This window comes from Lemur catta, chromosome 8 (assembly GCF_020740605.2).
Source record: "Lemur catta isolate mLemCat1 chromosome 8, mLemCat1.pri, whole genome shotgun sequence".
Classification (NCBI taxonomy): Eukaryota; Metazoa; Chordata; class Mammalia; order Primates; family Lemuridae; genus Lemur; species Lemur catta.
The window spans coordinates 12473350-12617528 of NC_059135.1; the positions used below are offsets into that span (position 1 = coordinate 12473350).

At 36.4% G+C, this 144179-nt stretch overlaps 1 protein-coding gene and 1 pseudogene across 1 annotated transcript; both read left to right on the forward strand.

Annotated features, from left to right (window-relative positions):
* Positions 1-7051: 7051 nt before the first annotated feature.
* CUL3 (cullin 3) lies at positions 7052-109960 on the forward strand. The gene is made up of 16 exons (XM_045559098.1): positions 7052-7564; positions 31694-31891; positions 52698-52811; positions 70358-70518; positions 71941-72055; positions 75098-75326; positions 80203-80348; positions 81093-81269; positions 82935-83105; positions 83683-83790; positions 86208-86332; positions 89184-89280; positions 90742-90876; positions 102403-102589; positions 106080-106225; positions 109478-109960. The coding sequence occupies exons 1-16, from the start codon at positions 7499-7501 to the stop codon at positions 109607-109609; spliced, it is 2307 nt and encodes a 768-aa protein (XP_045415054.1). The 5' UTR covers positions 7052-7498; the 3' UTR covers positions 109610-109960.
* Positions 86371-87509, forward strand: LOC123643532 (annotated as a pseudogene).
* Positions 109961-144179: the final 34219 nt, after the last annotated feature.

Consider the following 144179-nt stretch of genomic DNA (forward strand, 5'->3'; position numbering starts at 1 on the left):
AAGTGGGAGGATCGCTTGAAACCCAGGTGTTTGAGGCTGCAGTGAGCTATGATCGAGTGCACCACTGCACCCCAGCATGGGCAACAGAGTGAGACCCTGTCTCTAAAGATAAATAAATAATACGTACATACGGAGAGAGTGCCAACACTATAAAGCTTGCTGAAGATTTTGACCTGGCTTAAAATTCAAGGCTGAATTCCTATCACTGTTTCTTCTTTTCGGTTGTATCTGGGAGTCTTGTTGCTCCTGAGTCTCTCTGGAAGGACAGATAACCTGGGAACTCCCTGAATAGATAAGAGACAGCTAGGGAAAAGGCCTAGAGAAGCCAGTGTTGCAGGGAAGATGAATGCTGATTGGAAAGCCACACAATTGGGAGAGAATGAAAATACAGGTACCAGATATAAATAACAGGGAGGTAGGTCATTGCATCAGGGGTGATGGGACTGGGCATCCGGGAAGAGATAGAGCAATAGGATGTTGCAGTGGTTGCATAAATGCAGAAACTAGTAAATACTCATTTGTCATTTACCAAACCTAGACTGAAAAGACAGAAATGAGATTAGAAACTCACCATAAAATAACTGCTGCTATTCTTTGAGTTCAAACTGCCAGGGATTGTGCTGAATACTTTATCTACATTATTCCATTTGATCCTCACACTAGTCTTATGAGGTTGGTACCATTATATTATTAACCTAATTTTACCAATGTGAATAAATGGGGTTCACTTAATACATTGCAGAATCCAGATTAGAACCCAGGTAGTCTCACTCTAGAACTGGCACTCTTAAACACTATGCTATTTTATTTTATAGTTTAAAATATTAGTGTGTTGGTAATGCACAGCCACTGCTAATCTATATCGTGGCTTTGTGCAGACTAGAAAAGGCCAAAAGTCCCTGCCCACGACCCAAACAAATGCAGCCCCTCAGCTTCACAGCTTAGAGTGGAGCTGGCATCTTGGATCAAGGAAACAGGTGTTCCTGCCTCCAGATGATGATAGTACTTGCAGGGCATAAGCCTTGAATACCAGCCTCCACTTGCCTCCTTAGCTAGACACCTCTATATGGTTCACAGACTCTACATGATATAAGGGGCTTTAAAATAAATTTATATATATATATAATATAGACCTTTTATCACTCAAAGGTCTTGTTCAAAAGCATTCTACCCAGATATTCCTTGTTAGCCTCCCCAAATGTAGTCTCTACCCTTCTCCCGCCTAGAAGGCTGTGCCCTGGCTGATTTGTATGGAAACCACCAATGGTTCCCTTGCCCTCTGGCTTCCAGTTAGGATCATCCAATGGGAGGCACCAGCAAGAGGTCCGAGAGAAGGAAGAGAGTGAGGCAGGTATTTTGACCCCTGGCCCCTTCTCCTGCATCAGAGGTGGTCAGTAGCTTTGGTCCTCTCCTAAGGCCTCAGCTTGTCAGGCAGCCATTGCCCACAGCAGCAGCAAGAATTTCTGGTGGCCACTTCTCTAGTCCTGAGATGCTTCATCATCCCTTGATCACTCTCTAATTCTGCTCGTATTCTGCCAAGTCCCTTCTTTAAACTCCCCTCAATTTCCCTGTTTGAGTGGGCCATCTGTTTCCTGCCAGGACCCTGACTGATACAGAGTGGAAACAAACTTTGAATATTTTAAGCAAACAATGGAATTGGGGAAGGCATGTTTAGAGTTATGGAAACAAGGGGAGGTGGGGGCCAGGGTTAGAGAACAAGCAGGTACCAGAGGACCAGAGGACAGCTGAAAAGATGAGGAGTGGGAATGACAGCTAAAGACATTCAGTGGGAAGAGCCCAGGCCACACATTGCCACTGCCTCAATGCCCACCAACTGTCCTGTGTCCTTCAGTCACCTGCTCGAGTCGGAGTTTTTAGCAGAGGGTCTGATTACCCACGTCTCCACTATACATCCACTTCCAGGCTGAGCAGGGAAGTGGATTGGGAGGATCAGGCCCCTTTGGCTAATGTGGTAGCAAGTGGAAACCACTAACCACCAAGACCACACCCAGTGGATGATTCCTTTAAAACAAGAGACCAAGGTGCTAATAGGAAACACGCCCTCTCCCTAAAAAAAGGAACAAATGTCACTATAATAATTAGTAAAAGAATGCAAAACTGCCTTAAGAATCCAAGCATCTAAAGTAGTTTTTTCTCAAAGAAAAGGTTTTTGTAGAGCCAGGCACTTCTCAATGAAAATTGCAGTAACAGAGAAGTACCATTTTTAATGTCTCATAAATGAAAATTCTTTAAAAGATTTTTAACTGGGTTAGATATAAAGTTGATGGTTTTATGTTAACAAGGTGTCCATTTGTCATTACCTCAGAACTGCCCATTAAGTGGGTCTTTTGCCCAAATACCCAGCCATGCAAGAATTAGAGAATTCAAAGACCAATAATTTTAAATCAACTTACCTCCAGGAATTAATTCATTATATCAATTTGGGGCTAAACATAGGCCCCAAGTAGTTTCATATCTATTAGTCTCTTAAAGGTTGTTCTTTTTTCCCTACAAGGGCTCCTTTACCTTACTCAGATTTTTCTTTCTAGCAGTTCAAGGTATAAGAATTAAGAATACAGTTTTATTATGAACTGAAGACAAATAGCTTATTGAAGAAGTTTAAAGATAATGCTATTTTATTACATTTGTTGGCTGTTGTATTTATAATTTATACAATTATTAAATCTAACATAAAAATTTAGACTATTACTATTATAGCTCTTTTAGGACTATGCTTTATGTCAACGGCAAAATTAACTTACTTCACAAAGACAGAGCTGATGAGTTATAAATTTCAACATATACTTTACTTGTCATGAGTGAAAGCAATACATACTCATAATTGTCCCCTGGAGGTTTCTTGATACAGTTACTGATGTAATGGTATCAAGAGGAAATTCTTTTTATTCAAAATAAAATTGCATGGATGCAGTACCTATAATTTTTAATTGAGAATTTATATTGTTAATATACATTGGCTGTACACATATTTTTATTTCTAAAATATTAATTTGTTTGGTAAATATAGAATAAACAGAACACTTTTCAAGCCACCTACAAAGTTTCCAGAGCTTCCAGTGAGATGATTTTATTCAGTATGACAACGTGATGAAAAATTGAGATGGTTTTTTATGATATAATCAGACATTGGAGATTTTTCTTTAGTTCAAGATATAACTTGTCTCACATGCTCATATGCTTCTTGTCTCAATGATAAAAGGAAAATTGTAAGGACAAAGTAGAAAAGGTACATGGAGAAGGCCTACAGTTTTCATATATTTAAGTATCTATGGTTATGTTCTCAATGGGGTACTCCTATTTTTTGCCAATAACATGTCATCTTATAATGCATATATGCATGCTACTGCTCTAAATGTGTACAACTCCACATCTAATGGCTTATTATTTGCCTGGTGGGGACAAGAAAGAGAGTAGATCTAGGCCTTCCAATCAAGTCGCTGATAATATCTATAAATCTTCACCATCCAATTTGAAAAACATGCATCTTTTCCTAACATAGTTTTTTGGTCTGTTCAAAACCATTGAACAGGTCTTTCTATAATAATTGATTTGGTAGGCTGGGAGCTGTTTTAATAGCCAGTATCTGCACAATCAAATCAGTAGGTCTGAAATGGTGATTAAAGTGGCTTGGTATCCTAAATACTTAGAAAGCCATAGTCAGTAAGAAGCTATTACTCCCATTTACCAGCTCCTCATACCTCATATTGCTCTTTTACAGACAGGGATGTAGAAAAGGGGCTGGCCCACTCAGCCGCCCAACCTGACTACACGTGCTCCACACGAATAAATGGAAATGGGGCCACTGTTTTCCTGTGTCAGGACACTGTCAGCATGAGTAGGAATACCAACAGGCAGGCATGCAAGATCTAGCGAGTTCCTATTCCGGCACTGCTTTCTCTGCTAGATCAGGTGGCAGTCTGCAGAAAAGCTAATATCCTGAAAGTTCATTCACTATTTGCAAGTCAGGGAATATCACTGGGCACAGAAGAATAGTCTACTGCTGCTTCAGAAGGTATTTCATATACTTTCTAAAGGTATACATTTTGAGGATGCTACTTCCCTACGAAGGAAAATCTCTGACTTCTGGACTGAAGCATATAGGAAGTTGTTGCCAAATCAAACTTGGGTTGGTGGTTTCAAATTTTGAGATGTGAAAAACGACTATTCTGTGATGGCAGGTCTCATCTGTCTTCTTCACCTGAGTAAGACATAGAGTAGTCATTCAGTAAATAGTTCTTGAATAAATGAATGAATAAATGAACACATAAATGAGCAGATTTCTTAATGACAAACTCATTTTGAAACATTTTTCTGGTTCTCAGTGGAAAAAAAAAAAAAAAACCTAAGGAAAGACACAGCTGATAGTGGTTCTTTTAAATGCAGCTATATTTTGCTTCAGCAACACTAACATATGAAAATCTGGGTTCACAAAACAAATAAAGAGTGATTATATTATTTACAATTAAATATAAATATATCTTAATGTAGTGGGTTCCTAAATGCTGGTCCATGATGTTTTCTCCGGTTCACAGTAAAATCAGAAAAATCAGTGCAATATATTGTTCATCATAAGGCTAAATTAACCAATTTAAAGAACTGTCCTTTACTCAAAAATTGACCTTCCTCCATTTCTGAGGTTAAAGTACTTTTTCTTTAATAAATGGTAGGAATACTCTATGCTAGTTATTCCTTTTTAAAGCCCTTACTTGCCAAAATAGTCAATCGTATATTGACTCCCCAGCTTATAGAAAAATATTTTGTTGGTTTGTAAACTCCAAATATCAGAGACTGGCTTAGTTTTAAAACACGATACATTTTATAAAAGCATATGAGTATTTTTTAAGAAACCTACATATAGGATAAAGGAAGATATAACCTTGACCTTAATGCCCATGATAATAGCTAACAGGTTTTGAGTGGCTGCTCCACGCTGAGCACTGCTTTCAGGGCTTTCTAAAATATATTCACTTGTTTAAATTTCACAGTAGCTCAAGGAGGAAGTATTATTATTGTCTGTTTTACAGATGAGGAACTCCAGTCATAGTCAAATCCATGTCCCAAAAGAAATATAACAGTTTTAAGTAAAGTGGCAAAGCTGGGATTCAAATCAATGGCTCCAGAACATATATTCTTATATTACACAGAAACTAGGCCATGTGACAGTACAACCAACACAAAAACATTGTTTATTATTATTATTATTATTTTTTGAGACAGAGTCTCGCTCTGTTACCCTGGCTAGAGTGCTGTGGCGTCAGCCTAGCTCACAGCAACCTCAAACTCCTGGGCTCAAGCAATCCTTCTGCCTCAGCCTCCCAAGTAGCTGGGACTACAGGCATGCGCCACCATGCCCGGCCAATTTTTTTCTATATATATTTTTTTAGATGTCCATATAACTTCTTTCTATTTTTAGTAGAGACGGGGTCTCGCTCTTGCTCAGGCTGGTCTCGAACTCCTGACCTCGAGCGATCCACCCACCTCGGCCTCCCAGAGTGCTAGGATTACAGGCGTGAGCCACCGCGCCTGGCCACATTGATTTATTATTATAGTGTAATGATTATGGAAATAGAGGTTCAACTAGCATACAGATTACAAACTCCTACCCAACACTCATATTATCTTATATTTAAGTCAGAGCCCCTCCCAATCTTCCCTTATTAACACATTTCTTGACGACTTATTTTTAGCTTCAGCATTTACACAGATATTGCCTCAAGCAACATTGATTCTCCTTTCTTGAGCTCCTGTTTTGATTAGCAAATACCAAAAAACAAAAGAAGAAAATATAATCCTTCCAATGGGGCATTTCAACCAAGTAGGGCTCAAAGCACAACACCCATAAGCTTAGTCAGCAGGATTAATTTAGGGCAAATTCAACTTTATAGTCAAGAAATAAACAAGTATATTTCAGTTTACTTATTAAGTGTGCTACAAAAACAAGTATTGAGTTTTTAAATGTAGATATCCATCCCAACAACAGCTTATTTAAAATGGGAGATCATAAACATTAGTAGAAACTCACATATTCCCCTGCAGAGTTGGAAACCCAAGTATAACAATTGGGCAAGTAGGTAAATCAGGAAGAACAATTCATAATGAATGAAAAGCAAAACTGATGAGTCAAACTAGACGTTTTGACTATGAGTAACTCCCCCCCAAAATACAAAAACAAAACCCTTCCAAATATACAGCACACTGAATCAGACAGTAATTTTGTCTTTAAAAACCTACAATGCTCTCCGTAATGGTAGAAATGATCTGTCAGATTAAAGATAGGTTTCTGTCATTTCATTTAACACCATTTACCAAAATAAGCTGTCATTTTATTTTAATGGTAATGAAAAACGGATTTTAACGTTAATAAGCCCTGGGTCCAGTAGACAATATATTTGTAGATTTAACATCTCCACCCTCAGTCCTGAGAGGTGGGATGTGCACATCCATTCCGAATGCCTTGTTAAGCATACAGGACAGTAATTCCAACACTGCAGTTAACTCCTGCACAAACTCTTCCTTCGGGTTTCTGGCTTCTGCTCAAGTACCCATCCCTAGTCCACATGCCCTACAAAAACACAGGAACCAGTTCTAGGACGTAGTTATGCACCTCGCACCCCACGCTCCTCCCCGAGACTATCCTCCGCCCGTCCCAGGCTAGCCGGCCCAGCCCGCTACAATCTCGCTGGTCTCTCCGAACTTCCCCCGCCCACTCTATCACGTAACCAGGGCCCCCACGCCCGCTTCGTGCTCCACCAATCAGCAACCACCTCCGCCCAGAACCCGGTCACCGACGCTCCTCTTTCAAAAAGGCAGCTTACTCCTCCCGTCCTCATCCCCGCCCCTTTCCACCTCCCCGCCCCGCTGGCCCCTCCTACTTCCCTCTAACTCCCCCTTCCCCCCCTCCCTTCTGGTTGTGCCCGCCCGCCTCGGGCTTCGCCCCGCCCCACCTGGGGCAGCGCGCTCACCCATTTCTCGCGAGATCTGAGCGTCCCCGCCGCGGCCGTCCGCCTCCCCCTCCCGTCCTCCCACCCCCCTCCCCCCAATCTCTCCACTCTCCGGCTCTCCTCCCTCCCTCCTCCCCCCTCCACCCTCTGGGCCGGATCTCGTCTCGCTGAGGCGGAGGAGGAGAAGGAGGAGGAGGAGGACGTTCGGCCTGCGCAGTGAGATGTTTGTCCGTCGCCGCCGCCGCCGCCATCGCGGAGGAGCGCGATAAAGGGAGTCGAGCCGGGCGTGAGGGGGACCCCGCGGAGCCGCTGCGCCAGCGCAGCCCCCCAGCCGAGTCGGAGCCGCCAGAAGCCAAGCCGCTGCCGCCGCCACCGCCGCGGCCACCGGGGGCCGGCCAGCTCCTAGCCCTGCCCGGGGGCCGCGCCGCCGCCGCCGCCCCCAGCGTCGCCCCTCGCCTGCCCGCCCGCCTTAAATGTGACACCGGCGCTTCGGAGTGCGACCTGAAGCCGCCGCCGCCGGGGAGGGGACGAGCACCATGTCGAATTTGAGCAAAGGCACGGGCAGCCGGAAGGACACCAAGATGCGGATCCGGGCCTTTCCGGTGAGTCTCTCCGCGGTGCCCGGGACCCTAGGGCCGGGGGCCTGGCCGAGAGCCGCACGCGAGGCCCGGGCTGAACTCCCCCAACAGGCCGCAGGCCCGGCCTCCCCTCCCCCACGCCCGCCGCCCGCGGGGCGCGAGCCTTCCCGGCAACGGGGCGGCGCGGGGCCCCGGCGCGGCCGCCCTCCCGGGCCGTTCCCCGCGCCCGGCGCCTGCCCGGGCCCCGCGCCCCCGCCCGGGAGCTGCCCCTCCAGCCGCCCCGCGGGCGTCGGCTGTGGCCGGGGCTCCCTCGCTGCCCCAGCACCTCCCCACGTTACTGGGGTGTAGGCCCAATCCCCAGCACTTCCCACCCCGCTTGATGCCAGGCACTCCAGCCCTGCAGGAATGGGGACTATGGAAGTCCTCCCAGTGTGGGGCGTGTGTGTAACTTTTCGCGTATGGGTTCGCTGCACCTTAAAAAATTACCCAGCCTAGCTTTCAGGGTGATGAAGGGGACTGCCCTCTCACCTTTCCCCCTCAGGAAGGGTTATGCCATCAACCTACCCCCGACGCAGTGACAGTAGTTCCACGTAATGCTCAATGGTAATAAACTAATAACATTGCGTGTATTTATAGCATCTTTCATCCCACAAGCTTCCTAAGCACTTTACAAACTCTTGTGCAGGAATTGCCTCGCCACTCGTAGAAGGGCCAAGGGTGAAGCGAGAGAGAATTGGACAATTGATTCTCCATTTCTTAGGCATAGGAGCCTGAAAGAATGAGTATAGTCACGAAGCAGAGTTGCTTTACTCTGTCGGTTTTAGTGATAGCAAACGTGTTTTGATCAGAAACTTTTTTTTGTTGTTGGCATTACGTCGAGTCCTACACTTGCAGTATTTAGTATATGGAGTATAACATTGGATGTCATATCTGGTTCAGATAACCCATGGCAAGCAGTTAAAATATACTGTTGTAACAGAGAAACTGAACATACTTGCCGGTGTCGCTACAGTAACAGGCATACGTCACGATAGACAAACTAGCAATTGAACAGAAGATTTTTGAAAGTAAAACTAGAGAAAGATCGTGGTTTTCCCTTCTTAGAATCATAAATACTTTATATCGTGTGGGAGTGAAAGAGGGGGATTTGTATTTCCTTTTTAAAGCATGCTTTTTCTGAAGTGCAGTTGTAGTGGGGAAAGACTTACTATCTTAATATGATTGTCCCAGTTGAGTAAGTAACATAATTCTAGAGAACTTGAGGACCTTTCTGAATTCTTCAGATTTAAAACAATACACCTGATGCATAATTCTGAAATTGCAGGAATATAAACACTAATGTCAATGTGTAGAAACTTCCTGGCTTTATATAAATAAAGCTACGGTATACTTAGAATTAAGTGTTTTGATACTAATTAAAGGGATTTTGAATGTTTGAAGTTTTTTTGTAAGTAAATGTGAGAAATTACATCAGCAAGTGAGAAATGTTGACAAGAGAGTACTAATGAAGTTGGCTAGCATGTTTGCTGTTTTAATTGGGCAAAGAGTTGGGTTTTTGAGTTTGGGAGTAATGTTAATTTTCTTAATTCTGATTTTTCTTAGCAGAGTTTAGAATTATTCAGAATTTTGTGAGGCCATTTTTATACAGTAGAATTTCTAGGAAATGTTAGTCTTATACTGTTCATTCTTGAGGTCTTGAGTTCTTCTATTTCTCATTTTTTGCTGAAACGTGGAATAGCTCATATTTGACATCAATTCACTTATGTTAAAATTATTCTGACTAACCAGTTATACCGTCATCTATCTGTAATCAACTCTTTGATTTCTTTAGATTTGCCAATTTCTCATACCTTCATCCTCTCTCTTCATTCCTACAAATAATGAGTTCTGTGTGCTAGGCACTGTTCTAGGGGGTTGCAGTATATCATTATAGCTTGAAAGACCAAGATCCCTGCTTCTTGGAGCTTGTATTTTGGGAAGAAGAGGTGGGAGAGAAAGTCATTATTCTTTTAGTTGAAGAGTATAATATTGTGTCGTAGGTTAGTACATAGTACTGAAACTGATTTTTTTTTTAAGTGACATTATGGTTATGAGCGAATTTGGACCCATTCTGTCTATAACTTGTTGCCCTGTAAGTTTTTCTAAAATCCTTAAATGAAGTGTGTAAGTGACTAGTGTTTGATGTTCAGTAGTAGCTGCTAATTTTTAAAAGCAGAATTTTTCATTACTTTTTCATAAGTGTTAATAACATTATTCACAAGTAGGTCTCACTGTAAAAAACAACTATAGGCACAATGGGTTTTTTTTTTTTTCTTTTTTTTTTTGGTAAACATAGAGTCTTGCTTTGTTGGCCAGATGGTGTGCAGTGGCACGATCATAGCTCACTGCAGCCTCATAGCTCACTGCAGCCTCGAACTCCTGAGCTCAAGGGATCCTCCTGCCTCAGCCTTCCAAGTAGCTGGGACTAAGGGCATATCCCACCATGCCTGGCTGATTATTTTTTTTATATTTTAAAGAGACAGGGTCTTATATACAGCGCAGGCTGTCTTGAACTCTTGGCCTTAAGTGATCCTCTGGCCTCGGCTTCTCAAAGTGCTGGGATTACAGGTGTGAGCCACCTGCCTGACAAGAACCATTACAGGTTTTTAATATATAAATTTTAAAATCATAGTTGCATTAGCCTTCAGTAAGGATATATATGTGCTCCTCTGTGGTATAGTATTTCACTGATTTATTTATTCTTTGGTAAAGTGTGGGTAATTACCTTCAAAATTCTTTCTTCCATGTTAGCAATCTTCTACATACTGCAATCTGCATGGCTTGCTAATCAGAAGTAGTAAATGCATAGTATTCCATAAAGGAAAAACACTGTTTATGGTTATACATATATACATACTTACGGCTATTATATTTTAGGTATGCTATTTGGATATATACTTACTATAATTTAAGGAAAATTGTAGTCTAACCAAAATTTCAAGTGTTTATTTCAGGATTGTGTTTTACAAAATCGATGTGTAAAAAGTATAAAAATATGTATTGGGATTGTTTTGCTTTCATTGCAAACTAGAGTGGTAATTGAACTTGTGGGATATTTTATAGATGTGTAAGACTACTGTAAATATAATCCCATCAGTAAAATCAGGTTTTTTAGTGTTTTGAGTGCATATTTTAAGTAGGCATTGTTCACAAGAGTAAAAGTTGTAACATACTACAGTTTAACACAATTTGCATTTTTAAGTAGACCTTTTCGTAAAAATTGATTCTTTTTAAGATGGAAAACAGTAAGGAAGTTTCTATATTTGTAAACTGTTTATGAAGGAAGAGTTTAATCCTGTTTATGAACTTTCCTGCCTTGCACAATATATGTCATTTTACATCTTTTTGTTGATAATGTTTAAATTTTTTTTTTTTTTTGTATGCACAGTAACAACAAGGGCCACAAAACTTTTTTGAAGAAAGGAGGTGGTAGTTGTGAAACTCTTGGAAACCGTAGGGGTTTGGATCAAATCATTCTGCCCCAAGAAGTCTCTTTATTGTTGTTGCCATGAGTCTTACTTCTGAGCTTTTGTTCCACTATGTAGGATTAGTTGCTGTCAGGTAAACCTTTTTTCCTTATCTTTGAAAAGCCATTCCTTACCATCTGTACTGTCCGTGGTTTTGTCCACATTGGCTTGACAAGCTTAATTGGAATTAGCAGGGTAATGTTTGAATGAAAATGCCATGCTTTCCTCTTACTTGTGTTTCTTGGCTTAGCGTTCAGGGTTCAGGAGACATGTTATGAAAGTGACTGTCTCTAGAGTGTGATCAGGCTCTTAAGACCTGTACTTTGAGGTCCTGAAAATAGCTTCCGTTATTAGTTTATAAGAGCTTGCTAAATCATGACAAGAAAGACTCTCTGGATATAATGTCCACTCCATAATTCTAGATGAGCTCCACCTGTGGGTAGCATTGACAGCAAATGATGTCGAGATTATTTAGTTGGATGGAACCCACAGAGTGACTGACTTTAGTGAAAAAGCTGAATATAAGATCATCTGTGATGTACTTAAGAATACCAAGAGTCTAAGGGCAAACAGGGACAGCTAGTGTCTGTTTTTTTTTTTTCCTTTCTAGCTACAGTAATATTTGCCATATTTGGGGGAACAGCTTTGATCTTCATAATAGGTTTCCCTTTCTAAGGGAAGGTAGTTGTTACATAGAACTACCTGGACTGAACATACAGGAAAGCTGTATGAGTAGTCTTGCAGATCACACAGTATTAACTATAAATTTTTCATCATATATTTTTTATAGAGAAATTGTGGAGTAAGGCATAACAGATTCATTAAAGTGTTTCTTAAACTGAGACTAATTCTGCCTTACGGTTTTGGGATAGCCAACTGGGTTGTAGCTGATAGTACCTCTCTGGCTTTAGAGGTTAAGAAAAGAAACATGGAGTTGTTATTAACATTGATTTTACATTGTCCTTCTAGATAGTTTAGAGGAGGCTGGAAGACTGTTAGTACCAATATTGAATTTGAAACTGTTTTAGTAGTATAGGATATACTGTGAAAATTTGGCCTTTTAAACATTACATTAATCAGAAGGTTGATTCATTCAAAGAAAATAGAGAAAGCTTCCTTTATTTGAGTGTCATTCATTCAGTAAATGTAGCTAAGTATTAATAACGTTTGTCCAGTTCAGGAAGATTATGTAATTAAAGCAAGAAAAAGTAGTATGCCTTCTCTTAGTATTATAAATTAGGAGACTTCAGAGATAATTTTTGTTATTTTCATTCAAGAAAGTACATGGATGGTCTTTAGCATATTAGTTAGATTTATATGAACATTAGTGGATGATTCGTTTTAAGTAATGCAACTTTGAAAGTAGTTCTTGTTGTTTGCCCGTTGTAAAGTCAGCAAAAAAGTAAAGATGTTACTAGTAAGAACAGATGACTGAGCTAAAATATGAATTACAATTAGTATTAGTCCATCAGTGTATTGTGAAAACTATTCAGTCAAAGTCTGCCCAAGCAATGATTTCATTTTTTTAGCTTTTCTAATTATAAAAATGATACATATTCATGGTAGAAAACATGATAAATATCTAAATTTATAAATAAAGAAGTAAAAATCACCTGTAATCCTTCCACTTGGAAATAAACAATATTAACATTTTGATGTGTTTATCTTTTATATGCATGTATGAACACACAGTAAAATTGAGATACTGTATCATTTTATATACTGCATTTTAAAAAATAGTTCATTACTATACATGTATTTCTATATTAAATATTTTTGGAAACATGATTCATGACTGTATAATACTTTGCAGCAGCGGTCCCCAACCTTTTTGGCACCAGGGACTGGTTTCATGGAAGATAATTTTTCCCAGGGGGGTGTGGGGGGGTGCAGTGGCAATGGTTTTGGAAAGATTCAAGCACATTACATTTACTGTGTACTTTATTTCTATTATTACATTGTAATATATAATGAAATAATTATACAACTCACCATAATGTAGAGAATCTAATGTCACTGATGATCTGACAGAGGAGGTGGAGTTCAGGTAGTGATGCCAGTGATGGGGAGCGGCTGTAAATACAGATGAAGCTTCACTCGCTCTCCCGTGGCTCACCTACTTCTGTGTGTCCTGGTTCCTAACAGGCCATGGACTCATACCTGTCTGCTGCCCCAGGGGATTGGGCACTGCCGCTTTACAGTACCTCAGTTTGCTTAACCATTTTCCTACTGCCAGTTTTTTTCATTTTTTAAAGAAACAGGATCTTGCTTTGTCACCCAAGCTGGAGTGCAGTGGTGCAGTCATAGCTCACTGAAACCTCAAGCTCCTGCTCTCAAGGGATCCTCCCTGCCTTGGCCTCCCGAAGTTCTGAGATTATAGGTGTGAGCCACTATGCCTGTCCCTGCACCTATTTTGAATGATTCCAGGGAGTCCCTACCTTCCCTGTTGCAAAGAATGCAACTGTTACTATTTAGGCACATAAATATTTGAGCCCATCTATGATTATGGAATTATAGGGCTAAACAAAATTGATACATATTATCTAATTGACCTCCAGAAAGGTGGTAGTAATAGCTAACATTTTTTGAATCCTTGTCATGTTCTTCACTTGTGTAAACTTACTTAATTTGTTCAACTCTAGAAGATACAGTTCTGTGGAATACTACTACTGTTATCTGTTTTATAAATGAGGCCTTGAGAAGTTAAAGTAATTTGCTTAAGGTATTCTTGCAAGTGGCAGAATGAGGATCTAACCCAAGCAATCTGGCTCTAAAGTGCATGCTCTTAAGAATTAATTATACTTCTCAAGCTTGTGTTGGTTTAATGTCTACTGTTGTAGAAGTATCTTAGCCAGTACATTGTATCTTTAATTTCATAGGTGAAAAAATAGTATTATACTTTAATGCTTTAATTTGCATTTCTTTGACTACTTATAAGAATAAAATTATGGATAGTCTGTAGGGAATTTTCATTTAGTTTTTTATTCATCATATGTATTTAGGAGTATGACTAAAAAGTAAAGAGACTGAAAGCATAATAGTTAAGAATGTGGGCTCTGGATTGCCAAGGTTTGCATACCAGCTACATTTCTTCCTTTTCTTTCTTTTTTTTTTTTTTTTAAAGAGACAGAATCTTGATATGTTGCCCAGACTGGTCTCAAACTTGGGCTCAAGTGATCCTTATGCCTCAGCCTCTCAATTAGCCAGGACTACAGGTGTCTGGCACCATGTCTGACTTCAGCTCCACCTCTTTCTACCTGTGTTACCTTTAACAAGTTATTTAACCTCTGCTATCCTCAGTTTTCTCTTCCGTAAAATGAGAATACAAAGACCCACTTTATGGGGTGGTTGTGCCGTACAGAAAATAAAGCTTTAGAACACAACCTAGCACGTAGTTAATGACTGTTACACCAACATTTAGCCTCTTATATGCCAAAATTTAAATATTAAAAGTGATGTTGGTTTTTCGAGTAGTTACATTGGAATGCTATATACTTATTTTAGTGATGCTGCCATTTTTTGGTTCAGTTTCTAGAACTTAAAAAGCCTGCAGAGCCAATTTGTGAACTACACTAAGAAAGCATTCTCAAAGGATGTAGGTTTGGTCCCACTGGGGCACTTGAGAAGAATGCTACTGGCCTTGGGGAGGTGGCTTCAAAACAGAAGTTCCCGTAACAATTCTCACATAATCATTGGAATAAGTGTGTAATCTCTCCAGGTAACTTTATTAAAGGAGTAAACACTCATTTGGTTTGTACATTCTAATGTGTACTTTAAGTGTTCATCTAAAAACACATCTAGTTTTTGTCATTCCCTACCCCCCTCTTGTTGTGATTTCACTCCTGAACTAGGTTGTGGTCCCTGCCCAAAACTTACACCAGATGTGCTTTTGAGCCACATAGCACTTAGCATGGTGTGGGTGGTTAATGAATGGTTGATTAAATGAGAAACCAGTCCTCTAAGCCAACCTATAGTAATTGATTAATTAGGGAAGTTAACACAAACGGTGCTCTGAAATGTTTGAATTTTTTTTCTAGCTATACGTGAAGTGTTAAGATGTAATAGTAGGTCATTAATGATCTTGTGGCATCTTCTGTAGCAGGGAAGTGAGCCTAGTCTCTTCGAACAATAAGTGAGGGTAGTATGATGTATTTGCAGTAACCCTGGATTGTGTGTCAGAAGACTTAATCCTTGGTCTGATCTTTTCTGTTTACTAGCTGTGCTCAACATTTTACTTCTTCCACCACGGTGACTTTCTGTCTCCTCCCTTCCGCTCAGTCTGTTGCACTGTGATCCCCTACTTCTGTTGCAGGTTAACTTCTCTGTAGTCTCAGCATGTTCTTAGAATTCTCTGCTTTCTCTCCATCTGAAACCTGTCTTTGCCCTGAAGATACAGGCTTATCTTTTTGAATTGAGGTGTCTGTTTTCTTTATAGTCCTTGAATTATTGGGCCCAAATGCCATTTATTGCCATACCCATCATCTTTTTTTTTTTTTTCGGCTCAAGCCCTCAAGAACTATTCTTTTGCTTTCTCTCTGTGACCATCCACTAACTTTGTACTCATATTCTCTCAGTCATTGAAGATTTTAGTACCTTCTTCATAGACATTATCTGTAGTTCTAGTCTAAATCTTAGTTTTATCCATAGCATGTGGGTAGTCATTTATTCAATTTAAAATACACTTATTATTGTGTAGTTCTGCTGTGTGTTAGGTACTGTATCTATACAGTGGTGTTCACACAGACCTGGCTTCTTATTCTAGTGATTTTCATACTGTCTTGGATCTTGTCATCTCGCCACTTTAGAAATCTTAAAACTATAGTATTGCATTCTATCGTAGTGCCTCCATTTACTAGATGTAAGACTACATCTAATAAATCACTTAACTTCTGCATGTTCCCCTTTTGTAAAAAGGAGGAAATGATAGTACCTACTTCGTAAGATTATTTTAAAGATAGAGTGAATACATGTAAAGCTTCTTAGAATAGGGCCTGGCACATAATAAGCATTATTAATAAATGGAAGTTGTTATAATTATTCCATCCTCCTTGTTGCTTGTTTCCTTCTCACTTGAAGATACCCTTGGATCTCGATAAGACTCTTTCATTCTCACAAACCATGGTGTCATCACGTCCACCTATGTTATCAGTGGCCCCTTCTTTCCTACTGCCTCCCCAGAAACAAGGCAAAAAGCACTTTGGATCATCCCACCCATCTGCCTTTACTGCTCATATTTTTTAGTTACTCCTGGAGAAAATTGCAAGACTTTAGTTTATAAATGCTGGACTGTCAGTGCCTCTGGGTAGTTTTTTTGTGTGTCCCTGGTGAACTTCCTCTCCCCTTTCCTGCATGAGCTATTCCAAACTTTAATCATTGTCCTTACGCTCTTTATAGAGAATTCTCTTATTTCTTTTCTTCAAGAAACCTAACTATTGCTTCACTGTGGAAACCAGTGTCGTATTAGGTGAAATTCCTTCAGTGTTCTTCCCTTTCAGTTACATTCTTCAATCTGTATCTTTACTCATTCTCAACTTCTTGCCTTTGGTCTCAGAGAAGGAAGGTGTCATTTTCCTGTCTTCCCAATCATAGTAGCTACCATACTATCTCCCTTCACAGCAAAGATTCTTGAGAGAATAGTAATACTGTGTTTCATGTAGGACAGTTTTGTGTCCAGGACCCAGAAGGCCTAGGAAGAGTAAAGTAGATAATCTTGAAAATTTCCCTCTCTGGTAATTAGAGTAGCTCATGTGTTGCCATGTGTATTAATATATAAGGTTCTGTAAAATATTTCATTTTAAAAAGTTTGTTTAACCATTGCTTTAAAATCACTACTCATTAGTCTTTTTTTAAAGATGAGGAGAATCTTATCTACCCAACTTGATAACAGTTAATAGAAAATTGAGAACTGATCGTGAAATTGCCTTAACTTCTAATCCAGAGCTTTTGCTTTTGGACAACATTCTTTTTTATTTTTTTTAAAGTCGGTTTTAAAGTTGAAAATATAAAACTTCTTAATTTGACTTCCATTCATATAGTACTTGCCATCATTGAAAAGGAATGGACCCAAATTTGCTCTTTAAATGAGAAATGTTACTGCTGAGCAATGGAATAGAGCCTTCAAAGGGGACATTTTTACCTACTTTAAGAAAATACAAGATTTCTTAGAGATACTTTCCTATAAAAGCAAACCTTCATTGCTAAGAGGAATTCTTTAACGTAGTGCTTGTAAAACATTCTTATCTAAAACAGCTCTTAACTGAGCAACATTTAGCCTCTTCTATTTGCCCTATCCTCTCCAAAGTAGTAATGAAAATTCCTTTTTCCTTTTCATCTCCAGTTTCTTTCCATTTCCAATAAAGAGAAATTGCTTTGTAAGATTAGTAACAATTTGTTGAGTGTCTGCCTTGTATTAGGCTCTGTTTTAGGTACTTATAACTAACTACCTGAAATCCTCAAAACAAATTTAAGTTTAGATGCTTCTCCTGTTTTAAATCTGTCTATGGCTCAGAGAGACCTAGTAAAATGTGTATAACATTACATATACATGTAGGGAAGGGCAAAGCTGGGATTCAAATCTTAGGTATCTCTGACTCAAAAGTCCATGTTCTTTCCATTATATCACACTGTCTAATGATATTGTTAATAATTTTCTAGATTCAAAAATATTTACTTAATAAGAACATACTTGAAAATTAATTCTAAGGTTGCCATTTAAATTATTAGCCAGGGGCAGATCCAGGGACTCTGAAGCTTGTACAATGCAGTACTCTCTTTACAAAAAGAATTCAACATTAGTTTTCAGGCCTTGGAAGGAATCTTTGCAAGCTTAAACTTCGCTAGGTTGAAGGTAAATGGACCACCTATAAGAGAATAAAAGTTACAAAAATTTTAAATCAATTAAAATGTGTATTGTTCTACTAACATTTGAATATATAAATTGCTTACAGGATTCTAGTGTATATTGACTTGAATAAAACAGTCAAAAACATAACCTATAAGAAAGATGTATTAGTTGACATATTTATAGTTAACACTTTCCTATTTTAAATTATAAGGCTGACAGCATACATTAATATTTTTTTCAGCTAATAGAAATTTATCTTAAGAGTATATATTTGTGAAAAAGCGATTACTTGAAGTTAACATGTTTACATATTTTAATCTTTAAATTTTTTGTCTTTGAGGATGTACTAAAGTAAACAGTAAGGTGAATTTGAAGCACGAAGATACTTTAAATTAGTAATAATTTACTTCTTTTGGTGTTTGCACATGAGACATGAAAGAAATGTATCTTTTGATGAATACCATTACTAGCCAAATAAATAATTTATTTGCTCCTATTTGTATTAGTATTTTAATTTTTAAAAGCTAAAAGGGGACTGTGTTTTGTCCTTTTGTGCTGCTGTAACGGAATACTATAGACTGGGTAATTTATAAAGAACAGAAATTTATTTTCTCACACTTGTGGAGGCTGGGAAGTCCAAGATCAAGGTTCTGGCAGATATTGTTGCCTGGTGAGGGCTGCTCTCTGCTTCCAGCATGGTGCTTTGATGCAACGTGGCAGAAGGCTGAAGGGCAAAAAAGAAGGAACTCCCTCTGTCAAGCTCTTTTATAAGGTCCCCTAATCCCACTCATGAGGCCTCCAACTTATGACTTAATCACCTCCTGAAGGCCCTGCCTCTTAATACTATTAAATTGGCAATTAAATTTCAATGTGAATTTTGGAGGGGACACAAACATTCACACCAAGAACTTTTGAGAGAATCTGTTCTTATGTAACAGATGAGGAAACAGGATTAGAGAGGGCGGTTTAGCCAAGGGGTATGCTTCTGACTTGAATTATAGAAGAACTATGACTAGAAGCCTGATTTCCAGTTAAAATTTCCTTTCTCTCCACCAGTCTGGATTAAGCATATAGCCATAGTAACTCAGTGTTAACACTGACCTATTTAATTATAAAATCATTTCTCAATATTGAGCGCCCAGATGATTTGAGTTGACAGGATGAAATGGAAGGACCCTTAGGACACTTGGACCTCTCTTAATTGTTTTGACTAGGTAATTGTGTGATGTTGGATAAGCCACTTAGCTTCAGTTTCCTCTTCCGTAAAGTGAAGAGGTTTTAATTTGAGGTTATCTTGGGCTTATTTTGGCTCCAGAAGTTTCAGTAAAAGGCAGTGTTTATACATAAGTCTATGAACTGAATGCTCGTATCTTCTGTGGCCTAAAACATTTTGTATGATGTTGCAAAAATCATCCATCTTTCAGCCTTAGATTTTTCTTTAAAACGTGAATGGTATATTTCAGTGATGATGGCTAAATCCTAATAGGAAGGAGTGGGAAAGTTAGGTATGTGTGTGTGAGAGAGAGAGAGAGAAGTTTTAGAGAAGTTTTCAGTAGACTTGATAGGAGATTTTTGTAATAGTTTTATGTGATAGACCTTTTGCTGTCATATCATTTAATTATAGTTAAGTTCATTCAAACACAAAGCCAACGGTGGCAATTTATATATTTTTAATCATTTTTTTCTCTCCCTTTGGGTTGTGTGTAATTGATTCAGGTGTAAATACAATTTGTTATTGTCTTAACAGTTTATAGAGTTTTTATACATTATCACAGTTTTAGAAAAGCTAGTAAGTTTACTCATTTCAATAAAAAACCTTAGTGATTAAAGAAAAAATTATCTAAATACTCCTAAAGGATATTTCTAAATACTTCTTAGCTAAAGAGAAGAAAGCATTATCATTTTACTAAAGTAAATAATTTTAGATTGTAGGATACAAGTATGAATTTCAAACATGCACTTAGATATAAAATATTTTTTTCTCTGTAATGTTATTGGTACTACTTTGAGATTCTATCCAAAATATATGATTCCTGCTTTATTATTTCTATCTGCTAGATAAATGTTTAAAGAGTAATTATTACATACACATGAACCATGTATAAATAGTAGTTTTAAATTGTGTTAATAGTAGTGTTTTAGATTTAATAGCATATTGGGAAATACAGCAAATTTTATTCTTTTAAAATATTGGTCTTAAAATAACTAATTTTCTTAACAGAGGTAGTCTGTAAGTATAATGTTTGAAGAGTTCCAGTCAAGATGAATGTTATATTCTCTGGATAAAATGTGTTTCAAGGAGCCCAGCAACATCTCTCTTTTTTTATGGGTGAAAACAGCACCAATAGTAGGACAGTAACAAACTTTTTGCCTCAGTGAGAATTCTTACATGATTTGTGTCTTATTTGTTGTGGTCATCATCAGATTGTGAAATGCTATACATTTTTTCATATTTGCAAGCATCATTTACACAGGAATATAGTTGAAATAGAGTTACTGAGACTGTTAATTACTTTGTGACTGAAGTGGCCTTTATTTAATAGGCTAATCTGGAAGCTTGACCTTCTGTGTCATTGAAAGAAATTGTTCCAAATTTCCCAAACAGATTTACAAATTGATTTTTGGATGGCTTACTCATGTTGAGGACCGAAATGCAGATCATAATTGAACCTTCTATTGGTTATTTAACTTTCTCATTATGAATTCTACTCTGCTGTAATTTAATGATACTAGAGGCCAATTGAATATGGATCAGGTTTACTTTGTGATTTCATGGAATTGTCCTAGGCTGTTATGCTTTTCTTATCAATAGTCTTGTTCTCTTTTTCCTTGACTTCAGTTATTATTTTTGGTAGCACACTTCCTTCCACTAGGTCTCCACTGTAACCAGAGAAACCAGTTAACCAAACATTAATAGTCTTTACATTTAGTTTTAAGTCATTAATAAGCAAGGCGGTATGTCTCTTCTGTGTAATAAGAGAAGAAGCAAACATATTATGAGCAAGTGGTGTGTTGACAGACTTTCTTAATTATCACACAGTGCACCATCTCCCATTTCTCTGGCCATGAGCAGATGCAGAAAGTGAGGTTTGGAAAGTTAAATAACTTGTCCAAAGTCTGTTTAAATGTGTCCCACAGGGCTGTTTTCCTCAGAGCTTGGATCTTTGGCTGTATTTTTGATGAGCGACATTGCTTAAGGAGTAATTTACAGATAAATGGGATTATTGCAAATGTCATTAGTCATTGTATAGTCATCAGATAAGTCTCAGTGGACTGTATTCACATCATATTTTTAAAATGTCATGTAGGCATTGTGCCATGAATTATAAGGAATACAACAACATAAAGGAAGAGAGACCTTATTTACTCTGAGGTACTTACAGTCTAGGAGGAAGCTTCCTTGCATAATTAGCAGCTTAGTTGTATCTGATTAAAATGCTGCCATTCCTCAGATATTTGCACCGAAGCAGCTTTTTGGAGGCTAAAGCTGGAAATTAAGATCAAGCATTTTTCCTTGTTTATTTTTTCTAGCTGTGTCATTCTGAATTGCCTGGAATTTCAAATTCTCACTCTTTTCCCCCACCCACCCTATTCTAAATTTTTTCTTGTAAAACATTATTTACAGGGGACTAAAGACTTCTTGTTCTTTGTATGTAGTGGATATGAAGAATTCATTTCTCTTCATTTTAGTTTTAATTTGTCTCATGATGTAATTCTCTCCGATTCTTACTGACTACAGAACCATCAGGATGTGTAAGTATGCAATAGACTGACATCTTTTCAAATTCAGGCATTTTGAAGGCTTTGTTTTTATGTCATTTGAAGTAATGTAGATGTACAATCAGATATATTTTAAGAAAACAAAGACCATTATAGAGTTATTTTTGTTATTGATATTTACTAATGAGGAAATTGTAATCCTGGATTGAGGGGAGGAAGGTGGCAAAAGTCACTTTTAAAAATTAAAATCTGATTTATTTTTTTGTTTTGCTTGCTTATCACTTTGCAGTTTGAGCTTTTTGGGGAAAGATACTGTATACATCTAATCATTAGATAGCAAACATTAATGTTTGTGTATATATGTGTGTGTGCATTTTATTTCGATTTATTCTTTTGCTGAGGCATTAGTTGCCAAATTCCTTCCTGAGTGTATTTGCATTTATTGTAAGCCGAGTACATCATTTTTATCAATGGGACTGAAATCCTACTCAAATAATTTAGGCTGTTATTTTAAAAGAGTGTTATTCTCTTTTTAAAAATATATGTAAATATAAAAATGTCTTTTAAATTTAATTGTTGCCTGAATGAAGTGTAGATTGATGATTTTATGGCTAACATTTGATGAGAGTTGAACATTTAGTCCTTTAAAAAAAAACTTCTAGTGGCATTTAATATTGTTTCTATATTGAGGATGAGTGAAAGATTAAAGTTTATTAGTAACATAATTATTTTGCCGTTGTTGTTTACTTGTTCATTTGATGCCAAGACTAAATCATGTGTATGTAGAAACCTGCACTTGAAGCCAGTTCCATTTGGTGTGTTGTTTTTAGACTTAAGATTGTAGCTTATTGATGCTCTCCTGAAGAGCCTGTTCTGTCCACTGTTTTCTTGCCACTTAACATTTGTTAATAAAAGTAATGAGTAAGCAGGCTTCTGAGGCCTTTAGATAGGTGAATGGGAAAATCCAAAAATGTTACTTGATATATGAAATTTGAGAGTCTTTCTTCTGCACATTATTTCAATTTGAAGAAGACATTATCTAAAAATTAATTGGTATAGATAAGCACATTCAACCATTTTCCGTATCATTGTGTCTAGTGATTGAAATGTTCATGTTTTCAAAATTGTATTGGTTTAACATGGGTAAAATAGTATTCAACAGACATTTGTTTGCCGCCTTCTAAGTGGCATTGAAGAATAATGCACAATTTCTTGAGAATCTCAAGGTCTAGTGAAAGAAGAAGATGTGCATATAATTATGAAGCAATGTGTCAGTGTAGTGATAGTTATCACCTACATATTATGGAAGAGCTGAGATGGAGTCATTAACTTTGCTTGAGGAGGTCAGGGAAGGATTCCTGCAAGATATGACACCTGAGCTGTGTTCAGAGGATATGTAAATAAAGAGGCAGAAGAGGGGGACATAAAGAAGACATTATGGGGGGAGGATGAGCAGGGAGGGGCTGTGACAGTGATAGAAATGGAGTGAGAAACAGCAAGTTGTATATATCGATTGAGAATTCCCATTGGTTTAATGTTGTTAGGGAATAAATGTAAGACAGGTAGTAGTGAGTGGAGAGATATGCCTATTATGTCACCATAGAAGGGTTTTGAACAGGAATATGGTGTACATGTTTATTTTAATGGTGATTTTGAGAAAGGTACATTCCATGAGTTTGGAGTTCACGGTGGTTGAAAGGCTGTTGCAAAGATCTAGATGAAAATTTTAAGACAATACTGTAGTTGATCCTTGAACAGCATGATTTTGAACTTTGCAGGTCTACTTATGCACAGGTTTATTTCAATAAATATATGGGAAATTTGTTTTGGAGATTCGTAACAGTTTGAGAAAATGGACAAACTGTGTAGCCTAGGAATATAAAAAAATTAAGAAAAAGTTATTAATACATAAAATGTATGTAGATACTAGTCTATTGTATCACTTACTACCATAAAATATACACAAATCTATCAATATTATAAAAAGTTAAAATTTATCAAAACTTATGCACACATTTACAGACCATACATGCCACCATTTGCAGTTGAGAGAAATGTAAACATGCAGTATGAACTCATAACTGCATAAAATTAGCTGTTGTACATAATTGTGCTACTGTAATAATTTCATAGCCACCTACTGTTGCAGTGAGATCAAATATTGTATCTGCTTAAAATGCTGTGTGTCACTGATCACCTCTGCATGAGCGGTTTTGTCTTTCCAATAAATTGTATATTTCAGGAAAAAGTTATATCTTGCAGTTTTTACATATTTTTCATCATGTTTTGTGTAATACTGTAAACCTTTAATACCATGGGGCCCATTCAAAGTGCTACTAGTAATGCTGGAAGTGCTGCCAGGAAACAGAAGAAAAGTGATGACATTATAAGAAAAAGTTGAAATACTTGGTATGTACTATAGATTGGGGTCTGCAGGTGTGGTTGCCCACCATTTCAAGATAAATGAATCCAGCATAAGGACCACTGTAAAGAAAGAAAAGGAAATTTCTGAAGCCATCACTGCGGCTATGCCAGTGGGCACAAAAACCCTATACTTTTTGTGAAATACTTTTTTTATCTCATATTGAAAATGCAGCTTTTATATGGGTACAGGATTGCTGTAAAAAAGGCATACCTGTAAACTCTAATATGATTTGAGAAAAAGCAAAGTCATTATTTGACAACTTAAAGGAAAATGAAGTCTCTAAAGCTGGAGAATATAATGCCAGCAAAGGATGGTTTGATAATTTTAGAAAGAGGTTTGGCTTAAAAAAAGTCAATGTAACAGGAGAAGCAGCTTCTGTCAACCAAGAAGCAGCAGATAAGTTTTCAGACACCATTGAGAAAATTATGAGGAGAAAGGATATATGCTTCAATAGATTTTTAATGCAGACAAAAGTTCCCTATTCTGGAAAAAAACATGCCAGAAATAACATTTATTATTAAAGAAGGGAAGCAAATACCAGGATTTCAGTCAGAAAGTGCTGGGCTAACTTGACTGTTCAGTGCAAATGCAGTTGGGTTTATTATAAGGATTGACCTTATCTATAAGGCTGCTAACCCCCAAACTTTGAAGGGAAAAGATAAACACTAGCTGTCAGTCTTTTGATTTTACAACAGGAAGTCACAGACCAGAACTGTTTTTTCTGGATTGGTTCAATTGATTTCTTTGTTCCTGAAGTTAGAAAGTACTTTGCCAATAAGGGATTGCCTTTTAAAGTTTTTTTAATATTGGACAATGCTCCTAGCCACCCAAAACCTCATTCATTCCACACTGCAGGCGTTGAAGTAGTCTACTTTCCCCTAAATACAGCATTGCTAATTTAGTCTCTAGATGAGGGGGTCACAAGGACCTTTAAGGCTCATTACACACAGTAATTTATGGAAAAGATTGTCAGTGTGTTATCCCTATATAAGAGAACCCTGATTGAGCATCGTGAAAGTCCAGAAGGATTACACCATTGAAGATGCCATCATTGTTATAGAAAAAGCCACGAAAACCATAAAGCCTGAAACAATATTTGGTTAAGTTCCTGCCAAAGAAAACTGTGCCCCGATGCTTTGCTTGACTTCACAGGATTTATGACAGAGCCAATCAAGGAAATAATGAAAGAAACTGTGGATATAGCAAAAAAGGTGAGAGGTGAAGGATTTCAAGATACAGATCTTGAAGAAATTCAAGAGCTAATAGACACCACACCAGAGGAATTAACAGAAGACGACTTGATGGAGATTTGTGCTTCAGAACCAGTGCCAGATGATGAGGAAAAAGACACAGAAGTGATGCCAGAAAACAAATTGACATTAGACAATCTGACTGAAAGATTTTGATGATTCAAGACTGCTGTTGACTTCTTTTATGACATGGACCTTTCTGTGATACGGGCACTGAGACTAAATTTAAAGCAAATGGTGGAAGAAAGATTGGTACCATATAGAAACATTTCTAAAGAAATGAAAAAGCAAATGTCAGATAGAAATTATGATGTATTTCTGTAAAGTTACGCTGAGTGTGCCTGCTTTTCCTGCCTCCCTTCCACCTCCTCCACCTTTTCCACTTATGCTGCACCCAAGACAGCAAGACCAACCCCTCCTTTTCCTCCTTGTCCTTAGCCTACTTGTGAAGACAATGAGGATGAAGACTTCTGTGGTGATCCACTTTTACTTAATAGTAAATCTGTTTTGCCTTTCTTATGATGTCTTAATAGCATTTCCTTTTTTCTAGCTTTATTGTAGGTATACGGTATATAATACATACAACATACAAAATATCTGTTAATTGACTGTTTATGTTATTCATAAGGTTTCTTGTCAGCAGAAGGCTATTGTTAGTTAAGTTTTGGGGAATTTGAAAGTTATACTTGGATTTTCAACTGTGCAGGAGGTTGGCACCCCTAACACCCGTGTTCAAGGGTCACCTGTATTCAGGATGGAAAAATGGGAACATACTTGAGAAATACCTTGCGCCTAATGTTAGTAGCACTTGATGCTTGCATAAGAAGGAGATGTCTGAGACAGGAAGGGATATTAATGGAAGGCTTATGCTTCTAGCTTGTGGTTTGTATTGCCACAACTGAATTAGAGAATATAGGAGGAAGGTTTGGGTGGGTTTGGAGAGTGAGTTCGCTAGGATTTTGGACATAGTGGGTTTGATCTGTGTCTGGAGCATTTGATTGGAGATGTACAGCAGGTAGTTGAAACAAGAGTTTTAGGCTTTGGGGCAAAATCTGGGATGGCGGTATAGATTTGGGAGCCATTAACATAGAACCAGTACAGTAGTCCCCCCATTATCCACAGGGAATATATTTGTTTCAGGACCCCCAGTGGATACCTGAAATCACATAGAACCGAACCCTATATATACTATGTTTTTTCCTTATACATACATACCTATGATAAAGTTTAATTTGTAAATTGGGCACAGTAAGAGGTTTAGCAACAATAACTAATAGTAAAATAGGACAGTTAAAACTATACTGTGATAAAACTTAAGTAAATGTGGTCTCTCTCAAAATATCTTATTGTACTAATCCTTCTTATGGTGTGAGATGATACAATGCCTACGTGATGCGATGAAGTGAACTGAATGATGATTGTGTCCATAACTTTTGCACTTTGAGGTATGACGACAAAACTAGCATAGATTTCTTTTTCCTTTTTCAGAATTTCATGGATAGGAGATGCACTCTTATTCTAAGATCTTAGCAACCTCAGCATAAGATTTTTTTTTTTGTACTAAGTTGACAACTTTCACCTTTTCATTTAAAGGAAACACATGTCTTCTCTTTGGCCTATCTGAATTGCCAGCATCACTGCTCTTGTGCTTTGAGGACATTATTAAGTAAAATAAGAGTTATTTGAACATAAGCACTGCAATACAGCAGTCTGATACCCAAGGTGGCTACTAAGTTACAAAGTTACTAATGGGTACTTAGCATAGACAGTGTGGATATGCTGGACAAAGGGATCATTCACGTCCTGGGTAGGATGGAGCAGGACAGTGCAAAATTTCATCATGCTACTCTGAATGTCACGTAATTTAAAGCTTATGAATTATTTCTGAAATTTTTCATTTAACATTTTCAGACCAAGGTTAACCACAGATAACTGAAACTGAGGAAGGTGAAACTACACATAAGTGGGGACTGCTGTAATTTATCTTCTTTAAGGAGTGGGCAAACTTTGTAGGAAATCTGATAAAAGTTAGGGACTCCCCCCTCCATAAAAGAAGTACACACACATTATACTTGCAAAATTTTGTAAATAGTTTTAGGAACCTCCAGAATTCCTAATAGTCAGTCTAGAGTCTCTTTAAGTTTTAGAACCCTACATGTATGGATAATAGTTGTAACTATGATAATGAATGAAAAAATGCATAGGGACCCAGTAATAAGTGAAAGAGTCAAGAACAGAGTTCTGGGGTTGAATGATTTAAATGGCTCTGGAAAAGTAGGAAACATGGGGTATAGGAGAATAATGTTTCTGAAAGAAAGCTACATTATACTGCTTTGCATTTAGCATACTTGTACTCTTCAGGTGCTTTTATTTTAGCTCATACCGTTTATTTGCTAAGCTTGAAAAGCTGTATTTCTTTTTGACATTTATTTGATGCCTGTAGATGAGAGTTTAAAAGATTCTATCATTGGGCACTTTTGTTAGTTGATGTGTGAGGGATTATACTGTGCCCTGGGCTGGGCTAAATCTACTGACTTTCTCTTCGTGACACTCTTTGAGGTAGATACTGTTATTAAACCTAGGAGTTAATTTGCCCAGGGTCACACGGCTTGTGAATAACAAAGCTGTGACACAAATCCAGGCTTGTCTGATGGCAAAACCTATGTTCTCTACTAATATACCGTGTTTACCAAGATAATCAATGACTCACACTATGATGTTACTTTACCGTGATACACAGTGGAATCTTAGGTGGGTCCAAAGGTTTGGACTAGGTTTGGGGATATATGAATTATAATCCCAGTTGTATGATTTTGGGTAAGTCATTTACTCTTCCTTGGTCTATTTTCTTCTCATTGTTTGAAAAAAAAAAGTGTGTGGTTGGTTGGTTGGTTGGTTTTTAACCTTAACTGTCAACAGAAGGAACATTTTTGTCCTGTGACCCCCACCTCTGCTCTATTGATAAGGCATGAATACTAAGAAAGATATCACATACAATCTTGGATTGTAAAACAACACTTGATTTATATATGTGAAAATGTTCTTTTATCATGATGTGAGAGTATTTGTACAATATTTGAAGCCTCTTGGTTTATATTTTTTTAAATTCTTTAGTTTCTAATAGAAAATTTACTGGTTTACACTGGGTAGAGACCTTTCTATATTTTTTCTAGCTTTCATGGGATCTTATGTTATAGATCCTGAAAAGATCATTTGTTTTGCTCAACTGTTAGCAGTGTAGGTATCTCTGAGGTTTATAGTCCACATTGACTTTGTTCTTTCTTGGAAATTGTTCTGAATATTCTGATTTGTATGTTATTTAATGTCAAGGAATAGTGTCTTAGTTTGCTTTATTATAACCTCAGCTTATGCTGTCTGCAAACTAAAACCACGTTGCACAAACATAGCCATGGTATTTGAGGCCATCATTGTTATGGGGCTTGTTTCTTTTATTTGTGAGAAGTTACATAAATAACCACATTTTTAACATTTTATATGGATGACATCCTGTGTGTCAAGGTGTATGATTAAAATAGGTAGCAGTTTAAGTGTGAGGGTAAATTCTCCTAAGGTCATTTGATAAAATCCTCTTACAAACTTAGGTTTTGCATAGGATTTGGTAAAAGGAAAGAGGTTATTCTGTTAAATAGCCTCCTTAAGGTCTCCAGAAAAGATAAGAATAATAAGACTCAGTTTGAGTTATTTGCTTAAGGATCCTCTTGATTGAAAATTGAGCTAGTACTTTACTGCTAGGGTGACTACAAGAACTATTTTGTCTACTCCTTCCTCTCTCACATTCATACCCATCAGACATGACTTGGAGGGGATTCCACTAACTCAGTACTTTTTATACACTTCAAGTCAGAAGAATGTGTGAAGCTGACCAGTGTTGCCCAGGTTGTAAATGCAGAACTTGCAGATTTTATGTGGCATAAAAAAGGGCTCCTTAGTCAGATATTAGCAGAAAATCATTCAGCCAGCCACCCTGAGTGCTTGTTATGTGCCAGGTACTGTTTTAGGGGCTGAGGCAGTGGTCCCAAACATTTTTGGCACCAGGGACCACTTTCGTGGAACACAATTTTTCCATGGGATGAGGGGCAGGGGGAAGTGGAGCTCAGGCAGATGGGGGTGGAAGGACGCAGAGCTCAGGTGGTGATGCCAACGATGGGAAGCAGCTATAAATGTTCCTGCTGCCCAACTGCTGTGCGCCCAGTTCCTAAGTTTCACAGAAGACAATTTTTCAACGGGGGGCAGGGTGAGGGAGAGTGGAGCTCAGGCAGTGGTACACCGCCAGTCCTGAGCTGCAGTGGGAGGGGGGGAACACAGGGCTGAGGAATTCAGCAGTGAAAAAAATCTCTGCCTTCATGGAGCTGCAATTTGTTTGGGGAGAGGGAGACCAGGAAAAGAACAAAGACTCTGGGGTTGGAGTCAGGGTCAGTGGTGATGAGAGGCTGTTGGTGAGAGGAGGCTGTTGTTGTAAATAAATAAGACAGGGGGCATTTAAACTTCATTGTAAGGATTACAGTTGAGTAGAGGTTGGAGCCATCCAGAAATCTGAGAGAAGAACATTCCAGAGAGAATGAGTAGCAAATACAAAGACAGTGAAATGACCTTGTTTCATATAGATCAAAGAATAGCTAGGAAGTTGGTGTGCATGGAGCAGAGTCAGCAAGGGGAAAAATAAATGAAATTGAGAAATTGTCAGATCAGATAAGGCCTTGTAGGACATTGTAAGGACTTTAACTCCAAGAGAAATGAGAAGTCATTGAGGGTTGTGAGCAGATGAGTGACATGATTTGATTTATGCTTTCAGAAGGTCACTCTGACTATCCGATGGTAGCAGGCCAAGAGCAGAAATGGAGACCAGTTAAGAGTCTGTTGGAGTAACCTGAGAGATGATAGTGGTTTGGACCAGGGTAGTAGCAGTGGAAGGTGTTGAATTCTGGATATATTTTGAAGGTAGAGACTACAGAATTTCCTGTTGGATTAGAAGTGCAATGAGAGAGTAGTTCCAGATGATTATAAGGAAGTAGACATTTTGCTGAGTTGGAAAAGACTGCAGTGGAAGAAGACTAGGGGGAAAGATTATGACTTCTGTCTTAGACTTGATAAGTTTGAGATGCCTACTGGGCATTCAAGTAGAAACATTGAGTAGGTAGCTGGATATATGACTCTAGTATGCAAGAGAAAGGGCCGAAAAGAATGTATCAGTTTTGAGATTGATTTAAAGCCATGAGAATAGATGACATCAACTACACCCTAGAAACTGAGTGTGGATAGACAAGAGATCCAGAACCTGAGCCTTAGGATTGGAGGTTGTGGTGATGAGTAAGAACCAGTAAAGCAGACTGACATATAGGACCCAGTGAAATAGAAAGAAAAACAGGAGATTATGGAGCTTGGAAGGTAAGTGAGGAATCTGTTTCAAGGAGTAGGAGTGAGGAGCTCTTTGAAAAGCTGCTGGATAGGTCAAGCAAAATGGGAACTGAGACTTTGACCATTAGATATTAGCAATATAGAAGTCACCGGTGACCTTAAGAGTACTTTCAGTGAAATGGTAGAGATGAAAGCCTAATTGGAGTGGATTCAAGATGTAATGGAAAGATGGAAGTTGGAGACAAAGAATATAGAAATCTCTCCCTCCTCCTGCCAGTGATTCCTCTGTAAGTGGAAAGAGAGATTAGGTGGTGCTGGAGGAATATGTGGGTTGTAAGGATTTGTTTGTTTGTTAGATGGGAAACTGATAATTTTGAATATGCATGGAAATTATCTAGCAGAGAAAAAAGATTTTGATGATGCTGAGATGGACGATTGCTAAAGGGAGGCCTCTGCATAGGTGATTTGTGATGGAACTAGAGAATTATTTGTCAGACTTTATTCTGTGTATATATGTCACCTGGGGTTCTTGTTAAAATGCAGGTTCTATTTCTGTAGCTTGGGGGTGGGGCCTGAAATTCTACATTTCTAACAAGTTCCTAGGTGGTGCCTATGTTTCTGGTCCCTTTGCCATACTTTGAATATAAGAAGTTGGCATCTTGAGCACAAGAACTAGCAGATTGTATTGGCATAAAATCAGTTTGGTGGATATGGTTGGAGGGAGAGAGAGGAGGAGGGTTAAGTAGTGACTTGGTATATAAGTCATGATTTTATTTAAAGTGGAAAGTTTTGCTCTAGGTAAGAATGGAGGGAGGTCTTAAAGGATTAGAAAAAAATATTTCTCTCAGATCTAGAAACTATTTAAAAATGTATCCCTTTATTTCTGTTAAAACAGGCTAACATCCTTATAAGTCATGCAGATTTATAATTATAGCCATATAATAAAATATTTACTATATGGACAAATACAGAAAGATTTTTAACCGTTGTTTTTTGTTTTTTTTGGTCTCTTCTCTTTCTTGGATATTACAGATGACCATGGATGAAAAATACGTAAACAGCATTTGGGACCTTCTGAAAAATGCAATTCAAGAAATCCAGCGTAAGAATAACAGTGGTCTTAGTTTTGAGGAGCTCTATAGAAATGCATATACAATGGTTTTGCATAAACATGGAGAAAAGCTCTACACTGGACTAAGAGAAGTTGTTACCGAACATCTCATAAATAAGGTATCCAACTTTAAAGGACTGTTGCTAATACTGTATTGATTGAATGTAGAAAATCTTTTAAACCATATTGCACTTTGATCAGAAGTATTTTTTTTAAAGGCTCTAGGAAGTGTATAGAAATTATTAATTCATGTCTGTATTATAAAACTTCACTCAAAACTTATAATTAGCTAAATCAGAATTTTTGATAATTGAGGGAAGATGAAGTTTGTGATCTGTAATAAATACATTCTGTATAATCATAGTGAAGCATTCAGTAATTTACAAATGCGTATTTATTAGTATGTTAATTACAGATAATTATTTTTTCCTTAAAATGCTTTAGTCAATCAGCCCATTTTGGCTTTCTCTACTTTCTCTGTGTATTTGAAAACAATAAAACTGCATTGTTTAAAAAATATTCTCTAAGACGTTTCACTAATTGAAGTTGACCTTATTTATTTAACTGAGTTCTATGATAAATGTGAATTTTTTAAAAGATAAATTAATGGTGGGTTGTTAAAATTATAAAGTGGTTTTCTGATTTCAAAAAGATGTATTTTTTTAGAACAGGTGTTTTTATCGAGCAGACTCATTACACTGCACATAAAATAACTTTACTACAATGTCTTGCTTTAAATTTTCAAATGTAGAACACCACAGATTTATAAAAACTTCCCTATAGTTTTTATGTGGTATTAGAGTATTCATTTTTTGAATTTTATTAAAAAAAAACCCAGAAAAGTTCTGTGAATAGTATAATAAATGGACTCTTGTGTACCCTTCATCTAGATTCACCAGTTAACATTTGCTACATTTTTCCAGTCTTTCTGTTAATACTTGTTATTATTACTATTACTAATGTCGTTATTGATGAACAATTAGAGAATAAGGTTTAGATTCCAGTTACCCTAAAGTACTTTGTAACATTTCTTTTAAGAATAAGGAAATTCTCTTAAGTAACCAAACAACAATGATCGAAATCAGGCAGTTTAATATTACTGTAATACTGTTATCTAATACAGTTCATATTCTAATTTCCCCAGTTGTCCTGTGTAGCAGTGATATTCTTTATAGCAATTTGTTTTTTGGTCCAGGATCTAATCCAGGATCACATACTCAGTCCCTCAGCCTGCCTTTGTCTTTCAGCACATTGACATTTTTGAAGAGTGTAGGTCAGTTGTTTTGTAGATTTTCCCTCAGTTTTTGGTTTGTCTGATTGTTTCCTCATGACTAGTTTCAGGTTATGCATTTTTGGCAGGAATAATACATAAGTGATGTTGTGTCCTCAGTGCATCACATCAGGAGGCACATGATGTCAGTTTATCCCATTATTGGTGATGTTAACTTTGATCACTTGGTGTCCGCCAGATTTCTTCACTGTAAAGGTACCTTTTTTCCCTTTGTAATTCATAAGTAATCTGTTGAGATATATTTTGAGACTGTATGAATATCCTGTTCCCCCAGAAACTTTCATGTGATGGTTTTAGCATCTGTTGATGATTCTTGAATGAATCATTATTACTATGGTGGTTGCAAAATAGTAACTTTCTATTTCTACTTTTCTTTCAATAATTCATTTCTCTTACAGGGGATTACATGAGTCAGGTAGTTAGTATCATGAAGCAAGGTGATTGTGTTCTTTACACAATCGATAGTTTTTTTAAGTGCCTACTAGGCACAGCTTTCTATGAAAATATAGTGGGTGCATAGAGATATGATACTATCTCTTCCTGGGGTTTTTACTCTGATATGAGAGATGATTCACACATTGAGATAACAGTGTGAGGCATTATGTAATTAAGTGGCAAGTGAGTCGTATAGGCAATAAATGGCTTAAGAATTCAGATGAAGGAGAGGTTACTCTGGACTGTAAGATTTCATGGGAAAGGATGAAACTGAAGTGAGCCTTCAGAAATTTTGGATATATGTGAATAATGTGGAAGGCATCAGGATGGCAGATGTCATGGGATCCTATAGAGTTGAAGTGGTTACATTTAGGTGGTAAGTAGAGCTTGATTGAGGTATATAATAATGATGAGGATTTAGTGGATTATAATGGATGGTTTGGGAACAGATTGTAGGAAAATTTGAATGCCAGGCTAAGGAATTTGGACTAAATAGTGGAGAGTTATTGGAGGTTTTTAAGTGGGTGATAATGTGACAGTATTTGAAGATGTTATTTTAAGCTGGTGATAATGTAACTGAACAGTATGAAAATGATAGAAATGTAGAATTGAGAAGAGGTTTACTAGAATCAGGAGAAGACCTGGAAAAATCTGGGTACAATTGATAGTGTAGAAATGAATGGATGATGTCAGAAATTCTTAAGTAAGACGAGGCAGAATTTGGTTACTAGGAGAATTATGGTGTCAAAGGTAGCAATATTGTGAAGTTATAGTGGAAAACTGATTTGAAATGGGTAGAAGATAGGAATTTTGTTTAGATTATATTGAAAATTTTTATAGTTGGAAGTTACCTTAGGAATCATTTTACAAGTGATCAAAATTGAATGTGAGATCATAAGATGCTCAAGTAGAAATATCATATATTTGGAGATATACAAGTTTAGAGCTTAGATAGGAATTCAAAATTAAGATATGGAGATTGGGCATTTGGAAGCATATACTGAGGTGAGGAGTAAGTGTTGGAGTTCAGAGAACAAAGAGCCCAGAGTCAAGGGATGAATCTTGGGAGCAAACCATGATAAAGTAGGTATGGGAAATAAAAAGAAGACTAATATAAGAAGTTTGGCATCGAAAGAAGAAAAGTAGTATGATAGAATTTGCTTAAAGATACTAAAGTGGAGAAGATTGAAAGAACTGAGTTCTTGGGTATGGAAAGAGTATGGGGTTAAAGAGTAATGGAGAAGTAAATGTAGAAGGTGGGGGGGATACGTTCTCGTTTGCCAAAGGTTCTATAGAGCAGGGGTCCCCAGCCTATGGTGAGTTGCATAATTATTTCATTAGATATTACAATATAATAATAATAGAAATAAAGTGCACAATAAATGTAATGTGCTTGAATCATCCCAAAACCATTCTTTCCTCCCTGGTCCGTGGAAAAAATTAAAAATTGTCTTCCATGAAAACGGTCCCTGGTGCCAAAAAGGTTGGGAACTGTTGCTGTAGAGAATGATAATGATCACAACTTAATTCTTACTTAGCATTTACTATGGGCTAGTGATTTTACATGTTTTAACTTAGCTAATGGTCACAACCCAGTGTGCCAGATACTACTATTACCTCTATTTTACAAATGAAGAAACTGAGGCACAGAGAATTGGTGATTTGTCCAGAAGCACACAGCTACTAGGCAGCCTAGCTGGAACTGCAGGCAGTGTGGCTTCAGGCTGTGCCCTTGACTTTTCTGTAGATCTGCTCCTGAGATAGAACAAATTGAGCAAGATACATTAAATAATGATGAAATTAATTATGGGTAAGAGGCTTTAAGTTAATTGGCCCACTGTCCATGAAGCTATAGTCCTTTAAATTTTATTTACATATAAAATATAAGGAAGGAGTTGAAAGTAGTATCTCTGAGATTCTTTATTTCTAAAACTGTTAAGACTCTAATAGTGAAACCATCCATTTTCTGAAAATCAGATGAAGAGACTTGGAGTAACCCTTGTGGGGAATATACTAATGAATTGGCAAGTGAGAAAAAAGCTTAGTAGGAGTTGGCTTGAATGTGTGATTTGTGATTTTTTTAAAGCAGTAGTAGTTTCCAGCTTAGGCACAAATGCAGAAAAAAAACATTTGTAGCCATGTGTTATAGTTGAGAATTGGCTCATCCAAAAAGTGAGAAGAGGAAAGGCCAGGGTGTGAGATCAGTGTTTTAAGTGACCGATTTTTGGACTCTGAAACATTTTTGAGTAGCTATTGAAGTCATATGAGCAATAACGCCATGAGAACTCCAAGAAGTTCAGCATACTATAAGTTACTAATACTTAAAGTGGTCCTGTATCTAAGGTTAACTGTTGTGTTAATGTGGGCTGCTATAACAAATAGTGCATACTGGGTGGCTTAAACAATGGACATTTCCCACCATTTTGGAAGCTGGAAAGTCAAAAATCAAAGGGCCTGCAGATTTAGTTCCTGTGAGGGCCTTCTTTTTGGTTTGCAGGTGGGCTCCTCCTCTCGATGTCTTCATATGGCAGGAAGAGAGAGAGAGATCATGACTCTCATGTATCTTCTTACAAGGGCACCAGTCCTGTTCATAAGTGCTCCACCCTCATGACCTAATTACCTCCCGAAGGCCCACCTCTATATACTATCACATTGGGTATTAGGGATTCAAAGTGTGAATTTGGGGGGCACAAACATTCAGTCCATGACAACTCTCATTTCAAAATATAGGCAATTCCGTATAACATAGTCTGGAAAATATGTATTCACGTTGATTGTGCTAAATAAATTTAAAAATATGCAGCATATGCTAAATTCTTAATTAAACTTCTCTTATACATAATCATTCATGATAATCACTAGCATCTGAAAATGTTTTTTTTTTTCCTTTTCTTTTACAAACACTCATTTGACCATTCAGTTTTTGACTAGGAAATGTACCAATTTCAGCATGTTTATTGATTGATTATTTCAGTAGAATAAAGTTTTTCTTTTTTTTTCTTTTTGTTTGAGACAGGGTCTCACTCTGTTGCCTGGGCTAGAGTGTAGTGGCATCATCATAGCTCACTGCAACCTCAGACTCCTCCCAGGCTGAAGTGATCCTCTTTCCTCAGCCTCCCAAGTATCTGGGACTACAGGCACATGCCGTTATGCCCAGCTAATTTTTCCATTTTTGTAGAGACACGGTCTTGTTACGTTACCCAGGCTGATCAAACTTACGGCCTCAAGTAATCCTCCCACTTCGACTCTCAAAGTGCTAGGATTGTAAGTTTAAGCCAGCACGCCTGGCCCAAAAGAGAACTGTTAACTGATAGGCAGGGCCATCCTGCAGTAGCTCAGAATATTTGTTTCCTAATGTAGGAAGTGTCAATTTGTTCTGCCAAATGGGACTTTGGGATGTTACTGATACAATGTGCAAAAGTGTATTTTGCATGAAAATCAATATTCTCTGTCTCTGCATTGTACGTTTTGACTGGAAGGTGAGAAAACCGTTTAGGATTCTGTGGTATCAAAATATACCTATCTTTAATCTCACAGAATATACCCGTTTTTTGTGGTTCTGAAAGCATTACTGTTTGGTCTTTTTATCAATTTTTTGTTCACTGTCCTTTTGGCAATTAGCTGAGCTGCCTAATTAACTATATATGTTTATTTTAAAGCAGAGTACTTTTAGTGCTATGATATATACAGCTAGGACTCATTTTTTTACACAGAAGAGTTCAGGGTAACTATAATTTTTACATGGACTCAGAACTGTTTCGTTGTATAGTTTGTTGGTACCTCAATTTCAAGGTAAGAATAGTGAATGTAGTCAAATATTTTTGTTAAAACAGAGCAGTACAAACTACCAGAGGACAGATGAAGGGGGACTTCAGAGACGACACTTCTTTGGGATGAAGGTAGCTGATTGTTGGCTTTGGAAATAAGTTCACAAAATTGAAGCAGGCATAGAAAATATAAGTGCTATATTTTCTCTAATTAAAATACTTCTAGTAGGCGATTATTCTTTCTGTCTCTGGAAGAATGTCTCCTTTGAGGAAACTGAGACCCAAAGGAATTCAGTGAATTTCTCAAGACCACACAGTAAAACTAAGGGTATGATATGTGCCTTGTCATAAGAAAACTTTAATAATCACTTTAGTAAAATGAAAACATTTTGGCTTTCACAGGGATTATTTTTTCTTTAACTTCTTTTTTCTAAATAAAATAAAAAGCATGGTTATACTAGAGGAAAAAAGTTCTGCTTTTCAGATTTAAGTACTTTTAAATTATATATCATTTTGTCAAAGCCTCAAAGGTATCCTTATAAAGTTTTCTCATCACAGAATTCAGCATTCAAAAGTTTTTATTATTTGTCAGGCTCTGAGCTAGGTGTAAGGAATATATTGGTAAATAGAACACATCTGATTTGTGCACTCATGGAATAGATAGTAAACAAACGTTTAGGTATGAAATAGCAAGAAAACAGGATACAGTGATAGAGAAAAAAATGATAAGGTCAACTACATAGGTCAAGAAAGGGCTGTTTGAGGAAGTGGTGATGTTTAAACTGGGATTTAAAGAATGAGAGGTGCTCATGAGAAAAGTGGGTTGAAGAGCATTCCAGGCAAAGAGAATGGCTATACAACACTTTTTTCTGTAAAGGACCAGATAGTATTTTCATTTTTCTGAGCCATACATTCTGTCACAGCTCTTCAACTCTGCTGTTGTAGCAAAAAGCAGCAATAGACCTATGTAAATGAATGAGCATATAGCAGTATTCCAATAAAACTTTACATTAAAAAGGCAGCAGGCTATTCTTTGCCAATTTCTAGAGTAGAGACATTGAAAAAAGCCTATTGTGAGTTGGGAGTTAAGAGTTGATAGTGGGGAGGAATGGGACAAGATCAGGTTGGAGAAGGAAGCATAAGCCAGATCATTCCAGGCCTTGGAGCCGTGGTGGAGCGCTTTGTACCTAATTGTATATACGTTAGGAAGCCATTCAATGATTTTAAGAAAGACAGTGATATGCTGTGATGCAGGTTCTTAAAATATTACTCTGGCTACTGTGCGGTGAATAAGTTAGAAGGCTCAAGAGTTGAAGTGAGGGGGCCAGGAAGGAGAAATCCAATAAATCAGGTGAGTACTAGTGGTGATTCATACCAGTGTAGTGACAGTGGTAATAGAGAAAGGCTTTCAGATTCAAGATATATTTTGGATGTAGAAAGAATGTTACAGGCTATAGTAGACCGATTTTAGGAGATAAGAAAGAGGGAAGAATCCAAGATAATTTCTAGGTTTTTGGCTCTTGGACAACTAGCTGGGTGATCCTGTTTTCTGATACAGATTTGGGGTAGAATAAGGAGCTCCATTTTGGACAGGTTAAGTTTAAGATACCCACAAAATTGTATATGCAGATCTAGTTCTCTGAGAAGTTTAAACTGGAAATGTAAATTTGGAAATTGCAAACATACAGGTAATACAAGTTGAATATCCCTAATCCAAAAATTCCAAATTCAAAATTCTCCAAAATCAAAAAGTTTTTGAGCATCAACATGATGCCCCAAGTGGAAAAATCCACAGCTGACCTCATGTGACTGGTCACAAGTCAAAATTTTATTTCATGTACAAAATTATTAAAAATATTGTATAAAATTACTATTTCAACTTGGGTCCCATCCTTAAGATATCGTTGGGTATATGCACACATTCCAAAATCTGAAATCCAAAGCACCTCTGGTCCCAAGCGTTTAGGATGAGCGATACTCCATGTGTGTTTAAAGCCCTGAAAGTATATGGAATCACAGAGACAAAGAAAAGAGGGCCCAACATTGAACTCTGAGGAATTTAACACATTGACTGCCACACTAAAAAAATTTTTTTTTCCTTGGGACCATGGTGTTTTATTACAAATATAGAATAAAAACTTCAAAAACAAACCGATGCTTTCTAATTTAATGAAAGATTTGTTATTTTTTATTGTTTTCTCTGTGTGAGTTATATGCCACTTGAAAAATAGCTCTTGCGGCTCCCAAAGTGAAGAGACGTGTGAGTTAACGTATGCTTCATGAGGCCCCGGGCTTAAAACTAGCATGAGTTAAATACAGCTCCCATGGTAGTTAATGTGTTAAACATTTAGTGTTTGAATACATTGAGGCTTGCAATGGAGACTGAGAAATGGCCAGGGTTATACTCAGCTCTAACCTTAAATTATAAAATAACTTAATTTTGACATTTATTTAGCAGAGGTACAGTTTTTCATAGTCATTTTGTGTGTGTTTTAAATGTTAAAAGAGTTTTAAATTAAGAAGTACTGATAATCAGTTTCACCACTTGTGGGCAAAGTAAAGGTGGAGCTATCTCTTTTCTTACTCCTTCTATAAGATTCCTATTTAGGATTCAAACTTGAGGGTCTCTAAGTGTATCGTATACTAACAAAGAATTTGGCTTTTATTCTAACCTCTGTTGAGCACTCTATGTTTGATAGTAAGAAATAACTTAGATATAGCTGCAGTAGAAAAAGTACTGGGTGAAAAGTAGAAAGAACCGAGCGTTAGACCTAATTCTGCCACTAATAATCTTGAACAAATTGGTAGACCTTTGTGGACTCCAGATTATTAATCTCTAAAATGAGATTGAGGTTGGTTTTGTTAACCTGAAGAGCTTTAAAATTATATAATGAATACATGTCTTGGTAAGTTTGGGTTATTATGACTTGGGAAGATCGTAGTTTTTGCAGCTTGTTCCTGTGCCATAATACATGTTTAGAATAAAAACATTTCAATTTTTAATATTCTTGAAGTCAGGGGAGAAAATTTAGTTTTAATGTGGCAAGAGCTTTATTGTCTCAATTTTGTAATGCTTAGCAGGTTTCTTAGATTTGCCTTATGTTTAATTTCTCTTCTTTCAAATTAATTACTCTGTGGTAATAATTGGGGAACATGGTAGCCTCATAAATGAACCTATGAAAGCTAATTCTTTTTTTTTTTCTCGCTTTGTTGCCCGGGCTAAAGTGAGTGCCCTGGCGTCAGCCTAGCTCACAGTAACCTCAAACTCCTGGGCTTAAGCGATCCTACTGCCTCAGCCTCCCGAGTAGCTGGGACTACAGGCATGCACTACCATGCCTGGCTAATTTTTTCTATATATATTTTTAGTTGGCCAGATAATTTCTTTCTATTTTTAGTAGAGACGGGGTCTCGCTCTTGCTCAGGCTGGTCTCGAACTCCTGACCTCGAGCGATCCACCCGCCTCGGCCTCCCAGAGTGCTAGGATTACAGGCGTGAGCCACGGTGCCCGGCCTGAAAGCTAATTCTTGTACTTTGAAAGTTTGTTTCCCTATTAAAAAAGAATAGCTGAACAAAAAAGATGTTAACTTTAAAAAGAACATTTATTCCGGTGGTTTTCAAAGTCTGTCTATCCATGTATCCTATTATTTAAGTAATATTTTACTTCAGTTCAATGGTAGGAAGGCAAAATAAAGAGGAGCTTCTTCCAGCTCACTTTTCGTGTATTCAGAAAACTGCCTGTTGAAGACATACTAAATGCTAGGTAGTGGTCTGAACATTTGTGATCTACCTAGCAAAGATTCCTGCCTTTGTGGAACTTGCTTTGGACTTCCATACTTGGATCTGTGCCTTGTAATCCTGATCTTTTCTAAGTACTTTGTGTTACAGGAGGGAAGTTGAAACCTTGAAGGAGACATAGTTTCAATTTTTGAGCGACTATTTCTTTGAATCTCTTTGTAAACTGAAAAGTCTTTTTGTAGAACAGGTAATACTTTACTATTTATTTTTTGTAGGTAGAGTCTCGTTTGCTGAAAATGTCTCTGTGTAAACTACTTTTTCAATATATTTTCTCCTCGTTTTTTTTTTTCCTCATGCTACTTTAAGATTCTCCCAATTTTTAGGGGGAGAAAAAGAGCTAGTATTTTAAATACTATATTTATTTATAGGTAAATTAAGATGTTTATGTGAGAGTACTAATTGCCTGTGAAAGTGGAGTTGGTAACTTTAAGGTGAGCTCTGGACTATTGTGGGCCAATTAGTTAAACAGACTTACTTTCATAATAAAGATTTTTGAGTGCTTTTCCCTCCTTTCTAGGCAAATTTGAATGTGGAGAGATATTTTTAATGGCATTTATGCATAAAATATGTTATAAACACAATGATTATAGTGAGTTAAGAAGGATATTGATAGAAACCCTTAGAGATAAGATTTTTGTTAGCAAAGGCAGATTCAGTTCAGAGGCCTACAGAAACATTGAGTTTCTCTTGTGTTTCACATTGAGTTTCTCTTGTGTTTCAGCCACCCAAAAACAATTAAGGCATGATGCCTGGCAGCAAGAAGCTCAGTTTTAGTGAGGTAATCAGATTTGAAGGGGAATTATTTTGCCTGAGGAATTCAGGGCAAGGTAGAAAGAGGAGGTCACTTTTGATGATCCTTAAAGGATTATTAAAGATTCATGATGTGAACAAAGGCAGAATATAGTCCCAGTAGGGCAAATGGCATGAGAAAAAGGCAGGTAGGTATGAGTGTAGTGAGGTAGATCAGTGTAGATGGAACCTAAAGGGTCTTCACATGTTTTTGTAGGAAATGAGAATGATAAAGTGGGTTGGACTAGAATCTGAAAAACATTGTAGGGGGTTGGGTTTATTTTGTTGGTAGTGGAGCCATTGGTTTTTAATTTTCAAAAAGAGGCAGGAGAGAAGATAGAGTAAAATATTTAGTACGAATGCTGTTTTGAGTGCCGCATTGCTGCTTATCTTTAGTTCGCCTGCTATCTTGTCCTTTTTTTGTAACTTAAAGTTGTTGGAAGAAACTGAGACTCCATTACATAGAATATTGGAGTTGCCTAGGGTGATGAGAGGAGTCAGAAAAAAGAAAAAGGCTGTCAGCTAGGTGTAAAAACCCTTGAAGAATCTCATATGGGGAGAGTGACCTGAATATAATAGGGTAATCCCAAAGGAGGGAGAGACTACTGGGGATCCAGTTTAGAAAAGGGATTATTAGAGAGTCAGTACAATAGCAACCATGGGATATGAGGGACATCGGAAATTAAATGGCTTCTAGTTTGAAAGGGTTGGGAGAGAAATGATATTGTGGAAAGCCAGGTTTTAAAGTGTTGCTATTTAGGGAGTTTCCCCATGTTGAGTACCAGCTCTTTTTTTCTTTTCTTTTTTTTTTTTTGAGACAGAGTCTCACTTTGTTGCCCGGGCTAGAGTGCGTGCCATGGCGTCAGCCTAGCTCACAGCAACCTCAAACTCCTGGGCTTAAGGGATCCTCCTGCCTCAGCCTCCCGAGTAGCTGGGACTACAGGCATGTACCACCATGCCCGGCTAATTTTTTCTATATATATTTTTAGTTGTCCAGATAATTTTTGTCTCTATTCTTAGTAGAGACGGGGTGTCGCTCAGGCTGGTCTCGAACTCCTGACCTCAAGCGATCCACTCGCCTCGGCCTCGCAGAGTGCTAGTATTACATGCATGAGCCACTGCGCCGGCCAGTACCAGCTCTTTTGTTTAAGTTACTAAGTAGACTATGAAGACAGGTACCCCTCTCTGTCTAGTTTCTGTTGTATTTTTTAGTGATGTTCTTCTAATATTGTTACATATGTGAATGAATGAGCTAGGACCTGTTTCATTCATCTGTGTGTCTCCTCCCTTGCACATAGTTGGCACTCAATTTTCTTTGAAATGAATCTAAGAATAATACTAGCAGTCAAAATGGAAACAACCATGATTTTTAGCCACAAATTGCTGAGATCCGTTTTGTCAGTACCTCTACCAAGTTAATTACCCAGTCTATTAATAACCACCTTTTAAAAGCATGGGTGATTTTGGGCTATATGCCTTTGGTTTTTTGAGACTAAAGCCTGTCATTCTGGGAACCAAATCATGTGATCCTGTGAAACTATGATTCTTTTTTCCCATCGTTTTTTTGTTTTCTCAAGAGAACAAAAATACTAGTTACCATATTGTCATGCTTTGTGTATGTTTTACTACTTCTGTCATTGTCCCTGCTGCACAGTTTAATTGTGATACTAATACTGTAATAGATTTTATAATAATATGTATCTATTATCTTAAACATTGGGAATGGGATAGTTTACAAATGATAATTTATATGATGTCCTTTTGTAGTATACCCTCTTTTTTCTTTCTGCCTTCCTTTTCTACCAGTAAAAAGCTATCATTTTTCATGGTACTATTTTGTACTCACAGAGATATCCTGATTTTCTAAGGTGTGTTATTTTAAGAAAAGTTTAAAATATTTGAACTAAGAATGTCTTTTTGTAAAAATGCCAAATTAGATGATTTTTTATTTGGTATGACATGTAGCAAATTATCTTTATGTATGAAATTATGAAAATATCTTGTTCTGATACGTAGTTTGTGCTCTTGCTTTGAACCTCATGACTTTGTAGTGCTAGTCATTATACTCTACTTTGTATTGAGGTTCTAGGAACACCAATATTAGGCTCTCCCTTTCCCTTCTTCCTCATAGAGATTGTGAAGTGGCTGAATGCATCTGGTATCCCCCATGGTGCATATCACTGTGCTTTGCTTGTTTAGAAGCAAACGTAAATATTTGAACTGTCAGTTTGGGGAAAGATTTTTATATATTCTTTTGAATTGGTGGTTGATATCTCTTTAAGAGCTTCATTTTGGACACTTAAAGAGTGAGAATGGGGAATATTGCCACTAAGAATGAATTTGATTTTGAAATTGAAAGTAGTGTGCACTTTATGAAATGCTTGAAGTTACATTACTAACTATACATTAGTAAAATTGCTTATAGAAGAATCTTCTGATAGCAATTGGGAGAAAGACTTTTCCCTGCAGTGGCTATCTTACTGTTTTGTTAAGGTTACTGGTATGATTTCTCTGATCAAGATTCCCACCTTATTTCTTAAAGTTAGTTAAAAAATGATGAGAATAATACTGTCAACCTAAAAAATGTCAAGAGGACAGCCAATTTTATATCATCAGTATATTTAAAATATCTACAAAATTTAAAATTAATTCTAACCTTGTAGAAGCTTGCTTTGAAATACAGAAATCTTAAGATTGTTTTATGTATTATAAGAGGTAGCAACATCTATTCACCAAATTTATATTGAACATAAAAGTAATTGGAGTTCAGCTTCATTAAGAATTCCTCAAAGTATAAGGTAAAAGCATTCCGTCCAGTCATGGAAAAGTTTCTATTCTTCTTCACAGGAAAGGAGAGCAAGCATCAGTACACCTGTACTGCCATTGTTCATTATGTATGACTGTTATGTAAAAATAGCAAAACATTGCCCTGTCTCTTTTTAACTTTTAAAGTCAGGAATTCTCAGGGTGAGAGGAAGAGCTGTGGAGTGTTTTTCAAACAGTTTGTATCAGATTGGGAGAGTTGTCTTCCATACCCCATAGCTTGACTCCGATGAAGAGTCACTTCTGTAATAAGCCACTTTTTTGGATAGGTTTGTGTCATATGCTTCTGGTGTGATAAACTGGAAAATATTTTCAGATCTTTAAGAATTCTTCCTTAATGGCATTCCTTGGAAAAATAAGATTTACATAACCAGTAAAATCTATAAAGTGACAAACCCTCAGGTCATACATGATTAATGCAGGACTATGAAAAAATTTAAATGTTGTAAGTGGAAACCTAAGTGCTGTTTTTATAGATCATGCTAAATGTTGCATATTTGTATATTATGCTGGCTTCATCAAATGAAACAAACAACATGTTTTAGAATTTTGAGCCAGAAAGATACTTAGCAGGCATCCAGAGGCTGCCAATTATTTTAAATAGTGTAAACCCCTTTTTAAAAATCATACAAAACCAGTGTAAGTCATTTTTAATCAGGAGAGATGGAGCCTTCCCTGCAGTGGTACTAAATAAGTAAGGCATCTCAGTGGAGCATGATGTGAAAGCCATTGTTCTAACCAACCACAGTTACAACCACTTACCGCGTAGAGAAGCTATAGACCAGGTAGGTTAAGTGACTTGGTCAGAGTCCTAGTTAGTAATTTTTCTTGGGCAGTTGTCTGCAAAATCTGAAATGCTCTGAAATCTGAAACGTGGTGCTCAAAGCCAATGCTTATTGCAGCATTTTGGATTTTTGGATGGGGGTGCTCAACAAGTGAGCATTAGATTCTAAATCTGAAAAAATCTGAAATCTTAAATACTTCTGGCCCTAAGCATTTCGGATAAGGGATATTCAACCTATACTGATTTTGATTATTTTAGCTTCTGGGTGAATGTTAAAAGTACTACATATTTGTAGAAGGACTCACTTTCTTAGAGTTATAGTACCTCTGTGATACTTTTTTATGTCTTTTGTATACTTAGCATGTACTTCATGTGCCCCATTTTATGTTTTTAATATATCCTGTGTATTTTTTGATGCAAAATAATGCTAAGTCTAAATTTCTATACTTTAGAGATTTGTCTATATTTGGACAAAATATTGTCTTGAATTTTAAGACTTTTTATGAAGTCCTCAATTTTCCATATTCCATAATCATTGATTATATGTTCTAGTTTCAGTGAACTTTAGAATTAAAGTCTTTAATTCATTTTAGTTGATTTCTTTGTCTTACCTTAATTAGGACTGGCTGCTGGGATTTTGCCAAAGGCATTGAAATTTAGAGGGTGAAAAAATTTTAATTAATGATTAAAAACAATTGTGTATGTTGGAGGGTGGGAAGTACTGTGATAACGTCCTTCAACTCTCTAGCTAGCCCAAGAGCCACTGGCCCAGGGTCAACTTCCTTGTCAATCCATGGAGATGCTTGGATGTGAAAACTCAAGGGCGAAGTCTAGGACCCTGTAGCTCCTGCTCTTGGTCTTGCCTGCTGTCCTCTCTAGTAATCCTCCTTTGCTTCCCTTTATCAGTAATTTGATTGACTTTTTAGGATGTGTTTCTTGCAGCTTGAACAGTAATTTATCAGTGAACAGATTTTATTAAATCATTGCAAAACAAAGGGTTTCTTTTGACTTAGTAGTTTCACTTTAAACTTTGCTAAGGATGTAATTTTTTTAAATGCAAGAAAAGCTATATTCATGGAAATGAATGTGATATGCAAATTTGAATTGTTGCAAAGTGGTTCGTAAGGTTGATATACTCAGATTGCATAACAATTCTTTCATCCTTTGACATTTAAGTTGTTTTTATGAACACAGCTTATAGCATCATAGCTTATGTTTATGATACAATAAATAGCACCCAACTTGAGAATCATAATTACTATACTCATAAAAAATTAATATATAATAAAATTGGCCTTTATTTTCATGTGTAGTTCTGTGAATTTTACCACAAGTACAAATTCATGTAACCATCTTCATGCTTGATATAGAACAGTTCCTTCACTTCAGAAAACTCCCTCTGTTATCCCTTTATAGTCACATCCTCCTCTTACCACTAGTCCCTGGCAACCACTGATCTGTTCTCTGTCACCATAGTTTTGTTTTGTTGTTTTTCTTTTTTCTTTCAAGAATGCCACCTAACTGGAATCATATTAAATAGTTTGTAACCTTTTCAGACTGGCTTCTTCCATTCAGCATAATTATTTTGAAATTGATTCAAGCTGTTGTATCAATAGTTTGTTCCCTTTTATGGCTCATTGATACTCTACTGTATGAGTGTACCACAATTTGCTTATCTATTTACCTATATGCTTGTTGAAAGACATTTTTTTTTAGATGTTTTTTTGTGGTTGTAAATAGAGCTGCTCTGTGAACATTTGTGGACAATTTTTGCGTGAATGTAACTTTTCATTTCTCTGTGGTAAATATATAGAAGTGGGATTGCTGGGTCATGTGGTTAAGTGTATATTTAACTTCATAAAAACTGCCAAACTTTTTTACTGTGAGGCTGTACCATTTTGTACGCCCACCAGCAAAAATGTATGATAGTTCCAGATGCTGTGTATCTTTGTCAGCAATTGGTATTGTTGGCATTTTATTTTAGCCATTCTAATGGATGTGGATTGCTAGCTCATCATGGTTTTAATTTGCATTTCCCTAATGGCTAATGATGTTGAATCCCTGTTCACGTGAAAAATTGCCTTCTATTTATCTTTGGTGTGGTGTCTGTTCAAGTCTTTTGCCCATTTAGTTATTTGCTTTCTTTACTGAATTTTAAGAGTTTCCTGTATGTTTTGGATGCAAGTGATTTGATTTTTCTTGTAGTCTGTAGCTTGGTTCTTTTTATTGTTTCAACAGTATCTGTAGAACAAAAGTTTTTAATTTTGATGGAGTTCAGTTTTCATTTTTTTTAAATAAATTATGCTCTTGGTGTCATTTGCTTAAAATTCTCAGATGACTTTCGTTTTTTACATTTCATTGGAATATAGCATTTTTCTTTGGATTACTGTGTGCTTTGGAAGTGATACGATATAGCTAGGTATTTTTCTCCTAAAGCAAAGGTTAATGGTGAATGTTAACCAGTGGCTTAAAAAACTCAGGACTCAGAATTGCATAAATATTACTATTAGAACAAAACATTCATGTTGAAGAAATTCTTCAGAGGAAAGGAAAAGAAATGGTTAGTGGGGCCTTGGTTTTCTAATCCCGGATGTTGTATCAGACTCACCTGGTAGACATTTTTAAATTAGATTGTCTTTAGATCTTGGGTGGCTCTCAAATCTTTTTTTTTTTTTTATTTTTCTAAAATAGACTTTGTTTTTTAGAGCAGTTTTAGATGACAGCAAAATTCCGTGGAGGGTACAGAGATTTCCCATATACCCCTTGCCCCACCTGATAGCTTCCCCCACTATCAACATGCCACATCAGAGTGGTATATTTGTTACAGTTGATGAACCTATGTTGACACATCGTTATCACCCATAGTTTATATTAGGGTTCACTTTTGGCATGAACTCAGTCAATGGGTTTGGACAAATGTATGATGATATATATCCACCATTATAGTATCGTACAGAATAGTGTCACTGCCCTAAAAATCCTCTGTGCTCCGCCTATTTATCCCTCTATCTCTGAAAATCTAATCTTCTTACTATTTCCTTAGTTTTGCCTTTTCTAAAATGTCATATAGTTGAATCATACAGTATGTAGCCTTTTCATATTAGTTTCTTTCACTTAATAATATGCATTTAGGTTTCCTCCGTGTCTTTTCATGGCTTAATAGCTCATTTCTTTTTAGTGCTGATAAAATATTCCATTGTCTGGATATAGCACAGTTTATTCATTTACCTACTGAAGAACATCGTGGTTCCTTCCAGGTTTTGGCAATTATGAATAAAGCTGCTATCAACATCTGTGGGGGGGATTTTGTGTGGACATAAGTTTTTAACTCATTTGGGTAAATATTAAGGAGTGTGATTGCTGGATCATATGGTGAGAATGTATCTAGTTTTATAAGAAACTGCCAGACTGTCTTCCAAAGTGCTATACCATTTTGAGTTCCCAATCAGCAGTGGATGAGAGTTCCTGTTGCTCTATATCCTCACTAGGATTTGATGTCATTGTTTTGGGTTTGGGGCATTCTAATATGTGTGTAGTGGAATCATATTGTTTTAATTTGCAGTTCCCTAATGATATGTGATGTTGAGCATCTTTCCAAATGCTTATTTGCCGTCTGTGTATCTTTTTTGGTTAAGTGTCTGTTAGGTCTTTTGCCCATTTTTTAAATTGGGTTTATTTATTTATTTTTAAGTTTTAGGGATTCTTTGTATATTTTGGATAATAATCCCATGTTAGATATGTCTTTTGCAAATATTTTCTCCCAGTCTGTGGCTTGTGTTTTCATTCTCTTGACTAAAATCCACTTTTTAAAAACTTTTTTATTTACTTAGAGATGGAGTCTTGCTGTGTTACTCAGGATGGCCTCAAACTCCTGGGCTCAAGCGATCCCCCCACTTCAGCCTCCCAACTAGCTAGCACAGGCCTATACTACTGCTTCCTACTTAACTCTATTTTTAAAAGCTCTTCAAGTGATTCTACTTCTCTGCCAGATTTGTGATCCACTGTTCTGAGCTACTTTCTCTGTCTTTCTTTGCAATGCTAAGTGCCGTGCACAGCCATCATTTTTCACTAGTTGCTTCATTTTTTTTTTTTGTCACAGATGGTCCCATCTTATTCTCAACTTCCCTAGCATTGCTGTTTGGTCTTCTATGTCTTTTGATCTGTGTGACTTTAATGTAGGTTTTCTTTAATAATAATGGTGATCATACTTGATCTGTAGGCTCTTTTGGTTCTGATACCACCTTTTACAGCAGGGTTCCCTTGGTACAGAAGAACATAATGGTGGTTGTATTAGGGTGTTAGAGTGTTACCCCTGGCCCCATGTTGCCGTGACTTTCTTTTTCATGGTTTTGATACTGTGTTCATAATTTGTAAAATAAAGGTTAATTCTTTTTTTCTTCACTAAGTGTGTATTTTGCTTTGTATGCCAACTTACTATCATTTAAAAAGCCTGTTTTAATCTTCATAAAAGTTGAATTTTCATCTCATTCTTACCATTTTATTGTGTATGTTTGAACAAATATCTGTTTATTTTTCATGTATCAGTAGAAAAATAATTTTCTAGGGCAATATTAGAAGAATTTTTTGTTTATAGACTAATCTGAATAATTGAGAGGAGATTGCAACAGTGTATCTAAGGTGTTGTGTATATACATAATCACTGAATAATCAAAAAATTAGCTGTCAATATGCTATTTTCTGCCTAGTAAAATTCACTTTTATTGATTTGTTAGGGTAAATTTTTGACGTATCTTGCAAATAAGTCAATCATTTATGACACATTGTACTAGTTGATTGCATTTTTTGCTGGAAGGCAGGTATAAATATAAATTATAAATATTAACACAAATACTTGATATATTTTATTGTAAAATGTATAAATGAGTGATTTTAGAGTGTATGTCTTATTTTATAACATTAACTTTTTATTTAATTCAGTTTTTCATTCATCCAACAAATATGCCAAGCACATTTGTGTGTTCCAAAATCAGGGTGATTTTAATAGTTAACATTTAACTTGATTTTATAAAGAAGAAGTATGTAAAAGTTCACTTAAGTCCTTAAGAATAATTGAGTAGATATTTTGGTGTTTAGAATATATAATTTTATTGGTACATTGGTTCATTGTTGATGAACCATAGGCTTCATTGGTTAGTTGAAGAAATGTGCAGCTTGGTGCGGAATTTTGTAAATAAGCACATTTTCAACTTGTTTTTTAGTGTCAGCTACCTTTGGATTTGCATCTGACAAGTGTTAGATTTAATGAGTTGAAACAAATGATGTATTATTATTATCCATTTTGTGTAAAAGTATTTAACATAGTATTGTTAACCAATATGGGTGTTTATCATTTTGATCAAGTCAGTGTATTTTTGGAGCAATTTCTGGGTGGTGTAACTTGCTGTTGAGGAGCTTAGTCTTGTGAACAAGATTAAATTTATAAGAAAATTCTAAATTATGTGGTATAGGCTAGTGGTTTTCATACTATATGGTTAGTAAACTGGGTGTGTTTGTCCCATCACTACATCTAATGACCTCATTCATTTCCTCTAGTATGTAAGAAAAAATAAAGTAGATACAGTTTTCTCAATTTGAACTTATTCTCCCATAGTGTGTTCTGTATATTTTCTTTTAATCTTTGGTACTTCCAACCACTTGTTTGTACTAGATCTAATACAGAATGGCATTTTATTTGTATGTATTTATAATATCTATATATCTCAACATGTGTATTAGATAGTTCATGTTTCTCAAAAGGCACCATGACTTCTGATTTCTTCTGAACCTGAAAAGGTTACCCCACTAGTGCAGATTATCTAGGATAAATGATGTTTGGAGATGCAAGATGTCTGTTTAGACCGGAGTTATTGATGATTGAGGTAGGCCATGGAAGGTTGGTTGGCTTTGAATAACTGGAGAAGCTAGCAATATAGTCCCTAAGTATTGTAGGAACTTAGAGGACAAACACACTCACTGCATCTTCATTATAAAGCTAGAACCAGAGTCTAGGTTCTGTTTCCTAGTAAAATGATCTTTCCATTGGGCTGATAGCATAGCAGGAAGGAGTGGTGGTCAGCAACCTCTTACTGGAGAAGATGGTACTAAGCTTGTGAATGGTGGAATGGAATTCTTGAAATCTGAGTAGTCTTTTATCAGGATTGAATTAGGAAAGTATTTCAGATTCAAACTTTGTATGCACAAGCAGATGTCCTAAAAGTGCTTATCATGTCAAAGGTGAATCTAGGTATTGGAGGTGGGGATGAAATAAATGATCTTACATATATACATATATATACCAGGCGCTGTTCTAGGTGTGGAGGTATACATGGAAAAGACAAATCCTGCTACCATGTAGGCATTTACGTTTACATTTTAGTGGAAGAAAGAATCAATATGTAATGTAGTAGTTAGATAATGATGAGTACTATGAAGAAAAATGAATTGTAGGGCAAAGAAGTAGAGATAGGGGTTATTTGAAGTAGGTGGTCAAGGAAGACCTCTCTGTGGAGATGAAATTTGAGCAGCATAAAGTGAGGGAATGAGCCATGTGAATCGAGGCAGAAGACATGGCACAGCCCAGGTGCTGTATTTATAGCAAGGAGGTCACTGAAACTGGAGTATACTAAGGTAATAGTTGATGTTTATTGAGTGTTTGGCAAGTGCTAGGTACTGTTTGAAGTGTGTTTACTCGTGTTAATTTGATCCTTATAACAGTCCTACAAGAGGGATACTATTTCACATACAAGGAAACTGAGGCACAGAGATTAAATAATTTACCCCAGATCACATGGCTGGTTAGGGAGCTGGCATTGGAGCCCAGGTAATTTAACTCCAGAATCAGTACTCAATCATTATTCAAAGTTGGGGGAGAGGAGGTATTGTAGGAAATTTAGTTGGAGCAGTAGCCTGGGGCCAGTTCTATAGGGCCTTATAGTTCATTGTAAGAATAAAAGATTTTGTTCTGACTGTAATGTTAAGTCATTGGAGGGTTGAGAAATGCCAAGGAGTTTGTTTTATGATTCTGGAGATCAAAAGAGAAGTCTGGACTATACATACACATTTGATGTCATATGTGTATAGATTATAGCTTAAAATATTACATTTCTACTGGTCTATAACAGTTCTTTGATTTAAAATTAAGGATTCCACTTTATTAAATGGATAAGTGCATGTGTGTGTGTATATATATATTAGTGTGTGTATGTGTTTGGATGTGAATTAATGAACTCCTCTGTTACTAGGTGCGAGAAGATGTACTAAATTCATTGAATAACAACTTTCTTCAAACGCTAAATCAAGCTTGGAATGATCATCAGACAGCTATGGTGATGATTAGAGACATACTAATGTATATGGTAAGTAGAACTTTTTTATTGTTTTTTTTCCTTTAAGATGTGAAGCATTTCAAAACACAATGCCTGTCAAATTTAGTTGGGTGGTACATCTTGGTGTGGGAGGTGGTTTTGGTTTTTAAATAAATAGTATTTCCTTTGTGAGGGCCAGTCTCAGCCCTATGTGAATAAAATCTTAATTGTTCACATAGTTACTGAATGGTTAGAATCGAAAACTGAAAGGGAATGATTTAATTTTTCTTAAAAAATTTATTAATTTAGCACTTGTGTTTCAAAATGGGAGATATTGAAAAGCCTGTTACTTAACATATCTTCTTAAGTAAGGATTGTTAAATGACAACATGAAAGATGAAAGCTGAATATTTTCTTACAGGTTTTTAAAGTCTAAGTTCTTACATCTTCAGTGACAGAGGATGTCATATTAATATAAATATTTTTGTAATAATTATAGTCTAATAGCTGCCATCTGTTTCTCCTAATAGTAAATCCTTGTGGTGCGTGATTACAGCCAGTCTTGCTTAAGGATATTAGCTTGTCAGATTCCATTTTTTTACCTATTGCTGTTTTTTGTTTTTATCAGTCAAGAAAAAAAGTCCTGGTGTTATTTTAAGTGAAATAAACCAGGCATAGAAAGACAAATATTGCATTTTCACACTCATATATGGCACCTAAAAAAAATTGATCTCATGGAGGTAGTGAATAGAATAGTGGCTACTAGAGGTTGGTAAGGGTGGTGGGAAGGGGTAATGAAGAGGTGTTGGTTAATGGGTAATACTGTTAAATAGAAGGAAAAAGTTCTAGTGTTCAATAGTGCAATAGGGCAACTATAGTTAACAATAATTTATTATATTTCAAAATAGCTAGAAGTTCTCAAATGTTCCCAACATAAAGCAATGATAAATGTTTCAGGTGAATCATGTCCCAGTTGTCCTGATATGATCATTATATATATATGCTTGTATCAAAATATAACATGTACTCCATGAATGTGTACAATTATTATGTATCAATAAAAAATTAAAAAGAAAAAAAAAGAAAAATCCCAAAAGCTGAAAAAAAAAAAAGAAAAAAAGTCCTGTTAAGCAAGACAATTTGGAAAATATTGACTTGAGCTAGCTGTTTAATAACTTTCAGGGAGATTAAATTCTGGTTTTTTTTTTTTTTTTGAACTTTAGTATGGTTATAGAATGAAGCTAGATTCAACAAGCTTAATTGTGTCACTGTAAAATTAACAAGTCTAATGACTTGTTATTTCAGTATTTGTTTGGGAATTGGATATAATGATTTTCTTCTAAAGTTTCACCTTCTTTTCAAATTTTTATTTCCAGTTTCTTTGGTTTTGATTTTTAGTTGCAATGTAGTGATAAGAGCTTGTCCTAGTTTCTTTTACTTGATAGGATAAAGCAATGTTTAGAAAGAATTTCCAGTGAGAACAAACAGCTGTAAAGTTTTTTGTTCTGCTCTGTGAATTCAGTCAGGCCTATTGCCCCAGGTTTTGTAAGGGCTTAGTGGCAAAGGGGGTCAGGGAGAGGCCACTTCATTTTTCAGGAATTTGATAAAAAAGGTCTAACAAATTACTGAGCTTTCCTGAGCATTTTTCTCATCAGGTTATAGATCAGCTTGTGCTGTCATTTTGAGAGTAAATGAGATAGCATGTGAAAACATATCATAATGTCTGGCATATGAGAAATAAATTAGCTTGCTGCTGTTCTCTTTAAATTCTAGATTTGGTGAGTCTTTAAATTCCATATCAACTAATCTAACATTAAAATAGAAAACTACTTGTATGTAATTTTGTGGTTCATTGCTCTGTTGACAAAAGAATTATTTTAAAATTGTATGCACACATACTCTCTCATGTTATTTTTTAAATTTCTGTTTTGTTTCAGTTCCTTTTTTTTTGCAATGAAATCTCAAGCCTTGAATCCTGGTTCTACCACTTAGTGATCACAGTCAAGAAATTAATTAGTTCATGCCTCAGGTTCCTCACTTATAAAATGAAAAAAATGTCATTAATATTGCACCAATTGGGTAGGGTTAACCATGAGGCTTAAATGAACCCTTCATCTAAAGCACTTATAGGGATTGGCCCATAGTAATATGCTTAGTAAAAATTAACTAATGTTAATATTTTTTGTCCCATCATCTCTTCATCAAACCCACATGGTAGTACCACAACACTGGATAAACTGAAATCTTACATAAGGTAGATCGGTGTTACTGTTTGTCCCTTGTCACAGACCTTTCATCAGCCCTCCATACTGCCCAGCAGTTTCATTCTTTTCCTTTAGTCAGCTTGCTCCAGCTGTTATTTCTCTTCAAACCTTCAGCTCTCTCTCTCTCTGGTCCCGTCACTCTTAATAAATGATCTTGCCTTACCTCTCAGAAAGAATAGAAAGCATCAAGTAGGACCTATGTTCATTTCTTGCCACTAAGTCTAGAACTTTACCTGTATGTTCTCCCCTTTTATGGCTTTTTCCCTCCTCTTTTGTGGAGGCTGATGTTTTCTGTCCTGTTGTTAAAGGTAAGTTCTCAACCTGTGTTATGGATCACATCCCCTCTACCTCATCTGAAACCTTAACTATTTTTGGGTTCTGCCTTTTTTTACTGGATCTTACTCACCAGCATTAGATATGTTCAGGCCACTCACATCCTCGAAATAACATTCTGTTAAATTTTCTGATGGACCCCTGCACTGTCTCCCAGGGTTTCTCATCTGTCATTCACAGCTAAATGTCTCATAAGGAATGTTGACACTTGCTATCTCTCTTTTCTCATTTTTCATTGACTTTGTGTTCCAGTTAAGCTTCTACCTCAACTATTCTGATCGGTTTTCCCTGTATTAGGATCACCATGCTATCTGTGCAGCTCTGAATGCAAAGATCACTGCTAATCATTCTTCTTGATTTTCAGCAGCATTTGGCACAGTTGGCCCCTCTTCTTCTTCTAACATGTTTTATGTCCTTGATTTCTGTGACAAAGTGCTCTCTTTGTATGCCTCCTACCTTCTGTTTCTTCTCAGCCCCTCCTCCTCTACCACCACCACCATTACCATCCCTCGCACTATTCCCCCTTAAATAGACGTTCTTTGGACTTGGCCCTAGACTTTCTTCTCATGGTACACTCTCACTTCATTTAGCTTCATGTTTGTCTGTGCAGATGATTCTCAGATTATGTCGCTAGCCTCATTCTCTGAGATTGTGACTCATGTATATTCATTTGTCTAGTTGATGGCTCCCTTCATTGTCTAAGTAATTTGGCATGTCAAATGAGTTCATTTGACATAATCACTATCATTCCAGTTGTTCATGCCAGAAACTTGGAAATTATTCTTATCAGTTCCTTCTCCCTTTCTCCCTATGTCATCTGTTGACAGAGTCTGCGATTTCTCTATGCTTTCATCTCTGTTACCCAACATCCAGCCACCTTCATTTCTCTGGGAGTATTCAATATAAGTAGTCTTATGACATTCAGTGAGTTCTAATCTATTCTCTTTTCCATATTGCTTCCATAGTTGTTGTTTTGATCATGTTACTGCCCTGCTGAAATCCTTACCTCTCATCCTGGAATCCTCACACGTGTCTTCTGTCTGGAAATGTTTCTAGAATGTTTTCTTTCTTCATGTGACTTGCTCCCTACTTACTTATCCTTTAAGTCTTTTTTTTTTTTTTTTTTTTTGAGACAGAGTCTCACTTTGTTGCCCGGGCTAAAGTGAGTGCCCTGGCGTCAGCCTAGCTCACAGCAACCTCAAACTCCTGGGCTTAAGCGATCCTACTGCCTCAGCCTCCCGAGTAGCTGGGACTACAGGCATGCGCCACCATGCCTGGCTAATTTTTTCTATACATATATTTTTAGTTGTCCAGATAATTTTTATCTCTATTCTTAGTAGAGACGGGGTCTCGCTCAGGCTGGTCTCGGAACTCCTGACCTCAAGCGATCCACTCGCCTCGGCCTCCCAGAGGGCTAGGATTCCAGGCGTGAGCCACCGCACCCAGCCTATCCTTTAAGTCTTGCTCATATTTCTTGTAAGATGTCCCTGGCCCATGTACTCCCCACTGACTACAGTTGTTCTCACTATACATAATACTACTCCTTTGCAGCATTTATCACAATCATTAATAACTGTTTAGTGTATGGTTTCCCCACTAGATTGAACTTTATGAGGATGGGGACAATGTGTCACTATTATGTCTTAACTAGGCACTCACATATATCTTGAATGAATTAATACAGATATATAATATGTTCTTTTTTAATAGACCATGCTTTTTAAAAGCGCTTATTAAAAATTTAGATTCAGAAAGAAATTAAAGTATTGATATCTTCATATTCTACAAGGTAAATTTTTTTATTTTCCTGTCCTTCACTGTCGTCTTTTGCCTTTTTATGTGTAGTATTCTGGGCTTAATTAAAATACACTTAGAATTGCATTTTAAAATTAAGGTAAAATTTATATACATTGACATGAGTTGAAGTGTACAAAATGATTTTTGACAAACGTACACACCTCTAACCAATATCCCATTCAAGATAAATAAGTGCTTTTAATTTCCCAAAAATCAAAAAAGTTTTTTCCTATTGACTTTTACATTATTTTCTTTGAAAAATTTTATTCTCATTCTAGACACCTCAGATCATATTACCTGAATAGGCCATATACCCCATGTGTACTGGAACCTACACAGGTTTCTGCTTGTGATTACTGGCTCTAACTGTTGGAATTTTAGGTCTCAGGCTCAAAGAGGGAAGAGAGAATAAGCTTTACTGTTTGCCACCTACCACCTACTCAGCTAGCTGACTTACTCTTAACAAGGTGTCTGTGTCTAAGATATCGTGCACGGAGTGCGTAGATACTATGGGACATGCTCCTTCTTGAAAATGAAGGTGAAATCAGAAGTTACATGGAGGCAACCATTGGTCAAAATTTGTCCCACATAACTTTGTTGTTTGGCAGGTTCAGTGTTTCAGAAAGAAAAGTTCACATGTTTCTAGATAGAACATGTGACCTCTGGTTTCTGCCACTCCACCCCTTCCTTATGTTTGAGACTTGCATTACCTGTTTGGCCCGTGAATTCATTAGAGTTTGTAATCCCTGCTTTACTTAAATTTGTTATTTTTAATTCCTTTTTTCCTTAAAGAAATTATTGCATGTTCAGCTTTTAACATAGTTTGGGACTAGTTAGTGTAAGTTCCGTTTTCAGTTTGAAATTGTTCAAAAGATTAGTGATTGGGAAAAGATAGTATAGCGAATGTTTGTTATAAGTTTCTGTGATAGCCTTAATTACTAACATAATCCATAAGTGTTAATATTTGGTTCATTTTAATAAAAATTAAATTTATAGATAGGCTGCTCTTTGAGCAATTAGAATTAATGTCAAAGGAATAGAAAATCATTTTCTACCTGGATGTATAGAGTTAATAGAGGATTAAAAGAGGAATTTTTTATATAAAACTTTATGGTAGATTTTAAAAATTGATCCTCTCCTCTCCTCCTCTTCCTCCCCTCCCCCTCCCCTCCCCTCCTCTTTTTTATTTTTTTAGAGATAGGATCTTGCTTTGTTGGCCATTCTGGAGTGCAATGGCACCATCATAGCTTACTGCAGCCTCAAAATCGTGGGCTCAAGGGATCCCCCTGCCTCAGCCTCTTAGGTACTGAGACTGCAGGGGTGGATGCACAACCATACCCATCTAATTTTTTTTTTTTTTTTTTTTTTGTAGAGACAGGGTCTGGTTATGTTATCCAGGCTGGTCTCAAACTCCTGGCCTTAAGCATTCTTCACGCTTCAGCCTCCCAAAGTGTGGGATTACAGGTGTGAGCTACTTACCGCACGTGGCCTCAAAGATATTTTTGTGTCTTTACTTGTATTTTTCTATATTTTCAGTTTTCATAAACAGCAACAGTAGAGTAGTATTGCAGGTTATTCTTAAGATTCCAGAGATTAAATTCTAAGACATGAGTAACCTAGGAAAGGAGGGGTCACTGCTTCTTTGAGCTCTGTCATCAGGGATGGGTAAAGAGGTAAGATGGAATATAAGAACTTTGTGAAGAGGAGAGAAGCTGAGGAACTCTTCTCCTCATGCTCTTAGTCTCCTTAGTAAAGTAGAAGGTGGGACCATCTGTTTAGGGTGACAGAAGCATGTGAATTGTTGAGAGCTTGAGCATGTGATAGGCTGAATAATCCAACCGTCCATATATGTCCATGACTAATATCTGAAACCTGGGAATGTTACTTTATATGGCAAAAAGAACTTCACAAATGTGATCAAGTGGAGGATTTTTAGATGAGATTACCCCCAGCTGTTCCCCTAGGTCTGATGTAATGACAGTGATCCTTACTACAGGGACACAGGAGGAGTCGGGGTCAGAAAAAGATGATGTGATGATGAAAGCAGAGACTGGAGTAATGCACCTTGAAAATGGAGGAGGATTCACTAGCCAAGGAGTTCAGATGGCCACTAGATGCTGAAAAAGGGAAGGAAGTGGATTCCCCTCTCAGAGCCTCCCAAAAGAACCAGCTCTGCCAGTGTCTTAGCTTTAGCTATCCCACTGAAACTGATTTCAATTTTCTGAACTCTGAAACTATAAGAGAATAAATAAGCCACTAAATATGTGGTAATTTGTTTCAGCAGCAATGGGAAATTAATACAAGGATAAAAGTTTTGAATACTTGTGCTGTGCTGGGGTAACCTAGGTATAAATAAATAGATTATCTGTAGTTGTGAGGGAATAATTTAGGTGGTTGGCACAAATTTTTTATAGTAGAACAGTCAGCAGAGTTTGTCTTTTTTCCAGAGGTACTTAGCAGCCTCAGAGAAAAATGTTCAAAATAAGAAAAACCCACCGATAAAATTTTCCCCTGTTGGGTGTGGGGGAGAATTCTCAGACAGTAGCATTGTTGACATGGCTGCTCATGGCTCTCTGCTGTTTAATAAGGAGGCAAGTAAATCATAAGGTCCCAGGAGATGGAAGTATTAGGTATTAGGGATCAGTAGACCTGGAGATCTAGTGAGAATGAGGGGCAGGTTCATGTAAGGTTCATAACACAAAAAAATGATGTTCAGTGCCCCAATTATTTGATGTCTTCTATGGTGGGGGCAGGCCCAATGCAAATGCTAGCTTTGCTCATATCAATTTGTGGCTGAAGAGAGTCTTGATAAAATGGAAGATGAAAATTAAGGTATCTGTAAGGAGTGTGTCATATTGCTTAATAGTTGAATGTCATAGTTACCAAAGGAGCATAGTTGGGAGAAATACTGTAAGCTATCTGCCAAAGCTACCAAGGAAAGTTTGTGTGCCCTTGGAGATCAGAAGATGGGATGAGAACATAGAGATGGTGGTGGATCAGTATTCTGTCCTATAGATTTTGATGCTTCTATCTCCAAAACACCACATTTCTTTACGATAGTCGACTGTACATTTGGAGAAAATAGCTACATTTTGGAAAAGCACAGATAGGTTGATAAGAGTTTTCCTGGCATCTTCTTCTGCTTTCAAAATGACATCCTAGAGGAAAACAGAATCCAGTGGCTTTTGAGCTATTACAGTTCATACCTGTTCAATGTTTTTATTGACTGCTTTTATAAGAAAGATGTGTTTAAGACAGGCGTTCTCCATATGTGCTCTGATTTTTGCATCTGTGATTGACGATATCTAGTACCCTAGCATCTTTTTATAGTTAGGTCAAAAGCCAAGTTCTACATCTTTATGTAAAATAAAAGGAGGGCATCGTCATAAATACTGTAAAAGTTAAGAATGTGCTTGATAATTAGGGTTTCTTCCCTGCCTTCCATCTCAGCTCCTGTTTCTTTTTTGTTTTTGTCATGCATAATTACATTATTCTTCTTGGTATTTAAAATTGTTTAATGTTCTTCAGCTGCTGTCTGAAACAAATTAATAGAACCATAAATACCTTGATCACTGTGCCCTGGTTTTTTTTTTGGCATGTAGCGATGATTTAGCATTCCATGACATTAAGTTCAGGGTGGCAAATACTTATTCAGTGCTTATACTGCTTAGCATGAAGTAGACCCTGTAGTGTAGTTAGAAACACAGCACATATTTCTTGATGGAGTAAAGGGAATGAAACTTTTGTCCATAAAGTGGATTGCTGCCAATATATATATAGAAAGTTGGGAGGGGTGAGAAAAATGTTTAATGATAAATACAAGACTCTTGGCTTTAGTTCCTGCTTTGTCATTAGTGTGCTTAAGTCATTTAACATCTCTGGGTAAGGCATTTGCTTCTTTATCTGTAAAGTAAATTTATTGGATAAGACCTGTGATTCTTATTTTATTGGGAGTCATAGATCCTTTGGAGAATGGTCATAATTCATGGACCCTTTCCTAGATGTAGGCATGTGTACATCTACATATGACACAGCACACACTTTTTTGTGCAATTTCAAGGGGCCTGAAACCTATGAGTGGGATTGGGTTAAGGATATGTTGGTTAGATCATTTTAAATGTTAGAGCGAAAAGGGCTGTAACATTTAAAACTGAAAGTGAACAACTAGATGCCGTGTCTGGGGAATAGTAATAAAGGGAGAAAACAGGAGCTGTAGATAGATTAGTACTATGTTGATCACAGTTTCTTTAAGAACTCTTAAAGTGAGTTACTACAGCCTTGCGTAACTATCAGTCTAATTATTTTTAGTTGCCTGGGTAATTTTTTCTATTTTTGGTAGAGACAGGGTCTCACTCTTGCTCAGGCTGGGCTCGAACTTCGGAGCTCAAGGGATCCTCCCGCCTCAGCCTCCCAGAGCGCTAGGATTTCAGATGTGAGCCACTGTGCCTGGCCTGACTCTGTTTAATAGAATTGATAAGCCCAGAGTTTTGAAGTATGTTTCTTGTTTCATATATTGAAGCATTTAGTTCATTTACATTTAACGAAATTAATGATATATTTGGGTTTAAATTTACCATCCTATTTTTTGTTTTAATCTGTTACTACTTTTCCCAGTTTTTTTTTGGTGAGGGGGGTTTCCTTTAGATTAATAAGTATGTTTTATTATCCTCACCCCTCCCCATTAACTCCTTATTTATATATTCTTTTATTATGAGTGGTTACTTCAGAGATTACAGTGTACATCCTTATATATTACATTAGTTTTTTATTTTGTTTTTTACCACTTGGATACCGTAAGAGTCTTAGAATACTTTGACTTCCTGTTTTGTTGTGTTTTTTTTTTTTTCCTTCCTTTTGGTTGTCAGACATTCGATCCTGGGTTGTTTTTGTTTTGTTTTGGGGGCAAGGGGGCAAAAGCCTAGTAATTTTGGATTGAATGTCCATATTGTATATGAAAATTGTGGAGGCCCTGGATGATACCTGCCTCCAAAGGAAATTTAATTTTGTTCCAGCAGGCAGGCATAGTATGGACAGATCACCATGATCTAGTTGAGACTGTCTTTTCCAGGCTTTCTTAACTGTTCTGTTTTCAGTTTGCCTTTTTTTCCCAGGGCATACCTTCATTCACAGGGCTTTGCCATTCTGGGGTCTCAAATGAAAGAAAGCCTGAGATGTTTACTAGGTTGCTTTCTGAATCACTGTGCCTTGAATTCGAACTTTTGTTTCTTTGGCATTGCACGTCTGCCAGTAGTCTTTGTTCAGCTCTTTAACCTCCTTGTGATGCTTTCTGTTTCGATTTTTGGTGTCATCATCGCTTGCTTAGGTGATATATCAGTAAACATGTCAGTGGATAATTGCTTGCAGAATTTCTGGTTCTCCTTTGTATTTCTCTCTTCTTCAAAACCTTGGCCTCTTAAGTCCTAGCTGTTTGGTAGCCAGCCCCACCTGTGACTTTGTGCTTGGCTTCTTATTTCCAGTCCTCTGAATATAGCAAATGGCCCGAGGAACAAGCCATGGTTAGTGTCAGTATTCTTGCCTTTTCTACAGAATCTTGGCCCCGCAAGTCCAGGTTGCCTTTGTTGCTCTTTGATGCTTTTAAACAGTGGATTTTTGGGGTTTTTTTGCTTTTTTATTTGTAGTAAAATACACATAACATAAAATTTACCATCTTGATGATTTTTAAGTATGCAGTTTAGAGCTATTAAGTACATTTACATTATTGTGCAACTATCACCACCATCCATCTCCAGAATTGTTTTAATTTTGTAAAACTAAAACTCTGTACCCATTAAACAATAACTTCTCATTTCTCCCTCCCTCAAGCCCCTGCCAACTACGTTTCTACTTTCTGTCTTTATGAATTTGACCATTTTGGGTACCTCATATAAGTGGAATCATAAGATATTTGTCCCTTTGTGACTGGCTTATTTCACTTAGCACAATGTCCTTAAGGTTCATCTATCTTATGACATATGTCAGAGTTCCCTTCCTTTTTAAGGATGAGTAATAATCCATTGTGTGTTGTACCACATTTTATCTGTTGGGCACTTAGTTTTTCCTACCTTTTGGCTATTGTGAATAATGCTGCTATGAACATGGGTGTACAAATACTTCTTCAAGACCCCGCTTTCAATTCTTTTGGGTATATATCCAGAAGTGGAGTTGCTGGATTATATGGTAATTCTATTTTTAATTTTTTTAGGAATTTCCATATTGATTTTCACAGCAGCTGCATCATCTTACGTTCTCACCAACAGTGTACAAGTGTTCCAATTTCTCTGCATCCTTGCCAACACTTGTTATTTTCTGTTTTTTTGATAGTATAATAACTAATCTATGAGTGTGAGGTAGTAGTTTTTTATTTTCATTCAACTTTTATAGTTGTTTTTGCCAGGGGAGTTGGTCTTATAAAAGCTTTTCTTTCAAGAGTTTTTCTTCTCAAGTGGACACACATGGAATGGCATTTTGAGGTAGATGTCATTTTAAAGATGAGGAAAGTGAAACACAAATATTAAGGTCACACCTAGTAAATGGCAGAGACTGTGTGGTTCTTGAGTCACTACTCTTAACCACTGAATTATATCGCTTCTTTACATGTCTTCTTTCCTAAAAGATGGTTTTCTAAATTCATTGCTCCAAGACTTTGAGGGAGATTACTTTTAAGGTTCTAATAGGGACTATTTTCTAGTTTCCCCCTACCCTTAGATTATTATTCAGTTTGGAGTAGGGAACAGTGGTTTTGTTTTATGATTTGATGCAGTTTATACAACTCTAGAGAAAGATGGCTAGGGTTTTGATTTGTCTAACGTCTTGATAGACAATTCTTTACAAAAATGGAAATTATTTTCAAATAGAATTTTTTATAACTACTGTGTTTTCCTTATTTTCAGAGCCCTGAGAGGGAGATTTGAAGCCCATTTTACAGTTATGGAAACGATGACTCTGAGCTTTTAAGTTGTGGCTAAGTCTTCACACCAGCTTTTTTGACACTATATCCTGTGCTTTGCTAAATTTACTAGTAATATTGTTAAATCCAGAAATGTTAATCTGTTTTAAAATGACTAATTCATACCTCACTGGTGCCTTTTTAGAAATGTAGTCAGGCACTACATTGTGGAATATATTGGGACAATTCTTTAAACTTTGATCTACTTAGACTGTTTTTTTCCTGCTATGATTCTGCAATAGAAACTTTTTGGTACTTTTCTGGGTTTTTCCCCCTGATTTCTGTCTTTACTGTGTTAAACCATCTTAACCTGTATTTATTTCATGGTTTGAAAGTGAACCCTATTTGAAAACACTATTATTAATACTTGCTGAGAGAAGAGTGCCCTAGTGATTAAGCTTTAGTAAAGCAGGTTCTAACATGTTCTGATAGACTTTCCATAGAGTTATTTGCTTGTTTTTTTCTACATGAGTTTAACTTTTTAGGGTTTATTTCTAGTTTATTGGAATAAATATTTTATATTTGTAAAGATTTTTAACTCTGTTTACATTCTTCTTTTCCTATTCTTTTTGGAAGAAAAAGACAAAAACACAGTTATAGATACTATGAGTACAAGAAACTGAAAGAGGAACTATTTAAGAGTTTTACTAACCAGCTTGACAGCTTGAAAAACAAACTTTCAGAGCTATTCACTACGGTCTTGTAGGGTTGCCAGGTACCTTGATTGCTAGTGTTCTTTTGTCTGTTGGGAATGCAAAGAGCCATAGGTCTTGAGTGGGCGTTTGCAGAAGGTGTTGTACATGAGGGTCACTTGGTTGAGCTTCCTTTTTCTGCTAGCAGAGAAAGACTGTCTCTACTCCAGCTCCTAGAGAACTGCTTGTCCTAGTTGATGCTTTTAAACAGTTGGTGCGTTTGTATTTTTTATCCAGTCTATAGTTCTTGGCAAAAATGTTGATCTTATAAAAGCTGTTCTTTCAAGACTAGAAGTGAAATAAGTGGAATAGCATTGTGAAAGATAGATGTTACATTATATACGAAATGCCTATAAGTTGGTTTATCAAGCTAACTGTATGGATGAAGTCAGATGCAGAAGCAGTCTGACTTCTGCCTAGCTCTGTAAAAAGGAGGACATGAAATAGTCCCCATCATTGGTTTCTCCCTCTTACCCTAAGGTCCACCTAGCCAGTGAAGGTTCTTGTCCATTGCAGGCTTCCTTGGCCTTGGAATAGCAGCCCCTGAGAGAGAACTATAAATAGAGATTTAAAATGTGGTTTATCTCTGTGGTGATGAAACTCACATCCCTTTATGTAAATATAATGTTTGACTCACATTAGGCTTTCAAACATGTTTTTCAGAATGTTTTATATTTAAAACGCCTGTATTTTGGCTTTAAAAAACTAAATATAAGTAGCCACCAACTTTATATCTCTACTGAGCTCTCTTTAGTAGATAAGTAACTAATTTTGAACTCACACAAACTACATTTTGGTCAAAGCCTGAGATTAAAATATTTTTTCTCTCTTTTGGGATGATTTTTTTAAAATCTTGTTCATAGTTTGAGATTCCATTCTCTAGATAGTTAGAGGTTAATTAGAGCTGGGACTTTTAAAAGGTCTTTAAAAAAAATTAACTGTTAACATGGAAACATACAAAAATAAAAACCTCACAGGAATTTAAATGATTAGAGCTACATTAATCTGTATTACATAAAATCAACCACCTTATATTTTAGCAGAGATTCCTGTTAGAATCTGTTATGAAAATGCTGTTGTATCCCTACAGCCTGAATTCCTTCTGCTAGTGCTAATGTAAACAATAAACAAATGATTTAGTATGCTCAGTTAGCAAATATTTTAATATATATCATGTGCAGATCACCAGTTTACTGTGAATGTATTCATGCATTTCTGTCTAACATATGCACACATAAACAATCAAGGGCTTATGTGTGTATTGCCTTCATTTGATGATAATTAATCATACCTATCAAACATTTAATATAAGTGGCCATTTAGTATTACTAATTTTATATAGCCATACTTAAGTTTCTGTGTTTTTCCTTTTCATTTATTAGCACTCTGTTATCTATAATCAAATTTTAGGGTTAACAGTTTTTCTTAATATTATAATTAATTTAATGAGTAATTAATAATCAGTATATACATCTTGACAGTCTCAAGTAGAAAGACAGGGTCAGCTCTTATACCATAGTATCTGCATTTCCCTTGTCCCATGGATTTAGGCATTGTATGTTCTGCCTGCACCCTCCAGCTTCAGGTTGGGTATCCCTTATCTGAAATGCACAGGACCAGAGTTTGGTTTTGGGGGAAGGAGGTGGATTTTGGAATACTTGCACATGCATAATGAGACACCTTGGATTGGGACCCAAGTCTGAACATGAAATTCATTTACGTTTCATATACACCTTATGTAGATAGCCTGAACGTAATTTTATACAATAGTCATAATAATTTTGTACATGAAGCAAAGTTTTGACTGTAACCTGTTATATAAGGTCACGTATGGAATTTTCCATGTATGTATGGCCTCATGTTGGCACTCAGAAAGTTTCAGATTTTGGAGAATTTTGGATTTCAGATTTTCAGATTATGGATGCTAAACCTATATGTATTGTCATCATGCCTGGCTTCCTTTACTGAAGCTTCTTTTTCCTTCATACACAGCATACCTGAAGAATTCTTCAGCTGTGCCTGATCTCCTTCTGCCTTTTTGCCAAAGGGCTTGGAATAGCAGATACTATAGGGCATGAGGTTATAGATACACTTCTTTTAGTAGTGAATAGCATCATTTATTTAAAATTGGAAAGAGGAAAACCCAGGCCAGGGAAGACTGATAACAAATAGGAAGGGAAAAAGTAGTGGAATGTATTTGATCCCCCATATATGTTAATTTTTGGTCAGAGGAGTACACTTCATAGGAAATTGTATTAGAGATTATCTTTACCAGTCCTCCATTTTATTGAGGGCCACTATGAATAAATGACTTATTCAGGGTTCTATAGCCAGTTAACAGCAGAGCTGTGAATCATACAAAGAATTCCTAACTCCACATCAAGTATTCTTACTATTATTATAAGTTTGTATTCAAAAATTTACTGTAATTGATAGAACAGTTTGATAATTTCCATATGACCCAATAATTCCACTCCTAGGATCCACCCTGGGAAAATGAAAGCATATGTCCACAAAAAGATTGTACACAAATGTTGTTCATTGCCACATTATTCATAATAGACAAAAACATGGATGAATGGATAAGTAAAATGTGGTATAATCATGCAATAGGGTACTGTTCAGCACTAAAAAGAAGGAAATACTTATATATGTTACAACATTAATAGAACCTTAGAAATTCCCCTAGTGAAGGGAATCAGACACAAAAGATTATAATAATTATATGAAATGAAATGTCTAGAAAAGGAAATTTATAGACAGACGGCAAGGCTACTGGGAGTGGGAGTGGATATCGACTACAGATGGGCTTCAGGGATTTTTTTTTTTTTTTTTGGGTGGTGGAAATATTCCAGACTGGATTATGGCAATGGTTGCATGACTATAGAAATTTAGTATAAATTATTGAACTCAAAATGGATGAATTCTATGGCATATAAGTTATACTGTAATAAAGCGAAAAAGGAGGACTTAAAATTTACTTGAACACTCCGATTTACTCTGAAGATTACAATTGTATATATCGTTTGTTCTGTAATTCTTGTAGGTAGTGCTCTTTCCCAAAAAACCTAATCTAATCTAATTATTTGACAGTTCTCTTAACCTGAATTAAGAACATTTGGTTTCTGAAGAAAGGTGTTAGTATCTTAGTAGACATATGTTAAACTTGCTAATTTATATATATATATATATATATACATATATATGTATGTATTTTTTTTCTTCTTCTTCCCACCAGATTTGTTTAATGTCTCATAGGCTTATATCGTAGAACATTTGAAACTGAAAGGACTTGCCAGAATTACTGGTACTTTCTATTCTAGTTGTAAAACATACTGATAAAAAGTTCTCTCACTGCTGTTAGGTTACTTTCCAGTATAATCTTCTGTATTCTGCACTTAACAGTTGAGCTTTGTGCTTACTGAAATTCTGCTGTATTTGTTTTCAAACCTGTTTTTACGAGTTATACTTGTTAATATCACAAAATTTGATATTGTGTAAATCAGTAAAATAGTGTGAAAATAGAATGTTTTCTTTAGCAAACTAGATTGAATGCTTTGGAAAGATGTGAAAAAAGTAAATGGCTGCATACTGGCTTGAATTGCTTGTGGGTAATTTGAAACATGGGAGTGGAAATTGTAATAATATAGAAGGATTTTATTAATACTTTCAGATAACTTCACAAATGCCTTTAATTCATGCTCCACCTTAATGAAATTGAAATTAGAAATGTTAGACAGTTTATTATGTTTGAGTATATGTAAAAAAGACAATACTGAACTCCAGTCATTGGACTTTTGTTCAGAGAAAGTCTTAATATCTGAATGAACATTTATATTCTAAAATGTTTAAAGTGCACTTGTGTTTGAATGTTTAATAGTTTCCCTCTTTACCACTTGACTTTAGTTAACCAACCAGAGATGCTGGTTTTGATCAGAGTGGGTAAGAGGAGTTCTCCTCTGTATGGTGCTTTTCTGTACTACAGAAATTTATATTCGGAACTATAAAACAGTTAATTTAAGCAATAATAGGAGTGGTTACTTTTATAATAAAAGAGATTCTCATTGCTTTTTAAGTTATTAGATTTATGCCAGTTTTTATTGCATGCATTGTGCTGTATGCTGAAAAGTAGAATCAGGATGATGACGGTAGAGAAGAGTTGGTCCTGGAGGTCACAGTAAGCCTAAAGAGGAGGTTCAGGGAGAGTGGGAGTTAACAAAGAAAGGAGGGATGTGGTCAGAAGGAAACTTAAGATGTTGAGCATGGAAGTGTGAAGTCCAAGAACTTAAAGTCCTCAGTGAAAATTTTGAACTCAAGAAAGTTGATGTGGAGATTTGAAAAATATGAGCTTGTGCTAAGATTATATAGAATGTAGAAATGTGAGCACCAGAGATGCTAAGAAATAGACAGCTTTCCTTGTGGCCGTTACGTGTGTAGCATTTTATGAAAGAAGAAGGTTGGAAAATGATGTCATATGAAACAAGGGCTGCACATATAGACTTTATTAAAATTGGAAAGTTGATCAGTACCATTCTGGTTACGTTGTTAATATGGTAAAGCTCTGTTCATGTTCACCTTTTGGTTGGTGTTACTTGGAATTGTTTAAGTTTATATACAGTACATGTTTCAAAAGTTCAAAGATTACTGTTTGCAGTGATTTAACTTTTTTGGTTACAGATGCCTTTAAGAATCTGGTGAAAGCTATGATCTCTCTTTCCAGAGTACTTAATTATGAACAAACACATAATAATTTCATAATTTTAGAAAGTTCACAGACCCGCCAAAGCTCAGATCTTTGTTGAGAACAGAAATAAATTATCATACTAATAATAAATAACAGTAGCTTTGTTTCAGTGCAATTTGGTGTAAATATGGATTTTTCAATAATGCATAAAACAGGACTTTTATAGCCAATAATTGTGGATTATCTGCACTCTATAAAGTGAGATAACTGTAATCATGTTGGTAAGAACTTAGAAGTAAAGTATCACCAGTAAGTAATGTGCTTAAAGTGATAGTAACTAGAGGTATTTTAATTGAGTAATACTAATGCTGCTCTGTTGTATGCATTAGAGCCTTTTAATATTTACCAGTAGTAGCAATCAACTTTTAGTCATATGGATCTGTATTTTATTCAACTCTCAATTTTACTTGAAAAAGTATGATCTTCAAGTACAGTATTTAAGAATGATCCATGTGTGGGCATGGTATAGCTTTGGGGAGAAAGTACGATATGCCTTACCGTTGCTATCTGCCTTTTCTCTTCTGCTTTCTTGTGCCCAGATGTGATGCTTGCTTTTCCCCCTCTTTTTCTTAGGGTAAATGGGGAATCATTTATAGCTATTATTTGTTTTGGTAACCATTGTAAATTGTAAAGACTGACTTTTATATGATGGAAAGTACTGGAAAATTCCACGTTGCTTAAGATAGTTTCAAGTGTTTCTCACCTGAAAAATGACTGCTTTTGGAATTGTATTTCCTTTAATTTGTTATTGTAGCTCACAATAATTATTTTTATGTTTGCAAGAATTGTACTCACACTTATATGATTTTTTTTAACTGCAGGACCGTGTATATGTACAACAAAATAATGTGGAGAATGTCTACAATTTGGGATTAATTATTTTTCGAGATCAAGTTGTACGTTATGGGTGTATTAGGGATCATCTACGGCAAACTCTCTTGGATATGATAGCAAGAGAGCGGAAAGGAGAAGTTGTAGACAGGTATAATTTATCTTTTTACTCTCGTGGTTTTGATTTTTGGTGCTTATATCTTGAGAACCAATTCACTCATAATTTTATTAAAATAAATAAAAGTTTGTATGTCCATCACTTTGTGAAAATCCTTTAAAACCTTAATTCACAGTTAACAAAGTTACCTAGAATTTAACTTGAAAATGCAAGTAATATATCCAGCTGTGGATACAATGGATGCATGGATACAATGGCTGGATACTTTCTAGACAGCCCTTGTGTATATATAATGAGATGTGTGTGTGTATATCCCTATTATATGTATTTTTTTATTTTAATTTTTTTTAAAGACATAGGGTCTAGCTCTGTTGCCCAGACTGGAGTACAATGGAACAATCATAGCTCACTGCAGCCTTGAACTCCTGGGCTCAAGGGATCCTCCTTCCTCACCCTCCCTAGTAGCTAAGACTATAGGCATGTGCCACCATGCCTAGCTAACTTTTTAAAAAAGTTCTGTGGAGATGGTCTTGCTATTGCCTATGCTGGTTTTGAACTTCTGGCCTCAAACAGTCTTCCTGCCTCAGCCTCCCAAAATGCTAGGATTACAATTGTGAGCCGTTTCACCCAGCCTATGATATTTTTAGAATAGAACATCCTAAGCTTTTATTTAATACACTTTAAAAGAACAAATCAGTTATTGGTTTTCCCTTATGATTTTTCATATATTTTTCATGCTGGCATTTTGTTTCTTTTTTTGCTCTTGGTCTTTTTCCTTAAGGGCTTTATCTAGGCTTCATTCTTAATATTTTGAAGAGAAATGTTGAGTATAGTGTAAAATGACTAAGAACTTCTATACCTCTTCTAAGTCATATTCCATCCCCCTTCCTAACATGATTGCAATGCCATTTTTGTGATGCTGCAGCTCGAGTGGCTTGAAACCTGTAAGATTGCTTTCTCTGCTTCTGTTTTCAGAGCAGCAGTTAGATGAAGACTTACAAAGTTCTTATTTCAGCTTTGGTGCTTGACCAGGATTATCCAAAGCCATTTAGTGCAAAAAATTATATTGCCTAAGAGTAGCTGTGTGTTGTACCCATGTCTGGCAATGCAACCTAATCTACCTATCTTCCTCTCTCCCCTGTTCCCTCCCTACTTCCAGGTAAACAGCCTCTCTGTGTTTTAAAATACATAGAAATATTTAGATATTTTAAACATTTTCTTTACAAATTGTAAGCTATAGCAGGGTAAGAACAACTTGAGATAAACAGCCGTGCAGACAAGATATGCCTTGTAATTAATATTACTCTAAATCCTTGTTACAAATGAGGAATTTATGGGAGATTAGTCACTTTAATAAAAATTAAATGTTTTGAAGTATTTTAACCTATTTTTTGTATTTTTATATGAAATCTTTAATGTAACTTGATTATGAAGTGATTTAACTTCTTTTGACAGGGGTGCGATAAGAAATGCTTGCCAGATGTTAATGATTTTAGGTCTTGAAGGAAGATCAGTCTATGAAGAAGATTTTGAGGCTCCTTTTTTGGAAATGTCTGCAGAATTTTTTCAGGTAATCAGTGAAAATTTAAATAAATATTCTTTTAAGATTCTCAACATTATTGAATATAGTTAGCAATTTGACCATTTTTACCATTTTTGACTGAGACCCATTGGGGCAGGGGAGTGTGCAAAAAAATACACTTCAGCACACCTACCCTGCATTCTCACATTCCAGTTAAGCAACTCATTGAAAATAAAATTAAAGAGTTTGAACTCATACACATGGTTTTTAAAATTACACAGTTGACCCTTGAACAACATGGGGGTTGGGGCACTAACCCCGCCCCCCCCCCCCAAATGCAGTCAAAAGTCCATATATAACTTTTTTTTTTTTTTGAGACAGAGTCTCGCTTTGTTGCCCGGGCTAGAGTGAGTGCCGTGGCATCAGCCTAGCTCACAGCAACCTCAAACTCCTGGGCTTAAGCGATCCTACTGCCTCAGCCTCCCAGGTAGCTGGGAATACAGGCATGTGCCACCATGCCCGGCTAATTTTTTCTATATATATATTTTAGTTGGCCAGATAATTTCTTTCTAATTTTTTTTTTTTTTTTTTTTAGTAGAGACGGGGTCTCGCTCTTGCTCAGGCTGATCTTGAACTCCTGAGCTCAAGCAATCCACCCGCCTCCGCCTCCCAGAGTGCTAGGATTACAGGCATGAGCCACTGCACCCGGCCCATATATAACTTTTGACTCCCCCAGAAATTAACTACTGATAGCCTACTGTTGATAAGAAGCCTTACAGATAACATAAACAGCAGATTAACACACATTTTGTATATTATGTGTATTATATGTTATATTCTTTTTCTTTTTTTCTTTTTTTTTTAAGAGGATCTGATTCTGTTGCTCAGGTTAGAACACAGTGGCATGTTCATAACTCACTGCAACCTCAAATGCCTGGGCTAAAGTGATCCTCCCTCCTTAGCCTCCTGAGTAGCTAGGACTACAGTCATGTGCCACCGTGCCTTGCTGATTTTTCTATTTTTTGTAGAAAAGGGGTCTTGATATGTTGCCCAGGCTGGTCATGAACTCCTGGGCTCAAGCAGTCCTCCTGCCTTGGGCTCCCACAGTGCTGGGATTATAAATATGAGCTGTCATGCCCAGCCTATGTGCTGTATTCTTACAGCAAATAAGCTAGAAAAAGAAAATCTTATTAAGAACATCATAAGGAAGAGAAAGTATATTTACTATTCATTAAGTGGAAGTAGATCATCATAAAGGTCTTCATCCTCATCATCTTCACATTGAGTAAGGCTAAGGAGGAAGAGGAGGGGTTGGTTTTGCTGTCTCAGGGCAGAAGTAGAAGAAAATCCATGTATAAGTGGACCTGCACAGTTCAAACTCATGTTGTTCAAGGGTCAACTGTATGTTATAAAACATAAACTTAGAAATATTCTTAACATTTTATTATATTTATATGTTACAAATTATTTAAGTACTGTAATACACAGGCAGCACATCACTAATGAAGTTTTACTGTACAGGCTTTTAGTAGTGTAAATTACTAGTAAAATAGACATAGGGATATGGTGAGTCTGCAGTGAATATTTGCCTTAAAGGTTGTTGATTAGAAAATTTTAGGTCAGTGAGTACTGATAGAAGTTTGCAGCAATATATACAGTGCCAACTAAATTGCTGAAAGTGAAGCTAAACTAGTACTCATTTGTAATGAAATGGTAATAATGGTAACTGAGTGCTAAGAAACATAAGACAATATTTATAAGGTAAAGATAAGTACGCATCCTTCCTCAAAGCTGCAACTATCTCAGCAGTTTACAGTAGGAGTGTTGTACTGTTGCCTAAACAGATATCTTTGTAGAATACTAATATAAAGTTTTTGCTTCAATAATACACTTTAAAAAAATAAATATGAAATTATAACTCTTAATAACTTAGGTTATTCATAAGAATCATTGGATGTATATAAAAATGGAACTCGGTGAATTTTGGTATCAATTACCTAAAAAGAAACAAAGAATGGACTTGCTGCTTTTTCTTTTTCCAAATCAGTTTATAGCCCAATCAGGAAGATCTTTGTGGCCTGCACTGGTGAGCCTGGACTATGCTTTATGAAGTATTAATTTATAATGTAGGAAACAGTCTTTATTTTCTAATACGTCACTAGTTGTAGGTATTTTTGGCAATATTTCTATCCTTTGCATTAGTTTTAATTTCCTTCATTAAGTACATAAATACTAAGAGAAGGTAAATTGTTTATAAATCAGGATTCCAAAATGTGCTACAGTGGCATACATATGTATGTATAAATACATAAACATACTATTTTTAATAGTGGAGAGATGGTCTCAACCAAGATTTTTGTTTGGTGCATTAATGTCCAAGGAACTTGATTATTTTCAAGGATTAAAACTACTTGTTAAGAAAGTGAGAAATGTTATTCAGTCTGATACATAGTTTATATCAACATGTCTTCTATTATATAATTCTTAGATATATTCGCTAATGCTATTATCAAATAGGTTAAAATCAGTTGGGATAACATTTGTAATTTAGTGGAACTTTTGTAAGGCTGGTGGTGGTAAGCAGACAAGATTAACAGTTACTTGAAAGCTCTAATTCTCAGACTTTAGTATAAACGTATACTCCTTTGAGACTAGGAGTGGGGTGGCAGGAGGACTTTAGTAAACAGCAATAGCCAGCAAAGCTTATAGTAAACATGATGAATCTTTCTAGTTAAAATTTTACATTAAAACAAATCAAAGAATTTCCCACTCTTACTTGGGATTCAGATACTTCTATTCTGTAGTTTTGACCCTCAATTGGCATGCATTTACCTTTTCTGCTATTTAGAGTACATTGACAAAGTATGAAAAATACTGCTTATGGATAGTGTTTTCACATAGTTATTATGTAAATAAATGCTTTCAAGGATATAATTCAGACTGTATGAATCTTTGTAATGAGAAATTACATAAAATATTAATAGTCCTTATGTTATTTAGGCTGATTTATGATAAACATTGTAGAAACCCAGCTAAAAGCAGAAACACATTTTCCTTCTATGTTAAAAAAATCATGCTTCTTAATTGCAGATGGAAAGCCAGAAATTTTTAGCAGAAAACAGTGCTTCAGTATATATAAAGAAAGTAGAAGCTAGAATTAATGAAGAGATAGAACGGGTGATGCACTGCCTTGACAAATCAACTGAAGAGCCAATTGTGAAGGTGGTTGAGAGGGAACTCATTTCCAAGCACATGAAGACTATAGTAGAAATGGAGAATTCTGGGCTAGTACATATGTTGAAAAATGGAAAGACAGAAGGTAAGTGTTATCAATCTAGGAACAATTAAGTCATTTTTAAAAATTTTCCTGCAGTTAAAGCAGATTGTGAATGTCAGTTTTCAAGAAGTTGTGGTATGAATTATTAGTTATCACCATTGTTACTTTTATGGGATTTAGTGACAAAGCTTTACACCATCTTATTAAGGAAAATTTTAGATTTTTTTGATGAATTAAGTAACTTTTTCTTCTGTCTTTCATTTTAAGTCTCTTCACTTTGTGTTTTTGTTAATCCAGAAGATTAGAGGTAATCTAATCTTACCGTAATATCTAATCACAATCTCATTGGTGAGGCCAGTGAGCTCCTTATCCATACCTATACTTTTTTTTATATATCAGAGAATTTGGGCTCTCTCTATTTTCACGTACTCTCCTGTAGTCTTTGTTATTCTTTTAAAGTCTGAAGTTTCCATCTTAAGATTTTTGTAGCCTTTTATTTGAGATTTAGTGTTGATAAGGGCACCAAAAGTGCAAAAATACTTATGTCTTCCATATTGATATATTTAGATATTTTTAGTAGATTAGTTTTGGGAACTCTGTAGTTACAGTCTGAAGAGAAAGGAGAATTGCATGAAAGTAAACATTTTTTAAGATAACTGCAGCATTTATTCTTGTTTGTTTTGGCCAATGTGATGACTATATGTCATGGTATTTGCCTCTTTGCAGTGAATCTCCTTTGAGCTTTGAGTCCTTTGAGCTCCTCATACCTGGATATCTTGATTTCTAGCAAGGCCAGGGAAATTTTCCTCAGTTATTCTCTCAAACAGGTTTTCCAATCCTTGTATATTTTCTTCTCCCTGAAGGATGCCTATGATTCTTACATCAGGCCTCTTTATGTAATCCCATGTTTTTATAGGCTTTGTTCGTTGTTACTTCTCTGGTCTGTCTCTTTTACTAACTTGTTTAACTCAGAGGTGTTGTCTTCAAGCTCTGAGATTCTTTCTTCTGCTTGATGTAACCTGTTAAGGCTTTCTACTGTGTTTTGTATTTCCTTGAGTGAATTTTTCATTTCTAGAAGTTCTATTTGATTTTTCTTTATTCTTCAATGAATCTTTCATTCATTTCCTGCATATTTTTGTGGTTTCTTTCTGTTGAGTTTCTGTTTTCTCTTATATTTCATTAAGCTTTAAGCTTCCTTATAATCCATGTTCGAAATTTTTGATCTGTGATTTCAATATTCTGATTTGGGCTGGTGTCCATTGTTAGAGAGCTGGTGTTCCCTTTGGGGGCTGTCGTTTCACTCTGATTCTTCATACTTCCAGAGTTCTTTCGCTGATTCCTTCTCATCTGGAGCAGCTGTTGCTTCTTACTTTTCATTTTCTTTTATTTCAGTATTTATTCTTTGTGGCTACTTATTTTTATTTTCCTGGAAAAGACATTTGTAAGGACAAGTGACCTGGAAGAAATTATAAGTAAAAGAACAACAACAATCTTGTTGTTCTTATTCTTCTCATGCTTTGCTTTAAAACTTTCACTTCAGCACTGATGCACTATTAACAAATAAATAAACATGGTATCCTTGTTTCCCTGCTTCCTAGATGAAATTTTAGCAATATTTAGCCACTTAGCTTTAGTAAAAGTATGTATTGCCTTGTTGGAGTCATGACATAGGTGGGAAATGAGAAAAGTTTTTTAAGGGGAAATTACAAAGAGAGGGAGGATACAAGAGAAGTGAAAAGAAAACTGGTGAGAAGAGAAATTGATCCAAGTTCTCCTCTAGTGGAATTCTTGCCTTCTGTTTTAAAATAGTTACATTTCTGTATGTGTGGTAAGTACGCGCAAAGCTATATGTAAATTTGTTTTCTTTTTAAAAGACTCTTCTGTTAAACCTTTTTTGTAATAGAAAAAAAAAGTTACCTTCTAATATGTTTGCCATGTTTTCTAAAATTAAGGTCTAAGTCAAGGATTGGCACACTTTGTTTTGTAAAGGACCAGATAGTAAAAATTTTAGGGTTGTGAGCCATATAGTTAACTACTCTTCTCTGTTTTCATAGTGAGAAAGTAACCACAGATGATAGCACAAATGAAGAAGCTTGACTGCGTTCCTATAAACCTATTCATGGGCCCTGAAATTTGAATTTCATGTAATTTTTCACATGTCACTATATACTCTTTTCATTTATTTTTCTGTTTAAAAATATGAAAACCATCGTTAGTTCATGGGCTGTACAAAAACAAGTGGTGGGCTATATTTGGCCCATGGGCTCTAATTTGATGACCCCGATCTAAATAGTCCCTGGTAGACTGGGGCTTTATGCAAAAGCATTTTGTCTGTCCTGCCTAAACAAAATGAGTATTGATAGATTATCTAATTAATGTACTATATAGGTAGTGAGTCAATGCTTTCTTACCCTCCTTTGGAGTTGTGTGGGGAGGGATGATTAAATGGGCTGGGGATTAGGGGGTAGGAAATGTTTGATGTAGAAGTTCTTGAGCATGCCTGAATTACAGCATCTCTGTAACCTGCATGAAAATTTATGTTAATGATGTTAAGTATGCCTAACATGGCAAGTACTTAACAAGTACATGGGTGAAGGAGTATCAGAAGAACTACGTATCATAGTTCTTCTTTATTTAGTACTTAATGTTTTCAGCAAGACAATAGCTATCTGGGGTTCCAAATTAAATTTTTAAATTCTGGCTTCAATTTTCCTGACCTTCCACTAGACACCCAGTTGCAAAATGTCTTTTTATTTTTTTTGAGTTAGGGTCTTACTCTGTTGCCTGGGCTACAGTGCATCATAGCTTACTGCAACCTGAAACTCCTGGGCGATCCTCTCACCTCAGCCTCCTGAGTAGCTTGGACTGCAGGCATGTGCCACCATGCCTGTCTAATTTTTGTAGAGACAGGATCTTGCTATGGTGCTCAGGCTGTCTCGAACTCCTGGCCTCAAGCAATCCTCCCGCTTCAGCCTCCCGAAGTGCTGGGATTACAGGCATGAGCCACTGTGCCTGGCTATAAAATCATAATTGTGGTAGGCCCTGCTCTTGAAAAAAGCTGAACTTAGAAAACAGTTACTCTTGTTGAGAGTATTTCAGAGGCGTAGCTTCACCATTATGAAGGCGAATTCTCATAAATCAGAAAGTAAAAAACAGTTTTCTCACTCTAAATGGAGGATAAATTATACTGGTTATAAGATACAGATAGCACTATAAAAAGTACATTCAAATGGTATCTCACTTTTATCTCTTCATTAAATGTAGCAGAAATGATATTTAACTTTTGAATGCCAGATAATTTTCATTTACTCTTTCATATTCTCTACTGCCCCATACATTTAAATACAGTGAATTAAATATGATGAAATTGTATTAATTTACATACAACTATATAACAACATATATTATCTAAACAGAGCATGCAACAACATAGGAATCAAATAGACAAGTTGAGAACCATTTTGTTAGGGTTTTCTGGTATGCCACATTTACTGTAGTATGTGTCCATAAATTGCTGTTGCATTTGTAATACTTGTTTTTAGTATGAGAAATTTGGTTGTAATTTATACTAAATATGTGAGAAGCTATAAGATTTGCCGTGTGTAGGCTACTATGGGCATATATTAATGAAAACTTACTGTTGATAAAATTTGCTGTTAAAAGTCACTGAAACAAATTTTAGAGGATCCTTTTGATAAACTTGGTTTTAAGTGTTTTTAAAATACATACACCTTTAGTTTTAAGCTCTAACTTGCTCTTATAAATGTAGACCAAGGTAGGCAAATTATGGCTTGTTGTTCAAACCTGGCCCACCACCAGTTTGGTTGGAAAAAAAAAATCAAAAGAAGAATATTTCATTACATAGGAAAATGTATATGAATTTTCAGTGAAGTTTTATTTGAGACACAGTCACACTCATTCATTCATCTCTGGCTGCTTGCTTGCTATAATGGCAAAGTTGACTAGTTGAGTTAGAGATTGTATGGCCCACAGCCTGAAATATTTACTATCTGATGATTTAAAGAAAAAAAATTGCCAGTCTCTGATCTGGAAACTGCTGTTCTAACTCCATTTTCAAAAGTAAAGTTCTGACATACAGTCTCTCAGTAAATTGTTATTTCAAAGAAACTGTAGACATATGGAAAAACAGTATTTTAAATCTACATTTTAGTCTTGTGAAAATGATGCAAAAATGGATGGAGTCCAGAATTTTCATTCTAAGTGTAAAAAGTACAGTGAGATAGACCAGTTTTTAAAATACAGATAATGGCTTAAGACTCCACCTGGGAAATACTAGGGATTTCTCTGAGGAAAATATTTAAGAGTGGATATTTATATTATAAATTTTAGAAAAACTTGACCCTGAGGGGTAATGAAGTAAATAAATTCTGTTATATTTGATTTGTTTCCCAGTTGTCATTTGAACTTTTGAGATAGAGATGCTTGGGAAATACCTGTAAGACTTTGTTTTAACATTTCTTCCTTATTACCGTGACTACCATTTTACACCATAGTTAGAGTTATCCTTTTGTGGACATTTGATAGTATCAGTAGGTTCTACATTAGAGTTACACAATTACATATGAACTAAGTTTTCATTTTTGTTGACATTATTTGTTTATTATGCTATTTATTTGGACATCTTCTCTTCCACGTAAATTAAAATTTGCTAAGACATTTAATAGATACTTCCAAAGCATCTCATCTAAAAGCTGTATTTTATAAATTGCAATAATAATCATTAACTAGCTTAAATTTTTTTTCTTTTTTCCATTTTAATTTTTTTAAATAGTCCTGTGGTTAGCAAATGGTGGTAATGGAGAAATAAGTTTCTAAGTGTCATGTAGTATGAACACAGATTCACATTTTTTCCTTAATCTTTAATGTAGCCAATTTGTATTTTTCTTTCTGATTGTAGACCTTGCCTGCATGTACAAATTATTTAGTCGTGTGCCAAATGGTTTAAAAACAATGTGTGAGTGTATGAGTTCCTATTTGAGGGAGCAAGGTAAAGCCCTTGTTTCTGAGGAAGGAGAAGGAAAGAATCCTGTTGACTATATTCAGGTAAGTAAATAGAGAAGATTATCTTAAGTTTATGATAAAGTCATTTTGCCAAGTGCTAGAAAGATCACTTTTACTAAGCTGTGTATTATGTACTTTCAACTTAATTGCTCCAGTGGTAAATTAATAAGTATAGTTACCCTAAATATTTTAGAATTTTGCAAGATGTGTGTATTTATATCAGGGAGCCAGACTCAACTGCTGCTTTTCACTTATTAACCTCTCTGACGAAGACCTCATTTAAATGGTTTCAATAGTGAATGTGAGGTTTTGGTTTGGTTTGGTTTGGTTTGGCTTTTTGGGTATGCCTCAGTGTTCGTACACTTCAGTGTGTTAGAAAAAATAATTTTAAGTTAAATGCTTTTTGTTTCAAAATGCTTTCAAACAATACTGTGACTAAATTATGCTCCAGGTTTTTCTGTTTTAGTATAATCAGTCATCTTTTTTGTGCATTTTTAAAGTTAAGTTTCTCTGTGGCTAACCCAAGGCAGAGAAAAGAATGAGAAGTAGTGAGGAAGGTCTTTGGTTGGTTCATCTTCAGTACAGTAGTATGTATGTAGCAGATACTACTTCTCTCTCACTGGCATTTTTAATACGGGCTTGAAAATAATCATACAGAATCTGTAAATTAAAAACTGCATACAAACTTTATTACCAAAGTTAAGTTAAACATACATGTTTATAAGTGTATTGTTTATAGGAAAATTATTATGATGTTTTCTGAATTTCTTTGTTTTTATTTGTAAGGGCTTATTGGATCTGAAGAGTAGGTTTGATCGCTTCCTCCAGGAATCGTTCAATAATGACCGGCTCTTTAAACAAACTATTGCGGGTGACTTTGAGTATTTTCTCAACCTCAACTCCAGGTCTCCCGAATACCTCTCATTATTTATTGATGATAAGCTGAAAAAGGGAGTCAAAGGGGTAAGTAGTAATACATTTGAAAATATATTTAACTTTATTTGTTGATATGAAATTTTATATAAAAGTAGGACATTTTGTAGATAGAAAATTAAGCATAACCCTTTGCTGTGTTTAAACGTGTGCTTTAATCTATTAAAAAGTTTTGTTTGAAGTATTTGACATGATCAAAAGTTCTTTGACATTTCATTTAATATTTAATTGGCATCAAATACAAACAACTACACAGTCATAGTTGTTAAACAGTCATCTTTATGACTGAGAGGTGTGCTGTAGATCAACGGTCCCCAACCTTTGTGGCACTAGGGACTGGTTTCACGGAAGACAGTTTATCCACAGATGAGGAGGTGGGGTGGGAATGGTTTCGGGATGATTCAAGCACATTACATTTATTGTGCAGTCAAACCTCTCTGGTAATGATAATCTGTATTTGCAGCCACTCAGCGCTAGCATTACCACCTCAACTCCACCTCAGCTCATCAGGCATTAGATTCTCACAAGGAGCATGCAGCCTAGATCCCTAACATGCGCAGTTTACATTAGAGTTTTCACTCCTCTGAGAATCTAATGCTGCTGCTGATCTGACAGGAGGTGGAGCTTATGTGGTGATGCGAATGATGGGAAGTGGCTGTAAATACAGATGAACCTTCACTTGCCCACCTGCTGCCCACCTCCTGCTGTGTGGCCTGATTTGTAACGGGCCACAGACCAGTACCAGTGCGTAGCCCAGGGTTGGGGGCCGCATCTATAGATAACAAAGAACTAGAAAACAACTCTCTAGGAGTATATAACATTCCTTGCTTTCATCTGGTTCTGGAGGTTATATATCAAACAGTATTTGGATGCCAAGAATTTGAAGGCATAAGTAGAACAGTTCTTAGAAAAAAATTTGAAAGCATAGACTAACATTCACTTTCAAGCCTTTATGATACCTCTGGGACCTGGGGAGCTCACTACAGCATAGAAAATCAACTTAAGCATATTTTAATCATGGGAATTGGTCTTTTTTTTTACATCATCTTGGAAATTTGTAAAACAAAAGGGAAAATTTTGCCACAAATGGTCACAGGTTTTACAGGCTGTAGCTGTAATAAGGAACAAGATCACTAAGGATGGAAAAGACTGTTAATTACACATCCATGTAAGTTTTCCATTTTTCTAAATATGTCTAACACAACCTGCCACAGGATCATCTTGCCCTTATAAATGACAAGTGGCCTTTTTACTGTTTGGATTGTAACAAATTATTACCTTTTGTTTGCAAAATTTAGGTTTTGAATGAGCTTAAATGAAAAGACCATAGTCTTTGGCTATGCAGTTTCTGCCTAAATTTTATACAAAGCCTTCATAAAATGTTCTTTATGACTAAAATTTTATTTTATCTGTTCTCAGTCATCCCTCTTTCAGTCCTGTATTACTTCATGCGCCCATTTCAGTAGCCCTCTAGTGAATGGAATTCCACTCTAACCCCTCATTAATGCTGCACTAGATGAGAGTGTAAGGATTGTGCCAGTATGTGAAGCAGGGGGCACTTTTTCAAACCCTGTCGTTTCTTCTGACATCTATCAACCAGATACTTATATTTATTTTCAAATAGTAGTGTTTTAGGGGAACTGTGGAGCTATTTTTGTACTACTAAAATTGTTAAATTATCTTTTAATTTTGCAGCTAACAGAACAAGAAGTAGAAACAATATTGGATAAGGCGATGGTCCTTTTTAGGTTTATGCAAGAAAAAGATGTATTTGAACGTTATTATAAACAACACTTGGCAAGGAGACTTCTCACAAATAAAAGTGTTTCTGATGATTCTGAAAAAAATATGATATCTAAATTAAAGGTAAGGTAAGATGGAATGGAGTGCACCTAACTAATGCTTATCACATGGTTGCATACCAATAATGTGATTGGAAATTATCTGCTTAATCTTAAATGTTTATTTCTAGAAATAAATAAATATAGATTGTTTTGGGGTAGGACACAGGCCATACTTACATTTTTTTAAAGTTCTAGGACAGTCCTAGTTTGCTGGGATTTCTGTTGATGTGGCAGGATACATTCATGGAGGTCTGGGGGAGGATTAATAAAAGGAAACAATAAAGAGAATATTACCATATAGCTATGTTTCACAAAGTGTGGTCCACCTGTGCCTAAATCACCCAAGATGCTTGTTAGAAATTCAGAGTTCTGGGCCCTACTTTCCATGGGGTATATTGGAATCTCTCAAAGAATCTAGCACTCTGCTTTTTAAAATAAAATCCTAAAGTTTGGTGACCACAGGCATAGAGCAATTGTTGGAAATATTTACAAAACAGAGTATAAGGGATGGCAATAACACAGAATAGTTATTTCTTCCTACATTTTTTCATAGAAAAACCTACCATTTATTTGCGTATATTTGTGTTTTTTCTCCACAGACGGAATGTGGATGTCAGTTCACATCAAAACTGGAAGGAATGTTTAGGGATATGAGCATCTCAAACACAACAATGGATGAATTCAGGCAACATCTACAAGCAACTGGGGTAAGATTCTGAATTGATTTCTACTTCTATATATTTATGTAAAGTCTTTTGTAATGGTCATTTTCATCCATTTAGCAGATGACAGTTTCATTTAAATGTCATTAGTGACAACATACATATTGTCTAAGTACTTATTGTTCCCTATATTACCTTTTTTCCTAACTTTATGTATGTTAAAACATTTTTTATTTAAAAATTTAATTTATCCTCTCCACTTGAAAGAAAATTTAATAAATGCAATTATTCTGTTGTCGTAATTATTTTCGATTGTGGAAAGAATACTGGGCTTAGGCAAGTTTACTGCATTTTAGCTCTCTTCTTTCACCTCACCCAGGATTGTGTTATCTTAGGATAGTTAACCTGCCCTTCCTATATACCTCAGTATTCTCATTCTTCTCTGTAGGGTTATTACAAAAGGGCTTCACATCGTAAGGGTGGGTGGAGAGTGATCTAAGACTATAAAAACCCAAAGATTAGTATGTTATAAATGTGTTTTGTATTATGACTCCTTGAAGGTAGTGAGCTAGAACTTTTATGGCTTTGATGTCTGACGGGGGGGGGGGGTGAGAATTTAATGAAGTTCAGAATTTTGTTTATTTTTAGTCTATTTTTCAATTTTGCCTTAACCTTAAATCTGTCTATTTATTTATTTTTATTCTGTCAAAATTAGATGTTTATTTATCTTAATAAACGACAATATTGATAAATTCTTAGTGGATTAAAGAGGTGCAAAAACGATTAAATTATTAAAAATAGAATTCTACTTATCAGTCAGTAGTCTTGGAAGTGGATCTTAAGATACTCACAAAATGGAATGGCTGTAAAAAACAAGTCTTTATAAAGATTTGGGTAGACTTGTATGTATTGACTTAGAAAGATATCATAGACATACTATTAAGTAAAGGAAGCAATCTTAACTTTCAATTTAGAGAATTCCACAGTTACAAGTTTTTAAATTTTTCTAAGTGACCATATACCACTCTGCAGTTAAGATGTGTCACAATCATTAACAAATTTGGAGATCTTTCCTTTGCTATTTAAATACTGAGATCATCACTTTGGTCTCAGCAGCCCGGTCACAAACAAGATATGTGAAAATAACTAGTTCTTTGAAGTGGGCATTTATGATGACATTCTGACTCTGCTGTAAATAGTTGTGTGATTTGCCTCATAAATATTTCTGGAGAAGAGCTGGGAGCAGGAAAGATGCAAGTCTCTGATAAATAGAAATTTGGGTGGGCAGGAACTGAATAATGAAATTATCCTAGATATTTTTTCTTTTTTAGATTGTTTAGGGATTTGTACTTAAATCTATCTAATAAATTGATACATTTTCATGTAATTTTTATTCAATATAATAATTTTTTTCTATTTATTTTATTCTTCCACTAAGCTTACACATTGAGAGCTAGAGAGATTAGAGTAGATTCCATGCATATTGATAAAGGTTGGATGAACTGACCAAGTTGTGACCCCCACTACCCCTTCTTTCCCCCAGCCCCTGGCCAACTTGCAAATGTACAAGCAGTTTTCCACTTTCCCCAGTGCATTATCTAACAGTCTCTGCTCTCGTCTCTGCATCATCTAAGATTTCTAGTTTCCATTTCTTTACAGTGGAGTAATCATTTAGTGGATACTTACGAAGAAATCTGAGTATAGAATGGAGTCTTGATATTTATAAAGTCATTCCTCCCACTTTAAAAATCTATATTACTAAATCATTGAGGTTAGATAAAAATGGAGTGATTTATAACAAGTTGGGGAATGTCAGTAAAGATACTATTTATTCTTAAGAGTTCCTGTTGATGTTTTGCTGTTTTCCTAAAAATTTACCTTGTTTAAAAGAAAATATATAATTGTGACAGTGATGCTGGCATAGTAGTAGTCATTCATTGCACAAATACTTACAGAGCTCTTGCTGTATACACAGGATCTTCAGTGTTCTATGCAGAGGTTGTTAGAATGCCATGATGAACATGAAAGTTTTGATAACGTAGGATGAGATATTAGAGATGTTTTTTGTGTGTGAGGATGTTAAAAATATTTTAAAACTGAAAGATACTGTCCTAGAATTTTCTCTAAAATCATACTTAATATGACCCCGTGACATTTTATCTAAAAAACTTTAAAGGCTAAAACTTTGCAGTTCTCGATACCAGGAAACTTGGTTCATACACTAAGAACTATCCTTTAGTCAGTATTTTAAAGTTAATATCTTAAGCAATAGTTAAAACTATTTGCTAGAATAATTAAAATTTGGGAAACACTGGATGGATATAACCTTTAAGAAAATGTTTTACTTAATAGATGTTGGACAAGGAGCTAACAACTTTAATAAATCTAACACAGTGTCTAGACAGAACAGATGACAAATCCTAGTTAATTTGCGGCGGAATATCTCTTTCTGTTTTACATAGGTATCTTTAGGTGGTGTTGATCTCACGGTCCGGGTGCTCACAACAGGATACTGGCCTACTCAGTCAGCCACACCAAAGTGCAACATCCCACCAGCACCAAGACATGCTTTTGAGATATTCAGAAGGTAAACCTAAATCAGACTTTGTATTTCTAAGTATAAATAATTATTGAAAATTGAAATAAATTTGGTCATTAGCAATATCCCTAATTGAGGGTGAATATATGCCATTTTTTTTTAACCTTGTGTTCAAAAGGAGAATTTATCCTGGTGTGCAGCGATTTTCCCCTCATTGATGCATAAAATAAAACAGACTTAATTTATCTCTGGAAAGGTTATTTATACCCTGCCATTTGAAATGCTTTTTATTTAGACTAGTAGTAAAAATGGAAAAAGAGAAACTAAATTATGATGGAAAACCAGAACCAGAGAATGCCGTGGACTTTACTGAGCACTTTAATCAACCTCAGTTGTTGGAAACACATGGACACCTTATTCTAGTACTCAGAGTCTCTGGGTAGGCAATTCTGATGAAGATGAAAAAAATGAATAATGGTATCAATTGCAAGAAAAAAAATGGAAAAAGATCCAAGCAAATGGTTTCTTTGGTCTGCTGAAAAAAAAAAAAATTGGCTTACTACAGTGTGGAGACTGCTTTCTGCAAAGGCCACTCATGTGAATGCTAGAGATGAAGATGAGTATATCCCTCTTCATCGAGCAGCCTGCAGTGGACACTTAGATACGGTCCATGAGCTGATTGCACAAGGGGCAGATGTTCATGCAGTGACAGTGGATGGCTGGACACCCCTGCACAGTGCTTGTACGTAGAATGATACCAGAGTGGCTTCTTTCTTTCTTCAGCATGATGCAGATGTCAGTGCCCAAACAAAAGGCCTCTTGACCCCCTTGCATCTTGCTGCTGGGAACAGAGACAGCAGAGATACTCTAGAACTCATCCTGGTGAACCGTTACATCAAACCAGGTCTGAAAAACAACTTGGAAGAAACTGCATTTGATATCGCCAAGAGGACAAGTATCTATCACTACCTCTTTGAAATTGTAGAAGGCTGTACAAATTTTTCACCTCAGTCTTAATGGTTCTAGTAATTCTCTTAAGTTTCTAAATATCAGTACCTCCTTTTTGTGAAATATAAAATATTTCCATAGTACAAAAGGTGACATCAAATAAATGTTCTACTACAAAAAATTCAGTGTAGTGCTCTTTACAATGTCTTCCAAGTGAATTGCCTGACCTTGATGTCAAAATGTATTTGAAAGTTATGTGGATAAATCTTTAACGATGTCTGTGGAGTTTATGATTTTTATCAGAAATAATTTTAACTGTATACTTTAAATATTTTAAATTATACTTTAAATTTATACTTGCCATGGGTTTTACAGAAACTAAAGATATTTTTGATGCTGATCCAAGAGAAATGTATTTTTTTTTTTATTTTGAGACAGAGTGTCACTTTGTTGCCCTGGCTAGAGTGAGTGCCGTGGCGTCAGCCTAGCTCACAGCAACCTCACACTCCTGGGCTTAAGTGATCCTACTGCCTCAGCCTCCCGAGTAGCTGGGACTACAGGCATGCACCACCATGCCCAGCTAATTTTTTCCTATATATATTATTAGTTGGCCAGATAATTTCTTTCTTTCTTTTTTTTTTTTTTAGTAGAGACGGGATCTCGCTCTTGCTCAGGCTGGTCTCAAACTCCTGACCTCGAGCGATCCACCCGCCTTGGCCTCCCAGAGGGCTAGGATTACAGGCGTGAGCCACAGCGCCCAGCCGAGAAATGTATTTTTTAAATATACCATATCTTGGATCTTTGTTGAGTGTTTAGTATAATGACGTTTTTTTTAATAAGGTGAAGTAACTCAGAATTTAATGTAGAATAGTCTTAAATATTCTGGTGCAATTCAGCTGTCTTCTCTACATTATCATAGCCCGTTGTTTTCATTTTAAACCAGAACAACTAGCATATTAGTAACTTGAATCTTCATAAGTCAAAAGAAGTTTTTATAAACTTAGATGTTTGTCTTTCAGAACATAGACCATTTTCAGGAAAGCAGTTACCTAGGTGTTTAATCTATGAATGTTGTATACTGCCTCCCTTACTATAATTCACATAATCTTGAGGACAGTCCTACCTCACCCTGGTTAGGCTATATGATCCTTATTCTAAGTGATTCAGTATGACCTTTTAGACGTACATGAAAATACATGTTGGTCCAGTAGATCATGATATACCTGCTTTCCGGCTGGCTTTACCTGTCTAATCCATGCTTGTTTGGGCATTACTCATACAAGTCTCCTGAGTTCACAGGAAATGTTGATTTTTCCAAGGTCCCTATTTTATGTATACCATAGAAAGGCAAATGTGACAAAGGAAAAGGAGTTCTAAGAGTGAGGGGATGATTATTATATTGGGGCTAGAACCACAAGGTGGTTTTTGTTTTTTTTTTAAAGTATAAATATTTAAGAAAAATTAAGTGCAAGTTTTGAACAACAAAAAAGGGAGAATTTATCCTTTTAATATGTAAGAATGAATTGAATAAAACTTGTTAAAGAAGAATATTAATGCCCTTTCTTCAGCATTAGTGCATGATTAGGAATGTATTTTGTACTGTTGACATCTGGCCCTGTCCTAGGAACAATTGATTGTGGGGTTAATATGGAGAAAGGTGGTCTTATGAATGGCCGGGACTGAGCAGCAGCAGGCTAAGGCAGAGTATACAGTAGAAATAATTTAGTGTGCTGCCTTTATCATTTACTATCGAGTTGCTTATAGTGGTGCACTCTCTCACTCTCCTGTTTCCTCTTCTGTAAAATGTTGGAATTGAACTTAATTCCTAAGGTTTCCTTTAGCTTTTAAAGTTTCCCTTACATATTTGTTTGTTGAGGGTTGTTAGCTGTAATTTATAATTTCAAATATGTAAATTGTTTGATTCTCTAAAACCTGGTTTAATTTGCTGAAGGTTCTACTTAGCCAAACACAGTGGTCGACAGCTCACACTCCAGCATCATATGGGTTCTGCAGATCTCAATGCCACCTTTTATGGACCAGTTAAAAAGGTAAATATTGATAGTTTGAACATATTAAGTAACTTAAAATTAGTCTATAGAATTGATTTGCAATTTATGTTGGCCTGGGTAAATTATTTATTTCCCTTATTTGCTACTGGCCTCAAATAATTAAAAGGTTAAAGTCTTGGCTTTGATTTATTACTTCTGTTCCCTTAGTTGGTAACTTTATTTGAAATATGAAGGCAATGCTAATAGCCTTCCTTAAGAAATAAATAAGATAACTACACATTTTATTTGTAAGATTAGATTTAAGACAGCATTGCCTAAAAAAGTAAAATCTAAGTTGATTTGAGGTTGTACAAAGCTGTGAGTCTCTTTTGAAAATTCTTGTTCTCCTGTAATTTGTATTTCCAGTAAATCAAGATGGGGAAAATTAACACGAGATTTAGGAGATGTACAAATGTTATTGAAGTTATTTAAAAAATAATGTACAAGTGATTTGCCTTCATTTTTAAAAAGTAATTTGCTTGTTTTATGTCTAGAATTATAAGATTTAGAGTAATAATTTTCATTATTTGATATGACTCAAATCAGGATTATTTGCCTTAAAATAAAAAAATAATGTCTTCTAGAAAAAAGTCAAAGATACCTAAGTTGTCATCTAGGCAGCAAGTAATAGTTTTATTTTAAATTTTAATTAGAATCTTACTAGTTTTAGATGATGAGTTGCCATAACACCAAAATTTTTTTTGGTATTGCTGAAAATGCCTATAAATATTCTAATTTTTATATTTAATTGAAGTGAAAATAGTCCTTTACAATTCATTTAGTTGAGTAATATTTGATATTAATATATATTTGTGTAAGTGGAAAGATAAGGAAACTAAAGACCTCAGCTTTTAATTATTGCTTATTTTTGTTTTAAAGGAGTAAAAGTAATCATGTTATCTTTTGAAGTTAATAAGTAGAACCATAGATTTTTAAAACATAATGGAAGCGTTAATTACTGCAAGCTCTGCTTTGGTACCTCTTAAATCATAGAGCAGAAATGGGTTTTGAGAATGGCAGTTTTCTCCCCTTTGCTATGCTGTTTTCTAATCTTTTACTGCTATTGAGTCTTGTAGAAAGAAACCTAACCCTTTTACTTTTGGTGCTAGTGTAATAGTAGGGTTGTTTCATAAGTTCAGTATTATTATCATCCCATAGTGTACTGTTAAAATAATTTTAGCTTTAAATATAAGAAATTGTTCATTAATAACCTGCTCAGATACACTAAAATTTCCACAGTGGAGAAAGAAGGAGATAGTCTAAGTACTGTATGTGTGTGTGGGGGTGTGTGTGTAAGTATGTACACACACACATATTTTTAAATAGATTTCCTTTTTATATAGGAATAAGTTACATAGTTTTGTTGAGGGGGAGATGGATATTATAGGATCTGTTTCTGAAACATACTATTAAAGTTACCAGGAGATTATTATATCTTGCTTATATTTTTTTAAAAAATAGGAAGATGGATCTGAAGTTGGTGTTGGAGGTGCACAAGTAACCGGCTCTAATACACGGAAGCACATATTGCAAGTCTCCACTTTCCAGATGACCATATTAATGCTCTTTAATAATAGAGAAAAATACACATTTGAGGTATGGGTTATGGTTGTGTACATTTTAACCAATCTAACTCACTTGTTATTTAAATCTGTCTTACTTGAATAGCTTTAAAGGAAATTGCATAAAATGGGCCATGGAACTGTATGAACATCATACATTTATTATGTTTCATTTTGTTTTTTTTAAATCAATTTTAAAAATTACGCTTTTTCAAAGTATAATTTTCATGCAATAAAACATACCCCATATAAGTGCACAATTTGATGAATGTTAAACTGGTACACCTGTGTAACTACCATCATCATTAAGAGTATTACCCAGAAATATAGAATATTATCTCCAAGATTTCTTTGTACTCCTTTGCGGTTTTCTCCTACCACCCTCCAACCCCAGGCAACAGGGATCTGCTTTATATCACTATAGATTAGTTTTGCCTTTTCTAGAATTTTATTTAAATGGAATCACATAAAATGTGGTGTTGGTGTTCAGCTTCTTTCAGTAGCATAGTACTTTTTTAGACGCGTCTGTTTTGTTACATGTATAGTGTCAGTAGTTCATTCCTTTTTACTACTGAATGGTTTTGTTTTTTTTTTTAAATACAGATGTGCTGCATTTTCTATATCAGTTTATCTGTTGATGAGCATTTAGGTTGTTACCAGATTTGGGCTATTAGGAACAGAGCGCTATATATTTAACTTTTTAAGAAACTGCCAAACTGTATCAAAGCAATACCATTTTACATTCCCACAAGCAGTACAAGAGAGGTCCAGTTGCTCCACATCCTCTGCAGTCTTTGTAATTTTAGCCATTTTAGCTGATATGTAATTGTATCTCATTCTGGATGTAATTTTCCTTTCCTTAATGACTGATGATGTTGAGCATCTTTTTATGTGTTTGTATGCCATTGATTTCTCTTGTTTGGTGAAGTGTCTATCTCTTTATTGAGTTATTTTCTTATTAAGTTACAATAGCTCTTTATAAATCTGGGTAGAAGTCCTTTGTCAGGTATATGTTCTCTGAATATTTTTTCAATCTGTTGCTTGTCTTTTCATTTTCATTTTCAGTTTCTTTTTCTTTTCTTTCTTTTTTTTTTTTTTTCTTTGTTTGTTTGTAGAGATGGATTTTGCTCTGTCACCCAGGCTGGAGTGCAGTGGTGCAATTACAGCTCACTACAACCTTGAACTCCTGGGCTCAAGCAGTCCTCCTGCCTCAGCCTCCCTGGAAGTAGCTGGGACTACAGGTGCATGCCACTGTGCCCAGCTACTTCAAAAAAAACATTCTTTTGTAGAGACAGGATCTCGCTATGTTGCCCAGACTGGTCTTGAACTCCTGTCCTAAAGAGATCCTCAAGACTCAGCCTCCCAAAGTGCTAGGATTATAGGCATGAACCACCAAGCCCAGTTGTCTTTTTATTTTCTTAATGATGTCTTTTGGTGAACAGAATTTGAAATACTGACGTCCAGTTTAATCATTTTTTGCCTGTTTTTTGTGCTTTTGATGTCCTAGGAAATCTGCCTACCCAAAATTGCAAAGATTTTCTCCTGTTTTAAGTGGTTTATAATTTTAGCATTTTATGTTTAGGTCTGTGATCCACTTTAAGTTAATTTTTTTATATGGTATAAGGTAAAGATTAAGATTTTTTTCCCTCTTACACACAGTTGCTTTTTCCAGGATCATTTGTTAAAAGCAATATTTGTTTCCCATTGAATTATCTTGGTACTTTTATTAAAAATAAATCAATTGACCACATATTGGAGGGTCTGTTTTTATACTGTCTGATCTATTTCTTGTTTCTATGTCTGTCCTTATGCCAATTTTACACTATCTTGATAGCATAGTCAAATTTCTTTTTGTACCATCTTTTGTTCCCTTAGAGTAACTAATTTTAATATGCTTACTTTTTATTTCCTTTTCCCTTTGCCCTTTCTCCCCATTAAGTTGTGATTTGATTACATTAAATTCATTTAGTGTTTTCCTATACCTTTAAATGATGTCTTAGGGTTGAAATGAAGATCATGTGATCCTTACTAAGATTAAAATTAAGAATGAACATTTTGAAAGCCTTCAAAATTACCACCGTATTTATACTTAATTTGAAAGACAATTTTCACATGTAGGTGAACATAGGAAGAAAAAAGGTATAAATTTGAAATTAAGAGAGAGAAGATTAAATTGTAATCCTATTTTTAAAAAATGTTTATTTTTAATTATTATGGGTACATAATAGTTGTATATCTTTTATAGGGTACATATGATGTTTTGATACAGGCATACAGTGTGAATTTATCAAATCTGGGTAATTGGGATATCCCTCACCTTAGGCATTTATCATTTCTTTGTATTAGAAACATTTCAGTTCCACTGTTTTAATTCCTTTAAAGTATACTCTGTTGATTATAGACTGTTGATTATAGTCACTTTGTTGTGCTATCAAATACTGTTCATTCTATCTAAGTATATTTTTGAACCCATTAACCATCCCCACTTTATTCCCCCCTCCCTGCTATACTTCACACCCTCTGGTAACCATCATTCTACTCTCTGTCTCCGTGAGATTAATTGTTTTTAATATTTAGCTCCCATATAGGAGTGAGAACATGTGAGATTTGTCTTTCTGTGTGTGGCTTATTTCACTTCCTATAATGTTCCCCAGTTCCATCCATGTTGCAAATGGCAGGATTTCCTTCTTTTTTGTGGCTATATAGTATTCCATTGTGTGTGTGTGTACTACAATTTCTTTATCCATTCATCCATTGATGGACACGAAGGTTGATTCCATATCTTGGCTATTGTAAATAGTGCTGCAGTAAATATGAGAGTGTGGGTATCTTTTTGATATTCTATATTTCCCTCCTTTGGATATATACCCAGTAGTGGGATTGCTGGATCATATGGTAGTTCCTGTTTTCAGGTTTTTGAGGAACCTCCATGCTGTTTTCCATAGTGTTTTCGCTAATTTACAGTCCAGCCAACAGTGTATGAGGGTTCCCCTTTCTTGACATCTTTGCCAGTGTTCATTATTGCCTGTCTTTTTGATAAAAGCCATTTTAACTAGGGTGAGATGGTGTTTCATTGTAGTTTTGATTTGCATTTTTCTAATGACTAATGATGTTAATTTTTCATATACCTGTTGACCATTTGTGTGTCATCTTTTGAGAAATGTTTATTCAGATCCTTTGCCTGTTTTTTAATTAGATTATTTTTTCCTATTGAGTTGTTGGAGCTCCTTATATATTCTAGTTATTAATCCCTTGTCAGAAGGTTAGTTAGCAAATACTTTCTCCCATTCTGTAGGTAGCTCTTCCCTTTGTTGATTGTTTCCTTTGCTGTGCAGAAGCTTTTTAGCTTGATGTGATCCCGTTTGTCCAGTTTTGCTTTGGTTGCCTGTGCTTTGGGAGATTACTCAAGAAGTCCTTGCCCAGACCAGTGTCCTGAAGAGTTTACCCAATGTTTTCTTTTAGTGGTTTCATAGTTTCTGGTCTTAGATTTAAGTCTTTAATCCATTTTGATTTGATTTTTGTGTTGGGTGAGAGAATAAGAGTCTAGTTTCATTCTTCTGCATATGGATATCCAGTTTTCCCAGCACCATTTATTGAAGGGACTGTCCTTTCCCCACTGTATGTTCTTGGCACCTTCGTTGAAAATAAGTTCACTGTAGATATGTGGAATTATTTCTGGGTTCTCTACTCTGTTCCATTGGTCTGTGTTGGTTTTTATGCCAGTACCATGCTGTTTTTGTTACTACAGCTCTGTAATATAATTTGAAGTCAAGTAATGTGATTCCTCTAGTTTTGTTCTTTGTGCTCAGGATGGCTTTGGCTATTCTGGGTCTGTTGTGGTTCCATATAAATTTTAGGATTATTTTTTATATTTTTATGAAGAATACTGTTCTTATTTTGATAGGGATTGCATTGAATCTGTAGATTGCTTTGGGTAGTTATGGACATTTTAACAATATTGAGTCTTCCAATCCATGAGCCATCTTTCCATTTTTTTGTGTCTTCAGCATCTTTCATCAGTGTTTTGTAATTTTCACTTTAGAGATCTTTTACTTTGGTTACGTTCATTCCTAGGTATTTTATTTTACTTGTAGCTATTGTAAATGAGATTACTTTCTTGGTTTCTTTTTCAGATTGTTTACTGTTGGCATATAGGAATCCTACTGAGCTTTGTGTGTTGATTTTGTATCCTGCAACTTTACTAAATTTATTAGTTCTAATAGTTTTTGGGTGGCATCTTTAGGTTTCTTTAGATATAAGATCATCATCTGCAAACAAGGATAGTTTGACTTCTTCATTTCCAATTTGAATGTCCTTTATTTCTGTCTCTTATCTGACTGCTTTAGCTAGAACTTCCAGTACTATGTTGAATAACAGTGGTGAAAGTGGACATCTTTGTCATTTCAGATCTTCGAGGAAAAGTTTTCAGGTTTTCCCCCTTCTGTATGTGATACTAGCTGTGGGTCTGTCATATATGGCTTTTATCATGTTTAGGTAGTTCCTTCTATACCCAGTTTTTTTGAGAATTTTTATCATGGAGGGATGTTGAATTTTATTTAATACTTTTCAGCATCAATTGAAATGATCATATGATTTTTGTTCTTCATTGTTTTGATATGATGTATCACATTGATTGAACCATCCTTGTATCCTTGAGGTGAATCCCATTTGATCATGATGAATAATCTTTTTAATGCATTGTTGAATTTGGTTTGCTGGTATCTAGTTGAGGATTTTTGCATCTATGTTCATCAGAGATATTGGTCTATAGTTTTCTTTTTTTGTTGTATCATCATCTGGTTTTGGTATGGTGAGTGATTTCAGGCCTCATAGAATGAGTATCTGCTCCTTGTCAGGTTTTTGGAATAATTTAAATACTATTGGTATTAGTGCTTCTTTGAATGCTTGGTAGAACTCAGCAGTGAAGCCATCAGGTCCTGGGCTTTTCTTTGATGGAAGACATTTTATTACTGCTTTTATCTCATTACTTGTAATTTATTCAAGTTTTGGATTTCTTCCTGGTTCAATTTTGATGGGTTGTATGTTGTCTCGGAATTTATCCATTTCTTCTAGGTTTTCCAATTTGTTGGCATATAGTTGCTCATAGTAGTCTCTAATGAGCCTTTGGATTTCTGCAGTATCAGTTGTAATATCTCCTTTTTCTGATTTTATCTATTTGGGTCTTCTCTCTTTTTCTCTTAGTCTGGCCAAAGGTGTGTCTATTTTGTTTATCTTTTCAAAAAAGCAATTTTTTTTTTTCATTGATCTTTTGTATTGGTTTTTTATTTGTTTCAGTTACATTTATTTCTGCTCTGGTCTTTATTCCTATTCTTCTACTTGTTTTGGATTTGATTTGCTCATGTTTTGCTAGTTCTTTGGAGATAGATCAATAGGTTGTTTATTTGAACCTTTTCTAATTTTTTGATGTAGACACTTTATTACTATGAACTTTCCTCTTAATACTGCTTTTGCTGTATCCCATAGATTTTGATATGTTGTGTTTTCATTTTCATTTGTTTCAAGAAATTTTTAAATTTCCTTCTTAAACTTTTCGTTGGACGCACTGGTCATTCAAGAGCATATTCTTTAATTTCCGTCTGTTTATTTCCCAATGTTCCTTTTGTTTTTTTGATTTCTAGTTTTAATCCATTATTATCAGAGAAAATACTTGGTATGATTTCAATTTTTTTGAGAATTGTGTAGGGCTATATTAATACTCATTTATATGCTCACATTTACATGGTGAATATAAGAGAATTAAGAGATTACCATTTCTATGTGCTGTCCTTAAAGAAAATGTTTGAAATCTAGGTGTTTAGTGGTTAAGTTGAGAGTCTTTTTCTCATATATTTCCAAGTGGGTCTTACGTAGAGAATAACTTTGATTTTCAAGCACAAGTTATTAATATACGTGATTGAGTCTTATGAATATTGATTAAGCAAGCACTGAGTACCTTATTCAAGTATTATAAAGCTTTTAAAGCAGAGGTGAAATTAAATTATCTCTAACAACTGGTTTTTATGGGTATTTTTAATCTGCGCTGTCATGGATAATATATTTTAAGCATTATAAGCTAGTTGAAAATGCTAGAGTTGGTTTTCAGAGTCCTAATTTATTAATATAAAGAACTGGTTGAAAAAATGGGATAAGTAAAAATACAAAGCTATTATTGAAATTGGAACTTTTAGTAGTTCAAGCTTACTTTTCTTCTTTTTCTCAACCAGTTTGGGAAAAGAAAAAGTATGAAATTTCTCTAATTTTAAAAACTTCAGCTAAACACAAATCAGAAGCCTGAGCGTAGTGTATATAGAATGCCATGTTCTGTGGCTCCAAAGCTTTCAGGCTGCCCACACCTCAAATCCTGGGCATTGTGAGAAGACACAGAAGTTTATCTTTACTGATACTTTGTTTCTCTACAGTCTGCTGATGAAGTTTTATTAACCAGCTCTTACACCGAAATCATCTTCACAAATTATTGGACATAGTTGAAAGTATTTAACTATAATAATTTTAAGGAAGTTGATCTTTTTATCTTTGAATATTCTGTATGAGTTCAGTAAGATGGTGTATTAGTTATTTAATGCCACATAACAAATCTCAAAACTTAGTGATTTAAAACAATCACTAACAGTTTACTATCTCTCGTGGTTTCTATGTATTAGGGCTTCAGAAGGGACTCTGTTAGGTGGTTCTGGCTTGGGGTCTTTCATGAGGTTGCATTGAGGTGTTGACTTGGGCTTCAGTCATCTCACGGTTTGACTGGGGCTGGAGAATACACTTCCAAGGTGGCTCAGATGGCTGACAGCAGGTTTGTTTTGGATGTTGATAACAGGCCTTAAGTTTCTTTCCACATGGACCTTTCCATATAGCTGTTTGATTGTCCTTGAATCCCGATGGCTAGCTTTTTCCAGAGCGAACTATCCAAGAGACCCAGGCAGAATCTGTGGTGTCTTTATGACCTAGGCTTGGAAGTCACATACTGTTACTTCCTTATTTTCTTGGTCACCCAGGTCAGCCCTGATAGAGTGAGAGGACTACATGTGGTTAAACTATACCAGGATCATTGCGAGCTGTCTTAGAAGCTGGCTACGACAGGTGGCATTAATTTGTGGTGTTGTATTTAATCCTTACTAGTGGGGCTGCTAAGGCCTTTTCTTCCTTTTATGTGTTTTTTGAATGACTAAAAATAAGTTTATTGTGATTTAGAACAGCTAAGCATAGGAAATACGTACAGTGGTAGTCTGTGCCTTGGATTTTAGTTAACTTAGCGGTTGGTTTTTGAAAGAGGTATGGATAATAATTATGAATACATATTTTTCTTAATGTTCTTTGTTATACTTTTTAAATTTTTCTGAGAATGATACTCAATTATAAAAACTAATTATAGACAATAGCAATATTAGTGTGAGATAGTAGAATTCAAATAGAAAACCATTAAACAGTGATTTTTGATATTTAATCAAGAATTTATAATAATTATTCGTGGCATAACCTCACAGTACAGAAAGGAAAATGGAAGTACAAGGAGAAATAGACAGTTCTTGGTAAAATATCCTTTTCTTCATGTCATTTACCGATAAATGCTGATTTATAGAAAAGGTAACAGAAGTCCCTTACAAATTCAAAAGGTGGTTGTTGAAGGTTTGAATAATGTAATTAGCAAGTCCGTTATAGTCATAGAAGTCCCTTACAAATTAAAAAAGTGGTTGTTGAAGGTTTGAATAACACAATTAGCAAGTTACAACTGAAAGCCATTTAGAGAACTTTGAACTCAGAAAGCAAAATACACTTATTACTCTTGGGAAATATCTGAGGCTGGCAAAACTTCATTACTAAAACTGGACGAGGAAGACAAAAAAGAAAGCTATAGGTTATTCAACATAAAAGCTTAAATAAAATATTAGCAAGTTATGTTCAGCAGTATATTGAAAGAATAATGCACTATTTCCAAATAGGATTTATCCCTGGAATACAAAGAAGCGTCAACATAAGGAAATTTGTTAAAAGGATAGTTTTTAAAGTATTGTAGTAATTGTAAGGTTAAGCAGTTGTTGAATTGCCAGGCATCATTTTAAGGAGAAAACCAGTTGGTTATCTCTGTAGATGTACAAAATGTGTTTGTTAAAAGTCAGTCCCCATTCCTTGTTTCTAGAGTGGGGGACTCTTAGCTATCTAAGAATAGAATGAAATACTAGACACCTTATTAAAGTTAGGAACAAGTTAAGGATACCTATCTTTACTGCTAGTGTTCTGCCTTTCTCTGCAGGTCCTAACTAGTAAACTAAGAAAAGAAAAAGGAAGTAAATTTGTAAATATCAGGAAGGAAATGAAAAAAAAATTTAATTTTCTAGACAGTATGTTCATCAACTTGGTAATAGTGGTAATGAGAAGGCATTCTCTGAGAAAAATCTGTCACCTTTTCTATAAATCAGCATTAATCAGTAAATGACATGAAGAAAATGTATTTTATCAAGAACCACCATAAAAAAGAACGAAATCATGTCATTTGCAGGAACATGGATGGAACTGGTGGTCGTTCAGTGAAATAAGTCAGGCACAGAAAGACAAATATCACATGTTCTCACTCATATGTGGGAGCTAAAAAAGGTTGAGCACATGAAGGTGGAAGAGTGGAATACCAGAGATTGGGAAGGGGGGCAGGGAGAAAATATGGTTAATGGGTACAAACATTAAAGTAATAGAAGGAATAAGTTCTAATCTTTAATAGAAGAGTGGAGTGACTGTAATTAGCAATATAGCATATATTTCAAAATAGCTAGAAAAGAGGACTTGAAATCTTACTAACATATAGAAATGATAAATACTGGAGGTGGTGGGTACCTTAAATACCTGACTTGATCTTTGTTACATTCTATGCATGTAATAGAATTTCACGTGTACCCAGTAAATGTGTATGAATGTAATTAATCAATTAAAAAATCATAACCTCCCTTGGGATCATTCTAACAAGAAATGTAGACAGATGACTTATACCAAGAAGATAATAAAAGTGAAAGAATATGAAAGGATAAATGTACCCAAATGGGAGGATTACATGTTACAAGAGTGCCATTTTTTAAAGTCACCTATAAATTCATTGAAATCTGAATCAAAATCTCCCAAAAGATTTTTTTGTAATACTTGACAAAGCTGATCCCAGAATTCATCTGGACAAGAAAATGCACAAGAATAGGGAAAATTTATTTTTGGCAGGGGAGAAGTCTTGGGTGGGCCCAAGTAAGAAAATAAAGAGTCCAGAAGCAAACTGATGTATTTGTGAGTGTTAGGGATGTGATAAATTTGTCATTTCTAACTAATCTGATTAAAATAATTTTTTATTTATGTGAGTGGGAGGAGGTAATATCAGTGCCTTAATTCCATGTGTCACGTCGGATACAAAATTAAATTCCAGATAGATGTGAAAATCTAATAGAAGCACAAATCTATAAAAACAAGAGAGGGAAATACAGAATATTTTGATAATCTTAATTTGAGCAAACTCTTTTTAAAAAATCTATTACAAAAGCCACAAGGAAACATACTGACAGATTTAACCACACAAAAAGCAATAAAACATTTATATGATGAAATATCTTAAATTAAAAGATAAAGAGACTGGAATAAATTATTTATAACATTTAACGAAATTTTTGAAAACCATAATATGTAAAGAGTACCAGTAAATCAATATGAAAACACTTGAGTAGAAAAACATGCAAGGAATATGAATGCACAAAACACAGAAGAATAATTAGAACTAGCCTGTGAATATAAAAAGATGGGGCTTTTCCCCCTGGTGGTCATGGGAAGTACAAATGAAAATAATGAGACATCACTTTTAGCCCAACAGGCAGAAAAAGAAAATCTGGTGTTGAGGGTGAAGGGGAGTGGATACTCATATACTGTTGTTGTGGGGTTAAATTGTTAAGCAATTTGAAAGGTAATTTGTCCGTGTCTGTCAAACATAAAATATTTATAACTTTGAGGAAGCAAATGCATTTCTAGAAATTTGCTTCAGAAAACTGGCTTTTGTGCTCAAAGACAGAAATGCACATACCAGTAGAAGATTGGATACAATCTGAATCTTTGTCAGTATCCTGTTAAAGTACTATAGAATTCCCTGATTTCCTTATGTTAACAAGGAAAGTCTGAAGAAATTAATAGAAAAATTCATGTTATGACCTCATTTGTGTTTCCACTAATTTTAGTGTATAGGAGGATGTGTTCATGTACATTCCTGGTTTATTTGTATTCCTGTGTGTGTGTGTGTGTGTGTATATATATATAAATGAATAGGAAAAGGCATAGAAGGTACATATTGAATTGTAGTAGTTCCCTCTAGGAATGATCTATAAGTTTAAAATATCTCCTAAGAATATATTTCTAGTTCTTTGAATATAATTAAGCAGTGTAATTAAAATCATAAATAAGTCACTTTTAGCAGGTGCATAATTACCATCTCCAAATAATAGCACCTATTTAGTTTTCTGGGATTAACATTTATAGTATTTGAAATGTCTTAAGTAGGGAGACATATAACCAGGGATTATTTGAAGAAAAGGAATATGCCTAATCTAATCACCAAAATTCACTTTTCTCTGAATCCTCTCGTATTTGACGGTCCTTTAGAAAAACCAACACTGTTGTTTGGAGACTCTTGTGCTGTAGAAAGAATGGCTCTCCAAATCAGCTATCCGGATATTCTAAATATCACTATCTTCGTGCCCACTCTTCCTGAGCTGTTTTTGAGAAAGAAGGAACTTTATACAGGGCATCAAAACAATAAATCCTAGTGTGGAGACTTTTACTTAATCGTACATCCCTATAGACCTATAGGAACTAAATCATACAAGTGAACAATTGTCTTGCCGTCTGATTGACATGAGAGAAACATGAACTAACATTTATATAGCATTTTTTTCCCAGCTGCTTTCCCCCCTGCCCCCCAGTATTCCATTTTATTCATATCATAATGTATAGCAAAAATCAAAACATATTTCTTATTGATTTTCATTGTCTAGTGTTCATTTCTAGACATTTAATCTTTTTTCCGTTTGGTCATACAGGCAGTGTAAATGGTCAGCTTGGATTGTAAATAGTGATTCTTTGATGGAAGGCCTAAGCTCAGGCTTACTTTGCTTTTTTCTATGAAAGAATTACTAAACAAAAGAGTAGTGTGGATAAACTTGGATGGAAGATTGCAAAGTGTTTCTAAAATTAACAATTATATATATGTAGGTTAACACTGCTTTTGCCTAAATACCAAAGCAGGTTACTAATAATCTCTGCTGGATGACATTTTTACACTAGACATTTTGTCTTCTGAAAGAAAAAAGTAGATGTCTTTTTAATATTTTATAATTTGAATCACTTATTCCTCAAGTTTGTTCAGATAATGAGATTTTAGTGACATGTCATAATATTCAGGGAATTCTTTGTTGGAAATTACTTCTGTAATGGAATTACCTCTGTGTGACTACTGCTTGGTTGATTTACTTGCTAATTAACTAATCTACTTTTATCTTAAAAGTCTAATTATGTCAATCTGATGAAATTTCAGGAAATTCAACAAGAGACAGATATCCCTGAAAGAGAGCTTGTTAGAGCCCTACAGTCCCTCGCCTGTGGTAAACCAACACAGCGGGTTCTTACAAAAGAACCCAAGTCAAAGGAAATAGAAAATGGTCACATATTTACAGTTAATGATCAGTTCACATCCAAACTACACAGAGTCAAGATTCAAACAGGTATCTGGAATTATATTTTTCCTCTTAAAAAATTATATTCTTTTTCCTAGAAAAATTCTCATCTGTTGGATTTCTATCTTTTAAAAAAGTAATGCTTTTCTGATGCTATGTGGCACTTAGGTGTAAAAAATAAGCAGCTTTTATTGATATGTGTTTGTATCAAAATGCAGTTGAATCCAAGTACCGTAAGCATTTAAAAAAGTAATTCACAGTGTGAACAAGGTACTTTCCATGTTTTTCAACAAATGGAAGATAATTTTATGAACATATTAGTACTTAAAATTGTTTTTAACCAGATAAGTTAACTAATCAGTGGAAGTCTTTTTTTAAAGCTGATTTACAGATTTTTCAGAATTGAGTTTACCCATATAAATTTGATCTTTAAATGTAGCTATTTATATTTTGATAAATATTTTTTAAGTTTCAAAGTCTTAAAACTCATCTCTAATTTAAAAACATAGAAATGACACTGTTGTGAAGTTTTTAATATAGCCTTACTTTTAAGTTGATAGTGAAAATCCTATTAATTATATATTTAACATAATGTAAGATGCATGTTTTTTATGTATTTAAGGGGGAAAAGGGCACTTTTGCTGACGTTTAAAGGTAATGCAGTTTGCTACCTGGTTTCAAAACCAGTATTAGATAAGCTTCCCAGTACTAATGTATCCATTACAACTAATATATCTGTGTAAGAAAACACAGATTGTAAACTAAGATAAAGAAGATCATTTTTAAAGTGACTATAATTTTCTGATTTTAAAAAAATTGTGTTTATATTGTACATTAATGAAAGATACTGTCTTTTAAAATTATTTTAATGTTAAATATACCATTGATTGCTAGAATATATTGATGTGTACATAGAACTATATACACATAAAATTTTTTTTTACATGTATGCTTTGTAAAAAGCTTTGACTCTTTTGTCCCGTAGTTGCAAACTTTATCATTGTACTCTTCATCGACCAAGATTGGCCCATGTCTTTGTGACATAAATGTATATTGAAAATAAAACTGTACTAGTTAGTGAGTGTTGTGGAATAAAATTTCTTTCTCTTCCAGTGCAAAACATATTATTATATAGATTTGGGTAAAGGTTTTGGATTTCAGGGCTCATTTGTATTCTAAATATGGAAGAAAATATATGGGGATATATATCTGAATTACCTAGCTTTACCCTCTTTTACCTTAAATATGTTAACTGTCTTTGTAATCCCAGATTCTATCATGTCTAGCAGTAATATTATCAGGTATTAGTGTTATCCAAAAAAGTAGTCTTTTCTTCATGAATTTTTAGATTTTGGTATTAAGTGTGCACTTAATTGGGGATAGTTTTTAGATGATCTTGGCTCTTGCTCCTATTTTAAATCAGAATTTTCTCTTGGGTGGTAAACATTGTGTGACCATGTGAGTTTTAATAAATTGTCAAAGGCTCAGTAACATAATCAAATACTGAAACCGTTACCTATTTGTGTTACTTTACTATATAGCCAGTTAATAGAAGTTCACACAAAGAATTTAAAAGAATTACTCAAATAACACAGCCTTTTGAAAAGAATTAGATTCAGTGAATCAGCAGCAGTTTCCAGAGTTGACAGTCTTCACCACCACTCACTCACCTTTTCAAACCCTACAGATCATATGTAGGCACGTACACAGCAGCACCTTCTGTGCTAGGCTCTGGGAGTGAGCCTCTGCTCTCACATTTAAAAAACCATAGCATTTCAGTTCATATCACCACCAAAATCTTCCCAGTTATTTTTTTCAGTGGGTATTTAAAGAGTACACTAATTTAGGTAACCAAATTCAGATGAACCAAAGGTATCGTTTAAACTATTACTTCTTTTTTTTCCTCCAGCTTTGTAAGTATGTTCAGATCCATAGAAAAGGTGAAAGACACTGTAATGGACATCAGTATAGCCATGATTTATGTTTACAGTCAATAAAATTTTGCCACACTTGCTTTCTCTTTCTCTCTGCCCCCATTAGTATGTGTGTGTGTGCGTGTGTTTGTATGTATGTGTGTATATGTGTATATATGTTTGCTATGGCATTTGAAATTAATTTGCAAACATCTTCACACTTCTCCCCTAAATACTTCAGCACACATCTCCTTAGAATAAGATATTTTCCCAAATCACTGTAATGCTATATCACACCCAAGAAAATTAATACTCCCGTATCCTCATATATACCACTGATTCATATGTCCTTAGTTGTCTCAAAAATCTCCTCCGTAGCTTACTATTTGGATCTAGGATTCCATCAAGGTTTCAACAGTATATTTAATTTTTATGTCTCTTTAGTTCTATTTATAATAATTCAAACCAGTACCTCTGTCTCTATTTTTTGATGACATTGAATTTTTGAAGAAAAGCACTATTCTTAGTAGGCTATTTTAATATAATTTTCTTCTTTTTTGCTAAGATATTGATTATTTTATACTTGGGAAATGACACTGAATGCAGTATTCTTAACCAAGGGATTCTAATTAGAAACAGCTGAATGAATATACAGGCCAGAATGATCTTCTAAATTGTACAGGCTGCTATCTCGTGGCTGTGTCCATGCCTAAGTCAGCAATGTCTCATGTGCTGCTTTGTGATTTCCCAGTTTGTACCTCCAGAAACTTCACATCTATCTCCTTTTGATGACCAAATAAACAAAAAAATTAGTTACCATTTTTGTCTCTGCTATTTGAATTAGAGCAAAGTTGTAGGAGAGGGGTCTTACATACTTAATCCCTTAGCAGTTGTTTTCAAGACTACTAGGAAGAAGAGAGTAAGACTCTCCTAAAATTGGAATATAGTATGAATGAACTTGTGATACTAAGTTTATGACATAAAAAAATTAATAAAATATATGGCAAGAAATTGTTAGATAATAGAATCCAAGAAGATTTTGGCAAAAGATACAAATGAATTACCTCACTGTTAGGGAATTTGTTTAACTGACATCCTAGTGGTACTTTTTAATTATTTATTTAGCTGGGTGAATCTTGGCAATACGTATGCTTTCCTCTCTGTGAAAGGCGTTAGAGATTATAGCTACATTTGAGTTAGTAAGTTAATAGATACTCATTCAACTGTCTGAGATACTTTTTGGTGAGGTTTAAGTTGGAGCCATGGTGGTAAAATATTAGTTGACCTCTGGAAATCATAAGCAATGAAAATGGTTTACTGATAGTTTTACTACTGAAGATATCCAGCTGTCATTTTTCTTTCAGAAAAAGAATTACATTGTATTCTATAGAAATGAAAATTGATTTTATTTTCTCAGTAAAATTAAATTCCTAATTTTTGAAAAGAATAATTTAGTATTGAAGGTAACACTAAGACACTTTGTGTTCTTGAATTAATAAGTATGTGTATATACTCAGGTTGAAATTGGTTTTTCTCTGTGGATAATGCTAAGTTATGTTTTAGTTTTGTTTATAAGCCAAATTTTTTCATTACATTTATGATAAATGCGTTTATTTCTATTTTAGTTGCTGCCAAACAAGGTGAATCAGACCCAGAAAGGAAAGAAACAAGGCAGAAAGTAGATGACGACAGAAAACATGAGATAGAAGCTGCTATAGTGCGGATAATGAAATCTAGAAAGAAGATGCAGCACAATGTTTTAGTAGCAGAGGTGAGGACCCTTCAAGACTGGGTTAATATGGGAAAAAACAATAATATTACTAACAATTTAAATTTAAGAAATTACTGTATTACACTAAATTTAAAAGCAATTTAAAAATTAGGAAACCTTAGTCATGTAACACTTCTCATTCAAAGCATACCACTCAGTTGATAATTAAACATAGTGATACATTGAAATATGTGCACACTTTAAGAACTAAGGTATTTGTAGTGAAAATAATAGAATGTTGAATATGAAGAATAAAGACGAAAATTTCATGGCTTTTTAATGCCGTTGTGTAAGCAAACTACTTTTATTTCTAAAAAATTAATAGCTGTTACCATTTATTGAGTGCTTCCATTTTACAAATTAGGAAACTAAGAAGGGGAAGACCCATTGGGGGAATTAAAATAGTCAGGTAGGAGATGACTAGGGCCTGGGTAGAGTATTGGTAGAGGGTAGAAAGCTGAATCAAAATAATTGAGAAACAGAAATGACAGGATTTATTGACTGATAGTGAGAAATGAGAGAAAGGAATTGAGAATGCTTTAGATTTCTGGCTTGAGTGACTAGATGAGGTTGGTCTCTTTAACCAAAAAAGGAAGAAGTAATTTGCTGCTTTGGTCTAGATGTCAGTTAATATTGTTTTGTACAAGTTAACTTTATTATATTTTGGTGTATCCATTATGCCAGCCAAAAGTCAAGAAAAAAGTGAGGGCTAGAAGTTGAGTTGGGAATTCAGTGCATGGGAATGTAGTTAAAAACCACAGGTATGGATTAAATTGCTCAGGATATCATGGAGAACAAGAAGAGAAAACTGTAAGATTGACCCTCTCCTTAACCATTTTAGGAACAAAGATCGTTATATAAAGCCACTAAAGAAAGCCTTTAGAGCACTGGTTTTCACATTGTGATTCCTGGACTAGCTGCATCAGCATCACCTGGGAACTTGTTAGAAGTAAGATTCTCAGGCTCCAACTAGACCTATTGGATCAGAAACTATGGAGTCACCCAACAATCTGGTTTTAAGAAGCAGTCTGGGTAATTCTGATGCACAGTCAAATTTGAGAACACTGCTATAGATGAAAAAGAAAAAAATGACAGTGTCCGATGACAAGGGAAGAGAATTACAAGGAGCATGTGGTCAGTAATTTAAAAAAAAAAATCACAAAAAGCCCAAGTTGAAACACACTTAAAACATTGTTAGGTGATTGTTTAACTTTCACACATTTTCATTGGACTGGTGAAAATGGATATCTGATGGTAATGCCTTGAGAAGTAGAGGTGGAAACCACCAGGAGTGGCTTGTTCTTTGGGATACTGGTCATGGGAAAAGGCAGAGAAAGCAGTACTAGAGGATTAAGTATTAGGTTGAGGGGTTCTGGATTTTTTTTTCCTAGATGGGAAGATATTGAGCATGTTTATGTCCTAAGGATAAGGACGAGATGTTTAAAAACAAAAGGAAAAAATGGGATAAGAGGGACAATATACCAAAGTCTAGAAAAGGAAAGGTAAGGATTGTATAGAGAATATAGGTGTGTGTAGATATATTAATGTGAGTGTTACTGAATATGCTTCCTGAGAACCCAGGGCAGGGTTAGTACAGGGATGTGTGCTAAACAAGGATGGATATGAGTATGGATAAATGTACATATCTGGGGTGGGAATTTGAAGAATTTCAAAGTGAAATGTCCTCTTTCCCAACTGTGTAAAACAGGATATGAGGTTATAGGACAAGACTGGGTTGAAAAGTTTAAAGGACTTATCAGAAATGTGAAATAGTATCTGTCAAAGAATGGTGCTCAGGAACTTGCTGAACTTGAATACTAGAAATTTGCGTTATCAGTCTATACCAGAGGTTGGCAAACGTTTTTGTGATTGTCCAGTTACATCATGAAAGCAGCCATAGACAATATATAAACAAAAGGATGTGGCTGTGTTTCAGTAAAATTTTCCAAAACCAGGCAGCAGGTTGTATTTGGCCTTTGACTATAGTTTGCTGACTCCTGGTCTACACAAATGTAAGAACCACAGCTTCACTCAGCAGAGAACTCCGTAGTAAATTTTTAATGATGTAGTAGATACAGAATGTAGATTTGATCAAAGGGTGTTTGTGAAATAGGACCAAAGGAATCAGGGTGTTGGAGGTACGGTTGAGAGTGCAGCTGGAATGATCTTGAATGCAGTCTGGGCGTTGTGAGGAAGGAGGTAGGGTCAAAAGAAGCTGTTAATAGCCTGGGAAAAAGAGGGTCAAAGGTTGAGAGATCACAGGTGGTGGGTGGAGAGCAACTTTGTTGATACTAGACTGGTAATCCTGGAAGCGTGGTAGATTTTAGTTGCAGAGTGAAGTGCTGAAGTTTCAGATTTCAGAGAGTTATCAATCCATTGTGGCTTTGGGAAATGAACTGATAAACAAGAGTAAAAGAAAAGCTGGCTCATGGATGGATGGATCATCATCAAGAGCGGCAGGGTGGATTAGTGGAAAGAACATGGACTTTGAGACCAGAAGGGTTTAGATGTTTCTCTCCTGGTTCTGTTTTTTTACTACTTGTTCATCTGATTTTTCCTCTCTGGCTTATTTTCCTCATTTGTAAAATGAGACAATGTACTTTGCAAGATTAAGAGCATTAAATAAGTAAATATATACAAAATGATTGTTAAATAGTGCAGTCATACTGTGGCTGCTGTTGTTATTATGTTTAATTATTACTGATATCACAATAGTGAGGATCCTGACAGCAGTTGGAGAAAAGAATGACAACAGTAGCACTTACTATGGGTAGGCATTGTTCTAAGGCATTACATCTATTTTCTCATTTGATGTACACACCAGCTTCCCAAGGTCTCAGAGCTAGTAAGTGGTAGAGCTTGGATTTGAATCCAGGCAGTCTGGGTCTAGAGTTTGTGCTCTTTAAACATATGCTACCCAAGTTGTGTGAATTGGGTGAGTAACCCACAAGTCAGTAGATAATAGCAGCAACGTGGTTAAATTATTAGGTGGTGTATATTCATGCCCATACATTCTGCTAGTTCAACTAATCTACATTAGCATTCACATTCTGATGTGAGAAACTGTGTTCTGACCATACATTTTCAAATAAAAACTTTAAATTTTCTGTACCTATGACTGATAATCTAATTCCTGAAGTTTTATCTCTATGTCTTAAAATGACACATCAATTCTATCCAGAGGTAGGAATTTTAATTTTTGTGTGTTTATGTGGAAATGTTGGGAATTAGTCTGTCTACCTTCTTTTTTAGGTAACTCAGCAATTGAAGGCTCGATTCTTACCAAGTCCAGTTGTTATTAAGAAACGTATTGAAGGACTTATTGAGAGAGAATATTTGGCACGAACACCTGAGGATCGCAAAGTATACACATATGTAGCATAAAATGCGTTCAGAAATTTGATTTATTCTTGGACTGTACTCTTCGCATGGACTGGGAAGTTCTTTTAAATCATTAAATATTAAGACGACCATCTCTTCTATTAAATTACAGTACATGTTCTAGACCATTCAGATCAAGCCTTTACTCCCTTTGAGAGTTTTCAACATCAGTTGATTGAGCTTCAGGCTTTACAACGTTTATCCCTGTAGAGATCATCTTTACAGTTCCTCGGGAAAATGTGAATGTGCCGCGTTTTGTTTTCAATACTGTATGAAAACAGGAAAAAAATAAAACAAAAATTTAGAAAATACAGCTCATTAAAATAAAATTGTTGGATTTCATTTCCCCAGGTCTTCAGTGTTGATGTAAATGTGTTTCTGTAGTGTTGCTTAGCACTTTGCGCATTGTGTAAGTTGGGTAAAAAAAAATGGCAAAAGAAATGCAGAATTCCCAATTATCTTGCTCTGCTTAAGGCATTTTCTTTAGCTAGTCTTGTTTAATTTAAAGGTTTGGTAAATATACAAAGACCCAAGCATACAATTTGAGCATGCTTTATTCTACCACTTGCACTTACTAATCTTATAGCCTTATGACCAGGAACCTTTGTTTTGGGCTCAGTACATACCCTGATTTGGTTTTTCCCTATTGTAATTTGAGATTTCCCAAATTAAGTCTTATAATGGTTAGGTTTTGTTCTGAGTTATTTCTAGAGAAAGAAAATATTTTAGTATGTATAAATTGTATAATAATTTTTTGCTGTTGTACTCACTGCTAATAGTGGATTGTATAGGGTGGTGTTTTTATTTCATTTATTGTAGACAAAAATAAATGAATTTAGTATACACATACCCACTAATTCAAGTATGTCAGAGCACAAAGTTGGCAGCTGGTTATATTTAATTCAGCCCCTTTGAAAAGCACATACAGTCTACACTTTGTTTATAAATATCTTAGGGTCCCCCTCATTAAATATATATTTTGGTGAAGCTGTGGTGCACTATTAATTTTCTGTTTCAAAATGCGATCTAAAGATGCAATAAATATAATTACCTTGATAGTTTTAACGAAATCTTCAGTTCTTACAGCTAACTGTGTTTTGGAAAGTGATTAAGCAATATTTTTCAAACCTGATGATTCTTGGATATTCAGCTATTGTCCTCCAAAGAGTCATCATTTCACGTTTTCAAAGATGTGCTTTGTGCTGAAGATTCCTGTCAGTTATCCTGTGCTTCCAGAATATTTTTATCTTCAATTTTATTTAATTTTGTTTCATTTTGTTTTCATAAGACAATGTTTCAGATATGTAATTGGGGCAAACCACTATAGATTTCTGTTGGATAGAAAAATGAAATGTTAACATTAAGTTCAAATAACTGACCCTTCATTGACTATCAATACTGTTGATACATTTATTAGAATGTATGTCTCAGAAGATGGTTTCTGTTTAAGTTTATGGTCAAGTTACAACAACTGAATTCTAATATGGATTAAAAACTCCACATAAATATTTTTCCCCATGCGTCTTGGGTTATAATTTTACTTTTAGACTTGCAAATATGCTTTTATTGCATTTAATTTTGTCTCCATCTGTACTGTAGAATTATAAGCCTTATGCTCTTAATCTCTATATTTTCCACTTTTACATGATGCAGTTAAGATGCCAATGAAAAATATCATGAAGATTACTCTCAGGACACTTTTACCATACTTGAGCGGTAGTAAGTCAGGCGTAACATGGAAAGCTTGAAGGGTTTCACTTCTGATTTTTACATAATTGGAATTTTCTGTAATGGTAAGCTGTTTATCTACAGGAAGATAGTGTTATTTCAGGTTTGAGAATTTTTTTATTGCTCTCAATTCCCAATTAAATGATATATAACACCTTGTGGAATAGGACAGCTCAAATTGTCAAGTTAATAAACTTTATTTGAAATCTCCTAAATGAGACATTAAAACAAAATTTAAGTACTAATTTAAACCCTTAATGATGAGTTTAAACTTTAATTTATGTCATCTGAAGTGTGGCTGTACAAATCAGAACTAGAGTTTAGGGACATACTAGTTAGTTTTGGAGGACAGGTTTGATACTTAAGCTTCTAGATGCTTATAAATATGTTAGAACACATTTCTGAGTTGCAATTGAGTTGAGTGGTTGGGGAATGCTGCTGATGCTGCATTGAAGAACAAAATCAGGTCACCAAAAAATTTATATGTTTTAGCACCGTAAGTATTAAAGCATAAAGCTCATAAGAGTATACATTTGACATTGCTTTCTTTTCAGCAAGAGGTCATTGATGGTGTTTTTCTCAGTTTTTAATGTTTTAGTTTGAAAGAATAATGCATCCTAACCATTCAGTCCTGTAGGTGTGAATAAATTTTGGAGACTTGAATTTTAAGGAGAGTGGATATGTAGTTTTCCAACTGCAAAAATGATGTAATCTCTGTTCAGTAATTGTTAAATTGTAATTATCTCCTATCATTTTCCAATTCAGGACAGTGTTTATTTTGAATTGTTATACTATTTAAAGATTGAAAATCCATTGCAATTAGGGAACACACAGCCTCACAAAATAAAAAGTGGTTGTGATTGCAAGGATTCTTTATGTCAGTGCATTTAAAAAGGGAATGGGGAAAGAGATATATGTTTCTTTCTAAAGGATGCACTAGAGTCACCTGTGTAGCATTGTAAACACAGACATATGCCACTGCCAAACCCCTAAGATGCTGTTGATAAGTCTTCTCAAAAAGAGTCCTTGTCGTAGTGAAGCACTGTGGGTGTTCTGGTCACCCAGTATGTTGGTTCGCAGGAATGACATAGGTGAGAACCAGTGATCTTAAGATTATGCCTATATCTCTTAGAAACTAGTACACTGGCATCATCTTAGGTTTCTAAATATTATTTAGTTCCTCGATTTGGAAAATAATGTTTACAGTTTTAAATACTTTGAATAACTGACTAATATTGTAGAATTTTCTCTTTGCCTGTGTACTGTAAGATGCAAATTTTATAGCCTGATTTTTCATAAATTATTTGATGTACACTATTAGACTGGCTCAATCTTAGAAGGAAAGCTATTACACATGGATTGTAAATCATGTATTTTACTGTATATATGGTGCATAGTCAATAAGTATTTTGGATTTTATTAGTATGGATGTTAAAACATTTCAGGTTAGCAAAATTATTGTAAATTATTTCTAGTCCCCAAAGCAGAAATAATGTGAAATGTTAATAAGATTTAAGTGTTTACCATGTGCTAGGAACTATTCTGAGTGCTTTATGTATATGTATTTAGTTGTCATTGGCTCTATGAGGTAACCATTATTATACCAGTGTTGCCTGAGGTTACTGATAGGAAGTGGCAGAGCCAGGGGTTGGACCTAGGTTCTGGATCCTAAGCCTTTTTATATTGTGTTGCAACGTGATGTGATTTTCCACTTAAAATATGTATCATTTATTTTGTACCTCATTCACTTAAGTAAAAGACTATATAATATGGCAAACTAAAGGTAAAGATAATACATGAACCATCACAGTGTGGACTTTTGCATATTTTTGTTGGCTTTATATTTACTGATAACTTTGGTAGGAAGGGGAGCAGGGAAGGTGATGGCTGCTATTCTGGAATGTGTTCATGTGAAAGAAAATATGCCCCCTTCCCACACACAATCTTAGTGGAGTTTTACATAAGTGGGTAACATGGATAGGTAATTTAAATTCAAATCTACAATTTTAAAAAATATTTTCCTTTGCATGCCTTTCCTACACCAAATCAATTATTTAGCCAGAAGAAAGAGAAGACAAAAGCATGACAGAATTTAACAGGTTGGTACAGAGATTGGCCATGAAGCTAGCTCTCAGAAGAACACAAACAGCTAGAATGTCTTGAAACCCCATGCATTTAATAATTTTAGAAATGGCAAATCTGTAAATGTGTCACTTAAGTAATTTGATCCTCAGTATTAATATCTAAGTTGACTTCGACTGAACCACACAAGAATGGCTTTAAAATTATGCTTGAAGAGCTCAAAATAAACTTGTATATTTTTCAGTAAGTTAATGAAATTGTCAAATTTCAGTATCTTAATAATAGTACAGTTCAACTATATATATATAATATGCATATAAGAATTCTTGCAGTGTGGCAAAATTAAAATTCTAAGTCAGGATTCTTTCTGTAGTTGTGATTCTTGAATAAATTCCTGAGCACAATGTCTGGCATGTGGTGGGTGTAGGCACTCAGTAAATCTCAGATGAATGTGCTTAATGATCATTTAATTGTCTTCAAAGAAAATCTTAAATGAACTTGATAAATTTTGCACTGCATTATTGGGGATATGACAATCTTGTTGTAGGACTATATTTTTGGCTTTTAATATAAATGGAAAGTATTTCATCTTTGATTTCAACTAGGTAAAAAGTGGAAATTGTAGACAGCTGCTAGGTTCTTCCAGGTAGTATTAAGTGCTGCTTTCAAAGCCCTCTTGATCCATCACTGTGATAAACACTTTACCAGTATTAGATTATATGATTCTAGCAAGGAACTATGAAAAAACTCAGGCTTAGTGACATAAAAACTCCCGTGAGATCCCACTAATAGTTAATGGGGTACAAGAATTGGGCCCAAGTCTCTAATTCCAAAACCTGTGCTTTTAATGTTTGTTGATGTGTGTCCCCAATAACAGGTGGTTTTATCAGAATGGACAGAGCTTTACAAATTGAATTTGGACCTGAAAGTAGATTTTCTTGGCAAATATTTTGGTGAAAGTTTGTGTTGGTTTATTAGAAAGTGTTTTTGGAGAACTTGATAACCATGAAACCTTTATAGATTCTGTACATGGAAAAAAAAAAGATAATATTAGCTGTGCATATTGGTGTATATGGTATAGTTGGACTATTTTGTTTATAATAAGTTTATAGAACTGATGTCAGATATAAATACCTATAGAATTGAGCTTGTTTTATTGTCTATGTAATGCTATACTCTGGATTTAAAAAATAACCACGAGATTAATTAAATGGAATTGTAGACTGAAATAGACTGAGGAAACTTAGCTAAAGACCGTGAAATCAAGTGGGGGAAAAGGACAAAGTCTGCATTTTGTTCCAGTGCTACTCTAGCAATAGGCAGCCAGTGTGTGTGTGTGACTAAAATAATGAGACTGTCACAAACCTATTAAAACTTGTATATTTGAATGAGGAGGGTGCTGAGGAGGGTACACCCTTCATAGCAAGAAGGGCTATACATACTATGTTTATCACATTTTAATAATTCCCCTCTTAAGTTTGCCCACAAATCTCTTATGCAATACTCCTAAGAAAAACATCCTTACTATTTTTGACCAAAATTAGTATTATCCAAGTTTGTAATAAGGCGTCGTCCATATTCATCAGACTTGAGCTGATTAAAAATTAATGCAAGCCATTCTCAAAGAAATGAAGGTTTATAATCATTAAAGTTATACAAGAGTGCTACAGACTTTAAAAAGCAATTCCAAAAGGGGAGTGGCAAGTGCTTTGGTGTTTTCCAACCTAATTGCACACCAGAATTACCTAGGGAAGCTGCAAAAGGAAAAAATAACCCTAATGCTTCTTGTGGGGATTATGATTTAATGGGCTTGAGGTGATTTCTTTGGGCAGCTAAGTTTGAGAACCATTTCTTTAGATTGTGTGTGTTATAATAAAGCATATAAACTCCCAATTTCATTAATTAGATGGGAACATCGATAAGTTCTCAGATTTTCTTTTAACATATCTTACATGCACTTACTATGCCTCAGCTGGTTAAAGACAACATGTAGATCAAGTCAAGAGGTTTAATTACAAAGTTGACCAGTTAATTTCAAGCTCATGGCCACAGATCACAGTATTAATCACAGCTAACAATTGTCATTAGTGGGTCCTAATGCAAGGGAGGAAAGGGGAGAATATCAGTAATAGTGTCTTCATAGCCAAAGGGAAAGCTGTGATCTTACAGTTTTCATGAGGCCTTTTCCACTGGGAGAAACTGAATCTAGAAACCAAGTGTTCAAAGCTTGGTGGACTCTATCCCATTTGTAGGAGTTTAAAGAGCAACACTGAAAGAGTGATTCTAAGAAAAAATCAAGTGCCTACTGAAGAAATTTGAGGTTTTTTCCCCTATATAAACGATTAGTTGTGAAACAATTTAGTGAGGTCTGGGTGACAAAAATTGAGATGTTTGTGCTGCCAACTTTGTGAGATCGTAAACATAAGTGTAAACCATAGTTTTTTTTGGCCATTATTAATGTAACCCAGATGGTGCAGTGTTTCTAGTGAGTCTGAGTCTTGGGTTTGATGGTCATCCACTTAATCTGACATGAGGACTCCGTTAAGAACATGTGACTCCTGACTCCTCACTCAAATGTGAGTTTTGGGTCATTACACAGTAATGAACTTTCGTAGAATGATCTATATTCTCTTGAACCAGTAATTAAGCAAAATAAGTGTTTCTAAAACTTTTCTCATTTTGGAAAACAAAAATGAGATTCATAAAACTAACTTCCTCATCAGACAGGTAGATTAAGTAAGGTCTAACTAAGTGTGTAAGAAAACCTACGTGCTGTTTAGCAAAAAACAAACTCCAATTCTCAAGGTTGGTAAAGCAGGGAGGGCCCCCTTCCAGCCTGTACTTTGGCCCCTAAAGATCCACCTTCCCTTTTGGAGACTTCTCACTAATTATTGCTGGCCTCGTGATCCTGGCACAGCAATTGCTGCCTGGGCCCGAGTGTGGATGCACAGCTTGTTAATGTTTATTTCTCTGTGTAACTTTTCTTCTCTATAGGACTCAACTATGAATCCAATGACAGATCTGGATGACACATGGCTTTGCCACTCCCGTGGGGAGAATTTTCCCTCTATAGCCTCTCAGAAGACTGGAGCTTCAGTTTCCAAAAGAGCAGCTTGTGGCATGCTCTCACGGTAACAGCTCTTAGCAGGGTATTTCAATAAATGCTTACTTCATTCTGACCTATTAATGACAATAGCATGTGTTTAATGAGACAATGGGTAGGGTCCCCCTACCTCGGTAAAGTTAATAGCCCTGCATTGAAACCCAAGCTGTCCCATTAGCTTTCTTGCATCATGCTGTAATCAACTGAGCTTTTTGCCTAGAAACTTTGGTTTATAAATTAAACCAGATCATAATACTCTCCCCTCTCGTTTGAGCTAGTGAAACTTCCTGAAATACACTAGTTGTCTACTTATGAACTTCCTGGAGTCCTTAAGAATCCCATTTTCCCCACTTATTTTTTGCAACTAATAGGCAAAAAGGACTTACTAAAAGTCACATTGTTAAAATCCAGTTTTGTGTAAATGTTTTTGCACATGCGTATGTGTGCATGTGATATGGGTGTGCACAAGTGTGCACATTTGTGTATGCATGAGTGACATTAGATCTGGAAAGCAGATAGCTGAAGGGTAGATTGGTAATTTGTTATGAATTACTAGAAACACTGTTCAAATGGCAAGCTCCGTAGTAATGAGTTTAAACCCTAGTTTTATTTTACCACCTTTGCTAAGAAACTATTATTAAATATCAATAAAATTCTATTAGGCAAAATATGTACGTATACCTACAAGACCATATAGATGGAACTTTTTAGGAAGTTTGTTTACTAAGAAATAAAGTGTTGATGAGTTAATTTTTCATTATTAAATGCATCATTATCAGATATGTTGTGAATACCTCCCTTTTGGTAAAAAAAATTATACTAGGAATGCATAAACATATAAAGATGTCTATGTATATACAAAAAAATGTTACATTTACCTAGTGCAGCCAAAGATTTACATGGTTTATATTCTTTTCATAATTTCTGATGGCAGTTTTCTGCAACTGTGTTACACATGTTGAAAAAAGGCGCATGCACATATAACCTGACCTGTCTCTGACAACCAGGGCCTGTGGGCGTCAACGTAGCATCTAGGATTTTCCATCTCCTCCCTTTGAATGTGGCTGTGAGGTGCCCCTTTTTCACTGTGCTGGACTCACAGCCTTCTTGCTTCTCAGGAGTAAATGAAAATGAAACAAAAGGAAGGGAGGAGGGTCTTGGTGAGAGTCTAAAGTTTAGGTGTGGCAAGGCAGTTTGGGTTTGGATTCTGAAATGTAGAGATGAATCTAATCTCCACATTAATGATATGTAACTACATAATTTAAAATTGCCTCTTCACATTTAATTCTAACTCATGTAAGTTTCAGTCCAGTTTTACTAGGGAAAGTGCCTTTGAAAAGGAGTGAGGAGATTGGAAAGGGGACTGTGGCAGGCACCACACCCCACAGGGAGCACTGGTTCATTGCTTGATCCTCCCAGACAGTGTGTGTTCAAACAAACTCATGAGACGTGTGTGTTTGGGAAAGTTCTATGTTGATGGTGTGAACTCCCGTCTATCCACAGGTGGAATTGGGTGGTTGTTGCTAAATGAACACTCCCAATCTGTTACCTAATCCATGTATCATACATAACCTACTAACTTTAAAGTACGTAAATGTGATGAAATATATACTGAATAACTTTTCATAGAATTCATTCACTTTACCATATTTGTTGTGTACCTCCTATGTGCTACATAGAGTTTTAGGCACTGAACTCAATAGACAAAAAGCCTGTACAAGAAGAGTATATCAAGGAGAATCACCAAATATAATAAACTATATAACATGCAGTAAATGCTATTGTTAGGTCCAGCCTCTTGGTGGACTATTGTCCTGGTTCTTTGGCTCCTTGCTTGGAAAATTCACAAGCAGGGCTGGTGCGACAGAGTGACCACAGACAGGAAGCAATTTCACATAAACAACTTTTATTGAAGAAAAAAAGGGAGCTATACAAAGTGAGAGTACGTTCCAGAGAGGAACGGGTCAGTATCCACAAATGGAGAAAGACCTTGAGGACTCCCATGTGGTTTCCTTTTATTAGACTGGTCTGGGGGAGGGCTTACGGGAGGTGTGTGATGTTACCAGATGGTTGATATGCAGGATTGACAGGTGTTCTTAGAATTGCAGCCCCACAGGTGTGTATTCCTCAAAACCTCAGGTTCCTGCTCTTTGTGATTGTTAGCCGCGTTTTCCTGCAATTCCCTCCCCTGCCCCGTCTTCTCTGTCCCTAGGAACCACCGTCCTGACCCGTTTCTGCCACCTGCAGATTTGGCCCCTGGCCAACACTATGAAGAATACTAAAGCAGCACAAAGGAATGAGGAGTGGTGTCATGGAAGGGGGTAAGTCATAATTTTAAATTTTAATTTTAAGTAGGATGATCAATGAAGGCCTTATTTAGAAGATGACATTTTGAGCTAGGGTTTCTTTGAGGAACAAGCAGCCATGCACTGTCAAGGGGCAGAGAAGGAAGACAGTCCAAAGCCAGGACCAGAAGGGACAAGCTCCTTTAACTGCTCTTGTTTATCATCCTCCACCTTCCTGAGTCCAGCCTCCTGGTTAAACCCCAATGGTAGACAAGATGATTTTCTCTGAATTCTGGGAGAAATTTTACATCTTTCTGGCCCAGGACTAACATTTGACATATTAAGTGGAAGCAAAGGAATTTAGGCATTGCTTTGTTTTCAACTGACTTTCAAGCATATTTGCCTATTGTCTTACTGCAAAATGCCATTTAAATGTCAGAAACTGAAAACTCTTTGTTCATTATTACACTTCTTTTCTACAAAGGAATCTTAATAATTCTCATTTTCTAACATTTCTTGATGGCAAATGAACACCTCAGACTCATATGTGGAAAAGCAGAAGAGAAAATCATATAAATATTTAAAAAAATATCTGTGCTATGTGACTTAAACTTGATGGTTAAGTCTATCTAAATAATTTTCATAAGGTAGTTATGAAATTTTTAAGATGGTACAAAAAGAATTGTTAAAATAGGAGTGGCATAATATAAAAAAGTAAACAAATTTTAGGAAAATTTTTACAGGCCTACTTTCTCTTCACAGGCAGCAAAGCAAGGTTAGACATTAATAGATAAAAAAGATGACACACTTAATCTCATTTAGAAACTTAAGACTGTTCTTCTAAAACACTCCTATCAGTAACAAAATCAAAATTGAAATTACAAGCTCTTTAGAATTGAATAACAGCAAGAATACTAGATGTCAATAACTACAGAATTTGGCCACAACCATATACTGACAAAAATTCAGGATTAAATGCTTTTATTACTAAATAAGAAAGAGACTAAGCAGTCAATTGAAACATGTAATGAAACAACCGCAAAACAAGTCAAAGGAAAAGAAAATGATATAATAAATATAAAACTAAAAAATTAATGGGTAAGCAAGTGAAGGTAGACATGATGGATAAAACGAAGAGTCTGGCCTTGGTGGGAGTGAATAGGTCAATGATGTAAACAAATTGGTTCTCAAGTTCATCTGAAAGTAAATGGAGACCACTGGTTAAAGAGGTTTGACTGGACACAGGCATTTAAACTCCACTCCCTGAAATCCTACAAAAAAAATGAGAGTAAAGGAGTTTTTAATTGTTTGTTTCTTTTTTGCATAATCCTCAAGGACAAAGAGGGCAGGAGAAAGCAGTAACCAAAGTTAGGATCAACAGCAGTTCCTAGAATGCTGACTCATTAGCTGGCAGTGGAGAAACCCAAGCAGCAATCTGATTTACTCTAAAGAACCTTTCAAAGTGTCGGGGATTGGGCATATAGAGAACTTAGGAAAGTGGATGAAAAGATGAAGCTAAAAACCAGAGAGGATTGGTTGCTAGTCTGTTTCAGAAGTTAGGATTTCAATATTCCCTCTGTAGTCCCCACAGAGCTTTTTACTGGCTGTCTCCCACCCAGTTAAATTGGAATTATAGTTTCCCTGGAGAGAATAAGACAGGGCACCAAAACAAGTTAGCGTGGGGATATTTTGCTGCGAGTGGGAGAGTAAATGAAAGTTGATGCGTTGAAGCTGAGACCGGCAGCCCTCTTCCCAGCAGAGCTCTCAGAACACTGGCAGCTGGGCAGAGTCCTCTAGGCAGATGGACTGGGCTCCTCGAAGACAAGAGACACAACATCAGGGGTGTCCAAAAGAAATGACCCAGCCAGAGCATCGCAAATTAAAGACCACGGTGGGCAAACCTTACACACACATTCAGCGCCTCCAATCTGCTTTTTGATTACCTATTTTAACAGCCAAAGATGAAAGTGTAAAATATGAGAGACCAAGACAAACAGGGAAAAGTTACTTAGAAGGCACAGAGACACTACATTTCAAAAGATCTATCAATATCTTCAGAGGGCTAAGAGAAGACAGGGTATAAAATGAAGCAAGAATGGGATGCTCCAAAGAAAGGATATTTAGAGAAGAGCTCTTAGAAATGAAAAATACCATCATAGAAGTGAGAGACTCAATAGAAGTATTGGATAAAGTTGAGGAAATTTATTGGAAAGTAAGGAGAAAACAGGAGAGAAAAGATGGAGGACTGGCCCAGGAGGCTGGATATCTAAATAAAGGGAGTTCTAGAGAGGGAAAAAGGGGAGGGGGTGGATGGGGAGGTAGGGAAGAAGATGGAGGAAAGGCTATTACCAAAGAAATAGTTAAAAAAAACTTTCTAAAACTAAGTAATGTGAGTTTTCAGATGAAATGGACCTACCAAGTGCTCAAAATAGATCCAATCCAAAGTATAACATCATGATATGAAACTTTAGAATATTAGGAACAAAAAAAAAAAAAAGAGCCTACAGATTTCCAGACAAAGAGAGAAAGGTTTCATACAAAGATCAAATATCAGTGTGAATTGTTTTTGTTGACAGGAACATTGGAAACTAGAACATAATAAAACGCATTCCAAATTCACAGAAGCACAATTTCCCAACAAACATGAGAAAAGCTGCTCAACATTATTAATAAAAAAAGAAAAATTAAAACAGCAATGCCTATAAAAATTTAAAAAGTAAAAAATATTGATGCTGCTCAGTGTTGGTAAAGATACAGGACAGCAGACATGGTGTTCAGTTTGAAATGACTAAAATATATCAGGGTCCACACTACCTGCAGGAAGTACCAAAAGTCTTTCTGGTGTCAAATTGTCTGATATTGGACTTGGGAACTAGAAAATCCAGCAGTTACTTGATTGAGTCTCTATTCATCCAACGAACCTGATTCATCTATTTAATACTTAATGTTCTAAAAATTACACACAGGCTTGTCATGATAAGTAAGACTCATCCTGCCCTCAGTGAGATCTTCGGGTTCCTGCAAGTTTGGGGTTTACTTACCCAATCTGTAAAATGCAGGCATTGGGCTTAGATGACTCAGGTGGTCTCTACAGTGTCTTAATAGCCCTACATGTTATATTTTCCAGTAGCTAAAGTGTGTGTTGCAAACTCTGAAACCAAGCAAAGGTTTTTTGCGTTCCTATAGCAGAAAGTAACATTATAGTTGTCACAGTCAGTTGGGCCCTGAGTGGTACAGTAGTGGCCAAGTGATTCTTCACATCCTACCTCTCTCTCCTTTGCCAGTAGAAGGTCAGCCTTGCTCAGCCTCCTGTGATTCGGAGACGTTCTAAGAAAAGGAAAGTTTGTATCAAAATTCTGACATCAATTGTTTAAGGAAAAGATGTAGTTTTTCCTAGGAATCCCCTAAAGTCCCTATGATATTAATCTCCTCAAAATAATGAGGCATATCCAATTAAAACTCCAGAATCAGGTCAATTACTGTGTTTGATTGTCTGTTCTAAATCTAGTGGAAATATATCAAGGAAAATAAGTACTGTAGTAAACCTTTTTTCTGTAAATTTAGAAGTGCTCCTTATTGGCATATTTTTAAAAGGGATTCTAATATGCAGACTAAAATATTTCTGAGAGGTAAATGTGTTTAATGGAGGAAAAAAATCCTAGGTATTTTAATAAATGAAAAGACTGTACTGTAAATGAAAACCTATTTTGGAGAATTTTAGTTGACATTTAAAATAAACAAAAAGTACAAACATTAAAAAACCCAAAAATTGGTAAGAATGAAGATTTTGAAATTTATATTTTGTACTTTCAGAATTTTAGTTACAGAATAAGCATATCATTCATAAATATAGAAACAGGAAAAGAGCTATTTTATCTGGAGAAAAATTATTTCTAATGGTATTGTTTCTCAGTGTCATCCATGAGCTACTTTTCTTAGATTTATCTGTAATGCTTGCAAAAAAATCCTGATGTCTGGACTTCTCCCCACATCACTGAATCAGATTCTCTGAAGGGTGGGTCTAAGAATATTCAAATTTAACATCATCCACAAAGTTTTCTATTGCACACTAAAATTGGAAACACTGTCTTAGACAGCTGTTCAAGTTTGTATGTAAATGTCATGGGTGGCTGGCATTTGTACATATTAGAGTTTGTATCTACATGTCATTGTTAATTGGAGATACTTTTGAGTTATTGTCTTGTATAAGAAGTTATATATTTTATTTTAAATTTTATAATTTCTCTTAGATAATTATTTCAAGTCACCAAAGTATGTGCATATATCTATGTGTGCATGTGTGTATATTTGTGTGTATATGTGTGTATATATAGGTATACAGGTACACACACACACACACACACACGCAAAGAAGCTAAGGTTTCCCATGTTTCTTATGCTACCATAAAGTTTTGTCAGGAACTTCAGTCGCTGTGAGTGGGACCATATATTAGAGAACAGTGGCACATCAAGGGAAGAGAGTGTGAGGGAAGGGACAAAACCAAGAACCCCATCTTCCTTCACTGGGATTGAAAACTGAATTGGACACTTGCTTCGAGGATGACACACCCCGCTTCACATTTGTGTGAAACATGTAGGAGGCCAAGGGTTGAGAATAGGACACCCTTCACATGAGAGAAGCCCGTGAGTTTTCCTTGATGGCACAGTGAAGACCAGAAATACAGTGGTTAAGGCTGGGCACGATGGCTCACGCCTGTAATCCCAGCACTTTGGAAGGCCAAGGTGGGAGGACTGCTTAAGGCCAGGCGTTCAAGACCAACCTGGGCAACCCAGCAAGACCCTGTCTCTATTAAAAAAAAAAAAAGAAAAACTAGCCCTGTGGTCATATACCTGTAGTCCCAGCTACTCAGGAGGCTGAGGCAGGAGGATTGCTTGAGTCCAGGAGTTTGAGGTTACAGGGAGCTATGATGATGCCACTGCACTCTAGCCCAGGCAACAGAGCAAGACCTTGTGTCAAAAAAATAAAAAAATAAAGAAATACAGTGGTTAAAAGAAAGGGAATGATAGTGGGGACTGGTGGCCTAAAAATTTGCCATTAAACATGGTAAATAATAAGAAGCCATGGAAGTTTCAAAGTGAGACATCAGACACATCCTGGAAAAGAATTAGATAAGTAAGTTTAAATCAACCAGAAAAAAAAAAAAAGATTAAAGGCCCTTTAACAATTAAAATTAAAACTAATTAAAATATCCTTAGTAGAAATGTAATTTAGATTTTTCCAAACCTCAACAAAATAAAATATTTGACTCTAGAAAACTATTGCTCTTGCCACTTTCACACAATCCACTCTTATTCTCTCTAATTATGTGCTCCAGCTAAAAATATAGTATATCGGGATTCATTTCTGATTTTAAGTTCTTAAACTTTAAGTTGACTACATAAAAAAAGTAGAGAAAAAAATTTAGTATAGCATTTGATATTTTGTAGTAGAGAATTTTGTTGTACAGCATCTCAAATAATTTTTATAGCACAAAAGTTTTTTACTAAGAACAGAGAAATAATACATGGATTCACTTGAAGAATGATATTTTCCCCCATTGGGTCTTGTCAGCAAATGTCTACCCTTACTTTATAAAAAATAACTCCCTATATCACTGATGATTTTTTGCTACACTTTTGGAAAGTAAGAGTGGGTCATGGAAAGAGCATTAGCTATTAATATAACACAAACCAAGCTTTGAGTGTGGCCTCACTCAGGCCAGAAGTATAACCTTTCTGTGTGTAATTTAAATACGGTACTTTGGCCCAAACTGATTGGCCCAATCAAGCAGTCACTCTGGGTTTCACCTATGGTATGTGTTTTGCCAACATTTTTTTTTAACCTTGGTCTTATGTGCGTCTGGTGGAGTCTGCCAATTTTTTTTTTTTTTTACTCTGTTTTTGTGGAGACAGAGTGTCACTCGGTGTCCTGGGTGGAGTGCAGTGACAGTGAGTCACCGCAAGCTCCAGGCCCTGGGCTGTGAGCGATCCTCCTGCCTCAGCCTCCCGGGTAGCTGGGACTACAGGCGCTTGCGAGAGCGCCAGGCTGGGTTTTGTGGTTTCTGTGTATTTTTTTTTTGGTCTTTTTTTTGTTTCTTGTTTCTAGGGATAGAGATGGGGTCTCACTGTGCTCAGGCTGGTGTCGAACCCCTGAGCTGCAGCAATCCTCCCGCCTCGGCCTCCCAGGAAGCTAGGATTACAGGCGTGAGCCACCGGGCCCGGCCGGAGTCTGCCAATTTTACCACACCTTGCACCATGATCTTTTGTCACATACAGGGTTCCTTGACACGTTTACATAACCTGCCTGGCCTCTGAAGGCATTTGAGTCTGTGACTCCTGGACTAAGATCTGTTCCAATTCCAAAAGTTGTCATAAATATGCGCTTGCTGAATCCACCAGGGGTCAGCACACCAAGCATTATCACCCCAACATCAATATGAATTGAACCAAGAAAAAAATTTAGAAAGCTTAGAAAGCCAAATAGCTTTTCAAATTTGCATATGCCCATAATTAAAAAAATTTTTTTTCCTATCGGGCAAGTTGCCATTCTTGTTTACTTTGCACTGCTTCGGTCCTTCCCTCTGAGGACCAGAAACTCGGCAGTCATTAATTCTAATTTCTGTTCAAGACAACTCCATAAGTTAATATTTTGACTGACCTCCCTTGCACAAAACCCATTGCAAAGACAGATAGCCTATGGAAAAAAAAAAAAAAAAAAGAAAACTGTTAAAATAGAGTTTGGATTAAAAACAAAATAAATTATTTCAAGGACCACAAATTGATCAGAAATGCAATGCTATCCACAGAGCCAAAGCCAAACAACAACCCTCACTAAAATAATTATTAAAGACTATATCTCAGCAAGAAGAAAAGGGAACCTAGACGAAAGATATGGAATACAAAAAATGGGGGGAAGCATGAAAATTGATGAAGTGAAAACAAACGTTTATTAACTATTGACTATAAAAAATTCTCAATTTTTGTTTCAAGAAGTACAAAACTGAAACTCTAGATACCAATAAACTAAAGACGAAATGTGAGTGGATTGTTAAAGTGTGCAAAGGGCTTTTTTGCTGTTGCTCTGGACAAAAGTAAAATTACTGAGCATTTTGGATTATTTAGAAAAATATATAGTATAATATGTATGTTAAATAATTGAAAACAGTCAAAAAATGAAAACAAAATCAATAGCTTCCAAACCAAATGGGGGCAATGCAGAAAGCTTCACTAATTCAGTAGACTGTAGAAAGGGGGGGGGGAGAAACAAAGACAAATGAAGGTGAACAGAAGAAAATTAAAGCTAAGAAGGTAGAAATAATTTCAAATCCATCAATAGTATACAACTTGAAAATAGAATAAGCTCATTACAAAAAATGTAAGAGACTATATAATTAAAATTTTAAAAAATTCTAGGCATACTGTCTCAGTCCATTCAAGCTACTATAATAAAACCATAAACCAGATATCAACAACAGAAATTGATTTCTCACAGTTCTGGAGGCTAGGAAGTCTGCGAGCAAGGCACCAGCAGATTGGCTTTCTGGTGGAGCTCACTTTACGGTTCCCAGATGGTGCCTTCCGACTGTGTTCTCACTTGGTAGGAAGGCAAGGCCGCTCTCTGGAGCTTCTTTTACTGATTCCACTCTTATAATTTAATCCCCTCTCAGAGGGCCCACCTCCTAATACCGTCACATTGGTGATTAGGTTTCAACATACAACATTTGGGGAGACGACATTCAGACCATAGCACAAAGTCTTTTCCTAGAACATACAAATAAAATAAAATGAACAAGACAAATCGAAACTGAAAAGATGGAAAAACTTATCCCATGCAAATAATCATCAAATAATAAACCTAAAAAGCTAGAATAGCAATCTCAATTTCAGATAAAACATAATTTACGGAAAAAACATTATATGAATGAAGAAGGAAAGACTGGTAAAAGGAACATATATAGTACTCATGAACTAATATGCACCTAAAAAATAGCTGGGAAATCTAGAAGGCAAAAATTAAATTACATAAGGAAAATAGACAAACCTATAGTAAATTGGAAGATTATAACACACTTCTATAAGATACTGACTGGTTACTTAATTTTAAAAAGTGTAAAGATAAAATTAACAAGCTTGATGTAATGGATTATTTTCAAAAGCACTTTCAAAAATCACCACACAATAGGTAATAAAGAAAATCTAAAACACACAAAAAACAAAATATAACGCAGACCACATTCATTCTCTGGCCACACTGAAATGAAGTGAAAATTCAACAATAAAAATAGCAAAACAAATAAACATAAGTACTAATAAAGTAATAAGTAATATACATACATTAGGAAACTCTTAAATGTACTCCTAAATAACTTGTGGATTAAAAAGGAGATCACCAAGGACATTAAAGCATATTTAAGACCAGAATGATAATTTGTTACATATCAAAATTTGTGGAATGCAGCAAAAACAGTTATTAGAATTACATTTTGTAGGCTTAAATATAAGTTTTGAAGAAGAAACTGAAAACAAATGAGAAAGGCACTCAACTCAAGAAGTTAGCAAAGAATAAATATAAAGAAAGGAATTTAAAAGAATAGGAGCAGAAAGTAAAGAAGTGTGAAAGAAATTGGAGATCAACATAATCAAAAACTCATTTTTTGACTAAAATAAGAAAATAGGAAACAATATAAAAGAGTAAAGGCATATGGCATACACAAACAATATTAGGAATACAAAAAGAGGCTGGGTTGGGCACGGTGGCTCACGCCTGTAATCCTAGCACTCTGGGAGGCCAAGGCGGGAGGATTACTCAAGGTCAGGAGTTTGAGACCAGCCTGAGCAAGAGCGAGACCCTGTCTCTACTAAAAATAGAAAGAAATTATCTGGCCAACTAAAATATATATAGAAAAAATTAACTGGGCATGGTGGCACATGCCTGTATTCCCAGCTACCTGGGAGGCTGAGGCAGTAGGATCGCTTAAGCCCAGGAGTGTGAGGTTGCTGTGAGCTAGGCTGACGCCACAGCACTCACTCTAGCCCGGGCAACACAGCGAGACTCTGTCTCAAAAAAAAAAAAAAAAAAAGAGGCTGTATCTATAGATTTAGTGGGGATTTTAAAAACTACACATTAACATTAAAAACTTTAATAAAATATTTACTTTTCTTAAAAAAAGAATTAGAACTCCAGAAAGTGTTCCAAACAAAGAAATTCTGAATAAACCGATAGCCATGACAGAAATTAAATTAGTAATCAAAAAGTTCTCCCAGCATTCTCCCTCATCCCTTCCAAAAAGACACCAGGCCAGATGATTTTTATAGGGAGGGTCTTACCAAACCTTCTAGGAACATTTGTCCTATCTGTGAACTAAAATAAAATCTTAAGCCCTCCAGCTGACTGAATGGACCCCCCTCTTGACCAAGGGGATCCCCCCCAAAAAAACTCCTTAAAGCTGAGTTGCCAGCCATGAGGAGAAGGGAGGTCACACAAGCCTAGTTATACCCTGTCCCTTTTGAAGTTATTTGTCGTAACAATGAGATACAAAATTATTAACAAGCCTAAGGCCATGTAAAACAAAGGTTAAACCACACCTACAGGTCATCAATTTACTTAACAGATCACTTGAGTCTTGGTATAGTCCAGTGGCTTGTTTCTGATTAACAGACTTCCTTATCTTAACTTAAAACATTCCAATCCTCTAGACAAAGCTTCATTTCTTTAACCAATTACAAATCAAAGAATCTTTAAACCCACCTATAACGTATAATACCCCATTTTAATATGTTCTGCCTTTTGGGGCCAAACCAATGTAAACCTTCCATGTATTGATTTATGACTTTACATGTAATTCCTGTCTCCCCCAAATGTATAAAACCAAGCTGTAACCCAACCTTGGCGAGACCACTTGCTCAAGGATTCTTGGGGTGGCTCTCCAGACCCATGGGCCACAGTCAAACATATTCAGCTCAGAATAAACCTCTTTAAATTATTTTACAGAGTTTGGGTTTTTTTTTGTTGTTGTTGTTGACATCATATCATAAACCATTTCAGACAGAGAGGAAAAAAAAAAAAAAAAAAAAGAAGGGTAAGTTACCCAGCTAATTTTATGAGGCTTGTATAACCTTGGTACCAAGACAGGACAAGGACAGTACAAAAAAAGAAAGTCACAGGCAAATTACACGTTTGATATAAATGCAAAAAAATCCTAACGAATTGAATTCAGTTTCATATATATCTAAGAGGTCAAAGTGGAAGGTTTTTTTTTTTTTTTTTTGATGTTCTTCCCTTTTCTCCACCTTCATCAAAGTGAAAGCTTTAATGCATATTTGACTTGGCTCTGGAAGTCACACCCTGATGTCCTCTCTTAGTCATGCATGCCAGCCCTGATTCAGTGTGGTTTTACAAATTAAAACTCTACATAGCTTATTAGCTTCTCTAAGAAGCGCTACTGTAAATTGTTTAATGTTTTGAAATTTTTTATTTTGAGATAATTATAGATTCACTTACATAGTACATACTAATCTAGTATATATAATAAAATAAATAAAAAATAATCAGAGATATCCTATTTACCCATCATCCAATCCCTCTAATAGTAACATCTTGCAAAACTATTGTACAATATCCCAACCAGGGTAGAGCCACAATGTAGAACAGTTCTTACCTTGCAAGGATACCTCACGTTGCCCTGTTATTTAAGTTTTTTTAAAAGTCCAGTATTTGTTTAATCTGTTTGACTATGGAACCCTTTTATTCACCTAGCACCTACTGACTCCTACAGAGTGCACTCTGGAAAATGCTATTTTCAGTCTTTAGTAGAAGACAGTGTTAAGGAACGCAGTGCTCATGGCACCTTAGCGATCAGACAACCCTTTGTAAAAACATCTTCTTTTTGAACTTTTCAAGCAATCAATCTGTGACGGAACTCTGATTTGTCTCTTGAGACCCAGTAGTGACAGCCCTGTCACAAGAGGTCTGGCTTCCCTTTCTAGTCGGGCATGGGTGGCTCATGGCTTTTGCAGGCAAAGTTGGATAATATCCTTGAGACTCCAGGTTCAGGCACAGGTTTCAGGGGAGCTGGGGGAAGCCTTCCCAGGGGCTTCTGGAACTGGGTGGGAGGGAGACTCAAATTCCTAAGTCCCATTTCTGTTCTTAAGTGTCCCTGCTTCTGACTACAGTTCATGTCTTTGGGTTCTTTCTTCCTACTTCCCACCTCTTGCATCTCTTCAAAATGTCTCAGCACTTAAAAGACAAGCTGGGTGGTCTTTCCTCCACCACATGATGTCACTCTAAGAAAATTAAAAACTCCCACAGAGCCTGGCTGTGGTTTTTACATGTTGAAGCTATCTAAGACTTAGCATTATATAAAACAAGTAACTCATGAAGTTCGCTGCCTCCAATCTGGTGCTTATTTGACTTGAGGTCATCTCATAGGAATAACAGCTCCCAGGGTCTGGCGGAGACCCCACCCCTCCCGGGTGAGGACTTTGGGGTTGGCCTAGAGTCCTGATTTCATCCTGCGCGCCGGCTGCTCCAGGGAGCTTGCTGGGACAGCGCTCCGTCCCCGCGGGCCCCCTGCGGGTTCCCAGGCGGCCTCGGCTCGTCGTGTCTTTGGCTCTTGGTTCTCGGGGGTCCTGCAGTCTCAGGAGCGACCCCGGACGGGGCCGCGGCGGAGGTGGCCCGGTTTCGAGTCCTGAGGGGACCGGGTGGGAGCAGCCCGCAGCCTCGAGGGGGACCGAGGAGAGCGCAGAGCGCGGGCGGCGGCAGAGGCGCATCCAGCCAGCCCTGTGTCCCCGGGGGTTCACTGGTCGCGTTCCAAGTGGCACTCGCCGCCCGCGGGTCGCCAGGACACCGGCGGGGCAGGGCGGGGCGGGTCCCCGCGGGAGGCAGCGAGGCCGCCCGGGCGCCCGACCCGCCGTCCCCGCAGGGCTGGAGGTGGGCGCGGGGCGCTCCGCTGCTGTGTCCTTCCTCTTCCTCGCTGGCTCTGGATCCTGGGTCTCCGGTTTTGTGTCTTTGCCTGTGTTAGTCTGGTTCCTGAATCCTGAGTTCCATCCTCCCATTTAGAATCCCCCCCCTCGGTCCATCTCTCCTGAGCTCAAAGCCCCTTCTCCCCATCTTTCACAGCACACAGGGTCACTTTGCAACGCGCGCAAAGCCGGGGACACGCTACCCGGTTGCTCCCCACCACCCCCAGGTCCCACCCCGCCCCCATGGCCGCCATGAAAAGAGCCAGTAGCAAGGTTAGAACCCGGGTCCCTGGTGGGCTCTCTCACTGGGACAGCCGGCTCCAGGGTGCCCTGAGCCCCACCCATCCGCTTTGGACGCATGTGTGTGGAAATCCACTCGCTCCATCTCTGTTTTTCCCCTGTTGGTTATGACTCTGTCTTCCTCTAGGTATTGAAAACCTTTTTCCTTCTTTTCTCTTTATACCAAAAGGTGCCGGCGTTATTGTTACAGGAAAAGTTAAAGAGGAAGGGAGGGCGGGTAGCTGGGGCGAAGCCACGTGTATTGAATGACAAGCCGGCAGCGGCAGGGAGGACAGAATGCCTGGGCCCGCAGAGAACGTGGGACTTAAGTAAACTGCAGAACCCAACCTGGTGATTCTCCCTTCCCCTCTCTACTTTGGGTCGATCAGGTTTTGTTTTCTAAAGGCCACATTGTTACAGGTTACCTGTGTAATGCTGACCCAGTGAAAAGAAAAATCCAAATGGTGACTTTGCCATTTGCTTGCCAAATTAATACCTTGGAGAAAATGGTTCAGGTTAGAAGGGGGACCTGTTCCCCCCCCCCATAACCTCAACATCTGGGGAGTGGGAGGTAAACTGTAGGAGTGAGAGGGAGCTCACCCCTTTGAATCTTGACACTGATGACACTGATGAACAGGGACTGAGTTCAAGTGAGTGGGTTAAGTAGCTAGGGAATGTCACATAGAGCAGGTCCCCAACAGGTAAACACGATGCAGAAGAGTCATTACTACACAGCTTTAAGCTGGAGGGTATTAGGCAAAAGAAAAACAAAAATGGGGGGGGGGGCAACTTTAAAGCATCAAGTTGAACTAAGTGAAGGAAGGCAATTATGAGTAAACCCAATTCAAGAAATATCATTTTCATGGATTGGATAGTTGTGTGCAAGCCACAGACAGGAAATGTATGTGGCTTTAATGATGAACCATACAAAGTATTGTGTAGACTGAGGATATTTCATCCCATCTCTCTCTGCTTTGGAATGTGACTTTGTAGGAGTACATGGAAGTTGGGGTCCAAAGAAATCAATTCAATCCTGCCTCAGGCCTTTTGAAGCTGAGGGTTGTGGGGTTGGGAGAGGTAATGACTTCTCAGAGCCTCTGCTTCTTTGTCTGCTAAATAGGATTGCTGTGAGAATGAAATGACATAAAGTGCCCATGTACACCTGGTAGCTGCTACTAACAAATATAATTGTCATTATTAAAATCAGCATTTATAGCAATAAACTATTTTATATAAATTGTGCCACAGCTATAATAAGCACTCAATAAATGTTTTTAGGCTGGGCACGGTGGGTCACACCTATTATTCCAGCTCTTTGAAAAGCCAAGGCAGGAGGATCGCTTGAAGCCAGAAGTTTTTGACCAGCCTGAGCAACATGGTGAGACCCCATCTCTACAAAAATTTTTTTTTAAAATTAGCTGGGCGTGGTGGCAGGCACCTATAGTCCTAGCTACTTGAGAGGCTGAGGCAGGAGGATCTCTTGAGCCTAGGAGTTTGAGGTTTCAGTAAGCTGTGGTCATGGCACTGTACTCCAGCCTAGGCAACAGAGCAAGACCCAGTCTCTTAAAAAAAATTTTTTTTTTAAATAAACAAAGGACCTAATTCATCAGTAATACTATCTATGTCTTACATATAGTCACATACTTCCTGTTTTATCCAAAAGACAGTACAATTATCTCTGGGTAGGTTTGGGGTGGTTCCAGGACACCCCTTGGATATAAAAATCCAAGGATATTTGAATCCCTTACATAAAATGGTGTAGTATTTGCGTATAACCTACACACATCCTCCCACATAATTGTAATCATCACTACATTACTTATAATACCTAATACAATGTAAATGCTATGTAAATAGTTGTATTGTTTAGAGACTAATAATAAGGAAAAAAGCCTATACAAGTTCAGTACAGATGCAACTATCCATTTTTCCCCCAAAAATATTGTAAGTCCACACTTGGTTGAATCTGTGGATATGGAACCCACGGATACAAAGGGCTGAAGGGCTGATTATGTTACACAACTGAAATATTAGCACTTTCTTAGTTATGGTTGGTTTTACTTAAGAATAATAGAAAAGTTTACATACTGCTGTAACAAATTTGTAATCAAACTTATGATCGATTAAAGTGAAAGAATGAGAAAGGGGAACATACTCAGGACTGAGCAGAGAAACACTATGTCCTTCAAAATCCATTTTGATTTCGGGTGTCTCATAATTTTTGTTGTCGTTCTCAAGGTCAGCATCTAGCCTTTCCAGGGTACAAAGTTGCTTTGGAATGTCAGAAAAAAAGTGGAAGCTATTCTTCCTGCTTCTGGAATTTTCACATCTCAGGTGTGATAGAGAAGAGGAAGAATAATTAAATAGTAAGTAAATTAATTTTGCTCTCATTCTGCTCGAGGGGCCATACAATGGGATTTACATGACAAAGGATGAGTTTATATTATAAAGAAGTCTTCAGGCATTTTATAACTGAATTCTCTTAGGCAAAAGCCTGCTGCAAAGACTTGCCTTGACTCACTGAATGTTATTAATATTTATAAAAGATCTCAATTCTACATAAAACTGAGTGAACAGTGCTATGATGAATACTGTGTGGAGTGACTAGCAAAGAATTGGGTAGGGCGAGGGTGTGGAGGGGCACAGCTGGGTGGGATGTATGGACAAAAGCTTGACATAGGGGTTCTGGCAGAGAAGAGAAGTGTGCTGTGGTCAAGAGTATAGTGACTTATATATCACTGTGATCATCCTAGTGATGGTGTAGAGTTAGGAGAGGGAAGAATTTGCTCTGGGATTAGGAATTAGCTCATAAATCCGAAGAGGCCAGAGAGCTTAGCCATGCTGAAGAGGGCAGGAGGGAAAAGGAATGGGCAGCTATGAATGAGCCACATCTTGTGAATGAATCATCTGTTCCCGTATAACCGACTGCCCCCAGACTTCGTGGACTTAAAGCAACCACCATTTTATTTGTTCAGATCCTGTGGGTTGGGGCTTGAGGTGGTTTGCAGCAGGGCATCAGCGATGGTGGAGACCTCAGCTGGGCTGGCGGGGTCTCTCCTTTATGATGATGGAGTGGTTCCGTTGGTGATGGAGGAGCCAAGATGGTCTCCCTCCCAGGTCTGGGGCCTTGGTGCTGGCTGTTGGCTAGGACCTTGGGGTCCCCTCTGGGAGGTGTGTCTGTCTATCTGTCTCTCTCCATGGTCTCTCATCGTTCAGTAGTTTAGCCCAATCTTCGAAGAGGGCAAATATGGGAGCTGCAATGTCTGTTAAGGGAGAGGCTACAAGTCCCATAGTGCCACTCTGCAGCATTCTCTTGGGCAAAGCAAGTTGCAGGGACAGTCTGGATCCAAAGGGAGGGAAAGCAAACACCACCTCTTCAGGGGAGGAAGTGCTGGTGGCCATCTATGCAGACCATTTACCACGAGGATGTGACCGCATGGACAATGTCGGGCCCACCTCTTTAACCGAGCCTGACCCTCAAGTCCTTGCTTAAAACTGCCTCAAATTTTCAGCAACAGCCCAGTCAGTACTGGACATTTGTATCTGTTAGAAATTTCTTTCTGCTCAGCTGAAATCTGCTTTCTGTTCCAGGGTGGTGATCTGAATTTAGTCTCTTTAAACCTTCCTGCAGTTATGAAATGCACTGTTTTCCTTTTCAAGGATTTGCTCATGCTGGTTCTGGCAGAAGAACAAATTCTTTCAACCAAATGAAGGGAAACTACTTTGTCATTATAATCATAGAGAATTTTACTCTTGTTTCATTTGACTCTTCAAGAGGAAATAAGTGATTAATGTGGGATGGGTCTATATCAGCATGGAATTCAGTTCTTCCTAAAAGGAAGTCCTTGAACAATAGGGGATGTGAACTTTTATTGGGCTATTGTTATAGTAAATGGACATGTCTGTCCAGACACATTCTTTTTTGGACTTCCATGTTAGTCACAACTTTTATCTCTCACACATTTCCCCATTAGACTTTTGATGCTCTCTGAAAGGTAAGGTTTGCATACATAATTATAAAAGTAGTTCTAGGGCTGAGTGATATTTGAATTTGATTGGATAAAGTTTAACTTTGAAGAAGTGTTATTTGATAATTTTTATTTTAAAAAGAAAACCCTCCCAATATAGTGACATTATTTGTCTGATCAAGTATGATTTATAGAAGAAAAATTCCACGTGCATGCCCCAACTTACATGTATAATCAGGAAGCGTGAGAACGAAAGATGTCCTGTAGTTATAAAAGTTAGCATCCTTCCCGTAGCTAAAATAAAAAAAAAACAAAGAACCCCACAATTAATATTACGGATATTACATCAAATCAGTGTCCCCAGCTGTCTCAGCTGTTCCCTGTGTTGCCCTTCACAAGTTCCTTTATCTGTAATTCAATTATTTATTCACCAAGCTTTGAAAAGCCTAGTATGTGTCAGGCGCTGCGGATCTGCAGGTGAGCCGAGCTGCAGCTCTTCCCTCCAGAGAAAGGCATGTGACTGTAGTCCCAGCACTGTGCTAAGTGCTGTAACATGGGTGTGAACATGGCCCACAGGGCTCGGGAAGGCTTTTGGAGTAAGAAATGTTTATACTGAATCCCTAAGAAAGCAGCAATTCACCAGGTGCAAGGTGGGGATGAGGTTGAGGCGAAGACGTTTAAGAGGGAATTATAATACTTGTGTAAAGGCAGAGAGAATGCAGCTTGTGGGGCAGCGGCATGCGGGTGAGCACAGCTGGAAACCCTTCTCATGGGAAGTGTGAGAGCCAGCCACGGAAAGGCTGTCCGGGGTTATGGAACCCCTCAGTGTCAAGCCCTGGAGCTGAGACTCTGTTCTGCAGGGTAGACAGTGGGAACACTGATAAGTTTTCAGTCTCTGTAAGTAAAAGTGGGGATGTTGTGATGGGTGGGGGAGGGTTGAAGAAGATGCCCAGAGGCAAATACTGCCCGGGGCAGAGGCTGGTGCTGGAAGCCGGCTGTGGCTCTCTAGGTCCCAACTGTCCTCCTTACTAGGTACGTGTACCTGAAACCAGTCACTTAACTTCTCTGTGCTTCCATTTCCTCTTCTTAAAATAGGGCTAATAATATGGCCTATCTCATAAAATCATTGGGATGGGTCAATGATTTCCAATATGTAAGCCATGTAGCACAGTGTGCTGTCCCCCACAGTAAACGGTGGCTGTTGTTGATGGAAGTGAGCCATGTGATGAAACAGGGACTCGGCACGTTTGCTCTGCCGTCCAGCAGAGAAAGGTCAAGGAGAGAGGGGCCAATGAGAAGCTGTTTGGAGTTCACCAGATGAGAGGCCATGGGGCCAGAGAGTTGATTCAAAAGATACTTAAAAGATAAATTCTTCAGGGCTTGGCAGCTAATAGGATGTGGGAGTGAGAGTGGCTTGTGGGTGAGCCCCAGCGTGCTGGCTTGGTGGTCTGGGGGAGTGAGGTGTTAGAAACAAGGAAAGGAAAAGAGGAAGGAGGGTTCGGGACTGGTGGGGAGGAATGAGCTCAGTTTTGACCTGTTGTATTTGAGGGGTCTGTGGGAACCCCACGTGAGGCTGCTTGGCTGGGTCTGTGGGTCAGGAGGAGGAAGTTGGACTTGAGACTCACTGTCACACGGGTAGCAGGGAAGCCAGGGCAGGGATGGGCCAGTGTGGACCACATGTTCAGGAAGAGGAGGATGAAGAACAGAGGCCTGAACGGGATCCCAGGGATATCTGGGTCTCGAGGACTCTGCATCTTTCCTTCCTGGGGTGACAATGATGTTACAATGAGTCCAAAGTTGTAGGCATTCCACTTCACTCTAGACTAAAGTTAATATGAGTCAGATTCCTTCCAAGAGATGTGTTACTAAGGTACAAGAGTGGCCTCACTATGGGGTGGTCTTGCACAAATAATGACCTCAAAGCACACACACACAAAGACATTATTATCCCAAGTCTCCTACATATTTATTTCCCCATTTTTCTAGAGAGAAATGTTAGTATTTGAAATGTCAGTGTCTGGTTTCCTGAGCTTTAAGTTGGAGAGAAGTGTGGAGAAGGAGGGTTAGTTTAAATTCCCAGAGCATTGCTTTGCATCAGTGAAAAGCTACAATTTTTGAATAGATACCTGTATTTCAGCTGGTCCCATGGTGTCTGAGAAATTTAGGGCATGATTTAAGAGAGATGAAAGGAAACAGTATCAAAAGACCCAGAAAATCCAGTGTGCTGAGCCTGAAAACAGGATTTCAAGCTTTGTGAATCGCATATTCCCAACTGCACATCCTGTCGGATTTAGGCCACTGGGTAAGCATCTTTGGAAGATATCATTGACATTTAAAATGTATATATATATTTTTAACCTGAGAACAAATGAACAATTGAAATTATAACAGGCTGACAAGTTTTCTGGAAAGTAGTCATTTTTATTCTCCATGAGGTAGGTGACTACTCGCGTCAAATGAATATCGTTGGCTCTTCCATCTGTGCCTTAAAGTATTGAATTTCAAAAGTGTGTTGACCGAACACAGGAATTTTTCACAGATTTGATTGTGGTGAAATACAGCACATTAATAGCAAGTAAACAATGTCTCTGTGTGTGTGTGTGTGTGTGTGTGTGTGTGTGGTGTGGTGTGTACACAGACAGAAGGCACTAATGTAGAATTATGTCTTCTGCAGACCGTGGAATCCAATATATCCACGTAGCTTGGAAATTTCTTCTTAGACTTCTTAGGAGCCCATGTGGTGACTCGTAGCAAGTCCTAGTAACTTCAGAACAACAAAGCTTGGCATGAATATTCCTGTCTTCAAAGCCACTGTTCCAGTAGAGTTAAATTCCTTTACCACTGTACTTCCTGTTGTTCAGGAGCTTGCATGACTCACAGAGATAGAAATCGCTGTGCCTGTGCAATGCTTTCCTTTGAAGCCATGTTTGGGTGTTAACTAATTACTAGGCAAATGGACTATTATTTCCAAGATTTTTTTTTAAAAGCATGTTTGTTGATACTACGATTAGGCTATTTATAGAAATCTTTTAAAGCAGTTTTCTAAGTGTAAAAAGCAAACAGAGACAAAATTAATACGGGATGATAGAGTGGAGAGAGTGATGTTAGCTCTTTTGATAAGAATGTGGTGCTAATGGGGACGTGATCCCCCAAGACGAGAAAAACAATTCCACTGATGCCAAATAGATAATCCTCCCCGCCTTCGCCAGCTGTCTCCAAACTTAAGGCTATTTGTCGCGAGAGGAGCGGGGTCAAAGGGAGAACATGGTTCAGCCCAAACGTCCGTTCACCTGTGGCCCCCTCCTGGAGAAGGGTCGCTACCATTACCACCCTTGAACGTGATGACTTTCTTCTTAGTTAACAGAGAATTGAAAATATGCCTCATGAGTTAACCCTGGCTTTACCGTGCCAGCGCCAAGTGTCCACTGTCAAAGCTGATCGTTCAGGTGAGCACGAGGAGGGCTCCGTCTGTGCTCATGGGAGGGAGGAAGTGCAAGGTGTTCTGAGCACCTGCAGGAAGCCCTGGCCGTGCCGGTTGCAAACACGCCTCCGGTCCAGTAGTCCAGGAGTCAGTGGCGTGCTCTGGGCTTGGCTCGCACCACATCACAAGCGCTCCATAGCGATTCATCCATGAGGTCAGATCAACCACGCCTGCCCTTTCAAAACCACGTCTGACCATCCCGCCCACCTCGAGTAGAACCGTGGCTGGCCTAACCTGTGTGTGGAGGAAAGGGGGCTAACATGATTTTCTGATCATGTCTTTCACACCTTGAGAAATATATTTTCTAATTTATTGGGAGAACTTGACTGCAGCTTTTTTTCCTCCACCCTTTTCCTCATCCTGTTCATTTTTACCGTTTCTATTGCCCGAAACTGTCACACGGTTAGGAAACCTCCCAAATCAAGTGCTGTTAATGACATTAAAAAAATAAATAAATATAATATTATAAAGTCACACCTTTATAAATTAGTAATCTTCAATTTCAAAAGATCCTAACTAAGACACAAAAGTAAAGTGTTCCATTTCTTTTAAGAAACACAGCTTCCATGGTACTACTGTGATAGTAAATGGATGTTATGAGCCGATTCAAGGGATATCCAAGAGTGGCCATTCTTTCCCCGGAAGAAATCTCAAGGTCCGTTTGCTTTGGATGGCCAAAGAGCAGAGTAGCAACTAATTAGCTAACTTATTTAAGCTACCGTTCTTCTTAAAGTTATCATAGATATCATATTTCTCTCTTAAGTACAGACTATGCATCACTGAAGAGTAAGGACATTTTCCTACCTAACTACAATGCCCATTATCACACCTCACAAAATCAATAGTAATTGCTTAGTAGTATTTAACAGTCATTTTTTTTTTCAGATTTACCCAATTGTCCCTAAGTGTCATTTACATTTGGCTTATTTGAACCAGGATCCAGTCAAGGTCCCCACATTGCATTAGGATGTTATGTCTCTTCTAACCTGGAAAAGTCCCTTCTCTCTCTTTCTATCTCCTTGACTTAATAAAGAAATCTACCCAGCTATTCTATAATAATTAGCCTTATTTTAGTAAGAGTTAAACAAGAAGGCAACAATGATGGGCAAAATAGTGTTGCCATCTTAAAAAAACTTAGTGTATTTATTCTATAATTGATAATTTTGATCTGGGGTTTACTGAAACCCAACCCCAAGAGCAAAGGAAACAAAACACAGAATAAAAATCTGAACTTGACTTGAATATAACAGAGTCCCTGTGATTTAGTTCCATGAATCTCTGCATCAATGGCTGCATTTCACTGATTTGGTGCCCAGTTTCTTGGAATACCCACTGTGATTTCCTTCCCCCTCTTCTTGATTCTCAGCTCACTTTTCAGAGAGCCAACAATCTGTACACGTGGGCTGCCTTGGGAAGGTATGCCATCCCCCACCAGCTCTGTAAAGTATCTCCCTGCTAAGGAGACTAGATTGAGTGAAATGAGGTGTACTGAATTTCCCTTGCAGTCGGTTATATCTGATCGGCTTCTCAATCCTTTTCCCATATGGAAAAGAAAGCCCCTGTGACAGAATGGTAATTAGTACCAGTATTTCCTCCAGTAACCTTGAATTTTACAGTGCAGGTGCCTTGGGGATGGGGGAAAGGGTTCTTTGTTCACGGTGAAAGAAAATTACCATTTAAAAATATGACTCCTGCATGAAATATTTAGAAAATAGCACCCACTCATTAACTAGTATGGGATAAGTGTTATGCTTTCTTACTCTTGTGGGCTGAAGTGCTTCCATTAGACTGCATTCTAGTTCTAGTTAAGCCATGTTAAACTTGGGTGACCTGAGGCAACCAACCCATCTTCCTTAGACTTCCACTCTCAATCTAAAAAGTCAGGAGATTGGACTAGACTTCCAAGGTCCCATCCAGCTGTTGAACTCAATGAATTAATCATATTAATAGCAATTCCAATATTCCCATTTTTGTCTCTCCCCTCCTCCCATAAGTAACCCCTTCTGATGGGCTCTTGCCTTTGTCTGTGTTGAAAGCTTCTGTAATGGTTAGGGAGCCATGAGTCAAGAGGTCCCTGTTCTTAATCTTCAAGTATGACTTTGCGGAACAGGTAGGTTCATGTCTAGGTCTATAGGCTTTTGGTTTCCCACATATAGAAACTACTTAGCTTTCTGCTTCAGACCAGTGAATCCAAATGCATTTATGTTAAAATGTGTGTTACCATAGGGTTCCTTAGAACTGATTGGTAGTACTGAATGGAATAGCTGAAATTTAGTACATACATTGCCTGTGCTAAAAAGAGGAATGCACTACTGGGCACAGACCCTGCGCTGAGCACATGTAGGCTCATTATCTCACTGATCACCACGAGCTGCCCAGCCCACTTTGGGAATGAGCAAAGCAACTTGACCTTGCACATAATACAGTGAGGATTCCAGCTCAGGTCTTCTCGCTCATGCCAGTTTTCTTCCCAGTGTTCAGACTCAACTTTTTAAGTTGTATATTTGAGCAATATTATTGTTTATATTTAGACTGTGTGTAATTCAAGATCTGTCCCCATTTTTCTCATGTGGTATCCTACAGAACAGATACCACATAGACAAATTTAGAAAGCGTTTTAGAATGATGCATATTTGGAGAAAAACTCAGCCGCAAGATATTTGTACCAGGCAGCCATAGAAACCACAGCCTCAATTTGTGTCTTATGAAGTCCTTTTATGAAGCTGAATAGACCAAAATTCCTGCTTTGTGTTTTAAAAATGGATCGGTTGTTAATGTGTATGGTTATTTCCCTCTCTCTTCTATTTTTGCCGTCTGATTGGCACAGCCGTGGCCTTTTGAAGCAGCTGGGACAGAAATACAAAGTGGGAGTTGCGGCCCTTTAGGAGTGGAACAGCTGACGGAGCACAGCAAAGCCCCAGGCTCCGCAGCGCCGGTGACAGACCCGTCCGGGCACGTTGGTTTCGGTGGGATTGACTCTCTGGCTTTATGCTGAGCAGGTTTAATGATTTAAGGGTTGGCATAGGAAGCCGTGTTTCTTGCCATGAGACTATCCATCTCCATTTGTAATCTACGTGGTAATTAAAGCCAGGCTTTTTGATGGGGCATCATCTTTGGCAAAATTCGAGGTGTGGTATTATATGCCCATTTCTAGCTTATTTATAAAAGTGCACATTACATGTGAGTAAAATGTTTAAAAACTGTTCAAAGTTCAAAGTCAGTTGGCGTCACCCTTACCAATTTATGGATGTGTCACTTCATAAATGTGAGTTCTTACGTTGCAGAGGCTCTTGTCTGAAAGCAGGGTGAGTGTTCATGTATGACTCTTTCTGCAAACCCTGGCGGGATATTTTGTTTTTGTTGTTTTGTTTTGTTTGTTTGGGATCATTTCTTAAACTTCTCATGAAGGAAGATTGCTATTGCTTAGTGATAGTTGACTTACAACTCAAATTGTTGATAAATAGCTAATGTTTTTCTGTCAGGGGACTGGAAGTCATGTACATGTATCAAGTAGAAAATTCTTCATATATATTCAGCTAATAACTTAATGTGGCAAATACTTATGAAGGTCTCACTAGGTGCCAGGCATTGGCCAGTGGTTGGCTGAACAGACATGGTCTAAGCCCTCCAGGAGCACAGTTATTTTCTCCAGTTCATTAAATTTCAAAATTTTTATAAAATAAAATATATACATATATATTCTTTTTTTCTATTTAATAATTAAAGGTTATTTTGGCTTTACATATCTAGATGCCATATGCTAAAACTTCCATGTTCTCATTTTTTCCACTTGTTCTTCAGCTTTCTTATCTGTAAAATGGGCATAATTATAGTACTTACTTCATAAGGTGGTTGTAAGGATTTAATTAGTTACTATGTGTCAGGATTTCAAACAGTGCCTGGCACAAAGTAAGTGTTCAATAAGTATTAATAAATGTTCTTATCATCCAGTAATTGTCTGGATTTGCTGTTTCTCTGGGTTGCTAGGAGCATTCTGAATCATATGACATTTTCCCAGAAGCTCATCCATCAAAAACTTTCCTGCTATGCCCTAGCCAAACTCGCTCTTCTTACAGAATTTCCTATCTTAGCACATGGTGCCACCAGTAACAGAAACCAGTTCTTCATTCCACTGTGCTCCCACCTGCCGCAGGGCCTTTGCATATGCTGTTCTTTGTCCTAGAATGTTTGGAAGGATGACTTCTCCCAGTTAACTCCTGCTCCTCTTCAAAGATCACAGCTCAAGCTCTTTCTGCTGAGATGGCCTTTCTGACCTCCATGAACACATCCAATCCTCTGCACCACTTGTCTAGTGTTTAACACAAGTGCCATGTTGCATTTAATTGTGTAATTATTTGATTAATGTCTGACTCTCCCACCAGAATATAAGCTCCATGAGAACCAGGGAAGTACGAATTTTTGTTAATCATGGTATCCCCAGCATCCAGCCCAGTCCCTGAATTACATAGTAGGTGCTTAATAAACATTCATTGAAAGAATGGATTAGAAGGCTGTAGTTCATGTATTCTTTGAATTGATTCATGTATTATTATTATTATTTATTTACAAAGCTAATACAAGGTGTTTATAATAAATACTAATAGTGCAGAAATATATGAAGTAAGAAATGAACTGTTCCCTATCATGTCATCTCCCAGAGGTATTCATTATGGATACACTATTAATACAAGCTTGGCTTATATCCTTCAGGCTTTTTTCCTGTGTTTACCAATCATACACATAAGCACATATGTAGTTCTTCAATAAAAATAGAATCATATGCTACATATGCTTTTGTTTTATTTAACACTATAGTGCACCCATCTTTCTAGGTCTGTACATAATAGTTCTCCCTCATTAAAATGATTGTGAAATACTTCAGAGAGGTGTAAAAGACCATACAATGAGTACTCAGGTACTCATCACCGAACTTAACAATGAAATATTATCAATACACTGATCACATTCCCCCCACACCTGAGGCAACTGTCACCTTGAATTTGGTGTTTCTCATTCCCCTGCATTTATTTATTCTTTGACTATTGAGGTGTATATCTATAACCATTGGAGAGTCTTTGCATATTTCCAAATTTTTTATAAATGGTATAATCCTGTATGTGTTTTCTGCCACTTGCTTTTTTCACTCGACATTATATTTGTGAGATTCATTCAAAATGAAATGGATATCACAGGTTCATTCATTTCCCTTAACAAAAGTATTCTACTGCAAGAATATGATATAATTAATTATCCTTTCTTCTACTGGTGTGCATTTAGATAGTCATCTCCCCCACCCTCCCTCTGCGTTTTTGCTATTTCAATCAATGCAGCTACAAACAGTCTTGAATCTGCCTCCTTCTGTGCACATGTGAGAGAATTTCTTGAGAGATCCTATTGGGGAGGCAAGTGCTGAGGTGTAGGATATGTATATTTTCAACCTCATTAGATATTGCCAAATCTAGTTCTGTTGGGGCTCAGAGCACATCACTCCAAAATCTAATGATAGGAGACCAGAATATGCCACCCCAAAATATACTTCTTTGGTATATTTTGAGCTGGTTATTCTGAGAAACTGCAGACACACGAGTAGCTCTGAAAAGCTGTCCTTCTGTAAAAGAAATTTACATCTATAAAGGAAATCTATCTAGGTAAAAGTATCTTGTCAAGAAGAAGGCTGCTCCAAGAC

Excerpts from the sequence above, each read along its gene's own strand:
- CUL3 (XM_045559098.1), top strand. The coding sequence starts at position 7,499 with ATGTCGAATTTGAGCAAAGGCACGGGCAGCCGGAAGGACACCAAGATG. Across the intron at positions 7,565-31,693 it reads TGCGGATCCGGGCCTTTCCG|ATGACCATGGATGAAAAATA; the intron begins GTGAGTCTCTCC and ends TGGATATTACAG. Across the intron at positions 52,812-70,357 it reads GAGACATACTAATGTATATG|GACCGTGTATATGTACAACA; the intron begins GTAAGTAGAACT and ends TTTTAACTGCAG.